General features: G+C 36.7%; 1 protein-coding gene, 1 long non-coding RNA gene and 1 pseudogene across 4 annotated transcripts; 2 read left to right on the forward strand and 1 right to left on the reverse strand.

The window, feature by feature from the left end:
* The first annotated feature begins 1,873 nt into the window (after positions 1 to 1,873).
* GASK1B (golgi associated kinase 1B) lies at positions 1,874 to 50,083 on the forward strand. 2 transcript variants are annotated; one of them, XM_003899309.5, is made up of 5 exons: positions 1,874 to 2,182; positions 3,442 to 4,575; positions 19,155 to 19,369; positions 43,717 to 43,943; positions 47,111 to 50,083. In XM_003899309.5, the coding sequence occupies exons 2-5, from the start codon at positions 3,666 to 3,668 to the stop codon at positions 47,316 to 47,318; spliced, it is 1,560 nt and encodes a 519-aa protein (XP_003899358.1). In that variant the 5' UTR covers positions 1,874 to 2,182; positions 3,442 to 3,665; the 3' UTR covers positions 47,319 to 50,083. The 2 variants fall into 2 exon arrangements, with proteins under 2 accessions (XP_003899358.1, XP_003899357.1); XM_003899308.5 differs by lacking the exon at positions 1,874 to 2,182 and adding an exon at positions 2,319 to 2,712 and having other exon boundaries at positions 47,111 to 49,959.
* A 6,869-nt stretch (positions 50,084 to 56,952) lies between these two features.
* On the reverse strand, positions 56,953 to 61,183 carry LOC103884733 (annotated as a pseudogene). Its single transcript, XR_004182628.1, has 2 exons — positions 60,069 to 61,183; positions 56,953 to 59,372 (listed from the first exon to the last, which is right to left on the reverse strand). The product of XR_004182628.1 is annotated as an uncharacterized LOC103884733 (transcript).
* LOC108586132 lies at positions 59,689 to 64,834 on the forward strand. The gene is made up of 2 exons (XR_002522275.2): positions 59,689 to 60,112; positions 64,282 to 64,834. It is a non-coding gene; the product is annotated as an uncharacterized LOC108586132 (long non-coding RNA).
* Positions 64,835 to 144,179: the final 79,345 nt, after the last annotated feature.

Raw genomic sequence — 144,179 nt, forward strand, 5'->3', positions numbered from 1 at the left:
TAAGAGAACAGCCTGGAGAGATGAGGTGATCTCAACAGAACAGGGGGCTACCAAGTTCCAAGGGACTGAGGGGCCATCAACAGCCAGCTAGAGAGATGCTTTGATAGTGGTGTCTTTGAAGTGACTACAAGATGCTCATCGCAGAGTCAGCTTTACATACCTACCAAACCTGGAGAGCTTATAAGTCAATTCGCAGCATTATGAATGGAGTAGCAAAACCATTTCTGCCATTATTGCTTCTCTCTCTCCACTACCTTGGAACAGCCAGAGCCAGGTTCAAAGTAGGGTGAGTGGCTGGGTGAGTGGTTAAGGAACAAGAACTCTAGGCAGGAACAAAAAAGAATCTACGATGGATCTCCTCTGTCCCTTTTCAGTAGATTTTGGTTATGCTTTTTCAGGGACTGCTATCTTCTGGAGAAATTCTGGAAATTTGAAAGAAATTTTTAAAAAAATTTACTATGATATAGAATCAAACATATTAATTAGTTTATGTATATTACATGTCTGTATGTCTATGGCTAACAACTGGAGAACTTTTAAAAAAATTTAAGTATTACTGGAAAAGTCATGGGGCCTGCCTGAGTTTCCATTTAAGAAAGTTGAAAAGAGGTATCAGGCCACAGAAGAGGTTTCAATGGGCAGTGGAGGGGGCAATCACTAAAATTGTGTTCTGATTATATCTGACAAGCCCTGTTTATCCAATGTATTGGTTACATCAATATCTTGACTACAACTAATTCAGTGTGCTTGTCCTCAATTCTACCGTGATAGCTTTGCTGTGGTGCAATGGTGACTATGTGTCGAGGCCTGGGCCGAGGAGACAGGCTTCCGAGCAGTTTAATGAGGCATCATGGGGGATAAAAACAAACACATTGCTGAGTATTTCAAATGATCATTCCAAGGCTGCTATCTCATTCAATCATCACAAGAAACCGATGGAGTAAGTGGTATTATTTTTCTTCTCTTACACATGAGGGAAACTGAGGCAGGGTAAAATGACTTGCCACAGGGGACCACACGTAAGAGTTAAATGAGAAGAATTTAAAGCCAGGCTTCCTCCCTCTTCAGTCCATTTTCTGAATATCATAGTTCAGAGTAGAGAGTGGAGCCTCCACTAATCCCTATTGTGGCTATCGCAGGGGACAGTGTATTGTTCTTTTTCTAGGAGACATTTTCGGAGTGGGGTGGGAAGGTAGTCAACCAGATTTACTAACTCACACAACTCGCCCTATCTCCTAGGCATTTTTCCACGAAAAAAGTAGCTCTAAAAACAGCTGGAGGAGACTTCTGGTTATTATAACTGGCCTCTGACAAAGGCTTACTTTTAATTTTTATAGAGCCAAGTCAGTTGTTCCTTTGACTGTGAAAATAATAAGATGATTATAAAATGCAGCTTTGGTATGGTTTTCTTGCAAGAAGTTCACATTTTCTATCTAGAAAATAATTCTGTGTGTATGAAAGTATGTGCCTTAAGAGTTTTTGAGTGCAAATAAAATTGCTTTGATGCCTGAATTCTCAGAAAGTTTAGCCAAATACCCAGGTACTTCCAGGCTACTATCAATATTGGGATTGCTCCTTCTCATTCCTCCATGTGGCAGGACTTTTAAAGAGGAAAAAAGGACTGAATTTAGAGTGCTAAAATAACAGCCTGATTATAATTTTCGTCAATTTACCACTTGGACGTTTATTCTCTCCTTCCATATATATTCCAACTCCTTGCTCTTTTTGCATTGTAAAATATAGTATTTTTAGGAATATACACCATATGCTAATCTTTTACCCACTCTTCAGATCACAACTTTCTTTCTCTGTGGGGAGGAAAAATCCCTGTCCCCTTTCTGTCTTCTTGCCTTTTGATTCTATTTGTCATAGTCTAATTGAGACCCCGAGGTCATCAGCTCCTGCCTTTGTGCTAGGACACGCAAACCACCCAGGCCAATCCCTCACCTGTTTTTTTTAAAAACCTCCAATCAGAGGAAATCCACGACTTCTTTTTGTGAACTGTTGCACTGTGCAACTGCACACTATAAATGTCTTTCCTTATCTATGTGCACTCTTATCTCACTGTTCTATTTTTTTCCCCCTCATTTATATTAACTATTTCTTACCTTTTTATCCTGAACTTCTAGGCCTTCTCTTTCCAGAACTGGTGGAAGACAAATGAAACGGCCAAGATGGTAAGGTGAGTAGTTCCTGGGAACGCTTGTGCTCTAACCCCAAGTTATGCGGGATGGACGCTCGAGGGGTGGTGGCATTCCGCAATTTACAAGTTACTCCCTTGGCTGCGGCTGCTCCACCAAGATAGCAAACACTCTCGATCTTTTGAACTTCATGAGACTGACATTTCTGAGTCTGTTTTGCAAACACGACACTAGAGGGCTCCCAGGGGTTAAAAATAAGTGGAAAGTTATTTGAATGAAAACTGATTCTCTACGGCATTTCTTTTTTCCGAATTTAAAATTAATGTTTATTTTGTTAACTATTGTTTTTAAAAGCCTTATATCTCTTAAAACCATGCAGCAGTCCGTTTCCAAGTTTTGCTTTGCAATCAGTAGTTTTCAAGGGAGCTTTTAAAGCTGAACTGAAATGTTTGAAATGTGGAACACTCTTGACCATGAAATATGTTCTACTTACATGCCTCAGCCTTTAAAAGTTCTTTGCATTAGAGTCAAGGATTACATTCTTCCTGGAGCCAAGCATGGGGCCAGCTGTGTAAGTAAGGTTGCTTACGAGTTTCTTCTTTTTCTTTTAAGTAGTGAAAAAACAGAACTAGAGATGCTTTTATTTTCTTTCAGCTGACTTCGGTGGAAAGAAAAGAAATAAAAAGCAGTCAGAGTTGTGTTGTGTTGTGTGTGTGTATGTGTAAGAGAGAAAGAGAGAGAGAGAAACAGAATAAATGCAACTGTTTCCAACATATATGGACATTTACGGCTTTGTATTATACTAACAATGTAAGCTAATGGAACATATTATTAATATGGAGAAAAATTTGTACCATTAGACTAAGAGAATATGTTTCTAAATTTTATTGTTAATACTTGCTGCTTGTACTTGGTTAATTCAGGACTTTAAAAAGTAAATATGGTATAGTTATAGAGTTTTAAAAAATCACCTATTACTTGTCTTAAGTTCTTTCTGAATTTCAAAAAGGAAAAGCCCAGGTTTGTCACATTTTAATGCTTTTGCTTCAGAGTCAACTTAAATGACTCTAGGTACAAGTTATAAAACACTCTTGGATTTTTGTGTCTTGTTTTCACTACTTTAAAGTGACTGTCAAATCTATACATCTATCTTGTTTCCATGGTTTTAACTTTTATTTTTAAAAACATTTAGTGGTGATATTTATGAAAGGAAATGATGACTTTTTTTCTTTACTCTTGTAGAGGAACTTAAATGGTTTGAGATTGTGACTCAGTTAACTCTGTATCCATTCATTCCCAGAAACCAGCCACATTTCTCCTTGGGGAGACTGATAGTTTAAAAGGTTTGTTGTGTCTGAAACATTCCCAGCTTCATTACCAACCCTTTCCTTCCACCTCTACCCACTGGAGACCATTTATGTCCCGAAGCGGACGCGACAGCTGAAGTCAGGAAACCATGCATTACATTAGCAGGAGCCAACTGCAGACTTTAAACTCCGTTCAACATGTGGATGCGGCAGAGAAATGACCTGTCCAGACAAGCCGGGGCAGCTCATAAACTGGTTCATCTGCTCCCTGTGCGTCCCGCGGGTGTGTAAACTCTGGAGCAGCCGGCGTCCAAGGACCCGGAGAAACCTTCTCCTGGGCACTGCCTGTGCCATCTACCTGGGTTTCCTGGTGAGCCAGGTGGGGAGGGCCTCTCTCCAGCACGGACAGGTGGCTGAGAAGGGGCCACATCGCAGCCGCGACACCGCCGAGGCATCCTTCCCTGAGATACCCCTGGATGGTACCCTGGCGCCTCCAGAGTCCCAGGGCAATGGGTCCACTCTGCAGCCCAATGTGGTGTACATTACCCTACGCTCCAAGCGCAGCAAGCCGGCCAATATCCGTGGCACCGTGAAGCCCAAGCGCAGGAAAAAGCATGCAGTGGCATCGGCTGCCCCAGGGCAGGAGGCTTTGGTCGGACCATCCCTTCAGCCGCAGGAAGCTGCAAGGGCAGCTGATGCTGTAGCACCTGGGTACGCTCAGGGAGCAAACCTGGCTAAGATGGGAGAGCGACCCTGGAGGTTGGTGCGGGGTCCAGGAGTGCGAGCGGGGGGCCCAGACTTCCTGCAGCCCAGCTCCAGGGAAAGCAACATTAGGATCTACAGCGAGAGCGCCCCCTCCTGGCTGAGCAAAGATGACATCCGAAGAATGCGACTCTTGGCGGACAGCACAGTGGCAGGGCTCCGGCCAGTGTCCTCTAAGAGCGGAGCCCGTTTGCTGGTGCTGGAGGGGGGCGCACCTGGCGCTGTGCTCCGCTGCGGCCCTAGCCCCTGTGGGCTTCTCAAGCAGCCCTTGGACATGAGTGAGGTGTTCGCCTTCCACCTAGACAGGATCCTGGGGCTCAACAGGACCCTGCCGTCTGTGAGCAGGAAAGCAGAGTTCATCCAAGGTAACAGATTCACATGCTTCGTTATTTGCAGCTGTTGGGGATTCGGGTTCATTTTCTCCTTTCCCTTACTGTCTTTTTCTAAATGATTTTTCTCCACCCACGGTTCACATTTGGACAGCAGCAGCAGCAGCAGCAGCAGCCTGTCTTTCCATGCGCTTGGCATTCTTTATTTTCCCAGCCCGGGAGGATATGAGAGTTCCAGGGAAAATGCTGTATTGGACATACAAGAGTAAGCCCATACTGTATAATCTTGGCTCTCCATTTCCCTCGCTGCACTTCCCAGTGGTTTATTAAATCTAATTAAAGCCAACGGCAATTTGCATGATGAGGAGAGGAAGCTAGGCTGGAGGCAAAGAACTTGCTGACAGTCAGGCATACTATTAAATAGGTTACTATGGGAGGAAGTAGAAGTTTTTAAAAGTAAGAGGGAAGCGAGTTATCGTTCTTGAGCAGATGGAATCTTCTTAAGGGGCGCAGAGCCAGACCATGTTAGGTTCAACCCCTTGATTTTTTTTCCAGTGGATTTAACCCCTTTATTTAACAAAAAAAAAAAAAAAAAAAAAAAAAAATAAGGCAAAAATTGGTAATTTGTTCAGTATGTATACTAACTAGCTGTGTGGTTTTATCAAGCCCCTGACTATGGTCTATTGAGCCAGTCTTTCAAGATTCTCTCTTCTTGGGTGACAAACATTTTGGCAGGTTCTAACATATGTAGCCAGTTACTGCAGTTGCCAGCAAAAGGATTGGTCTGCGGTCATGCCCATGCCATATAAAGGATATTCCCTGAATATTAAAGCTATTCCAGGGTTTGAATACAAAGTACAGTGAGTCAGTGGCTTATGTTTGAATGCAGAATGATGCCAGAAGTTACAACTTTGAATCCAGATTGACTCAAGAGGCTAAAACGTACCCCAAAGAGATTAAAAGCTGAAAGGATACTTACTTTCTCCATGTCACCATGAAATTTAGCATTTCAGTGAGGTTCCCAGGGAGCCTACAATGGAATGGATTAAAATCCCTTGGAGTGGCTGAGACCCAAACTGCATTTCCAATGGCTTTAGCATTATAATTTCGTTTTAGAATGGATACTCCTTGAAGTACCAGTGATTTACTTAGAAAAACTGGACATTCATTACTGATAGTGGTTCTTGTCTAAGTGCTCCAGATTCACAGGTATGCTTTGATGTCTCAAGTTTACAAAGCAGTCCACCACAATTATGCCAATGTAAGAAACCCTCTCAAACATTTAATCTAATGTTGATAAAAATGAATTTTGTATTGGGTGTCCACAATTTGTTAAAGATTATACAAATTGATTCATATGTGTTGGCTCCTAGAATTCTCATAGCAATGCTATTATGTAGGGACTATTATTATTTCCATTTAGTAGGTGAAAAAATTGAGTCTTATTGAGACAAAGTAATTGACCTCAACTCCCACAGCTAGTAAGTGGCTAAACTGGGTTTTGATTGTAGGCCCAGCAAACTTCAGAACATAACTTCTTAGCCACTGGACTTAGGTGCATATGTAACTTATTATCCAAACTGGAACCGTGTGGCATGAAAGGAGCTGCTGGTGGGCACTGGGACAATAGGCACAACCGACTGTTCTGAGCAGAGTAGGGCACAGGATCCCTCTTGTTATGCTGTAATCCCATTCATTTTCATGTCATAAAGGCCCCAGAGAGGAGAAGATGAACTCCTGGGTACATCCTGAGGCAGGGTTCTCTGATATGTCCTTTGAGCTTCCCTTAGACACTCTTGGATGGAAGTTGGGAGAATACAGTAGTGACTAAGAGCCTGGGCCCTGGAGTTGTACTAACTGGGTTTGAACTTACCAATCTTATGACTTGGAAATGTTGCCATGTCTCTTTATGCCTCAGTTTCCTCAGCTGTAAAATGACAATACTGCCTACCATATGACATTGTTGTTAGTCAATATATGGAAAACACTTAGAACCAGTATTTACCACAAGATAAACCTTCAATAAATATTGGTTATTATTATTATTATTATACCAAACACAGGAGGTACCAAGTTCATTGAATTCCTCACATAATCTCCAAGTCTCATATATTATTTCTTTATGTGATAAGACTATGGCTAAAACTGCTCAATTAAACTTTTGTAATCACGATTCCTCTTAGGTATTTAATTCTTTGCTCTGAATTTCCAGCATCTTTGAGAACAAAAATTCATTTGAAGGAGGGGTTTGTAATCTCAATATAGCCTGGGTATTTCTCTCTCCTTTCATATGGGAGTGGTGATGGAAATCAACTAATAAGGTTATACCAGTATGACTCAATTTAATAAATAAAATCCCTAAGATTATATCTCAAACAACATTCTCTCTTTGATACCTTCTTCCACTTAGTCATTTAGAGTCACAAAGTCAGGTCAGTTTCTTCAGGGGCTCATGAAATGATTTCATATAGTTATGAATACTCTACACAATATAATTCTACTCAAGCAGACTGTTATAGTGATGCAAAGTACATAAATAGAACACTTCTGGTCATGGTATAGACAGCATTAGGTTCTCAGTATCTCTACCCATCCACCTATTTCTAGTCTTTTCCTCACTATGTCTTTCTTCCCTGATTTCCACAGAAGTGTGTAGCTTTCTTCTAGGGCCCTCCTATTCTGTTGGTCAAAGTTTGACTTTATTTGAGCCTCTCAGTCCACCCAGAGAGGCAACAGATCTTACCTAGTTACCTAGCATCTTTTTCAGCTTGCTCTATATCATTATATTATATAATACATTTTTGTATTATAATCATTTGCTTAATCATCTGTTCCTTCCCACTACTCTCTAGGTCTCTGAAGTCAAAGATACTTCCCATTTTCTTTAGAATTGCATTTCTGGATCTTAGTGGAGAGTCTGGCCTATAGTAGAAGCTCAATAAATATTTTGAACGAATGAAGGAATGCGTTCATTGCTTGTTCCTTGGACTCTAAACAGTAAATCTATACTGGAAGCCACTAGCTTCTAATACTTAGGACGCGTAATAACATTTTTAGTCTTAAGTACAGGCTAGACTTTCTCCTGGAGGATCTCATAAGGAATTCATTGTGGATGTAATAAAAAATGTTTTTGTAGCATCCTTATAATGCAAATGAAAGGTTTACAGGGCTTATTCTTGTGAGGACTATCAATGTGGTGTGTTGGCATCACGCTCTAGTGTAATTTGATAATGAGTTTTCTGCAGGAGGAACAATAGGATTTAATTTAGGTATATATTTCTCTGATGATCAGGCTTGGTCTGGGAGTAGATCTTTTAATATTTGAGAGAGTGAGAAGCCAGCAAAGCCTGTAAGTAATCTGCCCTAAATGTTGTTTCTGTTCTGACTTTTGATTAATGTTTACAAAAATAAATTTATATCTGGCACCAAGGAAGTGGTTAGTCTGTGTTGCAAGTTGAATTTAGATATTTAAGCTGTCTTAGTTAATTTTTCTAAGAATCCTATGCAGTAGACTTTTTAAACCTCAATTTAGAGATGAATGAAAGGCAAGAAGACTGCTCAAGGACATGTGATGAGTTGTCCAGCAAAAATTTTTGTCTTCTAATTTCCAAGTCTTTTCTCTTTTCACAAATCTGCTTCCCTCAACAAATCCTTTAAGGGGCCCTAAGGTAAATCGTCTTTCTCTATCACCACAGCCTACTAGGAAGTATAGTTATTTAATATAATGAAATAGATTACTTATACACTGATGCACAGATGTAGCTATGGTAACCTCTTTTTTTTCCTCAAGGAGACAAAGCAACCTTAACCATAGCTAAGAGTCATTCAATTTTCCTAGATATATATACCAGACACAATTCTAAGTACTGTGCTTGCATTATTTCATTAAATCGTCATCTACCAGCTGCACCCAAGTGACATAGAGTTTGGGGACTCTGACAAACATTTAACAAATATAGAAGTTGAGGCCCAGAGTAATTATAAAATGGATATGTGATGTGGAAAGGGAGATGTAAAAAGGAATCAAATGCTGTGAATTGACTAATCTGCCTGCCCCAGCCTTTCAGATAAAGCTCTCTGTTGATTTAGTCAAAAGACAAAGAGTTCCAATTAATAAAGGTCATCTTTAGGGTTTTTCTAAATTGGCAGAACTGGTGTGGGTGATCCAGTCAGCTAGCTCAGTTTAGTCTGAGACAAGATCTTGATTGTGTGACCTGATGAGTTCTAGATAATTCTTCCTGAATACAAAAAGATGTGTGAAATGAGTGGACTTACTGGTATTGTGCTTTATAACAGACTATTTTCTGACAGGTTATGCTCCAAGATATCCTAGAAAATGAGAAGGGTGCACTTGAGGAAGGGCAAGATAGTAATTAAGTAGGCAGAGCCAGCAGTGTGCCACAATATAAGATCCAGCAGTTACCACGGGAGCAGATTTTCATCCTATATGTTTCTGTGTAGGAAGTCTTAAAATGAATTAAAATATAGCATCAAAGGGTCTTAAAATGTTTGTGTGCAATAAGGAAGTATTTTTCAATTGTGACAAAGAATCTAGTGTTATGTATCACATAGTACTTACACTGTACTTGATGTGTGTTGTCTATTATACCACCTGACAATTTTACACAGCAGATATTACTCTTGTTTTAAATAGGGGAATCCTGAGGCTCAGTGAGCTTATAAAATTTGCCCTACATCGCCTACCTAGAGAGCAATGAAATTGGAATTTGTGCCCAATTCTGTCTCTGACACTGAAGTTTCCTCATGTTGCTTCTGTTAACCCACACTACCTCACAAATATAACTTACTACAATTATGGGATAATGTCAAAAATGTACAAATTTTAGCATGATGGTTTCTGATTTTACCACTATGCCAATATTTCTATTTAATTTCTTTTTTCAATTCAATAATCTAACATTGATAATATTTTTACTCAAGTGCAGTACTGATGTATCATTGTGAGCACTGCTACAAGTTTTTTTCGTGCAAGCCAAGATGCCAGTGCTTACCAGATTTTCTTGTTTACCATAAACAGTCACATGTGTATCAATGTGACGGAACATATTTGTTTTCTGCCAAATTTTCCTTGCAAGAGTCTCAAATTATTATAAAAGTCACCAGATACTGTGTGGTGCTGATACATTTTGATAATTAAAAAAGCGAAAATATCCTAAAGTATTTATCTAGGATTAGACAAAGCAGACTATGTCCATGTAAAAATCAAGAGAATAAAAACAGAGACAACCCAGTATGCTTCTGTGATCTCTGATTTAGCAGCTTTGCCAGAGCTTCCCCTGTAGTCTGCACAGTATAATGTGAATGAATCTCAAGGGACACCATTTTGGTAGCATTTAAGCATTGTGCTATTTTTCATGCCCAGCATGGAAGATGGATGATGTATGCTTTATTTTTAGGATGCTGCTTTATTCCACAGAGCTGTCAGACTGAATTAAGGTAGGCTAGTTCCAGGAATTCTGTATGTCAAGGCTGCTTACATGACAAACTGCAGGCACCCCACAAACTTCCATTTAAATTCATTGTAGATCCCAAGTTGCTCACTGTTTTCCAACTTGTATTGCCTCTTCGTATTATAAAGGAGGAGAAATATGTTGTGTGTTTTTCACTCTCTTTTCAAGCCTATGTGAGCAGCACTGTGAGTTCTGGGTGAATGTGCAGTTGCCGAGGCAGAGGGATGGCAGCTTTGCATTTTATATTGTTTCAGGCTCTCAGGTAAGGACATAGTCATTTTGCAGGGAGTGTTGAGAATAACACAGACGTCCTCACAACCTGGGAACATACTGGCTTCCGAATCCTAGAAATCTTTGACATACAGGCAAACTTTGTGGAAATATTTATTTAGGAGTGTAGAATCATGTTTTATTTTTTAAAAAGTTGGATTGAAAGTATGTTGTGTTCTTCCTCAGAAAAGCCCTAAGGCTATTTCTTTATGAATCAAATTGAGCTGGTCAGCTTAATACATTCATTCATCAGTGAACAAAAGTTTACTGAGCCTCGGCTCTAAGCAGCGCTGTGCTCCAGCGTCCTCTTGTTTGCTCACTACATAACTTCATAGGCAAACGGGGAACCGGGCAACCTTCTCTGCTGTGTAATTTGTCCCTTGGTCCCACACACAGCTGGGATCAAAGGGGTGATTAATGGTTGCCACAGTACTCACAGCATAAGAGATGCATGTGCCTTAACTCCATGCAATCTATTGTCTTCTATAGGATCACATTTATCTTTTCTTCCTTTAACATGTATTTATTGAGCACGTGCTGTGTGCTAGCCACTATTCTAGTCACTGGGGCTGCATCAGTGAACAAAACAGTCAGGAATCTCTGCTCTTGTGGCGCTGACACTACAGGGCCATGTGTGAGTTCAGTGTTCTGGAGGAAATCTTCCTGTCACTGATGTGAGGATTCACTAAGCACCTTCCCAAGCTCAAGGAGGTGGGCTCTTCAGTGGGAGTGAATCAGCTGCTGTCTCTGAGTTGCTGTAAGGATCACACAGGTGCAGGGGTGCTAGATAGCTCTTCCTACCTAAGTTAAAGAAGAATTGTTACAGTTTCAATGTGTTTGTAATCAACTCAATTCAATGGCATTTTTACGTGTGAGGCACTGCCCTAGGTACTAGGGAAAAGTGGTACAGTTTGTAATTCAAATAGCTTTGTATTTTGGGGTGTTGACGGGGAATGTAGACTCTTTGCAGGTGAATCTGGATTCTGCCACTTGCTAGCTAGGTGATCTGGGGAAAAGTTACTTAATCTTTCTGTGTTTTATATTTTATTAGTATAATAGGGATGATGATAATAAAAACAGTGATGATAACATTACTTACCTTAGAGTTGTCATGAGAATTAAATGAGTTAATATGTATAACATATAACATTGCTTAACACATACTAACACCTTTTTTTTCTTTTATTTTTTTCCCGAGACAGGCTGGAGTGCAGTAGTGAGATCTTGGCTCACTGCAACCTCTGCCTCCTGGGTTCAAGTAATTCTCTTCCTCAGCCTCCTGAGTAGCTGGAATTACAGGCGCCTGTCACCACGCCCGGCTAATTTTTGTATTTTTAGTAGAGACAGGGTTTCACCATGTTGGCCAGGCTGGTCTCAAACCTCTGACCTCATGATCCACCTGCCTTCGTTTCCCAAAAGTGCTGGGATTGCAGGCGTGAGCCACCGTGCCCAGCTAGCGCTCTTGAATGCCACCCTTTTCATGCCATTTCTAAGCTAATGTAGCTCTTTGTGATATATTTCTTTAGATTTTCTTAGTTGGTTTATCCAGATCGATGTTTACTTGAGTAGAATAAATGGGCACCTACATTTTTCATTTAGAGAAGGACCTTGGAGCTTATAGAGGATAATAACGAGATCTCTTATTTGTGGAGTGCTAGGCAGTTTGCATCCATTATCTTATTAAATGTCACAACAGTCCCCTACATCAGATGTTCTTATACACATTTCCTGAGGGGAAACGGAGGATGAAAGAATAATGTATGTTCCCTGAAAGCCCACAGGTAGCGTGCAGTAGGGCTGGGATACAGACATGGGCCAAGAGGACTCCATAGCCTCATTCCTCAAAACTGTGCCTTACTGCCTCCCGCTGTCCCTTCACATCATGTGTGAGCCTTCAATGACTGCAGCCTGGGGCTTTCCCTGTTAATCATCCATCCAGATTGTGACCACGTTCCCCATTGCCTTGTCTCCTGATTCCTGAATGTAGCCATGATGCCTAACTGTTCCCCTTCTCATGATAGTAATCTGGGCTCAGAAGGAGAGAGGCAGTAGTGCTTCCACCACCCCTATTTTCATCGTCCCAGTGTATAAGAGATACATCGGAGTGGATAGTTGAGCACAAGCTGGACAGAATGAGGGCATCGAAACCTCTGCACATCCCTGGCTCTATTTCTCAAGTTTTTCTCTAATCCTTCCCAATTCATGTTGAATGGAGACAGTGAAATTACACCTTACTAGGATGTCATGCCAGGCAAATTTTTATTCTGGGTCCATGGACCATTCCTTAGACTCTAAGAGCTATACATGAACATTGGGGGATTCTGCAAAAATGCGTTCAGAACTTTTGAGTGCTTGCTTTGTTCTAGACACTGCATCAAAAGTTAGAGATCCAGAGGACTAAGAAGTAGTCTCTGTTCTTCAGAGCTCTCCGCTTGGAAGACAGGAGACCGTTAAGCAAACCTACCTTACAAAAAGGGTGTGATAAAAACATCAACGGAGATATTTTTAGGAGGCCCTGTAGGCAAAGAGAGGGAGAATTAAGCCTAGAATGTGTATGTAGGGGGTTGAGTGGGAAATTATAAATACTTTTGGAAGAGGTAATGCCAGAACTGGTTCTTAAAAGTCACTGTGGGTGGTGTGAGAGATGGGATGGGTGCAGAAAGTATAGAGGGAACAGACTATGAAAAACGTGTGAAAGCAGAGTGTGTTCAGGAAATTGCAAATAGTTCTGAAAAACAACAGATTAGGGTTTGGGGGGCATGATGTGAGTTAAGCTGTGGTAAGTAAGAGTGAGTGTGTTTTATGTCCTGTAAGGAGCCTGGACTTTATCTTGAAGAAAATAGGGAGTCACTGAAGGGTTTGAAGAAAGGGGGTGATGTCATGGGCTTTGCACTGTAAGAAGTAAGAGGGTCACTCAGGTCAGGAATTCATGGATTTAACTGGATTAACAAATGCTAAATCCCCCAGGACTGAGTCACCCTGATGTGACCAAGACTTCATCTGCCAAATGTGATTGTAGAGTCTGGCACAGTGACCACATCATCACCACCCTCTGAAGTCAAATTTGATTCCTGTTTTTTAAAGTGGAATATTGAGACAGGAAGGGTCTTGGAGTTTCCATTTATACAGCAGAAGTTCAGGGCAGACCTAGAAAGCAGAAGTTCCTGCCCATTCGTTGGAACAAAGAAGAACGCTTGTTTTCAGAGGAGAACTGGCGATTTAGGTTGTTTAGGTAGTTAGTGATGAATGAAGTCACAAGAAATTCTCCTTTCCTGCTTCCTTAACTTCACACTTAGCTAACTCCTGAGGAAGTATGGAGATTATTTTAACTCAGGCCTAGAGAAAACAAACTATGAAGTGAAAAACAGTTAGATAAATAAATATATGAAACATATTCTGAGTCACCCAGAGATCTACTTCTTTTTTATTATTTAATCTAATTTTCAGTTGAGTATTTCTATATATTTATGGGCACAAGGTGATTTTTGATATATGTTTACAATGTGGAATTATTAAATTATGCTAATTTAAAAATCCATCACCTTACTTTTAAAAAAATTTAAATTTTAATTAATTTATTTTTTAGGCTTCTTCGAATCATAGGATTATCTCTTTTTTTTTGGTGAAACATTGTAAATATATTCTTTTAGTAATTTTGATATATACGTTGTATTATTATTTATTATAGTCACCATTCTGTATAATAGATCACTAAAGCTTACCTGTCCTGTCTAACCAAAACTTTGTATCTGTTGATCAACCCTTTTCCAATTTAACCCCCTCTCCCAGCCTCTGGTAGCCACCATTCTCCTCTCTACTTTTGAGTTCCACTTTTTTAGATTCCACATATAAATGAGGTCATGCAGTATTTGTCTTTCTGTGCCTGGATTATTTTGTTTAAAATAGTGTCATCCAGGTTCATCCATGTTGTCACAAATGACAGGATTTCTCCCTTTTTAAAGGGTGAATAATAGAATTCCATTGTGTATATGTAACATAGCACATTTTTCTTATCCATTTTCTGATGATGGACACCTAGGTTGCTTCCATAACTTAGCTATTATAAATAGTGCTGCAGTGAACATGGGAGTACAGACATCTCTTCGGCATACCGATTTCAATTCCTTTGGATAGACACCCGGAATTAGGATTACTGGATAGTATGGTAATTCTATTTTTAGCTTCCTGAGAAACTTCCATACTGTTTTCCATCATGGCTGTATTAATGCACATTCTGACCAGCAGTGCTAAGGGTTCCCTTTTCTCCAAACCCTCACCAACACTTGTAATCTTTTTGTCTTTTTAATCATAGCCCTTCTGACTGGGATGAAGTCATATCTTATTGTGATTTTAATTTGCTCTAGGACAAATTCCTAGATTCAGGACTTGTTTGGCCATATAAAATCTATGCCTATGTAATCTACAGACTCCTACCTCCCCACCTACTGTTTTTAAAAATCATGAAAACCTTATAGAGGTTTATTTCTTTTTGCATTAAAGTTTTCCTTCAATGTGTTGTTGACAGTTGCAATGGAGCCCAAGAGAATTTGTTTCCTATAACAAAGATGCCACTCAAGTTTGACTGGCTTTTGTTTTCTTCAATGGGTATTGTAGAATTGTTTTTAATGAAGGACTTGAGCTGGACTGTCACTTGCTTTTTATCTTGTTCACAAGGAGTCTTGGAACATGGCCCGTGCAAGAGAAAGAACTTTTGATTTCAGAGCTCAAGACTTTTCTTCTTGTTTTTGCTCAGTGACAAATGCACACAGACATTCACAGCTCCACCCAACATGCTTAGCATTCACCTATAATTCCACAAAACCACTCAGCCAGTGCTCAAAGTGAACGGCATTTAATAAATCTAGACAAAGAAGATTGTGTAAAGCACTCATTCTAAGTGAATTTTCATGTTCATCTTCTCAGAAGAATGTCTTCTTTGTGCTTTTGAATAAAAAACGACTTGGGAGAGCATCAAAATTCAGGGGAAATATTCAGATTTCAGGAAAAAAGAAGCTTTCCTGGCAAGTCTCATTTTTTAGGACAGCTCTATAACCTTTAATTCACATGAACACCCACATATCTTTTAAAACCCGCTTTCTCACCACTGTGACAGAATTTTATCTCTTCACTTGTTGAGATTTCTCTGGAGAGTTCAGTACTGCATCATTTTGACAAACCTGAATGTGGAGAGATGAATGCTTCTCATCTCTGAAACACTTCAGGGTAAGTTGCTTTAACCAGTTTCCTGTTTTCAGAGGCAATTTTTCTGTCATCTCTTCAAATCCATCAAGGTTCATTTAATTCTTTCAAAAGCCATATATTAAAAGAAGTGGAATTCTCCTCACAGAAGTACTCATTGCTCTGAGATCTGGAGTTATAGTGACTACTATTATTACCTGCAAGGCCCACACATGTATATGTAGCAAGAAGACCTGTGTGTGGAAAGAAACCACAGCCATCTGTGACTCAGTCTAAGTCTTGCTGCTCACCATGCTTTCTTCTGGTTCTTTGGGAATCCCCTTTCCTGAGGTGCACTGATTTCTAGCAGGGCAGGAAAGAATGTCTTTATGCGATAGTCGGCATTCAGAAGATTTTGCTGAGGGGAAAGGGATGGATTGGGAGAAAAACATAGGCTATTAATTGAAAACCAATTATACTTATCAGTTGAACACTTTCTTTGGCAGTTTGAGAATGCCTTTTTAATGATTAGTACAGAAAATGTATCATTCCAAAAATTTGTTGATCTAAAATAGAGAAATGGTGACTGACATACAGTATACTCATAAACTAAATTAGGGGTTAATGTATAGCTTGTGGGCCAAAAATAGCCCACTGCCTGTTTTTATTTTGTGAACTAAAAATCGTCTCTATAATTTTAAATGATTCACAAAAATCAGAAGATTAGTGATATTGCTATGACCCTTGAGACTCACATGAAATTTAAGTTTCGGCATACATGATAAAATGTTAATGGAATAGTTACGACCACTTGTTTATATATTTTCCATGACTGCTTTTGGGCTACAATGGAGTTGAACAGTGGCATAGTTGAATAGTTGTGATATTTTAGGCCCTCAAAGCCTAAAATATTTACTATCTGCCTTTTATAAAATTTGCTGATCACTGGGCTAGATTATTGCATTACAATTACAATGGCACTATTTAAAAATAATTGAAATAAGTATTTATAGTATAATATTTAGTGAAATAATTATGACAAACTCTACATACAAGATGATCCCAAATAGCTTTTTTTCTTTGCATAAATTTTGCCTCTTTCTCCTGGTAGAAATGTAAGTTCCATGAAAGCAAAAAACTTGACATTTATCTATTCATGTATGTAGCTTCCGGTTCTAGAATAGTGCTTAGTGCACAGTAAATCCTCAAGAAATAGTAAAGGTCAGTTGAAGCCTGATGAATTATGTGATTATGTGATGTATATATGTAATAGTCATCAGAGCAAAACCTTTCTGGGGCATGTGTTTATATTAGGTACCATGCTGGGAATTTTAGATGCACGATCTCATTTCTTCCTAATAAGGTCAGTTTTGAAGGTATGTTATTGCTTCATTTTACAGGTGAGAAAAACAAGGTTTAAAAAGGTTACATAACTTCTCTAACTTTACGAAACTAAGACATAATGTGACCAGAATTGTGTTGGATTCCAGAGTCTGAGCTCTAATCATAAGTTATACTCTTTAAAAAAAATTCTAGAAGCAGTTTACCTATTCAGATGAGAAAGAAAGGCATAGAAAAATACTGGAGGTAAATATACAAATAACAGAACCAATTACTGGGAGAGGAGGTTATGGTTGATTTTTATTTTCTTAGCTATACATTTTTATGTTTTTCTGTATTTCATGAAATGAGTGGATTTACCTTTAATTAGTTTTACAATTAGAAACAAATGTTTCTAAAGGGAAGAAAAACAGCCCAGCAGGTTTCAATTGTTTATGTAGATCATTTCCATGTTTCTCCAAAGGCCTTATATGAATTGCTGAGGAAACTGCTGTCCTTCTGACCCGTGTGTTGATGTGTGTTGAAGTTCACTGTTAGGTTTCAACTCCCTTTGAATACTTTCTAGCCCTGAGCATGCTAAGTGCTCTTTGTCTGTGTATAACTTTGGTTCAAAGACACTGATAGAAAGAGCTTCTTGGTGTTTATTTTTAGACGCCTGAAGCGCACACCTTTGGAGGCTATGTGTCTATTTTTTATTTGTATTTGGTTATACTGGCCCAGTGCTGTCTTCCACAGCATGATGGATTGCTTTTACCTGGAATTTATTCTTTTAAAATAAATTGGCATAGTATTTGGGATATACATATTTAAAATTATCTGACATCTAAGAAGATATAATTAGGTCCCAGGAACCCCAAATCATTTACTAAGGTAAAGCGAAATTGGAAGGAGAGAGAGCGTGCTGCAAATGAAGCTCTTTTGTTATGGCTCACATTTCTTTCTCCACTCCTCTGTTAGTTTTGTATGAATGATTGTAGCATATTTTCCATAATCCAATAGACTTTCCACATGCCCTGGCCTACATTGCAAGGCTAAAGGGAGAAAGATTTTTCTTTGAACAGAACTATAATGCAAGTGATTAGAATGATTTAAGTTAATGCTACTAAAACTATTAAGGTTAGTATAACTCCAAACTCAGGAGTGGTTAGAGGACTGTTTCCTGTGTTAAAGACTGGAGATAAGAACTCTACAACATGGCAAGACAGTAAGGTGGCAAAATAAAAGTTTCTAATAGACCATATTATATATTGAGAACATCTGAGGCTATTTAAGAGCGGTCTTAAAAGTTCCGGTGACAAGTCTGAACACTCCAGTTGTAATTTCAGAGGCCTCTGTTGTTCAGGCCTGTTAAGAATGAGTTAAGTGGGCTTTATCGGATCTTTGTAATTTAGTTGTTTTTATCAGGTGCATCATTCTGATTTTTGAGTTATAAGCAAAAATGCTCAACACCATCCCCTTGTGACTTTATTGGTCAGAAATGGGGGCTTGGGAATGATGTTATTGGTTTTAAGCTTGAAGTGTTGTTTAATGTGTCTGGATCATGGTCTTTCTTGTTTATGATTATTTCACTGGGGCCCATCATTCTTTGTACAGTTTAACAATGAAAGAAATTGCATTTCCAAACTTCCAAAAGTGAGACAAAACAAATTGAGTGACAGGTTAAAAAAGATCATCTATGCACATGCAGTTGAAGAACTGACATCTGCTTAAATGAACTTTGTTGAGGTTGTGTGTGAATAAATGATCTCTTAACAAGAGCACTGTTGTGCTTGCACAGTTTCTATCAGGAAAGAAAAAACCTCTTGCCTCTTTTTTTTTTTCCGTCTTTGTAGATTATAGTGATTGGTGTGAACCATACAATTTCACTTTTAAATTTGCGACTTCTAAAAATTCTTTTTCTTCCTGACATCATAATGTGGCCTCAGAAAATCAGACAGTTGTTATTACAAATAAAGAGCAGCTCCACTCAGACGTTGAATAGACAATTATAAATGTCTGGATTCTTTCCCTTTTTGTGGTGGCTGCTTTTAGATGTGGAATAAAACCACATTAACCATAGGACGTTGTTATTGGTGCTTAGTAGCCTATTCCTGCCACATCTATAAAGTATCTTGTTTAAAATTTTTTTTTCATTGTCTCACAATAACTTTCTGCTTTATAAGACTTCAAATAGGAAGCACTGAGGTATGAAAGTATTAAAACTTCAGAAGACAAAGGGACAGTAAAATATTGTCAAATCATACTCTCACATTTGATAGGTGAGAGTGAGACTGTGAGAAGAGTGAACGACCTGCTCAAAGGCACACCCTGCGTCAGTAATGTGCTGAAAGTGTGTTTGTTTTTCTGATTCCATAGATGGCCGCCCGTGCCCCGTCATTCTCTGGGATGCATCTTTATCTCCAACAAGTAATGACACCCATTCTTCCGTTAAGCTCACCTGGGGAACTTATCAGCAGTTGCTGAAACAGAAATGCTGGCAGAACGGCCGAGTACCCAAGCCTGAATCGGGTTGTACTGAAATACATCATCATGAGTGGTCCAAGATGGCACTCTTTGATTTTTTGTTACAGGTAAGTTTATCAAATGAAGCAAACAGTTATCTAAGACTGGCACTGAGTTATATTAGCCTGACACTAAGGAATGTTCAGCACCTGGAGTTTTTATGAAGCTGGTGATACCTTCTATTAGGTTGGTGCAAAAGTAATTGTGGTTTTGGCCATAATGGCCAAATGCAGACGAAGCCTCCAGGTAGCAGGCTTCAGAGAGAATAGGCTGTAAATGTTTCTTATCAGACTTAAAGAGGTACCAGACTCTTAATTTCTCCTGGACCAGGAAAAAAGATCTGGAAGGGGATTCTCTACAGAATGTAGATTTTCCGCACAAGTGAGAGCTTGGCAGGGCCATTTCAAAATATATCAAGGAAATACATCTTGGGGTAAAATGCTTTGATTTCTTTCAGGGCCCACTGTCTGTCATGCTGGTATCTTATTGCTACAAACAGAGTTTGTTTTGTCGATCTTAGGTTCTCTTTTAATGTTAATTCTGGTCAACTGTGCCTGAATTCCAAAGAGAAGAAGGTATAAGGAGGCATGCCCAACCACCCTTTCCCAACATGGCCTGAACTAGTGTTCAGGTTTACTTTTATTTTTTAATTGTATTATTATTTTTTAAAATTTCAATAGGTTTTGGGGGGACAGGTGGTGTTTTGTTACATGGGTACATTATTTAGTGGTGATTTCTGAGGTTTTGGTGTATGCATCAGCTGAGCAGTGTACACTGTACCCAATGTGTAGTCTTTTATCCCTCACTCTCCTCCCATTCTTTCCCCTGAGGCCCCAAAGTTCATTGTATCATTCTTATGACTTTGCATCCTCACAGCTTAGCTTCCACTTATGAGGGAGAACATACAATGTTTGGTTTTCCATTCCTGAGTTACTTCACTTAGAATAATGGTCTCCAATTTTATCCAGGTTGCTGCAAATGCCATTATTTCATACCTTTTTATGGGTGAGTGGTATTCTATGGTATATGTGTACCACACTTTCTTTATCCACTTAATTGATGGGCATTTGGTCTGGTTCCATATTTTTGCAATTGCAAATTGTGCTGCTATAAACATGCGTGTGCAAGCGTCTTTTTTGTATAATGACTTCTTTTCCTCTGGGTAGATATCCAGTAGTGGGATTGCTGTATTAAATGGTAGATCTACTTTTAGTTATTTAAGGAATCTTCACACTGTTTCCCATAGTGGTTGTACTAGTTTACATTCCCACCAGCAGTGCAAACATGTTCCCTTTTCACCACATCCACGCCAACATCTATAATTTTTTATTATGGCCATTCTTGCAGGAGTAAGGTGGTATCACACTGTGGTTTTGACCTGCATTTCCCCGATCATTAATGATGTTGAGCATTTTTTCATATGTTTGTTGACCATTTGTATATCTTCTGAGAATTGTCTATTCATGTCCTTAGCCCAGTTTTTGATGGGATTTTTTTTTTCTTTCTGTTTCTTGCTGATTTGTTTGAATTACTTGTAGATTCTGGATAATAGTCCTTTGTCATGCATAGTTTGTGAAGATTTTTCTCCCACTCTGTGGGTTGTCAGTTTACTCTGCTGATTATTTCTTTTGTTATGCAAAAGTTTTTTGGTTTAATTAAGCTCCATCTCTTTATCTTTTGTTGTTGTTGTTGCAATTTGTTTTTGTGTTCTTGGTCATGAAGCCTTTGCCTAAGCCGATGTCTAGAAAGGTTTTTCGGATGTTATCTTCTGGAATTTTTATGGTTTCAGGTTTTATATTTAAGTCTTTTATCTATCTAGAGTTGATTTTTGCATAAGGTAAGGGGTGAGGATACAGTTTCATTCTTCTACATGTGGCTTGCCAATTATCCTAGCACCATTTGTTGAATAGGGTGTTCTTTACCCACTTTATGTTTTTGTTTGCTTTGTTGAAGATCAGTTAACTGTGAGCATTGGACTTATTTCTGGGTCCTCTATTCTGTTCCATTGGTCTATGTGCCTGTTTTTATACCAGCACCATACTGTTTTGGTGACTATAGCCTTATAGTATAGTCTGAAGTCAGGTAACGTGATGGCTCCAGATTTGTTCTTTTTGTTTAGTCCTACTTTGTCTGTGTGGACTCTTTTTTGGTTCTATGTGAATTTTATGATTTTTTTCTAGTTCTGTGAAGAATTATGGTGGTATTTTGATAGGAATTGCACTGAATTTGTAGATTGCTTTTAGCAGGATGGTCATTTTCACAATATTAATTCTACCCATCCAAACACACATGAGATGTGTTACCATTGGTTTGTGTCACCTATGATTTCTTTCAGCAGTGTTTTGTAGTTTTCCTTGTAGAGATATTTTACCTCCTTGATTAAGTATATTCCTAAGTATTTTATTTTATTTTATTTTTTTGCAGCTATTATAAAAGGGGTTAAGTTCTTGATTTGATTCTCAGCTTGGTTGCTGTTGGTGTATAGCAGAGCTACTGATTTGTGTACACTAATTTTGTATCCTGAAGCTTTACTGAATTCGTTTATCAGTTCTAGAAGTTTTTTGGAGGAATCTTTAGGGTTTTCTAGGTATACAATTATATAATCAGTGAACAGTGACAATTTGACTTCCATTTTACTGATCTGGATGTCCTTTATTTCTTTCTCTTTTCTGATTGTTCTGGCTAGGACTTCCAATATTATGTTGAATAGAAGTGGGAAAAGTGGGATGTTTGTCTTGTTCCAGTTTTCAGGGGGAATGCATTTAACTTTTCCCCATTCAGTATAATGTTGGCTGTGGGTTTGTCATAGATGACTTTTATTACCTTAAGGTATGTCCCTTCTATGCCAATGGGTTTTAACCAAAAATTGATGCTGGATTTTGTCAAATGATTTTTCTGCATCTGTTGAGATGACCATGTAATTTTTGTTTTAAATTCTGTTTATGTGGTGTATCACATCTATTGGCTTGCTTGCATATGTTAAATCATCCCTGTATCTCTGGTATGAAACCACTTGATCATGGTGGATTATCTTTTTGATACGCTGGATTGGTTTAGCTAGTATTTTGCTGAGGATTTTTGCATCTTTGTTCATTAGGGATATTGGTCTGTAGTTTCCTCTTTTTTCGTTGTGTCCTTTCCTGGTTTTGCTATTGGGTGATGCTGGCTTCGTAGAATGATGTAGGGATGATTCCTTCTTTCCCTGTCTTATAGTGGAATAGTGTCATCGGATTGGTTCCAATTCTTCTTTGAATGTCTGGTAGAATTCAGCCGTGAATCCATCTGGCCCTCGACTTTTTTTGTTGGCAATTTTTAAATTACTGTATTAGTTGCGGTCTCTAGAGGGACAGAACTAATAGGTTCGATGTATATATGAAAGGGAGTTTACTAAGGATTTTTGACTCACACAATCACAAGGCGAAGTCCCACAATATGCCGTCTACAAGCTGAAGAACAAGGAAGCTGGTCCAAGTCCTCATATCTCAAAAGTAGGGAAGTTGACAATGCAGCCTTCAGTCTGTGGCCAAAGGCCTGAGAGACCCTGGCAGATCACTGGTATAAGTCCAAGAGTCCAAAAGCTGAAGATCTTGGGATCTAATATTTGAAGGCAGGAACCATCCAGTATGGGAGAAAGTTGAAGGCCAGAAGACTCAGCAAATCAGCTTCTTCCACCTTTTCTGCCTGCTTTATTCTAGTTGTGCTGGCAGCTAATTAGATGGTGCCCACCCAGATTGAGGGTGGGTCTGCCTTTCCCAGTCCACTGACTCAAATGTTAATCTCTTTGGCAGCACCCTCACAGACACACCCAGGAACAATACTTTGCATCTTTCAATCCAATCAAGTTGACATTCAATATTAACCATCACAGTTACCGTTTCAGTCCTTCTGCTTGTTACTGGTCTGTTCAGAGTTTCTATTTCTTGCTAGTTTAATCTGGGAGGGTTGTATATTTCCAGGAATTTGTCCATCTCCTCTAGGTTCTCTAGTTTGTGTGCTTAAAGGTGTTCATATTACCCTTGAATGATCTTTTCTATTTCTATTGGTTGTAGAATGCCCCAGGCGTAGAGATCAGTTCAGTTGGTTGGGGGCTTAGAATTTTATTTTTGGTTTACATCATCCTGCAATAATCATACTCGCCATAGCTACCATTTGTTGAGCTATGAGAAATAGTCTTACCCCATTTGGGAGGTGAGTAAACTGAAGTTTGGTGAGGTTAAGTGTCTCACTCAAGTTCTTACAACTACTCAAGTCTGGAGCTGGGATCTGTTGGAATCTGTTGATGGTAAAAGTGTCTTCTTTCCAACATTCCGCACTGTGTTTCAATGGTCACTTGGCCATGTAACTTATTTTCCTTCTTTCCAGTTAAATTTATTGCAAATTTTTCATGAAGAGTCTACATTAGAGAATAATAAATATTGATCATCTACATAATTGTGTGACTCCTCACGTTTTATAAGGTTTTCTTATGACTCTTTTCTCCCTTTGATAAATATCTTAGGACTTTCTCCAGCACCTCATTCTGATTACTGCCTTTCCCTTCCCCCATTTTAGAAAAAAAACTTTTCTGTTGTTGCATTGTTAACAAGTATCTTGTAGAAATTTAGAATGGCCTTAGGACATTTGGAAAACATTATCCTTTTGTTAATTCATTGTTTTGTGAGTGTGAGCAGGAGGAAGAAATTGGAGAAGGACAAAAATGTAGGAAGAAAATCAGTTTAGTAGAGTCACAGACTACAAAATAGGAACTTTGATGGAGGAGAAAAGGATCCCTGATGTCAGTGGTGCAGAGACACCAGCAAGGACTGAATTGGGGAGTAGAACATTTGACTTGGCAAGGAGGTGGTCAGCAGCCACCAAGTTCTGCCTCCTTAAAGAGTGTTCAAGGGTCCAGCTATAAGGCTGTAACTGGTTTTAAGCATTATATATGCATTATCTCATTATTCCATTTTATTAATGTACTAGCTCTGTGAAGTAGGCATCCTCCATTTTATAGGCAGGAAAACTGAGGCACAGAGAAGTTATTATCAAGAGCTATAAAGAGTCTGGGATTTTACTTTACTTGGAAGCTAACAGGTGAGTCTGCCACAGATTGATAGATGTTAGCAGAAGATATGAGACTCCTGGGTCAGAAACAAATGACTTTATTACTCATGATATAGCAGGTGCCATGAGTTTTATGCTCCCTTGCCTCTCAAGTTCTATTGGGGCAATACAGAGTGGCCTTGGTGAATGCTTCAGATAGTGTGTTTATGTTACTGCTGAGGGACACTAAGCTTAGGAAACCCCCCATTCTATAAGGGGCTGCTAGCTAACCTGCCAAATATTTGCCTCAGATGGATACATTATCTTTATTATCTTTGTCAGGAAACAAATCTGCCCTTCATCTCAGAGGGAGATACTCTCTGTTTGGTATGCTAATACTCTTAAAAATACATGCAGACTTTGGGAGGCTGAGGTGGTGGAGGGGGATCACGAGGTCAGGAGATCGAGACCATTCTGGCTAACGTGGTGAAACCCCGTCTCTACTAAAAATACAAAAAACTAGCTGGGTGTGGTGGCGGGTACCTGTAGTCCCAGCTACTCAGGAGGCTGAGGCAGGAGAATGGTGTGAACCCGGGAGGTGGAGGTTGCAGTGAGCCAAGATCATGCTACTGCACTCCAGCCTGGGTGACAGAGCAAGACTCCCTCTCAAAACAAACAAACCAATCAACCAAAACAAACAAACAAACAAACAAAAAACCCCAAAAAACAAAACAAAACATACAGAACAAAATCTAATGTAAGATGTGCAGAAATGCCATGAAGAATTGTCTCTCAACAATTATCTAACTTGTTCAATGTTACATAGCTAGTAAGTTCCTGAACAGAGATATCATCAAATCTGGCTAATGCTAGATTCTATATTTTTAGCCGTTATTGTATAACTACTACCAAGTTATCCTTGGATTAATGAAACAAGTCCATATGATAAAATGTCATAGTGATAAAGTAGAGAATGAATGAAAGTACCTAGGGTGAAGTAGGTAAAGGTTCTCACGATGAGGTCAAGTGTTTGGGGAGTGGTAAGCAGAGATATGGAAGTTCCTGAGAATGATTAGGTCAATGGAAAGTAAATTATGAACCTGGCAGTGAAGTCTATGAGAAAGGACCTTGAGATTTAAAGCTGATGAACATAAGCGCTAACCTATTGTGAATACAGGGCAAACCTTTATGTTCTCTAGTGACATGTGTTTTAATTCTGAACGCCTCAACTAAATCTCATTCTACCCAACTGCCTTTATCATTCTTTCTTCTATTGAGGGAAGCTCAATTTATGCAACATTTACCATGTGTTATAGTGAGGAAAACAACCAGAATGGTAGCAAAGTAGTACAAGGTGATTATCCTCACTGCCCCACTTTAAGCTTTTTAAAAATTATTTAGTTAAGGAAACATAGTGTATGAAACAAATGATAGTTCCATCTAAGAACTGCTGGATGACATAATATAAGTTCTAATTTTTATGAGGTCAAAAGAGGAAGAGTGCTTTGCCATAAAATAGTGAAGGAGGAAGAGTTTGAGTAGGATTGTAGGCTGTCAATGATAGAGAGGATAGGGACAAGTATGAGTAAGAATATAAGATTGGTACTGTTCTTGTGACATCCAGGGCATTCTAAACATACCATTTGAAGCAGAGAGTTCTTTGAGGGGAGTAGTAACGCTTGCTGCCTCTAAGAGATACGATTCAACATAGAGGAAGAGAGATGTTTCTCCAAGATGTGTGTTTACTTTGTAACTTTCTGCTGTTCATACTTGTTCCTGACTGAGCAAGAACAAATTCCAGCTGATCTTCAGTCTTCTTCTGAGTGCATCAGCAGCTTTAATCATTATCGTGCCTATTGCCTGTGGTCTTGAGGACAAATCTGAACATGTGAAATCACTATTAGGAGTTTTCAACAAAGATCAATGTTTAAAATCTGTTGCCCCCTCTGCCTGGGGTGGGACAGCCTTTCTCTTTTTTGATACTCCATAAGGTTGAGGTCTCTGCAAGACTTTACTAGAACTTACTCAAATTATAATACCAAGATTGGAGCTCCTGATTTTAGCTATTACTAAAGCACAAAGCTAAAATCAGAAGTTAATCTGATTATTAGAAGTTAATTTGGTTAGTATTTACAAAAGTAACACTGTTTGTCAAATTATATATACAGGGATAGCAATTGAGAGAATGGACTTACATATTTTGTTCATTCAACATTTATTTATTTCCCACAGTGCAAAAGGTAAGAGGGTAATTTCTTGCAGATGTTGTAGCATTTTACAATTTCAACAGTAAAGTATGAAACTACCTCTTTCCTTTTCTCTTACCAACTGTGGGAAGTGGAAAGCAAATTAATATTTTTGCTAATCTTATAGGTGGTGATGGGGCATTATTTATATTTTTCAGTTTTTCATTTTGAGCGATATTGAGGATATTATATTTTCTTTCTCTTTTTAAAAATAGAGACAGGGTCTCGCTCTGTTGCCCAGGTTGGAGTGCAGTGGTGTGATCAAAACTCACTGCAACCTCAGACTCTTGGGCTCAAGCAATCCTTCCACCTCAGCCTCCTGAGTAGCTAGGACAACAGGCGCATGCTACCACACTTTTTAAAAACTTAAAAAATTTTTTTAGAGACACGTCTCATTGTGCCTAGTCTGGTTTCAGACTCCTGGGCTCAAGTGATCCACCCGCCTCGGCCTCCCAAAGTGCTGGGCATGAGCCACCACACCCAGCCTCTATTTTCAAATATGTATAGATTATTTACATTTTACTTTCTGTGAATTGCTCACTCAAATCATTGTGCTTTTTTATTGCATTCTGTAGCTTTTTCTTATTGATTGATAAAAAGCTTTTGTATATCATGAAAATTAACCTTTGTCAATCCTATGTCTTAAACACTTTTTCTTACTTTGTTGTTCTTCTTTTGGCTTTGCTTACAGTAGATCTTACTCCAGAGAAGTTTTTAATAAAATCATATCTTGATTCTTTTACTTCCTCTATTCACCATCATAAAAGTTTTTTTTAATTTAAATTAAATTAATTTTTTTTTTTTTTTGAGACAGGGTCTTGCTCTGTTGCCTAGGCTGGAGTGTGTTGACATGATCATAACTTACTGCAGCCTCAACCTCCCAGCTCAAGTGATCATCTTGCCTCAGCCTCCTGAGTAGCTGGGACTACGGGGATGCGCCACCATGCCTGGCTAATTTTTTGATTTTCAATAGAGATGGAGTCTCACTATGTGACCCAGGCTGGTCTTAAACTCTGGAGCTCAAGTGATGTTCTTGCCTCGTCCTCTCAAAGTGTTGGGATTACAGGCATAAGTCACCACACCTGGCCATCAAATGTTTATAGAACAATATCAATCAAAAAAGTGTATTGAATAAATAAACAAACAAATGGACAAACTTAGGTCATTTTTCGTGAATGCCATAGTAAATAGTTATTATTATCTAAACACTCTTTCTCATCAATGACACTGAAAATTTTATTTTAAATCAGAATAAATGCTTCAGTTAAATGGTATTTAGGAATGTATTGGATGGATATTTGTGAACAATCTTAGAAAAGTTATGCCTGAAGCAAACTAAAATCACTTGCTCTATGATGCCAGAGCAAGAGCAATGGAATACAGAACCCAGTTGTTAATTTTCTGTACACAGCATTCTTTTTGTTTTACCCATTTAACAAATCTGCATTCACAAAGGCTATGCCATTTTACTGGGTCTGTAAAATGTGAGAGAAACACAAGTAATCTTTTATTCTTGAAGCGTGGGGTATAAACTGCGTAGACAAAAAGTCACCTCCATTAGGATGACAAAGAGAAGTATTCTAGAGAGTGTTTGAGTCTCCAAGATTTGGTCAAACTTCTCTCAAAAGATTATATAAAATAACAGGAGCACATTTAGGAGGTAGAAAACTTGCTTTTTGACCAAAGAGACACTGTATTGTAATGGTTAGGAGCTGGGACTCTGCAGTCAGCTACATTTTAGTCCCATTTCTGCTACTACTGATTTAACCTCAAGAAGTTGCTTGAACCTCTCTCTGTATTGGTGTCCTCATCTGTAAAATAGGAATAATAATGGTGCATATATAGAGAGCTATTGAGATGATTAAATATTTTTATATACATAAAGCATTTAGAATGATGCCTAGTACATGGTAGGCGCTCAATAATTATTGCTTATGAATTAAGCAACTGATCATCCAGAAATAAGAGTAGAAATAAGTAAGAATTAAACTATTTTATCATTATTTTTATTTATTAAATTATAAGCCATTCCCAAATAATTTCATTTGGACTTTCATACGTATAGGGCTTCGCCTATTAAGTTTTAATTATTTTTGACTAGTCTGTCTTGACAAACTGTGAACTTCTCAAGGGCAAGTCCCTGTCTTTTTCAACTTTGTAACAATTCTGTTAGCAGCAGAGTGTCTGGAAATGTCACACTTACTCAGGGCATGGTTTACTGAAAAAAGAAAAAAAACTACTTAGTTATATTAAAATATTAAGTCCAAAGTGTCAGATTAAAAATGTTAAACATGAAAGATGTAAAGTATTCTCACAATGTATGTATATTTAGCTTTGTTAAAGGAAGAGAATTAGAAGTTCAGAAAATAAAAGAATCAAACAAGTAAAAAATATTTAATATTTTTACTGTTTGATGGAGTTCTTCATATACTTACATTTTCTGAGAATAACTGTTTATTTAATGGTAAATTAATGGGTGTTAGCATAAAGGAGGACCAACAAAGATATGTCTTGGGAGATATTTTTTTCTACCATCAAATTAAAAGCCTGCATATATTTCTTTTCACTTGATTGTAACAGACTTTTCTGAGCTCTTGTTTGCTGCAGACACTGAGTAGGTTTAGTGCTGGTAATAAAAGATAAATGGGACCATTTCCCAGCCCTCAAGAGTTATACAGTCTAGTAGAAGAGACAGATAATCACAGCAGAATATAGCAGGTGTTATAATTAAGAGTAATATTTTATAAAAAGAAATTTCAAGAGTGTAGACATAAAATGTGACGTGTAATCTAGAAATGGAAAAACCTGCAGAAATTAGGTGAGTACAAGAGACGGGAAGAGAGTTTATGAGAGAGAGGAATTTTAGCAAAGGATTGAATGTATGCAAAAGTTATTTAGTGGGAGAAATGGTGCTTACAGAAATATCCTGTTCCCTAAAGGTGGTTTTCTCTCAGATGGCTATAGTAAACTTATATTCATAAATTCAACAGACGACAATAATATGAGTTGGTATGCCTTGCCTCCTAGATTTGTCTCTTCCAATTTAACTCTGTCCTCCTAATTCTTACCTGACTTCTAAAGAATTACTTCCTGAGACTAATGAATTAGATTAAGAGGTATTCATCTTTGTCCTACCTTCTCCTGTTTTTGATTCTGTGCATTATTTTTTTTTCCCACTTAATGGTGTGAAAAAAGTAAGAATAAAAATTCCAACCAATCATTGTTGAAATAAGAGGGGACTTATTACTGTTCACGGAAAGATCTGTTTCTGCAGGAACATTCTATGTGCATAAGAAAGAAAGATTCCAACTATGGCCCTCTTGATAGATGATGAGGATTTTTCTCCTGCTTGATGGTCAAGGGTCTTGCTGCCAGCTTTCAGAGGCGAGTGAGGAAACACACTCACAGGCAGGTGCTATGACAGCAAGAGACATGGAGATCCAGGGTCCTAGACATTGGGATTTCAAATAGTTTGGGTTGGTTTTATTGTTTTGCTGAATCAGAATACTGCCAAACTAAATGACCTCTAGCCATGTATGTATTGGCAAGTTCAAGCAAACGAATGAAACAGTTTCGCATTAGTTTTCTAGTAAACAATGAGAGATGATGTAGTTGAATGTCGTCTTGGCTTCAAGTAGCAAAAAAAGTCTGGGATTAGTTTTCAGTATCGGGTAGCATGCTGAATTGGTGGATCTAGGGAGCAAAAATTGTCAAGGATCAGAGAGTTTAGAGAACAATATATTTCTGCTTTTTATTGTTTTTGAGGCATCTTCCCAATTTTTTAAATAGAGGTAATTACAGTGGTTCACTTAGTCACAAGGAATCACTTACTAAGGTAAAGGATAAGGGAATGTATGATGCTAGGCATTAAAAATGACAAATTCCAAACTTTCAGGTATGGACATGCTAAGCACTGAACAGTATTGTGGTTATTATAGACTTTTAATTGTGTACAACTAAGTTTGTCATAAATGAAATTCAAAAGTCTGACTTAGACACAGTTTCTACTATATATATGTTTCCATAGTTTGTCACTAGGATAAATTATTTCAGTATTGATGATGTTACTTAAGATAATTAATGATACTACTTAATAAAATAATGATGTTATCTTACTTAAGGAAGCTTCAGAAGACTTTCCAAATTATCTGGCAAAATTACAATCTTATTCTTCTGAGTACTGCTTGCAATAAATGAGCATATTGGGCAGAAAACTTGGTATTTATTGGGCAACTATGATGTGTTCACTGTTTTATATGTTTAGATGTATGGAGACAGGGAAAATGATGTAAAATAAGTACATATACAGATCTACTTATGATATCAAGGAACATGAATATTTTTTGCAGCGAAATAATGTAAACTAATGGTAAATCATGACAAAAAAAAGTAGAATTTTATCAAAGAAGGGTTTGGGCTATTTTAATATTAGTAACAAGGAAATTTGACTTATATTTTAATTTTATTCAATTATTTTATTATACTAAGTTTAATTTATGACACTGTATTTTTAAACACATCATCACATTTCAGGAGACAGCACAAAGGATTTTTTTTTATGCATGCATAGCTAAACAATAATTTACGTTAATAGCAAGTGGTCACTTCTTCCTCTCAAACTTGATGTCCAGAAGTAAAATTGGTTACCTCATCACCTAACAATTTGTCATCTGGACTGGCCTGTTTTTATTCATGACATTACTATTTTTAAAATATGCCAGGTTTGAGATTTTTGTGTCATCTTTTAATCTTTCGCTTAGTGTTTCATATTCAAGTAGTAGTGAACTTTTATGTTCCTCAAAATCATTCCTGTGACTTCTTCCTTTTCATTTCTATTAATGTTACCTCAATCAGACTTTTGTCAATGTAGATCAAGTTGCTGTAAGAGACTCTTAACTAATCTCCTGGTCTTTAGTCTTCCCCAACTGCCAATTAATGTGCAAATCATTGCTGAATTTATCTTTCCATTTCCCTTTTAATCATATTGCCACTTGCAAATAAAATCTCTAAAGACTTCCGTTTAATTGGAAAATAAAGTTTAAATTCTTTAGAACATTAAAAATTATTATGGAAAATTAAACATATGCAAAAGCAGACAGGATGTTATAATAAACCCCTATGTGCCTGTCACTCAGCTTCAGCAATTATCAGCTCATGATCCATCTTGTTAAATCTCTGTCTCTATCTACTTTCCACATCCACATTAATTTCAAGAAAATAATGGGCGTTATATTATTTCATCTGTAAATATTTCAGTGTATATCACTAGAAGATAAAACACATAAGCACATTACTACGATCACACCCAAAATAAAATTGAGCAGTGATTTAGTCAAATATCCGATCAGTGGCCACATTTTTGTTTCATAAGTGTCATTTATATCTTTCAGTTTGTTTATTTGAATCAATATTTAAATAATGCCCACACTTTGTGATTGGTTGGTGTGCCTTCTAATCTATGGACTTCGTCTCTATATCTTCTCTTTTCCCTTTCAATAGCCTGTTGAAGAAACCAGATCATTTGTTTTGTAGAGTTCACACTCTAGATTTTGCTGGTTGTACTCTTGTGGTGCCTTTCTTTTGCCCTTCCATTGTCTATATTCCCTATAGATTGGTGTTGAATTGATGATAAAATTTAGATTTGATTTATTTTGTCAAGTCTTCTTTGTAGATAGTGGTGTGTTCTTTTATCACAAGACATCATATCTGGTTAGTCCTTTTTGTGATAATAGCATCTACTGATGTTCACATTGATCCACCAGTTCACTGGGAATTGAAAAATGGTGAGATATTAATTATGTAATTAATTCTTCATTTATTAGTTGGACTACTTCTTTAAAGAGAAATCTCACCTTATGTCCTTTGTGGTTATTCAAGGGTACAGTTTATACAGAAAAAAAAAAAGCATGCTTTTAACAAATCCCATGACCTAATTTGCTGACTTTCCAATCTTGTCTGCCACTATTTCCTCATACGGGGTGTATGTGTGTGTGTGTGTGTGTCTGTGTGTGTGTTGTAGTTTGGTCTATCCACTGCTGGTTGAATATGCCCCACACTCTTTTTCATGGTCTCTTCACCACTGCCTTTAGTGGTGGAGATTGAATAGGTCTTTCTTTGAATGTTCCACAGTGTGGAGCTGCTCATTATGGTATTTGGTGCTGTAAGAAACCACAACATCGGCCAGGCGCGGTGGCTCACGCTTGTAATCCCAGCACTTTGGGAGGCTAAGGCGGGTGGTCAGGACATCGTGACCATCCTGGCTAACACAGTGAAACCCTGTCTCTACTAAAAATACAGAAAAATTAGCCTGGCATGGTGGCGGGTGCCTGTAGTCCCAGCTACTCGGGAGGCTGAGGCAGGAGAATGGCATGAACCCGGGAGGCGAAACTTACAGTGAGCCGAGATCGTGCCACTATACTCCAGCCTGGGCAACAGAGTGAGACTTAATCTCAAAAAAAAAAAAAAAAAAAAAAGAAAGAAAGAAAGAAAAAAAAAAAAGTAAATACAAGGACACTGACCAATGAATCCCCCTTTTGGGCATTAACCTCATTTTTCTGGTAGAGATTTGACTTTTAAGACCACATTCTCTCACTTCACATAATTTAAGCATTTTTTTCATGACGGCAACTTTAAGAAAAAGAATAGCCTGGCCACCCTGACCCAGGTTCGTTATGGAGGCATAGCTTATGAGATACCTGTCCTCAATAACCAGAATGTACTTCTGAATGTTTTCTGATACATTCTGGTTATTGAGGCCCGATAGCTCATAAGCTATGCCTCTATGATGAACAGGGGTCATTATAACATGTGCTCGTACACATCCTTTTCAGACTGATCTTTGTCTCAAATCATATCTCTTCCATTAAGAAACATATAGATTCCTCATGTCTGCTTCCAACCTGAAAGCCTCTAGAACTTAATATATTCCTTCCATCTACTATCTAGCATTCATGCTCAGAGATTGCTGGCGTTGTTGTTCTAAAGCCTCATCTGCATCATAGGTAGACTAGAAAATTGGTTAACATAAGTCTTTGCTCTTAAATTAGTCTGAATTAAAGAAGGAAATGTCTGATCAAATATGTTATATTTATAATTTTCAAATTGCTAAGTGACAACTAGTTGAGCATTACTGGATTCATTCTAATTTTATTATTAATCAAAAGTGCAGTATATATTTTTAAATTTTATGTCTCTTTTGCTTATTTCCACCCTTGTGGTGAATTTTTTTAGACTATGTTGAAATTGATCAGTGCATAGTTAGTATGCTTCAATGGCAAGTCTAGTTATAGACATAGCTGGGCTAGAAAGATGAGAGATTTGAGGAAGCCTGTGTGATTTCATAAATAACCATTTGAGATTCAAACATTGTTTAATGTATTTAAGATTGGCCTCTTCACTAAGCCTGTGCCATTGAACTATAGACAGTCTGAAACCAACCTTGATGGGTATGTTCGAGCAAAGCAAGAGGTCAAAGCACTGAACCTCTGAGTAAGTCTGGTAGGATGCAAATATAACTGTTTTGGAAAAATGAACAGGATAGTGTTTTCATAGGAACATCTGAGAGGGCAGACAGATACTCATTGGGCTCAATGTATATGGTTTTTGTATGTATTTTTTAAAATTTATGACTCATTATTGGCTAATGAAGAAGTAGATTCAGAGAAGGTTAAGGGTTAAGTGAGAGCTGTTTCAACCAGTTCTAAAGTAGGATAAGTATTCTATTAGTTTCATGCTCTTCCCAACCATATTCATGATGTTTATGGACATGTATCACTAAGAGCTATATGGAGCTTCCAAGAATTATTACTGTTGTGTGGTCAACTTGAATGAAACTGTTTGGGGCATGGTTTTTGTGTGCCTTTCTGGGAGTCCATACGGGCAAAACTATTTTCACAGTAATACTGAGACTTTGTTTTTTCGCTTTTTTCAGTGTTGATATATGCAGTAGTTGTTAAATCTGTTGATGCTTTAGCATAAATAAAGGCAGGCACCAAACTGTACCAGTGGTCATTGTACCCTTCACTGCCACTGCAGTCACAGGAAGAAAAATAACACATGAAATAAATGCCAGATTCCCTTAAAATTTTTCTTGAAGCAGTGAAAATCTATTAATTTTTAAAAATCTGTACTTGTAAGTCTCTTTTTAATATCCTGTGTGACAAAATGAGAATGTGTAAAGCACATCAACTTATCCCATAGTGCAATGGTTGTCTTGAGGAAACTACTTACATAATGTTTGAATTGTGAGCTGAACTAGCTGCTTTTTTCATTAAATGCCATTTTAACTTGAAAGAACAATGCCACTTCTCTCATTTCTTTGGAAAGTATAGCAAGTTCCTTTAAAATATGTAATTTGTATTAACATATGATAGGTTATTTTTATATGAATTTAATGCATACTTATTTTTTAAATTCTTGGCTTTAATTTTTCATTTGATATGGTAAATAATCAGAAATGAATACTCTTAGGTGGTCCTCAGTAATTTTTAAGAGTGTGAAAGAATTCTGAAATCAAAAGTTTGAGGACCACTGTTCTACGCTATCTTTTCTGAAATATACTCCCTTTTGTCTATATAAGATCCAGTAACTTCAAAGGTATTCCATTTCTATGATTCTAAGATTCTGTGATTTTAAGATTTTGACATTTTCACAAAAGGACGGGTAGGGGAAAACAGATCTTTTAGTCTATAGCCATCTGCATTCTGTTTCAATGGGTGAGCTGAGTGGAGCTGGTATGCGTTCTTTGATTTCTTTCAACAATCATTTATAAAGTACCTGCACTGTATAAAGTATGATGCTGGTTGCTATAGAGAATACCCAGCGAATCATACTTAGAGGCATTAAGTTATAATCTTCATGAAAGCAAGAACTTTGTCTTTTCTAGCAGGGGAAGCATCGTGGTAGGCAGGCAGATGTCTTTTGAAATCCACACGAGTCACTCGTTTTATCTCCTTAGGCAGGTTGCTATCCTCTCTGAACGTTTTTCTTCAATTGTAATATGGGGAAAAATACATACCATTCTGGATTATTTTGATGATTAGGAACTTTTAATGTAAAGTGCTTTAGCAGTGTTCTGAAATATTTTAGCCAGGTTATATAAAGGGCTTCATTTTATAGCTATTTTCTAACCCAAGAAGCATAGAAATAGAGAATGGAAAATTCTATATGTATATGTAAAAGTAATTTTTAAGAAAAGTTTAATTCATAAAAGCATAATTTATTTTTAGTGACCAGAAAATAATAAGACTGTCAAAATTAATTTATTTTTTAAAAGAGAACTGATTTGCATAAAAAAAGTATGTTAAAATAGCTATTAGATTTGATTGCTACATTGGGTTCTGTTAACCATAACCAAAACTAGGTTTTAATATAGTCATTTAGCTTATCTTTACGTATTTTTGTCATTTTCCTTTAAAAATCTATATTATAGAAGAAATAAAATTGATAGAAATTCTATATTAATAATAAAAGTAATACACATCAGTTAAGCAAAAAAAAAAAAAAAAGGTTTTCACTGATACTATTCCTTCAGATGTGAATGAACATGTTTTACTCATTTCTAATTCTATTTTATAGATTTAGTTCCAAATAGTAGTGCTTTACTTCACTGAAGAAAAGCAATTAAAAATTTCATTACGATAAGGTTATTTCATTTCCATGTTAAATTTATTGCTTAAGAGTGGTTCATTCTATAAATCAGAATTTCATAAAATGTAAAAAATTTTTTCTTTTTTTAGTCTGAGTGTTCTTTTTAAATCTTTACAGGAAAATGGATGTGTCTCCGACAGAGACTATTTTCAAGTATCTCTGCTTGTGCAAATTATAGAACATAAATTTTCTTTCTCCAAAAATAGATTGTTGCTTGCCTGGTGGCTCCAGTCTTCTGTGGCATAGTGATGTTTGACTTCTGGTTCTTATTGAGAGGTGCAGTATATGGATTTTAAACATTGCATCTATAGAAATTGATCCAAATGTATAATAACCTTAGAATATTTTTACTCATACGTAAAGAAATACTGTGTTATTACGTGTTGTTTATTAATGTGGAAGAAGCTAGAGATTCCTCCCTGGATTGGGATACACTGATATTTATTTTTAAACATGGAATTCGAAAGTAAAGGTGGAGTAGAGCAATGAATGCTCCTTACAGAGGCAGAGGCATGAGGCATCCTATGCCCATTGTTAGATTTCTATATTGCAGACTATTTTTACAGTTCTCTTCGTTCGTCAACTGCTCTTCAAGTCACGTATGCATGCTCACTAATTTAACAGGCACCTGTTGTCATGGCAGCAGAGAACAAGAATGAAATTTATTATTTTATGCAGTGAGAGTTCCCAGGTGATACAGGTGCTGGCGGGGGGTGGAGCGGGGGGAATACTGTAGGCTTTTGCTTTGTATAGCTCCCCAAGTAGAGGCTGTGTCTATATTAGCAAGTGCCATGGGGATGATAGGATTTGTCTGAGGTTGCGTTCTCTACAATCTAGTGTCCCTTTATACACTCATTAGACTACGTGGGGCCAACTCTAGTTCCGTTGATAATATGGCAACCATACAATGGTTTTCATCAAGGCAAATTCATGTGAAGGGATTTTCCAGTGTAAGTTGTTATCTGATAAACAAGTCCATATGTTTTTGTATCTGTCTGTCTGAAGGGGTGCTGATAATGATAACAATTCTCACTGTCTTTTTCCCTTTTTGAAATAATTAAAATAATTGTTGTAAATGGAACTTTTTTCTAAATGAGATATCCAATGAGGTAACTTGGATTGAAAGAAATCTTACAGAAAACTACTAATTGTAGAAAAGAATTTCCTTTGGTTATTTCTGTCAACCTGCCCAGTATGTATTTATCGAATGCCCGTTACAAACATGGCATTATGGCGGACCCTCTGTGAGATATGAGAATTCACTATCCATGGTTAGTTAATTTAAACCCACATGAAGAAACTAACCAAAAGCACGTAACAAGCACAGGCCATTCCATTATTTGGCCTGTTCATTTTTTTTTTTTTTTGTACTTTATTCAGTGTATGCTACATTTTAAAAAATCCATTATCTTGGTAAGCCACCATCATTTTGTTTATTTGACTCTTCCCAATACAAGACAGTGCTTTGGAGGAGCATTGTAAATAGCCATATACAAAGTGGGTGCCAACTTTTAGCAGGGTTCATCCAATAAACATTTATTGAGTGCCTACTATGTGCTAGGCATTGAGTGAATTACTATGGTGAATGTTAAATTCCACCAATTACATGTCTTATTGCATATTTATACGTTCTCTCTGATATGCGTTTTTCTTTCTAAAGATGCAGTTTTTAAATGCTGAAAACGAATCATTTGAAAAGAGATGGTGCGGATCTTAAGATGCTGACTTACCAAACCAGAAACACACACACCTACATAGACACTTGTGATTATACCCTCACTTAGACCCTTAAAGAGGTGGAAAACAGAGGTGGAAAAACAGAAGTTTATCTAATTTAACTAACAGATTTGAATGAGAATAACATTTGGATGTTGGGAATTTCCTACCTATGTTAGGAAGAACATCCTCATTTTACCCTGTTTTTATCTGTCAAGTACGTTCTGCCTGTGTTCCCTTTGGTTTTCATTCTTTTAATGTTTTCACCTGATGACCTGCTCCCTTGCCTTCAACCTTTCTTCCAGCTCTGCATGAGAAAATAAAAATGAAACTTGCAGACACATAAAACATTTTTAGTTTTTTTTTTTTTTTTTTTTTTAATAGGCACAGTGCGTTTTTTGGGGAGTGAGGGGATGGGGTTATGTGACCCAGGCTCGATTTGAACTCCTGGGCTCAAGCGATCCTCCTGCCTCAGCCTCTTGAGTAGCTGGGACTGTAGGTGCACATAACTGCACCTAGGTAACAATACTCTTCTCCACCTTTCTCTCTGACTACCTGCCCTAATGTTCCCCTTACTCTCAGTAATGTGGTCTTGTACTGTGCTACTCAAAATATGATCCAAGGACGCATGCCACTTCATACCAGTTCATGATGAGATAATACAAAGTAAGCAATTAGAAACTTTGATAATAATTTGATAGAATAATTTTGTCTGTTGAATCTAACAAGATGTCTATCTGGTATTTTCCATTTAAAAAATTTTATTTATCTAATGATTAATCATTATTTATTTAACAAAACAATAGTCCACATAGAGAAGCACTGGCCAAATACACTCATTGTATCTCTAAAGATGCCTTTGGATTTCTTACTTCCATGCCTTTCCTGGTTTTTAGCTAATACTGCCTGGCTCTTAAAATTTAACTGTAATGTCATCTCCTTCATGAGTTTTTCTCCGAAATCCTACTGAAGTTCTTTGTATTTCTGATGAAACCCTTATAACTAATATTTTAAATTCAGTATCATTTAACATTCTACACAAATGTGCTTGCTTTTTGCAGTGTCATTTTGGAGACTAACCCTGAGAGATACAATCAGGATGGATAAGAGCATGGACTTTAAAACCGTAGATACCTGGACTGGAATCCTTAGAGTTCTGTCATTTAAGAGTTGAGGGGCCTTGAGGAGGTCAACTAGCCCTTTTGTGCCTCAGTTTCCTCATTTATCAAATGAGACTCTTGGTATCACCTATGTCTTAAGGTTACTCTGAGGATTAAATGAAATAATACATGTGAATCATTAAGTATACAGTTCCTGGCACATACTAAACACTCAATATAAAACTGCTATTCATATTTTTATTATTAATATTAACAGCATTATATATATATACAAATAAAATAAAAATATAGCACTTTTTTTTTGAGACAGAGTCTCACCCTGTCGCCCAGGCTTGAGTGCAATGGGGCGATCTCGGCTCACTGCAACCTCTGCTTCCCGGGTTCAAATGATTCTCCTCAGTTTCCCGAGTAGCTGGGATTACAGGCACATGCCACCATGCCCAGCTAATGTTTTTTGTAACTTTAGTAGAGAAGGGTTTCACCATGTTAGCCAGGCTGGTCTCGAACTCCTGACCTCGTGATCCGCCCACCTCAGCCTCCCAAAATGCTGGGATTACAGGCATGAGCCACCATGCCTGGCCAAAATATAGTGCTTTTTATTGCCTTCATCCAAGCATTGCCTGAAATTAGTGATTTAATCATATTGTTTTGAGGAAAAAGAAGATATGAAGAAACTGACACAATTTCTTGATAGACCCATTTTTGAAGACATGGCTGGTGTGGGTAGTGTGCATAGGGATGGAACATCTTTGGGTTTTTGCAGATTTCTAATGGGTTTTGAGGAACTAGGACAGTGCAGCAGAGGCACCCTTGTGTTGGTGCTGCAAGCATAATCTGAATCACTCATAAGACACTTTTTTCCTACAGGCAAAACTAACACTACCAAAGGAAAATGGAATTTAAAAAAAACTTTAGAAGAAGGAAATATATCTAAAAATATCCTACCACCACCAACAAAATTTTGGCTGGAACACCTGGGTTTTTCTGAGTACAATTTTAGTTAGGTAAACATTGAAAACATGTATTTTCCTAAGAAAGGAAAGAGTCGTTTTATGGAAAATCGTGGTTGGCAGTATTTTAAGATGCAGAAGATCAGTTTTGCAAAAGATATTCCTGTTTTAAAGAATGAGAAGACGTGAATTTGAACAAGCAGTAATAATGAGGACTAACACTCACCATTGCTTAGCTGACAAAATTTATCCCCAAATAGCCTTCTTTTAGGATAATTACCTACATAGACACGTAGATGTCCACTACAGTGCTTAATCATGCAGTAGTTAAGTGATTGTTTTAATGTGTGCACTAAACAAGTATATTAAAACCATATTATGGATTCATAGCTATGTAGGATGTGCTTTATTAGGCTTTAAAAAATAGATAAGCAGTCTTAAAAGTAAGCATAAATATGCTCCATAGATAACTAAATTAACTGCCTAACAAAATGGCACTGAATTTAAGGGAGTAGATTACGTTTTTGCGGTCAAGTTATTTTTGGTATATTGAATGTGAATTCAAAAGGAAGGCTATAAACAAAATTCTGAGAAGAGCTAGAGAACATGAATTAAGAGGTACATAAGCCCTTGCTAGACAAAGGCAATAATACAAAGACATAATTTACTATAGTTGGAGGATAAGGAAAACGAAGTAAAACCTAGATTATTTGAGAACTTACAGTTGATTTTACATCTGTAGGTGTACACACAGTGTTTGTGCACACGCGCACGCATGTATATATATTTTATTTATATATATATAGAGAGAGAGCCATCAAGTACGTATATAGATCTGAAAAAAATGAGTGGCAACATTTTCTAGAAGAGAAGTTGGGCTGAACACACACACCTGTTTTCAATAATAATGTCTGTTAGATCTGGATGGCACAACGATCTGTCAGGGAAGTGGCGAAATCATCACAGACTGTTGAGTCATTCAGAATTGGATCAGACGAAGTACTTTAAAAGTACACTGTAGCAAAAAATCTAATGTTGGTAAGGAAATAAGAAGATGACCTAAATCAATCTTTTCCACCTTTAACTTTTAATGCTTTTGTGTAGTTTAAAAATAGAAAAATATAATGTTTACAGAAGTACTGAAAGGGCCTTATCTCTAAAGAGCTTATTATTTAACATAAATATATAATACTCATGGTTTTGTTATAGAAACAGTACAAATGTAGCTATGTATTTTAGTCCTTTCCCCACTACTATGAAATCCACAATGATGGAAGAACTTAGGGTTTGAAGAAGCATTTAAGAAATGTTTGGTAGAGTTTTCTTTAAGGGTTATATTCAAAACACGTATGTCCAGTATAACAGACTTTGATATTGTAGTCAAAATTAAATAAGATTTAGGCTTTAAAATTTTTAATGTTAATATAACTAGATGAAACAAGGATGATGATAAAATGGTACACAGATTCTTTGAGAATCATTAGTTAATGTATATTTTAAAAAAAGAGGTGATTGGATGGGAAGCAGCTTTTAGAAGTTAGTTTTCATGTTCTTTCTGACCTTAACTTAAATAATTGGCAATCAGATGCAGTCTCTTTTATGTCATTTTATTTCTCTTATATTCAAAGTCAGTGAGGGTACTGCATAAAATGACTGAAATTGAGAAGAAAGAGCTCAATAAATTTTTCTAAAAGTTTCTAATTTGTGCTTTTTTCGTTTCATGTGCTATTCTAACCTACAGTTATTTGCTCGGGGCACTCTTGCTCACCTTTGGGAAACCTTCTTATGCTCATGTCAAACAAATGCACGTTAACAAGCAGTGGTAACGTACTGTTCCCTGGAGTCAGCCTCTGTGACTTTTTGGATAAGCTATGGGTTAGATTTATGGTCCCATGGCTCAGGGATTGGAACCAATCTTGACAGAGCCCTCCTTTTCTGTGACTGTTTCTAGGCCAGCAGTGTACCTTTTGACTGGTGCAAATGCTTGGTTGCTCGCTCGCCACCCATTGTGACCAGCTTTACATAACTTCATAGAAAATTGGCTTATGCTAACTTCTCTTACAATCCTTCATCTCAAGCATGGTATTTGATACAAAGTCTATTTACATACAGAAAACAGAGAAGAAAGTCCTTTGTCCAATTCTTGAAGCTTGCTCTGGTAGCGAAGCAAAACTAAATAACTATTTCAATTTCCACTGGAAGTGGTGACGATGGAGAGGTGACCTTGGGCAACATTTACCTTGGTGCCTAGCTCACTGATAGGATGTAGAAGATGTTCAATAAGTGTTTGTTGGATAAGTGAATAAATGATCATTGCAAAGTAGGCTAAACTTTGGCACTGCTTTACTGCATCCCTTTCTAAGCAGTTGGTCTCCTGAACAGCTCCATGGGAGCTGCAGAAACACAGGAGGATGAGAAAAAGATGGGAATTTAATACCAAAAGAATAAAAGTGGCAGTATCTGTCTATCTTTTGACTCGTAAGCACACGTACAAACTCTGACTAGTTAGCCTAAAACCATTCAATATGAAATACTGGGGAAAAAAAATTGTGAAATTTTGGAGACAACAAATCTATGTCTAAATCCTAACTTTGCTGCTTACTTACTAATATTCTACCCAGAGCAGGTTACTTAATGTCTCTGAGGCTGAATTTTTCTTCATTTAAAATGGATAAATTACTTTTTGTCTTAGAAGCTTGTTTTGAGGTAAATAACTTTGGAGAGTATGTAGGTGTGTCTCAACAAGAGTAATAGTAGTTTTCATTTTTTGAGTGTCTTATAGATGCTTGGGACAGGGCTGGAGGGTGTACACATATTTTCATCAATCTTTCTACCAAGTGTTCAAGGTAAAGAGTATCATTCCTCTTACTCAGGCGTTTAAATTGAGGGTCAGTGATGAAAAGGAATCTGCACAAGGTTTCAGAGCTCAGAAGTGTGAAAGCAGAGATTTGACTTAAATTTATCTAGTTCCTTTGCCCAGGCTTTATTTTACCTGATTCATAAATATTATTTCTTTCCTTGCCCAAAGGAAATGGAATTAAGCAACTCTTCTTTTTCTAATTAATCTGGTTACCCTCTTCTATAGGGTGGTATCCTTAACTCCCATAATAAACTTCAAGAAGCCCATTTTGTTCACTTGTTTAGATTCTAGCTGTGGCCTCCATTTAGATAGTGCTTTTAGTTTTTATGTTTGGGTCTCACATATTTTCAATAGATTTCTTCTATGTAATTTCGAGTTAGACTACTGTAATACTGAAGTCCAGGTAGGCTAGGGGTTGCAATAAACTTTTTGTGGCAATGAAGTAACTCCAGTTTCCCATAAACCACCTGAGGGAGAAAACAAGACAGAGCCTTCCAGACACATAGAAGTACAATGGTGTTTCTTCTGTCGTGCATGGAGTCAGAGATTCTGCTGGCCATGTGTCGGTATGTGATGTCAGTGGGAACTTTGAATATTTAGGGTGGAGATGCCTGACTTGGATAATCTGACTTTGGATCTATTAGCAGAAGCTGGAAATGCTCATAACTATGACTGAGTCAGAAGGATATGAACCTTGGACTTGTTCTGACAGTTGCCTTTAATTAAATGAGCCTGGCCCTCTTAGATTCTGGCAAGTCAGCTGTTGAGAAAGCACTGGTTTTTTAAAATCTTGTAACTTTCCCAAGTTTTGTTTTCACTCAGCATCTTGGATTTTGTGTTTTCCATTTACAGATTTATAATCGCTTAGATACAAATTGCTGTGGATTCAGACCTCGCAAGGAAGATACCTGTGTACAGAATGGATTGAGGCCAAAATGTGACAACCAAGGTTCTGCGGCTCTAGCACACATTATCCAGCGAAAGCATGACCCAAGGCATTTGGTTTTTATAGACAACAAGGGTTTCTTTGACAGGAGTGAAGATAACTTAAACTTCAAATTGTTAGAAGGCATCAAAGAGTAAGTTTTATAGTAACATCTGCAGGACATCACATTTATATTAGATAAGTAGCAAGGTTCTGAGAAAACTCACATCTTACATCTGATCATTTTAACCCTTGAAAATCATTGTGAATGTGGAATCTGGGAATGGAGACCCAAGAAGGGAAACAAACCCAAGAAGAACAGAACAAGAGTGCAGCCGTAGTGCCTCTATCGCCAACCCATACCGCCTACAAAGCGCATACTACATTTCACATTCATGATGTTGCTTGGTTCTCATTGGGAAAATCCATGTGGGTTTTGTTGCAAGAGTGCAGGGACCTCTGGCATAGGATTTGGCAGAGCAGGGATAAGCAGGTGGCGGAGGCTCCACTATTAGGCATAAGATAGGACATGGGAAGAACTAATAGACATGCAAATATTGACATGGCAGAATGTCCAAATTCATAATGAACTCAAGTGACTTTTATGAATGCAGTGGAAAATGACAGCCAATCTGGTAAGTAAGGCATAGTCTCAAAGGACAGCTGGCTGTTGAATTCAGCAGGAGGATTTTTCAGCATTTTGAAATCCTTCAAGGAGACATAGATTAAGGGGAAAAGTATCTAACACCTGAGAGAGGGTTTATGGAGGCTAGTTAGGGAAGAATTATTTATTTACTAAGGGTTGACCAAGAATTCAGGAAAGATCTCAAAGATTTGGGGACATCCGGCAAGACTCAGAAAGAATGCAGAGTGGAGAGGGAACCAAAGAAGGAGTTCTGCAATGCAGAAGTTAAAACACAGTGGTTGCTCATGGCACACTTGATCATACATCTATTGGAAATAAAGGACATTAAGACACTTAGTAATGGCAAGAACCCAGCTATAAAGCGTGAGCTGTTCAACCCCAGCAGTGGAAACTGTGGCTGGATTTCAAGTTCCACCGCATAGTGGGCAGAGCCACTCTCCACACTTCCCACCTTAGTCAGAAATCAGATTGACTAAGAGACTGCTGTAGGGTGGAGATCTAAAAATAGAGGGTTCATTGGTAAAATAGGTAACCAGCTGTGTGAAGCTAGGTGACTGCTGGAAAGCTCACGAGCAAGTCTAAAATTGAGGTTAGAACCCAGGTCTTCCAAATCCAAGTTCAGTATTTTTTTTTTCTGTAATAACGGTGGTGTTATTTCTGTAATAACTGTGGTGTGCTCTGTTACTATTACTCTTGTTAATAATATTCTGGAGCATATTTCAATCATTCTTCCTAAACTCGATGACTTACATGGTGTGGATTTTGTGTACTTAAGCATTAAGAGCAATACTGTTCCTGTGAGAGTTTTATGAGACACGATTTTATAAGTTTTTTGCCGGGTCCTGCCCGGTTGATACTTGTTTCTCACCATCTCTTTGTGGATTGAAGGCAGGACGTGTGGCAGGTTTTCTCTTTTAAGCTAAGGAAATTTTATGTATGGGAAAATCGACTTTCCTAAGACATCACTTACTAGGGTGATATTACAGGGTCTCCTTAAATCCCTAAATTCCCTCTTAGACTTAGGAGTGCCTGAAGAATACAGTCCATCCATTTCATACATTCATGTAAATGTGAATATCTTTATTTCTTCTTTCAAAGAAGATTTACGTTTAAATGCATTATGAGGAGTAATGGATTTGAAGTTAAATCTTCTTTGAAAATATAATTCACACATTGAAAAGCAAAAATGAAGACTTTTCTAATCCCTGATTTATGCATTGAATATTCCAACTATTATATCAGTGTAGTGCAGAGACAGGTAATATTTTTGCTTTCCTTTATGAAAAGGATTAACCACTAAGGAGATCCAATGGTTTTAATGATTTCATCTCATGCATCCTGCCACAGCTAAATTAGTTGAAAGGCTGTAGAATTGACAATTCATGGACTATTAATACTTCATAAAGCAAAAATCCCACTTAATACTAGAGCCCCTAAAGTTTAGCCCCTCAACTATATAATAATGTCTTCAGGTAACTAAGAGCATCTTATAAACGTTCTTTCATTCCACATTTCCTCACATACATTAAGCTTGTCCAGCGCTTTGGCCTTTTTACTTGCTGCAGCCTCAGAACTGCTAGAGCACCTGATACTTGCTTTCAGGCACTCTCTGTGCCATCTCCATTGTGCTCCATTGAAATTTGGAAGAGGTGCTTAGAAGGCCTGAAATTTCTGGCAAAGTGTACTCTTTAAGCAAGTATATATGTTTTTGAGGTATAACTGAGTTTATTAGAAATGTACTCTTAAAAAATATTTTTACTGTGCTTTTATCAGCATTTTAATGAAAGCTGAGAAACGTCAGATTGGGGATTTAGCAAAATATTACTTACGTTTTTGACCTAGAAATTTTGCTAAGTCCTTCAGATAATGTATATGCTGGACTCCTGGCTTTCTACTTTCTGAATGAAGAAAAGCAAGCGCAATGCATTCTTTCAAGGTAATTCAGCAAAGACCCCTCTAAATTGGTCTTAGGTTTTCCAGAGAGACTTTCATTGTGGAACTAAAAGTTTTCTCTGAAACTTGAGTTTTGCTAAATTTATTTGAAAACATCTTAGTACTCCAGTTAAATAAAATGATCCTAAATCCTCAGAGTTCCAGAGGTATAATATGACTCAAAGACAATTCGTTCTTTAATTTGATGTGTTTGAATGATTCTTGTCTCATTTTAGTACACACATTTTTTATTATTTCACATAAATTCAGTTGTGTAACTTGTATTCAGGCAGAATACTTTATTGAAGTTGTCATCATCAATTTGTCTCTCATATTTTCTTGCATAAAATCCCACCTTGATACGTCAGAGGATACCATTCTACTTGACAGATTAAAGGGGTTTCCACAGCTGAAATGAGCCTAAGACTAAGAAAAGTATTTCTGCCAGGCTAATAGAATCCTTTCCAATTCCATGCCTTTGTTTGACTATACAGAATTACCTTAAGTAAGATGTCTGTCATGTTCTGAATGGTGTAGAATATTCAGTTCACTGGAAACACTTTCTTCTAGTATATTATTATTAAGAGAAGTGTCATCTTGGCAGTGACAAAAATGTTTTGGTTCTCAAACATACAATTTGATAGTGTGATTTATGACAGGTTAATGAAAGGCAGGACAGTTGGGTAAGGAGTACTATTCCCAAGCAATTACTAAGATTGAAATACCATGTTTTATCTTTTCAGGTTTCCCGCTTCTGCAGTTTCTGTTTTGAAGAGCCAGCACTTACGGCAGAAACTCCTTCAGTCTCTGTTTCTTGATAAAGTGTATTGGGAAAGTCAAGGAGGTAGACAAGGAATTGAAAAGCTTATTGATGTAATAGAACACAGAGCCAAAATTCTTATCACCTATATCAATGCACACGGGGCCAAAGTATTACCTATGAATGAATGACAAAAGAATTTTCTGGCTAGGATATTATATATAAATATGCATTTTTGGTTTTGTTTTTAAATCAAGCACATCAACCTCAAGCGTGTTTAGCAATGAGGCAGTGTAGATGAATACATAAAATAAATGACTTTAACCAAGTAGCTATAATGGAACTGAGCACTGTATGCATACTTAAAAAAGTTTTTAAAAACAAGCTACTTAAGAAGTATTTGTTTATATTTTTCTGTAACATCATGCTATGTGTGAATCTGACAACAGAAACTTCAGTTATTATTCTAGCTAAGTTTTGAAAACATTTGTCATGCTGTTTAATAGAAAAGTGTAAGCCAGAGGTACTGACTCCATTAATAAAGCATATTTTATGCCATTTTGACTGTTCTGACCAAATACTAATGGGAATGATTCTTGACGTTCTTCTGTTGCTGATTGTTAACATAGAGCAGCCTCCACACTACCCCGAGGCAACTCTACATTGGAACACTGAGGCTCACAGCCTGCAAGAGCATCAGAACTGACCGTACATTTAAACAGAAATGCTGACTTATTTGCAAAATCACCAGTATATTTTCTATTGTGTCTATAAATAATCAGCCATTTAAGTAGCAAGAATCATATTTTCCATTCCTTTTTAGAAATTTTTTTTGTTGCCACTATGGAAATCATTCAAATCTGACAATTTACATATTAAAGTTTAATTTACATATTAAACTCTCTCTGTTTCGGTCCAATTCATGCCTAGTGGCTGAGAAATTAAATAATTCTCAAGTATGAAGTTACCTATCTGAAAATGTACTTACAGAGTATCATTTTAAAATGGATGTCTCTTTAAAAATTTTGTTACTTTTACAAACAATGTAATATAATTTATGTATATTTTATTAATAGTAGTGAATTCCTTAACATTTGTTCTATGTAATTATATTTAATTTGGTTTAATGGTTGCTGCCCAGATATTGAGAAATGGTCCCAATATTGAGGGTGTTTCAATATATTATCTGGCTTATTTCAACATGAGTAATATGAACAAAATAAGTTAAAACCTGCCTCTGATCAATTTTCCTCATGGCTAGAACTAACACAGTAAATTTGGACAATATTAAGCCTCAAATAATCCTCTCCAAAATCAACACTTCTTAAATTAGCTTGGAAGAGGTTCGTGTGTTGCATCTTTATGTCCTTTGCCAATACCCAAGATGGTCACATATGGTAAATACTCACATAGAATTTCAAATTCAGAATAGATTACCATTACCCTCCTGCCCTTACACATCCTACTTCTTATTTAAAAGTTCAATCTGTGACTTTTTCATTTCCTGAAAGTTTAAAAATACAATTTGAGAATGTTTATAATACATTCTCTCCTGTCTTTTCACAGTTATGTCTGTTATTGCTAAAATACACCACATTTTCTTTGTTCTGTTCAAGGGTAACTCAATATCTGTGTGAAAGAGAGCTACTAACAACATTACAATAGACGCTAGATTTGAAAAAAAATCTGTAGATCTAATTGACACAAGTGTAGAACAAAATGTCAAAATAATGTTTTAAGTATAAGAGAAGATGGACCAAGGAGAGAGAGATCATTTGAAAATCTAATTGTAGCTTTTCTAGGCTCACATTCAGGTACTACTTTTAGCACCCTTATGGGCTGTGCTCGCCCCCTGAACAGTTGAGCTTTGGACTATCTTCCTCTTCAATGTTCCCTCTATTGACCTGAGTGCTTCCCTCGCTTCTACAGATTTATAGCACTCCTTGGCTCTTTTGAGTCTCCACTTTTACTCACTGTCTCTGGGATTTTTAAGATCCTTTTCTTATGTTATAAATCATCCTCTTAATGAAAATTAGCCTAACGAAAGTTTGGAGACTGGAATTCTACTTTGAGCCACTGATTTTGGCAAGTTGCCTGATACCTTGTCTTACCAAGGTGGCATATTTGCATTTTTACTGCTTAAAACATTTTTTTTTTTACCATCTTTATCCAAATTTATCATATTGATGGTAGGACTAACAGGCTTTTTAGAAGCTGGCTTTAACTTTTGAGTCTCAAGCTACAATGCTGTTGGGTAGCCTGGTCCTCCCACGTGAGGGTTTAACTTCGTTTATTTGCCTCCAGTTATTCCAAAATGCTTATTAAATGAAAGGCCCAGGAACATGTTTATTTTAGTCACCTTTGCTTTTTAACAATTTTGTTTTGTAACCAATGAGTAATTCATGATGAATTATTTTTGACTAATGGATAGCTGAAGGCCAGGCTTTTAATTCTAATAGGTAATGCTCTTCTTTTGTCTTATTGAAACAATGAGAATACTCTGTGCATTTCAAATGCACTCCGATTATGCTGCGGTTTCATTCACATAAGCACAATATGTGTTTTATTTATAACTTCATAACAAATTTATAATGTAATAATTTACCTTAGCAGACATGCAAACACTTATTCTTGTGTGACTTACTTTCTTTAAGCTAATAATATAAAAATAAATATGTATCTTAAAAATCTATAATGAAACATTAGAAATTAAAGATACATGCTTTTTATTTTGCAGATGAGTTCATTTGCTTTTGTAGATGTGTTTTCAAAAGCTAGGTACAAAGGAATGTTTGCTACCTTTAGCCCTGAATAAAGAAATAGAGTCAAGAATTTTGTTGGATTGTGTTTGTGTGTGCATATATTTGATATCATCATTATATTTATAATCTTTGGACTTGTAATCATAGCCTGTTTATTCTATTGTGCCATTAAATATACTTTACCTTATATATAATGAATACAATACCTAGATGTAGATTTATTTACACACTGTCTTATGAAATTCTTATGTTTATATCAGCACAGAACAAGCACACATTTAGAGCATTCATCTGAAAATTATATGGAAATTGAACGTGGGTCAAATAAAGATGATAAAGACCTTTTTTAAAAAAATTAAGTATCATAAACAATAATCAAGAACTTTCATTCATGAAAGAACTATAATTGACTTGTCAGATAAAGATGATAACAATTGACACTTGGGACTACTAGAGGGTGACAAGTGTTGAAAAACTAATTCTTGGGTGTTATGCTCAGTACGTAGGTGATGGGATCATTCATATCCCAAACTTCAGTATCATGCAGTATGCCTAGGTAACAACCATGCACATTTACCACCTGAATCTAAAATAAATGTTGAAAAAGAAGAAAAAAAAGAAAGAATTGACTTGTCAGAATGAAACTTGGAAATAGCCAGAAAAGAGTTTTGTGTGTTTTTTCAGTGCAATGCTGGGCTTAATTTTCTATTACATGGGCTACTTAACAATGCAGGAGGGCAAAGACTTATAGACTTTTGTTCCGTAGAGATGCAAATAATTTCTTTCTGGTGGAAGTGATAAACTTAATGATTACAATTTATTACTTTGTTGGGCATTAACCAGTTTTAATCTAGTCCAACAATCTTATCCCAATATTGCCTATAAATATTTAGCTTTTGAGATACTCTTTTAAATGGTTTTTACCATCTCACTGGTTCCATCATTAATGGATTATTTGAATAAAATCTTTATAATCTATTCATTTAACATTTTCATATGAATCAGTTTTTCATCTGTTGAAAATTTTGCTTTAATAAACATTTGACCATAGAGCCATATAATTTTATTTGCTTGAGAGTCATGATTTTACATTTTGGAAAATTTTACTTTAATAAACTTTCAAAATACAGACTTATACAATTTTCTTTTTTCTTTTTTGAGACGAAGTCTTGCTCTGTTGCCCAGGCTGGAGTGCAGTGGCATGATGTTGGCTCATTGCAACCTCTGCTTTCTGGGTTCAAGGGATTTTCCTGCCTCAGCCTCCTGAGTAGCTGGGATTACAGGTGCCTGCCATCATATCCTGATAGTTTTTGTATTTTTAGCAGAGATGGGGTTTCACCATGTTGGACAGGCTGGTCTGGAACTCCTGACCTCAGGTGATCTGCCCGCCTTGGCCTCCCCAAGTGCTGGGATTACAGGCTTGAGCCACAGCGCTTGGCTGACTTACACAATTTTATAATAGAATGGGACCATGAAGTCAGCATCTTGTCCAACAACTTCATCCTCCTGATGGAGAAACTAAGGCTTAGTGAGGCAAAGTGACTTGCCCCAGTCTATACAAACTGTTGACTGAGAATCTTCAATGTTGAAACTGACTTAGAAAGTTAGAAAGCCAAGATTTTCTCAGAGATTTATTATCTACCAAGATAAAATAAGAAATCCCACTTTATACACCTTGAAGATCTTACATAGGCATATTCGTATGTAGTAATAATTTTAGGGCACTATTTTATGAACATTTGGAGAGCAGAATGAACAAGAAAGCTACTTATATTATGAAACTTTTGATAATTACATTGCAAAGTTGATTGAGAATTTACCAAGTGTTACGCTGTGTTAAACAATGCAGATACACAAATTAATAAGTAAATTTTTAATGTGTTAACCATCAATCGACCTGTAATTGGGCTTTAAGTTATATCTTTAGTAGCAAAAATGTAGGAAAACAATTCTTTCGAGAAGTGTCCAGAAATGAACTCTTGTTAGACTAGAGAGGGGATTCGGTACTCACAGTAAGAGTTTGCCTATCTGTAGTTTATTGTTAATGATTGCTGCTTGAAATGATAGTTCAGAGTCACATTGTGGCTAAATGAATAGATCTAATCACCTCAATATGTTCTGCAGACATCACCATGTTCTAGTGTTATGGTACAATAATAGATTAATACTGTTTTGCAACCTAATGAATATACTGATTAATCAAAAATGCATTAATTTATGTTCTGTGTTGTACCAGTGGTATTTAACCTTTTATGAGATCTGGATCTCTTTGAGAAGATGATTAAAAGTTTAGCTGTCTATACAGTTCTGTGTGTAGTTTCATGGGGCTCTCAGATCTGCAGATACCTATTTATGGAGCTCTTCCCTCCCAGGTCTATAGTCTCCCAGGTTAAGAAAGCTTGCTTTCTAGTGTACTTAAGAAGATGGGAAATTATATCATTTGCATTCAGAAGATCTTCACCTAATATGTTTTAAAAGCTTTGTTTTTATGCAAAAGTGAAAACTCCGGTTTTGGTAAAGAATACTCAATGAGATACATTATTTACCAATGAAAGTTGAGAGACCATTTACTTTACCAACTCTTAAACATTTTCAGCCCATACCATCAATTCCAAATTCACTACCCTTTACTTAATCAACTATAGAAACAAACTTTTGAGTTTATTTTCACTTCAATCTTTAATTTATTAAAAATTACCAGTTACCTGTTTTATTTGCTGTGAAATACAAAAGATCTCAGATAGTCACTTTTAAAATTGTGTTTTGCTCAGGAATAAAAAAACAAACATCACATTTTATCACTCTAAGTGGTAGCTGAACAATGAGAACACATGGATACAGGGAGGAGAACATCACACACTGGAACCTGTTGGGGGTAGGGAACTAGGGGAGGGATAGCATTTGGAGAAATACCTAATGTAAATGATGGGTTGATGGGTGCAGCAAACCCATCATGGCACACGTTTACCTATGTAAGAAACCTGCATGTTCTGCACATGTATCCCAGAACTTAAAGTGTAATAAAAAAAAAATTGTGTTTTGGAGTATAGGAGAAATACAGTCAGTGTATGCTATTGAATGATTTCCTGTCAGTGGTTTTCTGGGCATTACCATAATACTCCTGCTTTTTATTAAACAACTTCCTAAACAAATGAATGAATTTTTCCCAAAGGAATTATTTCCTTGACATTTATGCAAAGAACTGTAACCATTTCTTACTGTTCTTTTGGCCTGTTAGAGGAGTTTGAAGTGTCTATGCTCATGTCACCTTTTGCCCCACTTCCAATTTACACACAGCTGTCTTATGTCAAAATATGGCATCTTCACCAATTTTTAAGCTCTTTAGTCCTCCGGGATAGGGCTTTGCCGTAAGAAAGGTCTGACTAAGAAGGGTTGCTGGCAGACTGTTTTGCAAACTAAAAATGCACATGGTAAGCAAATGAAGTCACAGGAATCCTTTCTTAAAACGACATTGCATGTGGTTAAATTTGTTCAATATATTTTTTTTAATCTTAGAAAGGTACCATTTTATTCTCATGATTCCAAAGTGTATTTAGTTTGTTGATAAAAATATGCACAGTCATGTGTACATTAAGAAATCTCTATGCGTCTTCTTTTAAGAAAGTTATCTGTATTTTGTAAGAGTACTTGTCAAGATTTCTAAAGCTTTTGAGACAAAGCACTAACAAATAAAAAAACTTCTCTTGTCAGTGGCTTTAATCACCGCTGCAGAATAGCTAGCTGTGCTATATTTCGAAAGGCAAACTGGGCTGCAAGAGAGTGGGACAAGTCACTAAATGAGACTGAAACAGCTGTGATTCTGCAAGATGTGCCAACAGTGTCTTTAGCTTCAGGACACCAGACATTATTTGGTTTATAAAGTACCCTATGTTATTGGCTCTGCTTCTGTTTAAAAGAACAAGATATCGTGTTCTGTACACTCATTTCAGGCTCTCAGGAGTATTAAAAAAACCATCATTCTCAGCAAACTAACACAAGAACAGAAAACCAAACACCACATGTTCTCACTCATAAGTGGGAGTTGAACAATGAGAACACATGGACACAGGGAGGAGAACATCACACACCAGGGCCTGTCGAGGGGTGAGGGGCCAGGGGAGGAATAGCATTAGGAGAAATACCTAAAGTAGCTGACAGGTTGTTGGGTGCAGCAAACCACCATGGCATGTGTGTAACAAACCTGCATGTTCTGCACATGTATCCCAGAACTTAAAGTATCATGAAAAGAAAAGAAAAAAGAAACAACTCTGATCCAGATATTCCCTCTAACTTTCTGAGAATACGTTATGATTAAGCTTGCAAGATTCAGTTCTTTTGAAAGAGAATGAGCAAATGATTTATAGCTTCTCCTAGGAGGGAGTCAATTTTCTTCTCTTTTAATCAGGTAACAAATGACAGTTAAAAGATAGGACTTTCCCAAGAGTCTTGGTGGCTACTATGGCAATGCTCTTATTGTGTATTACTGTTAGTATTCCTTTAGTGCTTGCAATACCAAAAATTTTATCTCAGATAGAAAGGATATGCTATGTTTAGAGAGGAGGGATGTGGCAGCATCCAGAGAAGCAAATTCCTAATTAAGGACAAATTTCGAATTAAAACCTGACTTTAGCCTGGGTTTTCTGAATCCCCGAACTAGGGACATTTTGAGTCAGATAATTCTTTGTCACGGGTAGCTGTCCTGTGGACTGCAAGATGTTCAGCAGAATCCCTGGCCTCTACCCACTGGATGCCAGTAGCAGCCTGTACAGGTGTGACAGCAAAGAATTCTCTAGACATAACAAAATGTCTCTGGGAGGCACAATCATTTCCCAGTTGAGAACCACTGCTTTAGCCCATCGATAGTCCTTTATAAAGGGTAAAACTTTTACCATTTTTTGGTTCTCTCACATTTCATTTATGAAGATTTTCTCTGTCAAATTCCTTGTACTGTAATTTATGGCCACATTGTATGACGTCGGTAATAGCCCTACGAGGTCTGATGATTGAACCAGCGGATCCTTGAGCAAAGCCACATGACAGTCAGAAGGAAGAAGCATCTTGAGTTCTGAAATAAAATGTAGAGGTGAAGCATAACTCTGGGAGCATATGATAAATTAAGTATCAGGGTGAAAATTTTTTAATGGGTTATTGTTGCAGATAGGAGTGCTTGCAAATCTGTGTGTTCCATCCTCTGTCCCAGGACTCAGTATCTGCATTCTTTAAGAAGATAACCTGGACTGTAAAGAAGCTGATTCCCCTCAGGAACCTTGTGGGAGCCTCTTCTGAAAGAGGATCAAAGAAATGGAAACTAGGTGTTTACCTCCCGTCAGGAGAGGAGGAGGAACAGCAAAATGCACTAGAGTGGAATTGTTTTAGCCATGATATAGTCAGTAGCCACGGAGTAGTGCAGAGTCACAGTGTCAGTTAGGGTAGACTAAGTATAGCTATGGTAACAAAATGCCATTAAATCTCAGTGGCTTAAAACACAAAGGGAGATTTCTCATAGCACATATCCATCACAGATTGGCAGACTGTTACTCTTTGTAGAATTTCATTCTATTTTATTAAAATGGTGGCCTTTTTTCTTTTTATTGATACATAATACTTTTCCATATTGATGATGTACATGTGATATTTTGATACATACATACAATGTAATGTATTTGTAATGAACAAATCAGGGTTATTAAGATATCCATGACCTCAAACATTTATTCTTCACCTAAACATTTTATTTCATGGTCGAAGGTGTTTCTTCCTCCTGAGCTTCATGTGGCTTCCTCAAGGAACCCTTTTCCCAGAGACCTGGGCTGAAGGAACAGCCTGGATGCTTTCATCTCTGTGCCTGAGCAGGACAAAGTTCTGAAGGGCCTTTCACTTCCACACACAACTCACTGGACAAAAGTAGCCAGGAAAGGAGAGACACTAGAAATATCTGGTGAATGATGTTTAACTGTAGTGTGTGGTGAAAGTTACACATGGCGCCTCTCATTATATCTGAGACAGCACAACTTAAAATTTATAATGGTTTTTCCAATAACCTTTTACTTTTGGGAACCTTCCACCCCAATCCACGCTCATCTCACCTCTGCCCTGGATTCCAGGCCATAGTGAATAGATCCAGTGATGTGCATGTGACTTAAGCTGGGCAAATCACAATCTTCTTTTTCAGCCCTTCTCATGGCATAATTCATTGGTTCAAAATTGAACACCTGACCTAAGTGGGCCAATCTGAATACTTCCCTCAGAATTTTATTATAATGGTGCAATTTTCTCTTTTAAAAAATTGATATGTAATAATTGTGCATATTTGTGAGGTATGTATATTTTGATACATAAAGACTCTGTAATTATCAAATCAGAGTTACTAAGATATGCGTGACTGGAAACTTTTATCATTCCTTTGTGTTGGAAACATTTTAAATCTTCTCTCTAGGTATTTTGAAATACATAATAAAAGTATATTGATAACTGTAGTCACCTTACTCTGCTATCAAACATTAGAACTTACATCTTCTATCTAACTATATGTCTGTACTCATTAGCCTCTCTTTATCCCTCCCATTCCCCGCCCATATACTTCCCAGTATCTGGTAATCATCATTCTACTCTCTACCTCCATGAAATAACTTTTCAGTTCTGCATATGAGTGAGAACATGTGATAGTCTTTCTGTGCCTGGCTTATTTCACTTAACATTATAACCTATAACTCCCTTAGAATATCAGAACTGAAAATGAGGAAGAGAAACCAGGACCAAATACTAAAGTAATAATGTATAATCTTCCAGTGATTTTAGCCATGATTTCTTCTATGTGAGCCGGAGAAACTTAATTGTAGGTAGAGACAGAGAGAGAAGAAATATGGAAACAGATACCCAAGGAGGATCTGATATGAAAGGAATCTTGTGGCTTTTGATTTCTTTGTTAGTTGCTCTAAAGTTCCCTTCTAGTTCTTGGTTTCTGTGAAATGACTGAGAATCCTTTCTATAATTCACCTTTTGGCTAATGCTTAATCTAAATGGATTATTCTTCTAACACTTGCAATGAGCAGAGAATCTATAATTTATTTCTAAAGAAATGTTTTTTATTTATGAATTTTAGAAAGTATATCATTATTTATTCCTATGACAGATTAAAAAGTTTGTGCTCTTAAATTTTTCCTACTTCCTTCATTCACAAATTAACTTCTAAAATATTTACCATCATTCTTACATTGTTACTATCGTTAATATTTTTCTATTTCCTACTCTGTCTCAGGTACATTAGTTCTACATTTGAATGAATTTCATGCCCACTATCAATTACAGCTTCTTCCTTCCCGATGTTTTTATTTCATTCATTTCATTTTCTGACTGGCTTCATTATCAACCAATTTTTACACACATACTCATAAATTCCATCCTCACTTAGTTTTTGTTCATTAGTGTTCATTTGTTCATTAGTTTTGTTCATTCTGCTATGTTTATGTATGTAAATGATGATCTGGCTGATATAAAATCTGGAGTTCGTATTTTTTTCCCTCGAAAGTCTATAGACACATTCTAGCACTGTCATCTGACATTGAACACTGCGATAAGATTTCTTAGGCAACTCTGGTTTTTTTCCCTCTAACGTTTAGGTGATTTGCTTTCCAATTTTTTTTTTTGTTTTGTTTTGTTTTTACATTGGCAACCTCTTTAATATCTAGAGACTAGATATTACAAAATTGGGACTCATTTGTCCAGTATATACACAATATATACAGTACAGCAAAGTTAAATGAAATGCATGTAACATACAGGCAATGGATTAAGCTGAAATTTTCTAATAAACAACGGCAAAACACCTTTTGCAATTTCTTCCCTCCCACCTCCCAGGTGGTTCAACAATTCCACTTCCAAACAACATTTCCCATCAGTTTTTAAAAGCTATTTACAGAAAGTGTTATTCTACTACCACTTTTAAATACATCAAGCACTTCCTTCCAAATATCTAGAAAGACTTAGATATTTCATATAACTTGTCCACCACGTACACAGCACTGTTAAATAAAATTGCACACACATAACAATGGTTATCATCTAAGGTATCTTCTAAATGTGGCCATTTTGGCCTTGAATCATTCCCTCCTCCCTTCCTTCTCTGCCTTCAATCCAGTGGACAAGTACAGGAACATGTAATGCTTAGAGATGGCTGAACAAATTCCTATGCAAAAGTCATTTACAGAAGACAAGTCTTCCTATGAATTTCAACACAAAGCGTACAAAATATGCTAATTTTACTACTTTGTCATACACTGGCAACCTCTTTAACATCTAGAGACTAGATGTTGAAAAATTAGGACTATTTGTCCATTATATACACTATATACAGAGCAAAACAAAATGCACAAAACATACAGAAAAATGTTGTCTGAAAATGTCCAAGTATGAACACACTAGTATAAAATATAAAAGGTAAATTACCTTTTGCAATTTCTTCCCTCCCACCTCCTCTAAACCACTGAATTACTATACTGCTTACAAAGGTAGCTTCGCAATTCAATTTCCAAAAGTATTTCCTATGAATGTTAGCAAAAAGATATTTACAAAGTGGTATTTTACTACCTCTACATTTAACATACAACGGGCACTTCTAAACATCTAGACAGACTAGATGTTTCAATTAAGGAGTTAATTTGTCCACTATGTACATAGCAGTCTTGAATAAACTGCAAACATGTAACAACAGTTATAATTTGAAAGAGTCTTCCAAATGTGAACATTCTGGCCTAGAACCCTTCCCATCTCCATCAACTCAGAAGACATTGAATTTTCAGAAGACAATCTTTCCTAGGACTTGTAAAACAAAATGTACAAAATATATTAGTTTAAACTCTACTTTTGTCACACTGGCAACCTCTTTAACATCCAGAAAGACTAGATGTTGTCAATTAGGACTCGTCTGTCCTTTATGTACACTATATACACAGATAAGTAAAACAAAATGCAGAGATAATGATTCATCTTGCCTCGCTGTAAGCAGGATGGCATAGAGCTCTCTGCACCTCCCCTTCCTCTCTCTTCCTCTGAACCACTGCACAAACACAATGAGTATTACTCAACAGGTGATTTGGTCATTCCCCCCCAAAAATATGAATTGTAACAAAAAGATATTTACAAAATGTTATTTTGCTACCTCTAATTTTAACATATATCAGGCACTTCAGAACATCTAAAAAGAATAGACATTTCAAAAAATCTTAGCATTCTCAACTATATACACAATAGTGAGGAATAAAATGCACACAAAACAATGGATAGAATATGAAAATGTCTTCTAAATATGACCAGTCTAGCATAGAACCTTCTTCTCTTCCTTCTCACGTCTTCCAGCTCCGTGTCATCTAACCCACTTAACAAACGTGGACGTATCGCTTCCAGAGGCCGTCTAACAACTTCATTTCCAAAAGTCACGTCTCCAGAAGATCTTCATCTCCAGAAGACATGTATTTTCTATGATTTCTTTTAAACAAATGAGAATTTACAAGATGTGTGACTTTCTAACTCTGTCATACATCAGCAACCTCTTTCCATCTATTTATTTATTTATTTATTTATTTATTTATTTATTTATTTATTGAGATGGAGTCTGGCTCTGTCGCCCAGGCTGGAGTGCAGTGGCCGGATCTCAGCTCACTGCAAGCTCCGCCTCCCGGGTTTACGCCATTCTCCTGCCTCAGCCTCCCGAGTAGCTGGGACTACAGGCGCCCGCCACCTCGCCCGGCTAGTTTTTTTTGTATTTTTTAGTAGAGACGGGGTTTCACCGTGTTAGCCAGGATGGTCTCGATCTCCTGACCTCGTGATCCGCCCGTTTCGGCCTCCCAAAGTGCTGGGATTACAGGCTTGAGCCACCGCGCCCGGCCCCTCTTTCCATCTAAAAGGGCTAGATGTGACAAATGTTTTCTATTAAGAAATAGAAACCTCTATTAAGAGGTTGGGGTGGAGTTGAGAGCAGCTTTTTCACATTATATACGCAAGCCTTCCATAATCGACCAGTAAATCTTCCCAGAGGGTGGTGGGCATTTACAAAGGGCCAAACGTGGCCTGTCTTCTACCATTTCTCTCTTCTCTGCCAGACAGCAAAGTCTGGCAGAACGAAGACCAACTGCCCGATGGCCGCTAATCGTTCCACCTACCGTCGTTCGGGACTTCGCTCACCTCCCAGGCCCGTTAAGGCCTTTGTCCGTTGTCGTCAGGACTAGGTAGGTCTCGCCCAATGGCGACAGAGTGGTCACCCGGTAACCGGATCTGCGCGGCTCTGTGGCCTAAAGAGGCAGCCGAGCCTGCCTGCGTCCTTAGGCCGCCTTCCTGGGCCCTACACGTCCTAATGGCCTCCGCCCGCGGCGTTCGAGCGGCCGCCATGCTTCCCGGCCCGTCACGCCCACCGCCGCCCAAAGGCGCTGCGTCCCGGCGGCTCTGCCGGGGTTTCGTTGAGGCCCGGCAGGCTTGGGCCGGAAGACCCGGCGGCCGGCCGAGTCCGGGCTGGGAGAGGCCGCCGCCGCCATCAGTCACCGAGGTGGGGTGGGGAAGAGAGGTTCGCTGCGGCTTCAAGGCCTGGCACAGCCAGTGGGCAGCCGCAGCAGAGGCCTCCGGTATCTGCATGGCACAGGGTAGGCCTATCCCAGGGCCCCCCAGTTCACCCGCCGGCCCGGGGGCGGAGGGCCTGCAGGGCCCTGGAGGAGCTGGCTGCGTTCTGCGTCTCTCCGCGCTCTCTGCCGACCGGAACTTGCTTTCCAATTTTAAGGCTCTTTGAATTTTCTTTATTCTTGATTTTTTTTCCTTTTTTTCAGTTTTATTTTTCCTTCATATCTTCTTTGAAGAATACAATCTCAGGACTCGTCTTAAAGTTGGTCATTTTGTATTGTATTTTCCTGAAACACAATATGCTATCAACATATTTATGTTTTACTTTATTTTAGGAAGATTTTACAATATGTATTGGAACATATTTTTGGTTTTATTTGTTTGTTCTATTTTCAGGTTAAGAAAAACTTATGATATGTGTATGGAATCTGCTTTCAAATCAATTGTGTTTTCCTTCTTTGCTTCCTTTTATTTTTTTCTTTATTATATGTACTATTTTCTCAAGTGTTTTCTTTATGTACCTCATTCTATTTCAGCAGTATCTATTCTAGTTCTTACTGCTTCTAGTTAGTTTTAATTCCTCCAATTACTTTATTATCTTCAAATTTCTTTTCTGCTTTTCCAGCTCAGTTTTCATCTTTTAATGCTTTATTTGCTATAAATTTTTCATATTTGTTTTGATCTAGGTTTTCAGAGAAATTAAATTATTTGGAGATTGTAGATAATAGTTTCAGAAACTATTAAAATTGTTTTTAAATTAATTGACATTGAATACTGCATTACCATATCAGCAGCACAGATACAGATGTCCATCGCTGTAGAATGTCTGTTGACCAGTGCCGCTCTAGAGCACAGGTATTGCTCCGTGCTTTTGTGTGGGATATACTATGCATTTTTTGTGCTCAGCAGCAGTTGCTGTTTTGTTCTTGTGTTCTAACTTCCCTCCCTACCTACCAGAAACATATCTAGGTTAGGGCCTTTTTTTCAGAATAATAGGACACAGTATTTCTAGATACTAGGTTAAGGCTTTGTTCTTGCAATAATAAGACAGAGTGTCTCTAGATACTAGGTTAGGGCTTTGTTCTTGCAATAATAAGATAGAATATCTCTAGATACTAAGGTTAGGGCTTTGTTCTTGCAATAATAAGACAGAGTATCTGTAGATACTAGGTTAGGGCTTTGTTCTCAGAACAACAAGACAGAGTATCTCTAGAAACACTAAGTCAGCCCTCCTCCTGTGCTTTTCCATGCTGCAGATCCAGGCCCCCACAAATATGCACCCCCTTCCTTCCATCTGCAGTCTTGGAAGGACCAATAAAAGATCCTTCTTGGATATCTTAGAACCCAATTAAAAAAAAAAAAAGCTACACATTGTTTATTACCTGGGAAATATGCATATTTTTTTTTGGTTCTCATCCAATTGGCATAAATGCTACTATATATATCTGCTATTTCTCCTAGGATCTATTTTTGGTAGTAGTCATTTTACTAGTCTTAGGCTAAATGCAGCATTCTTTCCCATAGTTTCATCCTCTTTATTTATTTCAGTGATTTGCACCAAATAATGTTTTGCACTTTTTCCTGTTTTGTTTTATTGAGAGATTATTATAAATTCTTAAGTAAGGCAGCCATGTGATGAAGATATTTGTTAGAGTAGATTGGTGTGTATGTTGTGGAAGGGAATAAGGAAGACATGGGAAGTAATTCAGGAAGCTTTAGGAGTTACACAGGTATGAGATAATCAGGGAATGAAGTAGGATGGCTCTAATTTTGAAGTGTTTTTGTACATAATTGTAGGCCATTACATATTTTAAGATTCAAAGATAATTTACTAACCATTCTAAGAAAAATATCGTTGCTAAGGGAAACAGCTTTACGTTCTAGAAACACTATGCAAAACAGGTGCTTCAGGCTTTAGATATACTTTTCTTAGCTTTAGTCCACACCAGGAGTCTTCTCTAAAGAGGCTGATGTAAACCAGAGAGACGATCACCTGAGGATACATCACTGAGAAAAATTTAGACACACACACACACACACACACACACACACGGAACAGCCAATCCATATAAGCAGTTAGATTGTTTTCTTTTTCTCTTTTCATATTGAGCAGACTGATTTATTTTCACAGTTGCCTATACACCAAGCTACTATGATGACCAGGATAAGATTCTCAGCTCAGGCTGAGATACCCCAAACTGTGAGATTCCATTTATACTTTGGGATTTTTTTTTGGCCCAAGTAGCGCTCAGCTGGCGATGATTAAAGAATTCACTTACTAATTTGATTTCTCTAGGGCTTTATTTCTTCCTTCATGTAACAAATATTTATTGAGTGCCAACTACATGGCAGGCATTGCTTTAGGTCCTGGGATAGCTCAGGGAACAAGATCTGAATGCATTCGTCTGTGGCAGCTTCCTTTCTTCAAGCCTTTAATCATAACTGTAACAGTTAATGTCTGTGTGTATAACAGAATCAGAAACATTAGCTAGATATTAATCATACATAAGAGAAATTTATTTTATGTAGAATTCCCTTAGTCTTCCCCTTCTGTTCTTCAAATGTTCCTATTAAAAAAAGAAACATTAGTTTTCAGACATCTTTGAAAAGATAATCAGAATCATTTGAATAATATAAAATACCTTTTGCAATAGCTCTAGCCAATGTATTTTTTTTTTTTTTTTGGTCAGCAGTTGTGTATTTTGTGCAATTTTACATTCTGGTCTTCTTCCATTTTATCCTTGGTAGAAAAAAAAAAAAAAAAACTACCCTATAAATCATGACAAAGACTACAGAAAGAAATAGCTTGGATTTTTGCCCATCTTGGTAGTGTACTTTTAAATCAAGGAAATGTTCTAAAACCAATATTTAAATAGCACATTTGGCAAATTGTTCTGACCTGAATAAAACGGATGACATTTTTTGAAGAGGAAGAGAAATGGGAAACAGAGAGAAAGTTCAAGAAGCCATCCCCTGTGAGCTGGCTTTCCTTTGTTGCAAAATAATCCCCTTCAAGAGCCTTCAGCATCCTCAAGCTCTTTCTCCATTACTGGCAATCCTCTTTTCTTCTCTTTGCACTTTGTTTCTGAGTGTATTGCAAAATTGTTACCTTCATTTATTTTTTCTAGGAATCTTTTCAAGGCACTTTCTGACTAGTTATTCTGACTAGTAATAACTAAGTTCTGACTAGTTATTACAAGTTATTGAGGTAACTTTTCTGCAATGTCCAGCCATATCATCTGTGTAAAGTCACTGGTGTAGCTTTCCCTTTCTCACTGATGCTGACCCTCTCCTGCTCTTGGTTGGAATGCAGAGATACACCCTTTGATATTCTGACCCTTCCCATGCTCCCCACTCACTCCCCTTAGTGCCCTCCCCACTTCCCTCTACCTCATTGTTACTCCATAGCTTTTTTCCTACTATCTAGGCAAATGATAGCGTCACCCTTGCTGACTGCCTCCACAAACCTCTTGCCTATCTTATCTTTCAACTCTTTAAATGTTTCTTATGTAAGTATTGGATGCCATTAAATCAACTAAAAGAGCAAGGGGCAAATAATAGAGAAAACAACACAATTGGAAACTTGGTCAGTTTATTTGAACTCATCTGGTATAAACTTTCCATTTACATTGGGAAAATGATTGCATGTGAGCTCTAGAGTTGTGGACAGAAAAACGTGTATCAGATGTACCACCTTAATAACAGCTACTTGTATCATGTTCTTACCGTTAGAGAGGCATGGCACAATTCACTTCAAAAATAACATCTACTTTATTCCTCACAACAGCTCTATCAGAAAAATGAGAAAATGGAAAGATAAAGAAGCTAATAATTTACTCAAGGTCAAACTGCCAGGAAGTGACCAAACTGCCTTGGATTCAGATCCAAATCTGCTGGACTTCCCCACTTACGCTTATGACAGCTGAGCCACACCACCTTCCCAAGTTCATCCAGTGCTCTCTCTACTCTGTCAAACTGGCTTCCCTGAAATCATTTGTATTTCTTATCCACAGTCGGATAAATTATAGAAACCATAGCCAGGTGTGTAAGTGGAAAGATTGACTAATAGACATCTGATAGAGCAAACAGCCTAAGTCTGCAATGTCTCTCTCAGGTCTGGCTTTACTCACGTGTATGAGATAGTGGTAATCATCAATGTTCCCCGGTATCAGTACCTAATATGTAAAAGGGTTATCATGTTGGGCCATGCGTTTGGGCTTCGTGATTCATAGGCGGTGAACAGAACTTCAACTCTCAGTTGCAGTCCCAACCTATTTGTCATGATGCTGAGTTACACAGAACTAGGACACATGTAAAATAAATACCTCTTTTTGTTCCAAGCCTTGATGAGCATTTTTCTTGATGCATTTGGATTCCTCCAGTAAGAAAATGACAATGTAAAGCCATTCTTTACATTCGATGTTGGATGTTGTGAGTTTGAACAAAGGGCTGTGAGACTGCTATGATGTGAAAGCTGGCAAAGTTCACAGAACAAAGGCAGGCAAAGCCCCCTTAAAATCACAGCATTCCACTTCATTTTACTTTGTGTTGTTATGTCGAAAACTGAATTTGCTAGTTTGCAAGTAGACATAATGGCCACTAGAGCTTGGTCAACTGATTAGTTAGTGTGTTTTAAAGCAAGAGATTGGAAAAAACAAAGAACAGATTTAAACTCATATAAAATCAGCTATGTACTGAAAAGAATTCTTACTTTCATTCAGAGTCATATAAAAAAGTTTATTTTCATGACAAAAAGTGATAATTCATAAAATATAATACCATTGCTTTGATTGGAATATTATTTTTTGCATTCTTGTTACCAGTTGTAGGGATGACAACATCCTTAAAAATAGCGCTAACACGCCAATATATATTCAACAACCCAATATCTATTTGTTTGGCTTATATAAGTGTTTTGAACTCTTATGCTGAGGATTAGAAAAGATTGAGAGTTAAAAATATAAATGTCTCTCTCTATGGGCAAGCACAGTTGTTTCTAAGAATCCTGGGATTCTCCATGCTGCCATCTTATCAGGAACATCAAGCAGCATCAAAGCTCGTAGCCAAGGGGATATCTGAGAATTTGACACACAAAGTAATAGGAAATTCATGACTTCAATCTAGTTTTCTTTGAGAGAATGAGGTGATTTTTCAGGATACTGTGTTCTTTCTTATAAAGCCAAGATAATCTATTAAATCTATTCCACTGACATAACATAGAAGTGAGAGGGAGAAGCTGTTCCCAAAGAAGTGGTTAGGACAAAAGCCATTTTACAAGATGTTATTGCTGAAAAACAAACCTCCATAAATTCTATTTATCAAGATATGCACTTCTACTGTAGTTGATTTTTTATTAATGTACTTCCCTATCTCAATCCAAAGACTTGAAACATCTAGTTTCCAGTTAAGAGTAGCAAAATATTAAGCTATAAAAATACTGATGATGAGCAAAAAACTTGAATGTTGGACAATAGAAAAAAAAGAGACTAAGACATAGAATGATATATTCTGAAGAAGTTTCATATTGGGTGAAGGACCTACTGAAACGTGGAAAAACCAGCAAATCACTCAGAACCACAACAATAAATGTGATAAGCACCTAGAAGAAAGATGTCTCCAGTGTCACAGCTACATAAAAGTTTCACCAGTTCCAATATTACTTTTGAATATTAGAATCAAATTATGATATATATGTTTACATGATATAATATCTATGGCTTTAATGCATTATATAAGATATACTGTTATACATATATCTATATATAATATACATAAATTCATCAAATATATATGAGCATATACATATGCATAAATATGTATATAATTTACATATATGCATTTATATGTATGTATACTATAGGCATACATGCATAAACTATTTTTTAATTTTATATATAGGTTATTCTATAGTGTATGTTCAGTCATCTGCATCTAAACTTATAGTCCTTATGAATTCAAGACTAAGAGAACCTTTTCAGCTGATGTTAGCTTAGTGATCACTCCTGTTAAAACTTCTGATAGGTGTTAACTAATTGCTTCAACAAATGTTGTTTGTTACTGAATGCCTGACATATTCCAGGCCCAATAAGAAGTAGTGAACAAAACAGAGATGGTTCTTGACTTTTTGAAGCTTACATTTAGGAAAGAAAATGTATAGTCTAAAAGCGGACAGAAAGGATGTTGTATTAGTTGAGACTGGGTAACTTAAAAGGAAAAGAGGTTTAATTGGCTCATGGTTCTGCAGGCTGTATGGGAAGCATGGCTGGGGAAGCATCAGGAAACTTACAATCATGGCAGAAGGCAAAGGGGAAGCAGGCACATCTTACATGGTGGGAGCAGGAGCAAGATGTAGGGAGGTGGCATACACCTTTAAACAGCCAGATGTCATGAAAACTCGCTCACTATTGCGAGGACAACACCGGGGGAAACATCTGCCCTTATGATCCAATCACCTCCCACCAGGCCCCACTTCCAACATTGGGGATTACAGTTTGACATGAGATTTGGGTAGTGACACAGATTCAAACCATATCAGATGTGTTACAGGTTGAGAGGTCAACAAAGCTTCCCAGAGGCAGGCATATTTAAAAGGAGATCTGAAGCTGGAAGTGCAGGAAGAGCATTAGAGACAGAAGAAATAACATATGAAAAATTCTGGGCCTGGGAGAAGGTTCAATATCATCCAGAAAATACAATTGCTAACTTTTCTAAAGCTTAATGAATGACAGCGTAAAAGGTGTTTAAAGAGATCAGCGGGGCCCACATCATGAATGCCTCCCCTGAAGACCCTGCTAAAGAATTTGGATTTTATTAGACGTGCAATGAGAAGATCAGCTTGATGTCTGTGTGGAAAATGAACTGGGGCAGGCAAGACTGGAAAAAGTGGAGACAGACTAGAAGACTATCCAGTAGCCCTAGTAAGAGATGGTAGACTATGCTAGAGGTAGTAGAGATAAAAAATGGGATGTTATTAGGGGGTAAAATCAACTAGAACAAGCTATCAAGGTTTCAAGAAAAACTACCAGGTTTCTGACCTGAGCAGTCAGCGTCGTCATGGTGCCATTAAGTGAGATGGGAAAAGGTCAGGGGAGAAACAGGTTTGGTGAATAAAAATAAAAACCCAACTCTGTTTAACATATGTTAATATGCATTCAAATGGAGGTTCAAAAACAGCCTCTCAACTTTGTCACTATTGGCATTTTGAGCCAAGATAAGTCTTTGTGTGGGTGCTCTCCCGGGCATTTTAGGAAGTTTTGCAGTATTCTTGGCCTCTACCCACTAGAAGCCAGAGGTAACCCACTCGTGTTATGGCAACCAAAGATATCTTCAGACACTGCCAAATACCCACTGGGGGTAAAAACCACCACCAGTTGAGAACCACTGGCTTAGAAATATAATTTGGAAGTTGTTGGAATATAGGTGAAATTTAGAATTCGTGAAAGTGGAAGAAATCATTCAGGAAGTTTCAGTTACATCAAAATGGTATCTCAAATAAACACAAAGCCCCTCACTACCTTTGTAATAATTGACAAAATATAACAATATTAAAAAACTAATGCTGAGAGCATAGGAAAGAAAGAAAATCCCCAGGATCTCTCTCTCTCTCTCTCTCTCTCTCTCTCTCTATATATATATATATATATATATATATATCTCCTAGTGTGTGTGTGTATATAGGAATGAAATTTAGTAAGCATGGAGTGAATGCTTCTGTAGTCCTGGTAATGGAGTTGGAGTGTTACTACACCTGGAAATAGCCATGAGGCTTGGATTTTAATACCTATGTATGGACTGTCCAAGGCAAATATTCAGAGCTCTTCATGAAAAACTTCAATAAAGCCTGTACCATAGTAATTTGAAGCTTCAGTGAAAGGTGGGCATTAAGTATCCACCCATTGACCCAGTATTTGACATGGAAGCTCATATTTGTCTAGTGTCTAGGAAAAAGTCTCTAAGCAATCAAATGAACCTAAGTCATTTTGGTTTGGAGTACAAATTTACAATACCCCAGAAGGTCAGAACCCTCCAACTGAGAGAGTAATTTAAAAGTTGACCCTTGGGATACCCTTGGGAAACATAGAAGTAATGCCAAATTTCTCTGGATGGTCATTCTCACTACCAGCTAGGTATGGAAAACACCAGCAAAAAAACAAGCCCCACTGAAAGAAGTACATAATTAAAAATTAACATGTGAAGAATTCATTTGCCATGAACCAAAGATTACAGACACAATAAACAGGAGAATTATCACTGTAATCATTTGAACCAATAAATAATCTGAAGCAGACTCTAATGGTAATATGGAAAATGATAAAAAATATTGAAAGAAACTAATATGTAACAGAACAACAACAGACCATTGAAAATGGAATTCTTTTGGGAGGCCGAGACGGGCGGATCACGAGGTCAGGAGATCGAGACCATCCTGGCTAACACGGTGAAACCCCGTCTCTACGAAAAAATACAAAAAACTAGCCGGGCTAGGTGGTGGGTGCCTGTAGTCCCAGCTACTCTGGAGGCTGAGGCAGGAGAATGGCTTAAACCCAGGAGGCGGAGCTTGCAGTGAGCTGAGATCCGGCCATTGCACTCCAGCCCGGGCGACAGAGCGAGACTCCGTCTGAAAAAAAAAAAAAAAAAAGGAATTCTTGAAATAATTATAATAAGTTACATTACAAAGACAGTGGAACTCAATTGGTAGGTTATTACTAGGCAGAAACTTAGGAAACTGGAAGATAGAGCCAAGAAAATATCACAGATTATAGAAAAATGGATGGCTATTATTAAAGAGAGCGTAAAGTTAATCTCTTTATGAGAAAGAAGGAGAATTACTAATACAAATCTATTAGGAATTCCAAAAAAATAGGATAGAATGAAGGGAGAAGTGACAGTAATTGAAGAGACAATACCTACGAATTTTCAAAATTGATCAAAGGTGTACATTCTCAAATTGAAGAAAAAACAAAAATTTCAATCAAGATAAATAATTCAGCAGAGGTGCAGTGTAGAAACACTGCAGAACACTAAGAATATTTTTTAAAAGAGAGATTTTCTAAGTAAAGAGAATAGTGACAGATGAGGAGTGAATCTAAAACCAATTTCCTAGAAACTTCCAGCAATTAGAGAAGGCAAATTAAGCATATGAAAATATTTTAGAAATTAATATGTGAATACATTTGTTCCTATGTAGTTTTGCTACTCACTGCATGCAAGTGGAAAAAGAAAAAAACTCAAACTACCTAAAGAAAATTTTTTCTCTCTGGGGCACATGCCCAGTATATGTAACATGAGGATTACAGCTAATCTGCTTCTTGATATATTAGTTTGATCTTGGGACCCTCTGTCTCTCCCTATTACAACACAGATCAAATCAAAGATACTCAACCTCAGCTCCAGAAATTTCACTCAGTGTTAAGAAATATGCATTATCTTAATTTTTAAGTTTGATTTATTCCATTAAAGTGACGAGGTGTCAAGTCTGTTAAGTGAAAAAAATAATTTTTTAGATGTATAGAACTGAGGTAATAGGTGGAATGTGACTCTAGAGGAGGGGCTTGGACACTGGACTAAATTGAGGACTAGCTAAAACAGGGATAGGGCAGAAACACCCTTTCATAAGACGCACTGCCAGTGTCATGTCAGTTTACTATTGCCATGGCAACATGCAGGAGTTACTGCCCCTTTCCATGGCAACGACCTGACAACCTAGAAGTTACCACCCCTTTTCTAGAAATTTCTGCATAATCTGCCCCTTAATTTGCACATAATTAAAAGTTGGTATAAATATGACTGCAGAACTGCCTCTGAGTGCTACACTGAGCACACTGCCTGTGGGGTAACCCTGCTCCACAAGGAGCAGGATCTGTGCTGCTGCTGTGCACTGCCCTCTCAATAAAAATTGCTGTCCAACACCACTGGCTCCCCCTTGAATTCTTTTCTGGGCGAAGTCAAGAATCCTCCCAGGCTATGCCCCAATTTGGGGGCTTGCCTGCTCTGCATCAGAACTGAAAAAATCAAATATGGTCTTTATAGTAATTTTTATTTTCTTTGCATGCTATTATATTTGGTAAATATTGCATGAGTAGTTGAAATTGATATTTTATCTGAATCTTAGAAAATTTTGTATGTAACTGTTAATGTTATCTCTTAAAATTATTTTTAGAATTCCCAATGACTTTTAAAATTTTATTTTGTTTCTGACCATAGACTGATTTATTTTTAATGTTTTTCACTTTAGTAATATTACTACCAATTTAGTTCACATAGACATTATTTTATATTCTTTTTCTATGCTCTTCTACTCGTGACACATATTTTATTGTCAGCATATTATTTTTAATATTTCTGTATCATTTGACTTTAGATACATCTCCATAAGTAGCAAATCTCTAAATTTGGTTTTGCAGTTCAATTTGAGAGTCTTTGCTTTTAATTAAATCCATTTTAGTCATCTTATTATAAATATTATTGCCCTTGGTATAATGTTAATTTCATACTGTCACTTTTTTTAGGTTACACATTTCTATTTTATCATCTGCCTAGTAAACCATGTTTTCTTTACTCCTATTAATAACAACTAATCTTTGTAGTTGACAGGTAACTATGACTTTTATATAATAAAATTTATTGAGCACTTTCTATGTGCCAGATACTTTGCAAAGATTTTCTCTTTTAAGCCTTATATAACAACCTGTGAGGAAAGTGCTATTATTGCCTCTGATGTATGGGCAAGGAGACTAAGCCTGAGAAAAATAGGCAGCTCCCCTAAAATCACAAAAAATGTAGAAAGCAGAGTTGGATTCAAACAAATGTCAGTGTTCTTAACTGGGAGGCTACGCTCCCCCATATATTAATGCAACTAATTGTTATAATAACTGTGAGATGTTATTATAGTTTACAGATGAAGAAAATGGTGCCCAGAGAAGTTACAGCCATTGCTCAGTTTCACAAAGCTAGTGAGCAGTAGGCCTGGGAATCTGGTCCCTGAGGGGTGACTGGGAAATTTGGAGGTTCAGTGTTTCCTTAGGAAATGATTGTGAAGGTGGATGTTTTAATTGTTTAGTAATTTACCAAGAGACAGCAAAGCATAGTGGTTAAGAATCCAATACTGAGGCTAGACAAGGTCTGAGTTTGAATCCCAGTTAGGTCACTTCCTTGCCTGGTATCTTTGGACAAGTTGCCAAACTACTGAACCCTAAGTTCTTCATCTGTAAAGTGAGAATAAAAATAGCAATACCTAGCTGATTGGATTGTTGTGATGATTACATAGGATAATGCATTTAAATTACCTAGAACACAGCCACCAGCATAGAGAAAGCGCTATAAATGTTAATTTTAAAAAACAAATAGAAGCGTGTCCTCCCCTCAGGCAGGCATTTTCTGCACTCCTGTACTCCAGCATCTTCCACATCGCCTATCCTCTATTGATTGCTTCCCTCTGGTGAATCTCTTCTACTCAAGAAAAGCTTTGGTTCTTGCTCAGATTTAAGATCCTGAGAATGCACAGGATATTGGTGAGATTTGATAGGTATTTGATTATCAGGTACTTGGTATTTGATACCAAGTATTGGTATCAAATTCTCCTGGTATTTGATTTAAATGTGTTCTTTGTTTATTTATTATTTCTTTACCTCTAAGCTTTTTGTCCCTGGATTCTGCAGGCTTTTCTTCATGAGTGTTTATTTAGTTTTAGATTTTGTATATGTAAAGACAATATATCAGTAACTTTTATAATATTTTTCCTGAAAGCGTACATAGTTTTTAACTGTATTAGTATTAAAACCTGAACCTTAAAAAAAATTTGTTTAACTCAGAAGGTTGCTATGTGCCCTGTTCTTTGAATAATACTGCATTTTTATTCATAACTTTAGTTTGGATCTTGAATCTCGGAAGAATTCTAATCAGTTGAGCTTTCTGCTTATGGAAAGAATTTCAGCAATGCCTCAGAATAAGGGAGGGGCAATGCTGCTTCCATGGATGGATTACCTTGGCCTTTGCAGAGGATGGTTTAGATATTTCTAGAAAAACAGCAGTCTTTATTATAATCCACTAGCTATACTGACAAATTAGAATAACTTTGGTTAAAGTAATCAAGTGAGAGGAAATATGGTGTAGTGGAGAGAATGCTGCTTGGGGTGGGGGCTGGGGAAATTCACTTTACCTGAAACTGATGTCAACATGACCATTTGCAGATGACCTTGGGCAAGTCAGCCCAACTTCTGCAGGCTTTATTTTGTTCATGTTGCATGAACAGCTGTTAGTACAGCTTCCACCTCTTCTAATTCTATAGTTGTATCTTATTGGGAGATCTAATTACTCTAGATTAAATTTTATGTTCTGAAATTTTAAATCATTCAATTAATATGAGGAATGGATGCTACTTTGAAGACTTTGAAATCAAAGGGAAAATATTTTTCTGTTCTAATACTTGAAGAGATTTCATGTAGAAGAGGGTAAAGAATTATTCAAAGCTTTCCTCAAAAACAAACACAGAACTGTTGCTTGGAAGTTATAGTAATCCTAATTTCATGTTAATTTTATAAACCCTTTCACAATAGAGGTGTACATAAATTCTCTGCTTCTGAAGACACTCTAGAAGAGACCAAATCCCTTGTGAGATGGGTGAAGTGGATCTGACGCTGGGCTGTAGATCAGCAGTTTCCAAGCCTTGAAGATGCGTGCCCTCTCAGACACTCACTGGGAAAGAAAAATTGAGGCAAGGGAAAAATTGGTGACAAGAAAGAAGAACAAATATATAGAGAGATCAGGGACATTTTAGAGTACCCTTTCTCAGCCTTTTGTGGAAAAATACTGTGTTCTTATTGCACACTAATGACTTATTCATTAAATACATTTAATGAGTGCCTAATTTACAAATAACAGCTTATAAATGTGCCTAAAGCTTACATTATTGTGAAGAAAGGCAGATGATAAACCGAACAAATAATAACACAGAATGTTAACTGGTCATAAGTGGAATGAGAAAAAAAATAAAACAATGTGAGGAAGTGAAAGATCAGTAGTGCTACAGCGGGGGGATTTAATTGTAAGTTGGGTGATTCTGGAAGACCTCAGTGAGAAGGTGAACATTTAGGAAATGCTGGAAAGCAGCGAGGAAGTGAACCACACATGCGTTTGGGGGAAGAGCATTCCAAACTGAGGGAACATCCACTGCAAATGTCCTGAGGTGCACTGCTTTGTTCTGGAAAAAACAAAAGGTCAGCATGGCTGCAGTAAAGGGAGCCAGTGTGAGAGTTGCAAAGGATGGTGTCAGAGAAGTGACAAAGGACAGGCCATGTGGGGACTTATGTCTCCTTGTAAGGATTTGGGCTTTTACTCTGATAGATTTTGAACAAAGAGGTGACTGGACCTAACTTCTTTTTCAATAGGATCACTTTGGTTGATGTGTGTTGAATAGACTGTAGGGAACAAGAGCAGAAGCAGGGAAGGCCAGGTAGGAAGCGGTTTTGGTGATCCAGGTGAATGATGACGGTGGTTTGGACCACAGTGAGAGCAGTGGCAGTAAATGTAAGTGGTCAGATGCCAGATCCATTTTGAAGATGGAATTAACAGACTGTATGTTGGCCTCGGAGAAAAAGAAGAGCCAACAATGACCAAGACAGAAAATAACACAGTTTAGGCAAGTATTGTGGGGCTAGGGGTTGGGGGAGGAAGTTTACTTCCGGGCATTTTAAGTTTGGGGTGTTTATTAGTCATGGAGGAGTCTGAAAAAGAGTAACTGGCCAAGCATAATGTCTCATGCCTGTAATCTCAGAACTTTGGGAGACTGAGGCAGGAGGATCACTCGAGCTCAGGTGTTTGAGAGCAGCCTAGGCAAGACAGTGAGATCCCGTCTGTACAAAAAGTAGAAAAAAATTAGCCTGGTGTGGTGATATGCACTTGTAGTTCCAGCTGCTCTGGAATTGGAGGGTTGCTTGAGCCTAGGAGGTCAAGGGTGCAGTGAGCTGTCATCCTACCACTGTGCTCCAGCCTGGGGAGACAGTGAGACCCTATCTGGAAAAAAAAAAAAAAAAAAAAAAAGGGTAGCCAATGAGACAGGTGGAAAACCAAGATACTTTAATACCCTGGAATTTAAGAAAAAGAAAAAAAAAAAAGTAGCAGAGGAAGCTGTGTCTAAGGACTGAGAATTGACTATGACTATTCATTAGTGACCTTAATATAGTAAAAACATGGTATTTTAATCTTATGGGACCACCATTGTGTATGTGGTCTGGTGTTGGCAAAATGTCCATATGTGCCACATGACTTTGTATATTGAAATGTGGTTTAAGATGATAAGAAATTAACTTTAAAATTCACTTAAACTGAAAAATCTAATATTTTTACGGTAATTTTCTTTTTCTATTTTTTATTATACTTTAAGTTCTAGGGTACATGTGCACAATGTGCAGATTTGTTACATATGTATACATGTGCCATGTTGGTGTGCCGCACCCATGAACTCTACGTTTACATTAGGTATATCTCTTAATGCTATCCATCCCCCCTCTTCCCACCCCACGACAGGCCCTGGTGTGTGATGTTCCCCATCCTGTGTCCAAGTGTTCTCATTGTTCAGTTCCCACTTGTGAGTGAGAACATGTGGTGTTTGGTTTTCCATCCTTGCGATAGTTTGCTCAGAATGATGGTTTTTACAGTAATTTTCAATGCTCCATATCCTTTTCCCTGCATCTTTCCCTATCTCAGCCCTAGAGGAAGATCTATTCATGACAAGGGAGAATAATTAACACCCTAAAGACTTGTTTACACGCTCTGTGACCAAACCAATGAGAAAGTCAAGAGTTCCTTGAATTCATTTCCTATCATATTTTATGGAATGATCCATTAGATAAGTTATGTACTTTTATATTATACCTATCACCATGGTGCAGAATTTTATTATTATAAAGTGCCATATTTAACAACGAAAATATAAACAACATGAATTTATAATTTTCCTAATGAACCTTCTCAACTTGGGGTTAACTTAATTACATTAACCTTTTTGACTTAATTCTGAAGGATTCATACATTTCTCAGAGACTAACGTACCAATATTCCAGTTTATCCTATGGGAGAATATTCTTATTTGGTCAAGAGAAGAGGTAAACTTAAAAAAAAAAATTTCTTTAAAAAAGATTTCTGGCCTTAAAAACAGAAACTCCTGGGACTTTAATGAGAAAGCGCCTGTGGTGTTGGTGGGGATATTTTAGTGAAGCTCCCAACAGAAAGCCTGGGGCTTCTTTCTTTTCACTGATAAGAATCTGTGAATATCACAGATGATGGCAGGTCTCCGACTCACAGAACACAAAGACCAAATTGTATGGTAAATTTTAGATTACTGTATTTTACAGGGAGTTCTTGTTCTGTGTTTAGTGGATGATCAGACATCCCTGAGGAACCACTTTGGCTTATGTTCTATATAGTTTTTCGTTTCTGTCATACCATCCTTGACTTTTCTTGTTCTGCTTCCTCTGATGACTTTCAGTCTATCAAATGATGCATATTTATTGATGATCTTCCATACTTGCATCCTTTCTGTCACCTGTCTAATCATTAGGCAGTAGGACTGACCAAAGAAAAAAAAACAGGACTGGAGAAAATGGATGGAAATGGGGACTGGAAGAAAATAAGTAAATCCTGGAATAAACTAATGGAATAAACTAATATAGGAACTAATATAGGATCCTGAGGAATATAGGATCTGATTTCTGCATCACAAGAGGTGAGGAAATATCAGTGAGATGTGGTGCTGAGACCCGAGAGCAGCAACAAGCAATTGTTTATGTTTCTATGCTAAACAGATGCTGTGGAGATGACATGGATGAATAAAATAAAGTCCGCCCTTAAGAAGTCTAGCATCTTGTACATACTAGGTGGCATGTGAAAAGTAGAATTCAAGCATCAAGCAGCTCCTTAATAAAAGTACAGTAATTAGGGAATAGCTATTGCAGGAACTGGGTAATCTGTAGCCAAAATATTAGTAAAATTTGAATCCAAAATTTTACTTTATGAAATGCCCCCTTATTGAAGATTTTATTGCCGTTCATCTTTTAAAAAATATCTCCTATCATCCAAACTGAAGAAAATGAGCTTTCCTTTCAGTCTGGGTAAGTGAAGAAGTGAAGCAATAACCATCTCCCGCCTCCGCTCCTGGGCCTGTGTGCTGGTAGCACCCACCAATCGCATTCTGCTGGAGGAGAGGTTAAGAAACAGCCCAGGGTCAGCTTTCAGAGCATTTGAGTTAGCTGTGAAAACTCGCACCTTTCCTTGCCTGGGAGACCTGTGACAGAAGCCACCTCCTGGAACTCTTAAATCTCTGTCAGGATATTTGCCTGCCTGAACTTGATAGGAGGGAATAAAAATTGTGCTTCCTTTCAGGCTAATTGACATGTTCAGTGGGTCCCCATGTATGCTTTTCTGTAATCCATCTCCAAGCACAGAGATTGCATCTGAAACCTGGAAATTAACTTGGATATTCGTAACCAAGCTGACATAAGCAATGTCAGATAGGCAGAAGTAAGCACTACTAAGCACTGAAATCAAATCACTGTTCAATCACCTGCAATAGTTGGTCAGGAAGCATTTATTTACTACTTTTACAGACCATTACATTTCCAAATGCTTCCACAGAATTCATTCTAACTAGAGCAAATTAATCACTTGGTAGATGTCAGCTTTGATCCTGAATAACCTTTACATTATACTCATTTTTTTTCCTTTACCAACAATTAACCTATTCCATCAATCTAGGTGTTAGTGGAAAGGGGTCCTGATTCAGACCCCAAGAAGAGGATTCTTGGATCTTGTGCAAGAAAGAATTCAGAGTAGGTCCACAGAATAAAGTGAAAGCAAGTTTATTAAGAAAGTGAAGGAATAAAAGAATCGCTACTCCATAGACAGAACAGTGGCATGGGCTTCTGGTCTGTAGACTTGTTGTTATTCTTCATTATGTGTTAAATAAGGGGTGAATTATTCATTAATTTTCTAAGAAAGAGGTGGGGAGCTCCCCCAACTGAGGGTTCCTCCCGTGTTTCTAGATCATCTAGGGTAACTTCCAGACATTGCCATGATATTTGTAAACTGTCATGGGCTGGTGGGAGTGTCTTTTAGCATGTTGGTGCATTATAATTAGCATAGAATGAGCAGTGAGGATGACCACAGGTCACTTTCATTGCTATCTTGGTTTTGGCCAGCTTCTTTACTGCATTCTCTTTTATAAGTAGGGTCATTTTGACCTGTATCTTGCTTTCTAATCCTGTGACTAAGAATGCCTAACCCCACGGGAATGCAGCCCAGCTTGTCTGAGCCTCATTTTATCCAGCCCCTGTTCAACCTGGAGTCAGTCCAGTTCCAATGCCTCTGACACAGGTAGAAAGAAGAAATACTGAAACAAACTTGTACAAGTACAGCATTTGTGTGGCATTTCTTTTGATGTGCGTTTTGTGCAGATGAAACAAACATGAAAATTTTCAGAGATTTCTTTTATAACAGCAGATGTATCTTATTTGTTTCCAGCTCTTTGACGTTGGACAAATTTTTATTGTTGCTTGATCATCAGGGTCAATAGTCGGCTTTTCTGATTGGAGCTTGGATTTAATCACACTTCAAAAAATTATTTCATCTCAATGAAAAATAGGAAGAACTTCTGCAACATTTCACAAAGCTGGCATTAGTGTGATGACTTTAGCGTAATTACAAAACTGTGTAATGAAATTTTACAATTCAAGGTGAGACTGTCATGATAAAGGCTAATCATCATAAACGCTTCTGGGTGCTCCGTGCTTTCTTCCTCTGCGTAATACATGCCACTAAATTCAGTGGAATTCAGGCAGAATCACTGGTTCCCACCCTTCTTGTTCATCATTCATTTTCTGTATTTTTCTTCATCTGTGGTTTGCTGGATTTTTTTCAGCTAGTTCTGACCTTGGAGTGTTTTTTTTTTTTTTTCTTTCTTTCTGGATAACAGTGTGGACAAGCATCTGCTTCTGCAGTTGTTAATGCCAAGGTTATTTGCCAAGAACAGAACACAGGTTTCTTAACATTTTGCAAGTAAATGACTCTTAAACAAATTCATGAGAATGAGAATATTTTGCAGTTAAAAAATAATGAAAAACATGTTCACCATTTGTGGAGATGGAAGATGTTCATAAATTATACATTTGCTTCCTGAATGGGCACAAAATCTCTACCTGTCTCACCTCTCACTTTCCTTACTCAGAGGTGTCTGCATTTGATCTCGTAAAAGTTTCAGAATGGGCCTGGCGCAGTGGCTTACGCCTGTAATCCCAGCACTTTGGGAGGCCGAGGTGGGCAGATCACCTGAGGTCAGGAGTTCGAGACCAGCCTGACCAACATGGGGAAACCCTGTCTCTACTAAAAATACAAAACTAGCCAGGCCTGGTGATGCATGCCTGTAATCCCAGCTACTTGGGAGGCTGAGGCAGGAGAATTGCTCGAACTCAGGAAGCGGAGGTTGTGGCAAGCTGAGGTCTCGCCATTGCACTCCAGTCCAGCCTGGGCAACAAGAGTGAAACTCCATCTCAAAAAATAAATAGAAAAAAAAAGAAGTTTCAGAATGATGGCCAAAACAATATTTCTCATTTAGCATAGTAACACAAATCTTCAAAAGAGGTAAGCAGCAGCTTATTTTTTCATAGTTCTTAATTTTAATGTATCTCTTAAGTACATGGGCCTTCAGGGTTATTTGTATTTTGTACTGATGTAGGTACTATTGGGTGTGACATGTTTCAGGAAGATGGTAAGGACATGGCCCATATTTTCAGGAGATAAAAAAGTCAAACATTATGGGCAGCCAATGCTTAAATCTCCGCTTCCCATTTTTAAGAAGTGTCTATGGCCACCCCTCTTTCCCATACAGATTCTGAAAGATTGAAGGAGGTTGGCATGAGGTATAAGAAGTCCCAGCAGCCTGATTTCTTTCATGATTTATTTTTTTACTTCCTGACATCTCTGATGCTTATTTTGACCTGACATCACCTGTGAAATGTTGTTAGGGGACACAGATGTGCTCTCTATTGTCCTTTGTATCCTACCTGCCCGTACATCTCCAGAGAGGGTTATGCAAACCAAATGCAGTTATTTTATACTTTTTAATTCCAGGGAAGTCATGAGATGCTTTGTTAGAAATGCTTCTAAGAAAAAAAATAAAATTAACCCAGATTCAATTTTAGTTATCATGGCCAACTTCTCATCTTTTGTAACTTCATTATGAAATTTTATGAAAAGCTTCTTACCTACCTCTTTATAAACATTTTTTTCCTTTTCACAAAATGTTGCCTTAAAATTTATATAGAATAAAAAATCTTAACTCGCTTTAACATGGTAATTATGAATGGATTTTGCATACTCTTAAAATGAGTTCTTCGTAAACCAATTAACTAATTGTAAGTTATCAGTTGGGTTGTCAGAAAAGTTTCCCTTATGTGGACATAGTTTTTGTACTGAATGTATTTATATAAGTTACTTTAAATCATTTCTGAATTTATTTTTTATTTTTTATTTTTTTTTTGAGATGGAGTCTCGCTCAGTCACCCAGACTGGAGTGCAGTGGCCGGATCTCAGCTCACTGCAAGATCTGCCTCCCAGGTTCACGCCATTCTCCTGCCTCAGCCTCCCAAGTAGCTGGGACTACAGGCACCCGCCACCTTGCCCGGCTAGTTTTTTGTATTTTTTAGTAGAAACGGGGTTTCACCGTGTTAGCCAGGATGGTCTCGATCTCCTGACATTGTGATCTGCCCGTCTTGGCCTCCCAAAGTTCTGGGATTACAGGCTTGAGCCACCGCGCCTGGACTGAATTTCTTCTTATTAAGAAATAAGTGATATTTGGCTGGGTACAGTGGTTCACGCTTATAATTCCAGCACTTTGGGAGGCCGATGCGGGCAGATCACTTGAGGTCAGGAGTTTCAGACTAGACTGGCCAACATGGTGCAACGCTGTCTCTGCTAAAAATACAAAAAAATTTGCAGAGTGTGGTGGCACACACCTGTAATCTCAGCTATTTGGGAGGCTGAGGCAGGAGAATCGCTTGAACCCAGGGGGCAGAGCCAAGATCTTGCCAGTGCACTTCAGCCTGGGTGACAGAATGAGACTCTAACTCAAACAAACAAACAAAAAACAAATAAACAAACAAAAAGAACCAAATAATAAGTGACATTTTCCCCACCAAAAATCATGGCATCCTTTTTAGTTAGCCATGTGGATTCCACGATATGGAACTTGACATGAAAAATCTTGATGGTCAAAAAAATCATTGCAACTATTAAACAAATATCTATTTTTCCCAATTCCTGAACAAAATATTCAAACTATACCAGTTAATTTTAATAAATTCATATTAGGACAAAATATTACAAGAAAAATTTTAATGCATATCCAGCATTTTGACAGATTAACGCCAAACCATATATTACACAAATGAATCAGTTTTATTTGTTTGAATTCTACAGAATACGAGTTTCTACAGTTAGGGATGCTTTAAAACAGAATTCTTTTCATTGTAAAGAACTAGTTGAATCAATGTCATACAGTGAGTTCTGTGCATGCACCCTGTGGGACTCAGACTTGGAAAAAGCCTAATTTGGGGATAAGAGGTATGTGTGAAGGGGATGAGTGCTGGTTTCTAATGACTAGAAGTTTCCATACACAGAGAAAATAATAAAAATAATTTAAGTTCATTTGGTGCAAAAGTAATTGCGGTCTTTGTCATTATTGTCAATGGCAGAGACTACAATTACTTTTGCATCAACTTAATAATGTATTAGCCCTGAGCTTTCTTTCATAAAGTATTGTTCTGTGATAAATACAGTACAGTTGCATTTAAAAGTTTTTGGAAAATGAAAAAAAAGGAAAAGAATCACTCATAATTGTACTCCTTTGAAGTTAACCACTGTTAACATTTTATTGCATTTCCTTCCATTATTTTTCATTTTCCATTATTTTATGCTCCAAATAACTTCTACAGCAGAGCATTTTCAAGCAGATTTTAGCAATGATCTATGGAGTACTCACTACACCAAATAGTTTACATGCATTACCCCCTTACATTGGCACAAATGCACCTGTGAGGTGGATACTATTTATAATTTCTCTTCTATAGACAAGAAAATTAGGAAAGGTTTAGAAAGGTTAATTAATTTGTCCAAAGTCATAGCACTAGTAAATTGCAATGCCTGGCCTGGAATCCAGGACCTGACTTCAGAGCTCTTAATTTGAATGTTATGTTATAGTGTATCTCAGGAAAGTTTATGTAGAGTGCAAATAAAATTATGTGGTTATTTCCAGGAAAAAAAAATGCTACTACTCTTTTTGGTTAAAAACATGATTTGTGGGCTTCACGCTACTTTATGTAGATTGATTATATTATGCAAATGTATTGATCTAATTCTTATCAGAATTAATGTTTAGCAATATCCTTAAGGAATATTTGGCTTTGTAACTAAGTTAAAATATTTTTAACTGGATTGCTTTACCTTTAGTTTGACTACATTTTGTCTTCCCCTAGGTAGTCCCTCAATCCTTTCTTTTCATTGACTGTGGATACCTCACTTAAACAGTGAACGTATTTAATGATGCAAAGATACTTGTATCCTTTAAATATTTCCCCTTTGATCTTTAAAAAAACAGATTGAGGCAAAATCAGTTATGTTCCTTTTAAAAATTCGTTTCTACAAGTATAAAGCTGCAATAGTGCTTAAGATTTGATTGTATAGAAAATGGGAATTGGAGAAAGGATGAATGAATTGCAGTGGAAAAGGTGTAACTTACAAAAAAGTCCATCTGAATTTTTATTGCACAATTACGAGGGCATAAATCCTTATTTGATTAATAATATGATTGTTCTATGTGTAGCTATCTATTTTATATTCACAGCTAGGCATCAGCAGCTGCCCAAGCAAACCCTTCAGTACTTATTTGCACAAATTGGAATGTTGAAAACTAGGAGAGTGGTCTGAAGAAAGTTAAATTTGAGATGGTTAAGCTGCTGCACACAACCTAGAGGAGGGTTTTGCTTTCACTTATACTCTCACTTACTATGTAAAGAGCAATAATTGCAAACATTTGCAAAGTTGACATATTATAATGTACTTCTGGGTCTTCAAAGTGACATGAAGAGGGGAGAATTCCTCACCTGGAGAAAAAATTGGAAGCCCTCTCCTTGAACTTAGCTATAATTAAGGATGGAGAGCTAAAATTGAAATGATACTATACCATGTATATTTTTGTCAGTTATGCAGGCATCACCAAGTCATAGTGAATTAAGAAATAAAAATAGGTTAGTTACAATTAATACTTAGGATTATTTGGCTCTGTCACTAACTGGAGAAAAAACTAACCTCTGTGGGTCTTAGTTTCCTCCTCTGAACATAATGAAAAGATAGAATTTGTTGATTTCTTCTGATACCATATTTATTGCATATTTGGTGGCCTCACAGCTCTTAGTAAGGTGTTTGGCACATAGGAGGCCATAAAATAGCTGCTGATTAAGTGACTGATGAATCAGACAAAGGGGAATGTGGACTCAACAAGATAGTATGAAAGAAAAAGGGATACTGTATAAGCTTTACATTGTTGGTGAATAATGTGTAAATGGTATTGAGGAAGAAAGGATTCTAAATTTCTTATTTCATGGCCAATGCTTGATCTGAACATTTTTCTTGATTTCTATCAAGACTTTTATGCCTGAAATGATGGTTTTCAGAGGGAAACTGAATCACAGAATTCTATACAGTATACAGATAATCAGGTCTAAGTAGAATCTCTGCCTCAGTGATTCTTAACATAACTAATAAGTTCTTCAACAGGTGCGTGTATGAGGGGAGGGGTGTAGTGTCTTGGGATGAATTGCATTCCCTCCAAAAAAGATATACTGAAATCTTCACCACCACCACCTGTGAATATGATCCCACTTAGAAAAGGAATCTGTGGACATTTAATCAAGTGAAGATGAGTGGGGACATTAATCCAATGTCACTGGCATTCTTACAAAAAGAGGGAAATTTGGACACAGATGCACACACAGAGGAAAACATGGAGAAGATGGAATCAGAGATTAAAATGATGCATCTGCAAGCCAAGGAATGCCAAGGATTGGTGGCCATCACCAGAAGCTAGGAGAGTGGAGCAGATATTCCCTCAGAGCCCTCAGAAGAAACCAATCCTGTTGATGCCTTGATTTCAGACTTCAACCCCTTGAACTGTAAGGGAATACATTTCTGCTGTTTTGAGGCACCTAGTTTGTGGTGATTTGTTATGGCAGCCCTAGGGAACTAATACAAGCAGAAAACTTCTTATAAGTCATTTTGTCTTGGATGATGGACCAAAACCACATTCTGGTAATAGAAATGAGCTCAGGTAATAGGAAAGAGCTCAGGTACTTTCCTTCCTAAATTGAGGGAGATAGAGTTGTGAGAAATCTGAGCATTGTGGCCTTGAGCTCAGCATTCTCAATGTTAGGAAGAGAGTCCTTATTTCCCCTTTTATATAGAAGCTTTTCACAGCAGCTCACAATCAACAATTTGCTCAAATGGCAAGATATTCTGGCTTTTAGTCTCTTGGTGAAAAAAAAAAAAGGTTTAATTATTTAAGTGTTCAAAGACATAAATCATGCTTGGTATTCTGAATTTCGTTATATATGTATGTGTGTGTTTGTAGGGCAAACAATTATAAACATCCGGGAGCTATAAGGAAGACTCCCAGGTGGGTTAATAGCTTTCATTCCAACTATATGGCACTACTTTTCCATTATACCAACGTGTAATGGCAGTTATGTGACATGTGCCCACTACCTCTTCCATATTCACCTCCCCCCAGTCAAATTAGGGGGAGTCTTTGGAGGATGGAGTCTATCTAAATGGGTTAATAAAGATGTGAGAACAATTAATATTCATTAGTTAACCAGGTGTTACATGCCTATATGCCGGCTCTGTGCCAGATTCTTTGAAGGATTAAACAATATTAGGGCATAGTCCCTATCTTTCAGGAATTTAAAATGCAATATAAAGGAGGGATCAAGAGTGTAGACCTGAAGTCAGGCTTTCCTGGCTTCAATCCTACCTTTACTCATATTCTTCCTAAAACACTGGGGAGATTACCTTCTCTCCCTGCTTTCGTTTTTCATTTATAAAATAAAGATAATAGGTACAACGTTTCGGTTGCACAAGACCAATATGTTTTGAGATACTAGGATATCTCAGTTAGAGGGTATTCAGTTAGACAAGGCAAATACGTTTTGCATACTAGGGTGACTGTACTCAATGATCATGTATTGCATATTTCAAAATAACTAAGAAAGTAAATTTCAAACATCTCACCACAAAAACATGATAAATGAGGTAATAGGACACATTAATTAGCTTGATTTAGCGCTTCCACATTGTATACACATATAAAATCATCACATTGTACCCCATGCATTTATATAATTAAAAATTCTATTAATAAAAAATGGAGATGATGATAGTAACTATCTCATATCTCAAAGCAGCTATTCATGTTTATATTAGACAGTATTCTCCAGAGAAATAGAATCAATGGGATGCATAGATATATCATATGTAATATAACTATATATTAAGAGGAAGATTTATAAAGAGTATATATAAATATATATAGCTTTATAAATAAAGAGATTATATTTATTATTTATTATGAGGAATCAGGTCACATGATTAGGGAGGCTGAGAAACCCATATCTGCAGGAGCAGCTGCAGCCAGGAGACCCAGGGACAGTGATGCTGCAGTTCCAGTCCAGAAGCTACTGTTGTAGATGAAGTCTGCAGACATCTTTTTATAGAACCAGAAGGTGCCAATGCTACAGAGGTAGAACTCTCTCCTACTTGGAAGAGGCTGTTCTAATTTAGACCGTCAGATGATTGGATGAGGCCCACTGACTTAATGGAGGGCAATCTGATTTACTCAAAAGTCCACCCATTTAAATGTTAATATCATCCAAAGAAAACCTCAGAGAAACACCCAGAATAACATTTGACCCACTATCTGGACATGCTGTGTCCTACCCAAGTTGACACAAAAAACTAAACATCACAATGTTAAATGTACTGTTTGAATTAATAGTGCTTGATAAATATTGGGTATTATTATTTTACTGGTATTTTACTTATAAAATTGGTTTGAGAAACATTACTGACTGACACAAAAAACAATTAGAGAAGACCCTTAGGAGCAAAGGCTAAAAATCACATGATACAGCACTGAAACATACAGAACTCATTGCATGCTAGACTTTACTATTTTAGTCTTGATAACTGAGAAGGAACTAAGATCCTGAGCTAACAAAGAATAGCTTGCCAGTGAGTTGCATAGAGAAAGCAGTCTCTCCAATTAATTTTTTTATCCACTGGATGAAGAAACTGACATATTTCTTTTCTTAAAACTTTGTATTTGAATGAATGTTTTCAAAAGGATTTTTGCGAATGTCATTTTCATTGCTTAAAAGTAAACAGTAAAATTTAAGCAATTAGACGTCAACCTTGGTGGGCAGAATAATGACCCCTAAAGATATCCACATCCCAATCCCCAGCTCCTATGAATATGTTACCTCACCAGGCAAAAGAAACTTTGCAGATGTGATTAAAAACCTGAGATGGGGATTGTTTTCTGGATTATCTAAGGGGACACTTAAATAATTCATTCACACAGTTCCTTAAGAACAGAAAACCTTTCTCTGCTGTGGTCAGAGGGAGATAGGACTACAGAAAAATGGTTAGAGAGATGCAAAGTTGGTGGTTTGGAAGATGGAGCAAGGAGGTCATAAACTGAGAAATGTGGGTGGCCTGTAGATGCTGGAAAACAGGAGGACATGGATTCTCTCCTGAAGCCTCAGGGAAGGAATGCATCCCTGCTGTCATCTTGATTTTAGCCCACTGAGACCTGTGTCAGACTTCTGACCTACATAACTATAAATAATCAATGCATGTTGTTTTAAGCCTCCACATTTGTGGTAATTTGTAACAGCAGCAACGGGAAGCTAATGCATCAGCTATTGAACATCATCACAGCAAGATAGAAGAGAACATTTTTCAGTTCTTCTCTGTTTTCTTTAACTGTCTGTTTGGTTTTTCCTTTGGGCCTTTAGTTTTATAAGAGGTGGGAGAGGCCGTCCTCTTTTGCCCAAGATATGGTAACAAGGACTGAAAACACTCCCCTGCCTGATAAAATTTTAAAAGGCAAAAAAACAAAATAAAAAATCAGACATATATTAAAACTGTTTTCAAAACACTGGGCCTCAGTCATTGAAGAATAATGATCCTTGAAAGAAAAAAGTAAAGATTATCTTATCATTTCCCCAGTTTATGGCCCACTGGTTGCAGCACAAGATGAGAGAATACAAAGGAAGCTCATTAAACTCCCTGAGTTGAAGAGTTGCATCTGAGGGACTGGGGAGACTGAGGAGGCTAGTGTCCTTAGGACAGAGTACTGGACACAAAACAGCTGCACAGAGTTAGATCCCTGGAGAGCTGAAGATGGCTCCCTTGAGTATTCAGCACATGTGTGTGATGAAAAAACTTCAAGGCTGAGAAAACAACCATCCAAAAGGATTAGAGGGAACAGTACCTGGCACTCACACAGGATTGAGAATAGTTCCATCAGCCAGACTGGAAAAACTCATAATTCAAGGAAGGTCCTGTCTGAGAAGTAGGAAATTATTAGCCATAGACTGAACAGCTCTCCAAAAAAAAAAAAAAAAAAAAAAAAAAAAAATCAGAAAGGCAGAAAAAAAAAGCTTAAATTATGTCCATGTAACCTAATTGCATCCCAGAATAAAGCACCAAAGGAGAAAAAATTCACAATGTTTTTCATCAAATTGAAGATTAAAAGGCATGCAAAGAAAGAGGAAGACATGATGCATTATCAAGAGAATATGTAGAAAATTGAAACTGACCGAGAACTGCTACAGATGTTATAATTAGCAAAAAGGGCATTAAAACAATCATTATAACCATATTCCACATGTTCAATGTGTTCAGTAGGGACATAGAAAAAGACCTAATTCAAAGTTTTACAGGTGAAAACACATATATTGGATGGAATTAACAGCAGATTACACACTGCAGAAGAAAAAAGTTAGTGAACTTGAAGATATAGTAATAAAAATTATCCAACATGAAAAAAAGGAAGAAAAAAACTGAAATAGTGAAAAGTATCAGTGAGTTATGGGGAGACTTCAAGCAATCTCAGGAACACGTAATTCAAATTCCTGAAGGAGAGAAGTGGAGGGGCAGAAAAGAATATTTGAAGAAATAATGGCAAAAAATTTTCCGAACTTTCTGAAAATTTTAATCACAAATACAGAGGTCAGTTCATTAAAAGGATATAAGAATTTAGACATTGATGTTCCTAATAACAGGGCTTCAAAATACATGAAGCAAAAACGGATACAATTGCAAGGAGAAATAAAAAAAATCCTCAATGATAGTCAAAAATTTCAGTACTCTTTTCTCAGTAAATTATAGAACAAGTAGAGAGAAAGTTAGCAAGAATATAGTATACTTAACAAAACCATCAACCAACTGGCCAGGCATGGTGGCTCATGCCTATAATCCTAGAACTCTGGGAGGTGCAGGTGGGAGGATTCCTTGAGCCCAGGAGTTTGAGACCAGCCTAGGAAATATAGCATAATCCCATCTCTACAAAAATAAATAAACAAATAATAAATAAATAAATAGACAAATAAATAAATAATTCGTCAGGCTTGGTTGTGCACACCTGTAGTCTCAGCCACTTGGGAGGCTGAGGCAGGAGGATCCCTTGAGCTCAGGAGTTTGAGGCTACACTGAGCTAGGATCACACCATTGCACTCCAGCTTGGGTGACAGAGTAAGACACAAAACAACAACAACAACAACAAAAAACAAGCTGGGTGCGGTGGCTCACGCCTGTAATCCAAGCACTTTGGGAGGCCAAGGTGGGTGGGACACCTGATGTCAGGACTTCCACAACAGCCTGGCCAACCTGGTGAAACCCCATCTCTACTAAAAATACAAAAAAATTTTCCAGGCATGGTGACAGGCATCTGTAATCCCAGCTACTCAGGTTGCTGAGGCAGGAGAATTGCTTGAAACTGGGAGGCAGAGGTTGCCATGAGCTGAGACTGTGCCATTGCACTCCAGCCTGGGTGACAAGAGTGAAACTTTGTCTCCAAAAAAAACCACAAAAACAACAAAACCCCAAACCAAACCAAATAAAAAGAACTATCAACCAACTGATTTTACATATATAGACTACTCTACCCAACAGCAGAAAAATATGCATTCGTCTGAATTGTACATGAAACATTTACCAAGAAAAATCGTATGATCAGCTAAAGCACAAGTTTTAATTTATTTAAAATGGCTCATGTCAGCAAAATATTTCTCTGGTTACAATGGATTGATATTAGAAATCAAGAGGAAAAGTTATCTGCAAAATCTCCAAATGTTGAATGAGAACCCAAATAACATATTTGTAAATGAGCCATGGGTCAAATAAGAAATCAAAATGGAAATTAGTAAGTAGCTTGAACCGAATCAAAATGAAAACAGAATATTGAAATTTGCATGATGCCATGAAAGTGGTATTTGTGAGAAATTAATGGCAGTAAACACCTGTGGAAAAGAAGAAAGGTCTCAAATTGGTGACCTCAGCTTCTATGTTAAGAAATTAGAAAAAGAAGAACAAATTAATCCCAAAGTAAGAAAGAAAGAATAAAGACCAAAGTGGATATCAATGAAATAAAAACAATAAAATAGAGAAAATCAATAAAAGCAAAAGTTGATTTTCTGAGAAGTCTAATAAAATGGATGAAACTCTAGCCATACTAATTAGGCAAAAGAGACAGAAGTCAGAAATCTCAGGAATGAAATAGTTGACTTCACTGAGTATCCAATAGCTATTAAAAGGATAGAAAGGAGATATTAGGAAAAACTTTATACATTCAAATTTTAGAGCTTTGATGAAATGAAAGGATTATTTGACAGACACAAACTACTAATGCTTACTCAAGAAGACATAAACTAAATAGCCCTATTCCATTAAAGTATTAGAATTTATACCAATGGTTTGTTCCAACACAGAAAACTGTAGACCCAAATGGTTTCAATAATAAATTCCATTAACACTTAAGAAAAATATAAACTTACACAAACTCTTCCATGTAATTGAAAAGCGGGGAATATATCCCAACCCTTTCACTGAGGTCATCATTATTCTCATACAAATACAGGAAAGAAAAAAAAAATACAAGAAAAAGGCATTCCAGTGAAAGAAAATTACAGACCATACCCTTTATTAACATAGACACAACATTTCTAAACAAAGTGTTAGCAAATTGAATCTAACAATATATAAAGAGAATAATACAAAATAATTAAGTGGGGTATATAGCAGGAATTCAGGATCTGCTTAATACCTGAAAATCAGTCAATGTAATCACTATATTACAAACTACCAAAAAGCCATATAATCATCTAAATAAATACACGAACTTAACAGTATTCGTCATCCATTCCTGGTAAAAACTATCAGCAAACGAGGAATAGAAGAGAACTTCCTCACACTGATAAACTATTTTCTCCTAAGATCGAGAATAAAAAAGAATGTTTGTTCCTACCAATTCTATCCAATACTATATGGGAAATTGTGGCCAGTGCATTAGCAAGAAAAAAAAAGACATTCAAATTGGAAAAGAAATAAAACTGTCTTCATTAGAAGATGCTATTATTATCTGTTTAGGAACTCCAATGGAATCTACAAAAAAAAAAAAAAAAAAAAAAAAAAGACTAGAACGAATAAATTTAGTAATGTTGCAGAAAATAAGGCCAATAGTCAACAATAATTTATTGTATTTGTATACTAACAATAAATAATCATAAGTTGATACAAAAGTGCCATTTACAATAGCATCAAAACGTAAAGTACAAAAGATGTGAAAGAGTCATTTACTAAAAACTACAAAGTATTGCTGAGAAAAATCAAAGAAGACCTAAATAAATGGCAGTATATACCCCAGTACCTTATTTATGGGTCAGAAGATTCAATATGGTAAAATGTCAGTTCTTCTTAAATTCATAAATAGATTAAATGGAATCCTAATGAAAATCCCAGTAAGGTATTTTTTTTTGTAGAAATTGACAAGCTGATTCTAAATCTCATATAGGAATACAAAAGACTTAGAATAGCCAAAACAACTGAAGAAAAGGAACAAATTTGGAAGACTAATGCTATAATACCTAGTTTCAAGACCATTTATAAAGCTGCAGCAATCAAATAATTTTGCATGGCCATAAAGATAGACGAACAGATCAATGGAAAAGAATAGCATCCAGAAATAGACCCACACATATGTGGACAATAAATTTTTGAGGTAAGTGAAAAAATTCCATGGAGAAAAGATATTCTTTACAACTGATGTTGGCACAAGTGTATATTCATATGCAAAAACAAATACACAAAACCCCATATATTTTGGTTCATACTGTATTTAATTATACAAAGGAGTTAACTGAAAATGAATCACAGACCAAAATGAATCACAGACCTAAATGACAAATCTAAAATGATAATAATTCTAGATGTAAATAGAGAGGATAATCTTATATCTTATGTTAGGCAAAGAAATCCTAGATAGAATATATCAGCAAAAGCACAATCGGTGAAAGAATAATACAAGAAAATACAAGGATGTGTATCTGGGATATGTAAAGAACTCTCAAAACTCAATAATAAGAATGATAATAAAGAACCAACCCAATAAAAAATAGGCAAAAGACTTGAAGATTTACAAATGGCAAATAAACATGTAAAAAGATGTTCACTCACTCATTATTAAGCAAATGCAAATTAAAACCACAACGAGAAGTCACTACAGATTGTGCAAAAATGGCTAAAGTTTAAAACACTGACCATACAAAGTATGGGCAAGGATGTGGAGGAACTGAATACCCACACGCTGATGGTGGGACCGTGAAATGATACAGCTACTTTGGAAAACAGTTTGACAGTGTCTTTGAAAGTGACATATGCAACTACCAGATGATCCAGCCATTTAGTTCCTAGGTTTCTGCACAAGAGAATTACTCAAAGACTTGTACACAAAAGGTCATAGCAGCTTGATTTGTAATAACCAGAAACTGGAAACAACCCAAATGTCTATCAACATGTGAATGGGTAAACAAGTGGCAGTATATCCATACAACGTAACATCACTGAACAAGAAAATGTAATGAACTATTAATACAAAGACCAAAATGGATGAATTTTAAGATAAGAAACCAGACAGAAAATAAATACATACTTTATAATTCCATTTACATATAACTCTACAGAATGCATACTAATCCATAGTAACATAAAAGAAATTCATGTTTACCTGAGTAGGGGGATTATGAAAGAAATTGCACATTTATGAGTGATGGAAACATACGATATTTTGATGGTGGTGATAAGCTTCGTGAGTGTATACGTATGTCACTCTGTATGGGTTGTGAGGATTAAATGCATGTAAGGATGTGCAGGAAAATCTAAAAAATGTAAAAAATGTTTATACTTATTAAATATTAATAAAATATCTGAATTGAATTATTTCCCACATCAAAGTTTTTATAATTTTTCAACTCACTTTTTTACAGATAGAACCTTTCTTTTCATCTTCAGTGGTTTTGTTTTTCACTGTCTGCCTTCCATGAGTTTTTTGTTGACTTCTCTTTTTGCAGTTATTCTAATAATGCATTCATAATGCCATGGAGATCCACTTCTTTTGCTGCCATTAGCTTTCTTTGTCAGTGAGGGCAGTAGGCAGTGTAATGGTCTCTGGATTTAAAAAATCAACCCAGTAAATATCTTTTGGATGAAGAAGTGTATCGCTAAACAGACGATTAGAATGTTTCTGCTTTCAACAAACTCTATTAAAGTGTCTCGTATGATTGATCAGCTTTTACATTAAGAAACCTAACATTTAGCATGTAATAAGTAATAATAGGATTAAACTCACTATCCCCTTAATTAATAAAAATAATTCATAATAAGGAGATTGCTGATTACATTGGATGCTGTAGAATAATAACAGGGAAAATGTAGGCTATTTCATAATTCTAACCCTTGGAGCTTTTCATTTTCAGTGGCTAATGAAAGAGTGAAATAATCTACAAAATCCTGTCTGCTCATAGATAGTGTAACTGGGACTCCGGTAAGGAAATATCAGAATCGTAGTCTTCTTAACTCACACAAGGCTGTTAAAGGTGGGATGGAGAGTAGAGAGAACTGTGCAGTGTGTCAACTCAAAGAATCCAATCTTTGAGTTCTGCCTTTGCTTTCCAGTATAGAAAGGGGATACAGGCTGGAGAAATCTAAAGGTGAGGCAGCATAATTATAGCAATTCTCCAGTTAGGAAGGGCTATGTTGGTGGCACAAAATAGCCCAGCAATTTTCTTTCTGCTAAATGAAAGAGGAGTGAAGTATAAAGAGCAGTAGTGATTATTTAATAAGGGTTAAGAGCAACTAGAGACAAATAGCATTTCATCAGTGCCCTGTAATAATACTTTTTATTCCTTGTGTGTATAGACAAACATGTAAATAAAGTTTACATATACGTTTATTTTCATAAGCTATTTTTTAGAAATGTGTACATAAATAATGCACCAACAGCTTATGTTGATATTATTCATCCACAGTGGGTCATACTAAACCTGTTAGAGGAAGAGGGTGGAATCAACAATTTTCCTCAATACCATCTACACTTTAAGAAATATAGAAGTATTATTTTGTATAGTAATTCATGAATGTTTCAATATATGAATATGTGTGGCCTACTGCTTTAGAATATTGTGAGCCAGCCTGCCTTCCTTCCTTCCTTCCTTCCTTCCTTCCTTCCTTCCTTCCTTCCTTCCTTCCTTCCTTCCTTCCTTCCTTCCTTCCTTCCTTCCTTCTTCCTTCTTCTTTCCTTCCTCCTCTCTTTCTCTCTCTCTCTCTTTTTCTCTCTTTCTGTCTCTCTCTTTCTCTTTCTCTCTTTCTCTCTTTCCTTCTTTCTGACAGGGTCTCACTTTGTCACCCAGGCTGGAGTGCAGTGGTGCAATCACAGCTGACTGCAGCCTCAACTTCTCGGGCTTAAGTGATCCTTGTGCCTCAGTCTCCTGAGTAGCTGGTAATACAGGCATGCACCACTATGCCTGGCAGTTTTTTTTTTTTTTTTTTTTTCGTAAGGACAGGGTTTTGCCATGTTGCCCAGACTGGTCTTGAACTCCTGGGCTCAAGCAATCCACCTCCTCAGCCTTCCAATGTGCTGGGATTACAGGCATGAGTCACCACATCCTGAGTTATCATTTTCTTATCAATCACTTTTCTTATAGAATTGCTTGTGGCCATCCACAGTCTGAATTGTAACCACTGTTCTAGACAGTTTTGTCCATTATATGGGTTAAGAACTTATAAAAACTGTTTCCATTTTGGTTTTTCTGTGTCACTATGGAAACTATCCATGAGTTAAGTGTTTGTGAATGATTTGTAGTCTTTGATGAAGCAAACGTTGAATGAAATAAATCTCTTCATGACCTATTTTTTCTTTTTTCTTTTTTTTTAAGAGTTTTGTTTCTAATTATTTATTTATTTTTATTTATTTGTTTTTTAGAGACAAGGTTTCACTATGTTGCTGGGGCTGAACTCAAGCAATCCTCCTGCCTCAGCCTCCCAAGTAGCTGGGATTACAGACCCACACTACTATATCTAGCCCCATTTTTTCGTGTGTGTGAAAACTGTAGAAATTTTTTCCGCTTAACATTCACTGTCCAGTTTCCTTTTTTTTAGTTTTTGTTTCTTTCGTTTGGTTACTGATGTGCTTTCAATTTTTGCTTTATCTATCTCACTAACCCTTTGCAAATTCCTCTGCTTCCTTTCAAGCAGTCATGTGGCAGCATTGAACAGTTGTCACGGCCTGTCTCTGAAGCGACCATTCTTGATCTGACATTTATTCAGCCCAGAATTGCAAATAGACAAAGATCCTTTCAACATCATATGTGGCCAAGATGCTTCTCTTTTTCTAATAATTTCTTGGCATGAAATTAATTTTTCTTTCTTTTTTATAGCAAAATTTAGATGAAGCTAAGTTGGCAGAACATTATTATTTATAAAACATAACCAAAGTATTTAAATCAAGTATTTTAGATTAACTTCTGTAATTCACACTAGTTATTTGTATTTTTTTAAAAATTATTTTAGGTTCAAGGAGTACATGTGCAGGTTTTTTACACAGGTAAATTGCATGTAACAGAGATTTAGTATATAGATAACTTTGTTACCCAGGTAACCAGCCTAGTACTAGATAGTTTTTCCATCCTCACTCTCCTCCCTGCCTCCACCCTCAATGGGTCCCAGTATCTATTGTTCCTTTCTTTGTGTTCATGTGTGCTCCATGTTTAGCTCCATTTATAAGTGGATCATGTGGTATTTATTTTTCTGTTCCTGCATTAATTTACTTAGAGTAATGCCCTCCAGTTCTATCCATGTTACTGCAAAGGATATGACCTTATTATGTGTTTATGGCTGCAGCATATTACTTATTTTTCTTAAAATATTTTTAACATCTGTAATTACTAGGACATGTATTCAGAATTTTATCCGAGAATGTGGTGGGTTTCTAATATTTTTGGTAATAGTATTCTAATTGCAATGCTGTAAAATTAACTTTAGAAAATAAGCACATGAATAATTTAATATTTAAATAGGAATTTAGAAATTTTTTCCCATAGATCTCCAGTACTATATACTACAAACTGTATGAAATTTTGTATTAAATCTGGCTTCATTAAATTCATTAAATTAATAATTATTTAATGATCCTGGGAAAAGAGTGTAGGTAACAAATTAATACTGTGCTGTCTTAGAAAATGCTTAACTTTTTTAAAGGATAAAATTACATCATTTTTAGCTTTTCAACAGAATAATTTTTATTCAATGAGTATATTGATTGTAAGTGAATCTTATACATTTAAAGCAACTTCAGTGGTTATTCATTTAACAGTACTTTTCCAATTTTCTCGAGATAATACATGTACTAAAATAACAGAACTGTATTTTCTGAATGTTCTCTAATTTAGATGTTTTTTAAGTTTTACTGAGATATAATTTCACGCACCATGGAGTTCACCCATTTAAAGTGCACAACTTAAATGGCTTTTAGTAGAGTCATAGACTTGTGTAACCATCCCTGCAATCAAACAATTTTAGTACTTGTTTGTCACCCCCAAATAAAACCATATGCAGTACCCGTTAGTGGTTGCTCATTATCCTTCCCTGCTTTCAGCTACAGACCTAGGAAATCTTTAATTTACTTTTTATATTTGGTAAACATTAATGTTGTAAATAAATAAAACTTACTTTATAAATTTTGCCTCATACAAAGAATCGTTAATGAGATATACTCAGAATGAAAGCAAAAAAATGACCTTGAATATTTACACATTTTGATACAAAAAAAAATTTCCTTTTAATATTATGGGTTCCGAGTTTATCAGATGCCTCAACTTCTGTTGTGAGATTGTGCTTAATTTAAAATATTATGACATACAGAAGAGTCAACTAAAGGCAATGACTTAAAACTTATTAACCATAAAATGCTACTTTAGAGAATATTACATAGAACTTTATTAAAATATTAAAATAGACCAGATTTGAAGAAACACATTTCCCCATAAATATCATTCAGGACATAGGCAAGGGCAAAGACTTCATGATTAAAACACCAAAAGCAATGGCAACAAAAGCCAAAATTGGCAAATGGGATCTAATTAAACTAAAGAACTTCTGTATAGCAAAAGAAACTATCATCAGAGTGAACAGGAAACCTACAGAATGGGAAAAATTTTTGCAATCTATCCATCTGACAAAGGACTAATATCCAGAATCTACAAAGAACTTAAACAAATTTACAAGAAGAAAACAAACAACACCATCAAAAAGTGGGTGAAGATATAGGCACTTCCCAAAAAAAGACTTTTATGCAGCCAACAAACATATGAAAAAAAGCTCATCATCACTGGTCATTAGAGAAATGCAAACCAAAACCACAATGAGATACCATCTCACACCAGTTAGAATGGCGATTGTTAAAAAGTCAGGAAACAACAGATGCTGGAGAGGATGTGGAGAAATAGGAATGCTTTTACACTGTTGATGGAAATGTAAATTAGTTCAACGGTTGTGGAAGAAGTGTGGCAATTCCTTGAGGATCTAGAACTAGAAATACCATTTGACCCAGCAATCCCATTACTGGGTGTATACCCAAAGGATTATAAGTCATTCTACTATAAAGACACATGCACACATATGTTTATTGTGGCACTGTTCACAATAGCAAAGACTTTGAACCAACCCAAATGCCCATCAATGATAACTGGATAAAGAAAATGTGACACATATACACCATGGAACACTATGCAGCCATAAAAAAGGATGAGTTCATGTCCTTTGCAGGGACATGGATGAAGCTGGAAACCATCATTCTCAGCAAACTATCACAAGGACAGAAAACCAAACACCGCATGTTCTCACTCATAAGTGGGAGCTGAACAATGAGAACACGTGGACACAGGGAGGGGAACATCACACAAAGGGGCCTATCGAGGGGTGGGGGGCTAGGGGAGGAATAGCATTAGGAGAAATACTTACTGTAGATGACAGGTTGATGGGTACAGCAAACCACCATGGCACACGTACACCTATGTAACAAATCGGCACATTCTGCACATATATCCTAGAACCTAAAGTACAATAAAAAAAATGTTCTTGGCATTATCTCATTTATACATATCCTTTTCACTCTAAAAATACTACATTACAAAATTTTAATTACTACAGATTATCTTCTTTTTATTTAAACAAATCATGATTAATGTGTAAAATGTTTCTTATAATCATTAGTTTCCTGAGAAGAGAAATCTGTCTGGTGATTCATAGAACCACAAACACTTAAGTATATAGTATTAAGTATAATAAGTACTTAATACATGGGTATTGAATAAATGAATTAAATATAAAATAAGTCTTAATTTTTTTCTGAGGTAACCTCTCTAGATACGGCATAGGATCCCAGGACCTGTAAGAGTAACTGGTGAAAAGGGAAATAAAACGCTAGTCTGCTGATTTTCCTGGGAGACCTGCAGTTATTGGGATGTGTTCTGTGAGCTTCTGTCATCTAAACCCAAGACCCTGTGAATCCCAATAAGACCGAGTGTCTGTCACATTCTTACCCCATGGGTACTTCTCAGCTACATGTGTGTTCTGTCCTTTTCACGTTCTCCCAGAAAAAGAAAAGGACGACGAAATACAAAGTTCACACTTTGATCTAATCTCCATTTTATCTCTTGTACATAACAAATTATATTCATTTCTGAATTATTCATTCTTTTATATTATTTACTCAAAAATTTACAAAACAAATGCTGATTATCATTGGAAAGATTGTATAAAGTATCTATTCTGTACATCAGGCCTGACAGTGAATTCTTTTTTTTTCTTAGCAAATGCCATATTTTCACTTCAGCAAACCTGTGCAACAATGACCATGCAGGCCAGTGCTGAGAAATCATAAAAAATTAAAAGCATTTGACTGGCAACCGATCAATTATTTCAACAATTTTCTTTTACTTGTAAGAATGCAAGCAATCTTAGGCACGAGTTACTATTTTTACAGTCCTAGTTGTAATAAGCTTCTTTCAATTCTAGGCTCAATTAAGAAATTAAAATTATATAGAAAGGAACAAGTAAAACAACAGAGCTTACTTCACTGCAGTCATGAACGAATAACATTTTCCCCCTCATGATATAGATATGCTGTGGGTGAGAAAACTAAATTTCCTCTGCATTAAAAGAAGATTGAGAAAGTAAAAGATGGAAGGGATTTTTTTTTGGAAGAAAGGACCTCAGAGATGTAATCTAGTGATTACTCAACTGCTTTTATTCTGCAGATGAGGAAATTTAAACTCAGAAACCTTCATTTCACAAGAACATACATGAGAAATCAGGCTATAAATCTGAAAACAGCTTACAGTAACAATTAACTAGCTGCAACACATCCACCAAAAAGAAAAATATGCAAAAAATAACCACTTGCTAAACATATGCCACAAACCTACGGTCAAAAGATAAAGAACTCTACTCAAGCATTGCCAATCTTTCTTGTTCCAGAATTACTACCAAACTCAAAGGGGTTCGAGTTCGTTAGTGACTAGAAACAGAGATTAGAGGCCGTGCGCGGTGGCTCACGCCTGTAATCCCAGCACTTTGGGAGACCGAGGCAGGTGGATCACCCGAGGTCAGGAGTTTGAGACCAGCCTGGCCAACATGGTGAAACCCCATCTCTAGTAAAAAAAAAAAAAAAAACCAAAAATTCGTTGGGCATAGTGGCAGGCACCTGTAATCCCAGCTACTCAGGACGATGAAATAGGAGAATTGCTTGAACCTGTGAGGCGGAGGTTGCAGTGAACCAAGATCTTGCCACTGCACTTCAGCCTGGGCAACAAGAGCGAAACTCCATCTCAAAAAAAAAAAAAAAAAAAAAAGATAAAATAAAAATTAAATTTGAGAAAAAAAAAAGAGGTTAGAATTGAGGATGAAGGATTCTAGTTTGTCCTCAGCAGCAAGTGATAGATGTTCCGTAAAGGAAAATAAAATGACTTTTTACCCTTCATTGACCAGTTTTTAACACCATGCCACATTGGCTTTATTTTGTTCTCTCTCTCAGTCATACACACATACATACACAGTTATTATTTTTATTGGAACCATTTGAGAGTAGATCACGTATACCATGCTCCTTTACCTATTAATAGGTTAGTATATATTTCCTAAGAACAAGGATATTCTCTTATGTAACCACTGTACAGTTAGCAAATTAAGGAAAGCTAACACTTTGATCTAATCTCCATTTTATCCCTTGCACATAACTAATTATATTCGTTTCTGATTTATTCTTTCTTGATTGTTTTTGAAAACATAAGCAGATAGATATATTGTCTTACTTCCCTACATAGTATTGTTTTATACAATAAGTCCACTAAAAAAACCCTGCAAAGTCAAATGATATAAAAATATTTTTGTACATTTTGAAATATTTTTATACTTTCCTATATGTTCTGGCCTTCCTTCTTTCTCAACTGTTTTAAACCTCTTAGCACAAACCAAACCTAATTTTCCAAGGAAATGGTGCTTTTAAGCAATGAGGAATCTATGAGAGCTTCCAAACCGGGAATTAATATGATCAAATCCAAGATTTAGAAAGCAGACTGTGGCAGTGTATGAAAGAGGCAATAAAACAGGAGACAGTAGATGCTATGAGACTCAATTATGAAGTTATGGTAATTTTTCAGGTAAGAGATGTTGGAAGTTTGAATTAGGGTCATAGTAGGAGGAGTAAAAAGCAGAAAAAGATGACCATCATCTGAATTTGGAGAATGAAGAAGAACAAGAAAGTGAAGATGCTAGAAGGATATTGTTATCATCTGAACTAGGAAATGGAAGGTATAGATTAGGGAGAAATATTAATTGTTTGGATGTAAATCTATTGAGTTTCAGGTATTGGTATCATATCCATGTAGAGAGGTTTAGAGCACAATGTAATAATGTAAAGCAATATAGAGAAAAACAGGGTGCTGTACAGACTGGATGCTGAGGAAATGATTTGCTTGATAATTTATTTGCATTATTTTCATGCAGAGCCATCTTCTCCTCTCTGGACCTGCACAGCTAGGACTGCAATGAACAAAGGAAGATGCTCCTTCATGGTTAAACCAGTAGGTGAGGCTGATGTATGATGGTCTTGGTTATATATTCTACATAGTTGTACAGAACTACTTAAAAATCTAGTCTTTATAAAAGTAATGATACACCAAAGGCATTTTATAATAATGCATATGGTGTCTGTAAAGAACTCTGAATATTGAGTGTTTTTTTGAAAAATGTTCTTCTTGTAAGTTCTGAATGACATCTGAGGATATAATATGTGGGTATGAACACAGTTCAATATCCAACTCCCACCCTTGTTTCCTGGAAAGATGTCAAACCTCTGTTGTTGTTAACAGTTTTTCCATGGAGAATAGATTTTAATTTTTTCTACATATAGTTTCCTGTTATGCCAGGAGAGGAAATGTTTTCTCTTGTTTCTAGCAAACAGACATGCATGGACAATGGGAAACCATGTTCGGAAGGGAGGAGGGAACCTTGCTCCCTGGCAGAGAGGACAGCTCATATAAGAACCCTCAGTCCCCCGATTTTGATACCCCTTTCTTCCTCTATGGCCACTTTTAGTGACATGATTGCAGTGTTCATGTCTGATCAATACCTACAATGGCTGGCTGTGAATACCTAAAAAGAATCACAGCACCAGATGTGGCAGAGGGAAGAAGATATTGAATTAGAAATAGTGATGATAATCTCCCTTTTCAAGTACATTGATGAAGATAAAGCACATTCTTATGAGAGCCCTGGTATCTTCCCTTTGGCCAGTAGGAGGAGTGGAGTTGGTAGAACGTGAGACCCAGGAAGGCCTGTGCCCATCTGGCCATCCTGACACCAGTTCAGATCTCTTGCCTTTAACACCTCTTTGCCATTTTTCCTCTCACCTTATAGCCTGATTTAGACTCTATTGATGACCAGCTGCGATGCACCAGCATAGTTCATTATGATTACAGTATTTGTTTTCATTCTTACACTAATGCAACCATTATTTCAGCACAATGTCTTTCCATTATCTTTCTTCTCGCCTGAGAAGGGCTTATTATTTTCTGGACTCACAGGAGTAACAGAAGCTTTATGTGTAGCAAGACAAAGCATCTTAACTGTGACATGGGAACCTTGATTATATCCATTAATATGTGTCTTGTCATTGTATATGTGTGTCCATACATTTTCATGATTTTATTTCCATTGGACTGGACTAATTCCTGTTCTTGAACATGCTTTGGGCATTCCTACATCTCTGCCTTCTTTCATGCATTCATTCCACATCATCTTCACACTTCCCCATGGTAAATGCCCCAACTCCTTCCATCTATCTGCATGTTTTGGAGTAGTTGGGTGGTTTATTTTTTATTTTTTATATTTTTTCTTAGAGTCCAGTTCTTGCTTGTCACCCAGGCTGGAGTGCAGTGGCGTGATCATAGCTCACTACAGCCTCGACTTTCTGAGCTCAAGAGATCCTATCGCCTCAGCCTCCTTTGTAGCCAGGACTGTGGGCATTCACCACCATTCCGGCTGATATTTTTATTTTTTGTACAGATGGGGTCTTGCTGTGTTGCCCAGGATGGTCTTGAATTCCTGACCTCAAGCACTCCTCCCACCTTAACCTCCCAAGTGCTTACAAATGTAAGCCACCATAACTGACCTATATGCATTTTTTTAAAAAATTCAAGATTTAACTGAAATATATTTTGCCATGACTCTCCTTTTCATCAGTGTCATCTTTTGTTACTTAGAAATTGTGTATACAGTCTGCTATTTATTTGACAACTATACTGCTGTATACTCTTAGTTTTATTTTTCTATGTTTAAGCGTTAACTTTTAAAATAAATGTCATCAATAGAATAATGACCAAACTCTTGGACTTTGGAAATAGATTTAGTATTGAATCCTGGCTCTTCTGCTTCATAACTGTACAATCTCAAAGTTACTTAATAACAAAGTTACTTAATAACTTCAAAGCTTCAGTTTCCTCATGTGTAATACAATCATAGGAACCATAAGGTTGTCATGAGGATTAAATAAGATAATATATGTAAACGAGTTAGGACAGTGATTAAGAATTAGACCTAATATTTGCTCAAAACTATTTTTTCTGATCTTCTAAAGAAGCTGCTATGTTCATAAATTCATCAATCAAATGGTGCTATAGTGTTTGGCATAGAATATACTAGATAAGACTATTTCAAAGTAAAAAACCCTTTTCACGAAAGACTGACAATTACATTCATAAACATCATTCTCTCTTTTAGCACTATCCTAGCTCCTTTCTAATAGTTAGGAATAAATCCTGAGACAATTGCAAACTGCCTTGCCTTTTTTCAGGACTCAACAAATCAGGTTGGGTGGCATATACACATAAATGCCATTCCCCTTTTCTGAGAAATAGCTAGTAGGAGCTGAAAATAAGTTTGACTTTTCTCCCACTATAGAGTTGAAGCCCAAATTGAAGAAAGAATAAGTAGGGCCTTCTCATTACATACGTTTTTGGAGAATCCAGGAAACTGTCTATAGCTCTCTTTAGAGTATATAGAAGCAGGGGCAACAGAACTCTGTTTGTCTCCCAATTTACCGTTTGGGACCATTCTCATTCTTTCCAGCCTTATTTTAAGAGTCAGGCCCTATTTTCTCTTTCCCTAGAGTTGCTATTAGATAAAACACCTGAAAAGACCTCTTCTTGCCTATGTTTTCCTCATTTTCACTCCTGGCCTTTAAAGCTGTGTCCCAATCCAGCTCTTCTGAATTGAGCATTCTCCCCAACTCTGGAAGATACCTCAATTTGAAGTGTTTCAATTCGCATTCACATTTATAATGTGAATCATGATGTGTACACCTCGACTATTAATTGTCGTGGAGTTTAGTAAACTGTACATCCAATAAGAAATGAAGGACATTTGGGCTCTAAGTTCCGTCATTAGCTAATTTTCTGATTTTGTATGCATTGTTTAACACCTGGGAGCCCATGTCTTTATCTGCAAAATGTATGTATTACTACTTATTCTACTTCAGAAAAATTTTACGAACAAATTGTGTTACTAATGATGAAGATATTTGGAAATATTATGCTATATAAATACAATTAAAAATTCCACTGCTAATCAATCATTTTGCCCTAGTCTAGAATAGATAGATTCCTGAATAAAATGTACTGGGCCATAGAATTATTCCTATAGTTGATATTTTCAAAAATATCAACTGATTAATATTTCAAAAATATTAATCAACATACGAGTTATTTAAATTCCTCTCATTGTATCCTTTAATCATTTGAATAGGGTTATTAGTCACATAGAGCATAGAGAAAACATTCATAACTGCATGATAAGAACAAAGGAGATTGCTATTTGTTATAAACAGGGAAAGTACCAGGAAGAAGGAACAGGAAGAGTAGAATAAAACTAACACGTGTTTGTGTCTGTTAGGTACCATTTACAATCTAGGCAATTTCTGTGTATTCCACATAATCTCAAAAGAGAACAGAATTAAACGACATTAAGAAGAACATTCAAAACACAGAATGTGGACACTGAGGTTTCATTCATTTACTTGATATTTTTTTTTCTTGGGCTGTAAAAACAAATGAAATAAAGACAGATTTAAGGTTCTTGCTCATTCATGACACTTAGTCACTGTATGTTTTCCAAAAAACTACAGAGGTTGTAAAAGAGGGAAAACAGAAAAACGTGTTGAATTTCCTTCAGCTGTTACTAGTCCTTTTAATTTAAGCATGCTCTTTATTTTTATTTTTTGTGTGTGACTTTTTTAACTCGAATTTTTTCTATCATGCTCTCTTTAACTATTCAATCACTCATTTATTCATTCAAGAATGCAGCAATTTAGTTTATTAATTGAATTTTATATAATTAAATCCAATTCCATAATTTATTTAGCACATATTTCTTTAACCATGATGAAAGTTTCACTTTCCCTCTAATTCCCTTCAGTTATTTTTATCATACATTTACCCCTCATGATATGATATTTTAAAAACAGAACTGAAATGTTGTAGAATATTTGCTCTAACCATATGGTGTTCTTTGTGAAATCTTCACAATAGATCAGAAAATGAATTGTGAAATGAAAAAATAAATTTATTCACCCACCACTTATAACTGATGTATATCTGAAAGGAGAGGAGGATTAATGCATAAGAATAAAATATAAAACAATGTCAGAATATCAGATGGGTGCTTTTGCCCCCATGAATCAAGGGCATCTCAGTCACAGAAGGGACACTGCTTATAAGATTTGGAGTTTTGGAATAATTTTGCTCTTGTAGGGGCCAAGGGAAAAACTTCCCCTTCACCCTCTGAAAGGTCACTGAAAAATCAGCTCACAAAAGGCAAATTAATAAGAGAAATGGCATACAAACTTATTAGCATGCACAAAGGAGGATCATCGAGTAATTAGCCACCACACAATGGGGGTCCAGATGGTTATATACCTTTCTAGTTAGGGGACATAGAGATGCGAATGTATGGATTCTTTTAGGGAGCTAGTAAATTATTTTTAGGGGAATTCGATGGGCTTGAACAACATACAGTGGCCTGGGATAAAGTCTGTTGAACTTTCAGCGCAGACAATGGTTTGTGACAAAAGTCTGTTCAGATTTGTTGACAGATTTCCATTTTTCTTCCTCCAATAAGTTCAGTTAATAAAAATTCAGGGAAGGGACCAGAGGTAACTGTGTTTGTCTTTGGTAGGTCCAAACTTTAGACAGATCAGGGAATTTCAGAGAACAACTTTGCCCTGTGCTTTGGGAGAGACAGAGGATTGGGAGAGTGGTTGGAGGTGGGGGTCATCAGAGAGACCCTGAAGCTTCTTCAGTTATGATGTCAAAGCACCAGATTTTGGGGTATTAGTTTCTGAGCCCAACACTCCTCACAAGATCTGTCAAATAGATTAATCAAGTAGCTAAACCTATCAAATAGATTAGAGTAGGCAAACTACCATACACCAGTAGGCCAGTGTAGCCTGCCTCCTGTTTTTCCAGATAAAATTTCACTGGAGTCCAACCATGCCTATTGGTCCACCTGTTGTCTGTGGCTCCTTCTGCACTATAGCGGCAGAGTTGAGTGGTCGTGACAAAGACCAAGTGGCCTACAAAACCTGAAATATTTAATACCTGGCCTTTTATAGAGAAAACTTGCTGATATTTGAAATTGGCAATATGTTAACAAAGATATCAGCATATTTCTTTGCTTAATATTTGAAATGGCAATTGCTAACACAGATAATAACTAGATTATAATGAGATCGTTATGCTATTTAGAAAATTTGGAGAGAAACTCAATACCATTAACTTTGGTAATATTTTCAAAAGGAAATATGTTGAAGTAGATAAGTTGGAAACCCAATGTTATTTCCAATTTTCACATAATAAAAACAATAAAAATTAAACAAAACAGACAACCTGGAATAAATCATATTGCATTTTCTTCCACAAAGAAAGAAAATGACATGAGCTATTGTATTGTTTGTTTGATTCGCAACTGTGTAATCAATGTCTTTTTTCTTTCTTTCTTTTTTTTTTTTTTTTGAGACAGAGTCTCACTCTGTCACCCAGGCTGTAGTGCGGTGGTGCGAACTCGGCTCACTGCAACTTCTGCCTCCTGGGTTCAAGCAACTCTCCTGCCTCAGCCTCCCGAGTAGCTGAGACTACAGGTGCCTGCCACCACACCCAGCTAATTTTTTATTTTTAGTAGATATGGGGTTTGGCCATGTTGGCCAGGCTGGTCTTGAACTCCTGATGGGTGATCTGCCCACCTCGGCCTCCCAAAGTGCTGGGATTACAGGCATTTAAGAGCAATGGGAAGGAGTTGTTAACATACTAAAGGTTAAAATACTTTATTTTTTAAGCTAAAATTTAGTTTATCTTTCTAATCATTTTAATAATCTGATAAGCAAATCTAGGAAAGTATAAGTCTCTTTTAGGATTGATCTCAATTTTTCTTTTCTTATTCCTGTACATTTCTTTAAGAGTAAAATAGGGAAATCACTTTTTCTAATGATGGTATGATCAAAATAAATCAATGTCCAAATCCTGAGTAAAGGCAATCTTCGATGGCTCCACTAATTATAGATTCTGCTCTAGAAATACTGACTAAAATGAAGTTTTTGTGAGTTGGTCCCAAGATAGAAATGGCCCCTATCAGTGAAGTGAGTTGAATAGAGAGACTTAAGAAAGAAATTTTCTCCAATTTAATGACTTAGAGCTTTTTGAGTACAAGTTGATGGAAATCTGAGAGTGTTACAGAGAGCAATGAATAATGACATATCAGGGACAATTTAAGTGAATGGCTTTTGAGATTAAAGTGAATATCTGCATGAAAGTACTTCAGGGAGAGACAGTAATTGGAATTGGTTCTCACATTGGTAAGCTTCCCTGCACATCTGCACCTCAATGCATTTGGTATTGACGTGGGGAATTGTTGGAGCCCCTTAGCATCTAGAGATCCTTGGCTATTTAAAATTGAAAATGTTGATGTATATCTTAAAAGGAATGATTATTATCCTACTAATTATTTTGAATTATAAGTGAAATTCTGACTCATCAAAGGCAAAGGTTTACTTCGAGGGATTGTAATATAGTAAATATTATAAAACGTAGAGTTGTAGGCATAGATAAAAATGGGCTGTATTTGAACACAAAATAAATTTGAAATAAAGCATGGGCATTTTCTATACTTTTTAAGTATTTATATTTTTTAGTCCTGCAAGTAACTTAGCCTAGAATAAACTCATTGCTGATTTCAAGTAGACAATTACTTTAGTGGTGTAAGTTTTAACAACACATTTTATTTATGTGTTTGATTGGTTAGGCAAGTGAAGCACAAAATTTAAAAGAAACAATATGCAGTACAATGTAAATCTTGCCTCCCACTGCTGTCTGACAGATATCTAGTTATCTTTCCGGGAAGTAATCACTGTTATCATTTTCTTCTCTGTCCCTCCAGAGTCAGACTGTGTTATGCAAGCATTTTCTCATATGTTCTTTTTAATAATGCAAATAATACCATGTTCTTCACACAGTTCAGGACTTTGATATTTTACTTTAATAATATACATTTAAGATTTTTATGTATCCAGCACTTCATTATTTTTAATACCTGATAATATTTTATTGTATAAATATACCATAATTTTTTAACTTTTTGTGCATCTGTGTGTTTGTGTGAGTGGTGTGTGTGTATGAGTGTGTGTTCGAGGGCTCAAATACAGAGGCTGTGTTACACAGGTCGTGTCACACTATCCTATTGCGCTGAGTCACCTCTATTGCTATATTTTATTTGCCTTTTCCTTCACCTTTGATCCCTAAATCCAGTTTTTCCTCACTCTTCCTCCACCGTAAGTATCACTTTAACATGTATCATTTTTTTTTTCTGGGATGTGTATGTGTTTTTGTAAACTGTAAAATATTGTTTTGTGAGTGTGTCTTTAAAATTATATTAATAGCATTATGTTATTGCTCTAGTCCACACTTGATGGTCACTGCTTCTGAACTGCTCCATGATACATGTCTATTGGATTTAAATCATGTGTTTATTTCAATAGTTTATTTACTTAACCAGTTTAACACACATGCCTATTAATTTCTCTAAATTTATTTCCCAGAAATATACATATAGGATGTTTCCAGCTTTCATGATCAAAATAATGCTGTAATAAGCATATTAATACATACTCTTGTATGGATCTATGCATGATGTTTCTACGTCCAAGTGTAGCATTGCTGGTCATTCTCATAATTATTATGTAGTGCAAATGGTTCCACATATCAACTATATCAGGCTGTGCTTTCACCTGAAGTGGTTTCTATTTTTTCATATCCTTGCCAAAACTTGGCATCATATAGCTTTCTAATTATTTTAATTTGCTAGATATAAAATAATAAATAATTATTTTACATACGACATTTCCCTTCCTATTCACATATTTGGTCCATTGTTTTAACTCGAAATACAAATGATTTCCAAATTTGAAAAATATTCATATCCTAGATAACATTGTCTTGTTTTTTTTTTCTTGTAATGTTCTCCCCTAATGTTTCTCTCAAGTCTTCTTTGTAAAGCAAAATATATTCAATTCTTATATACTCATATCTATTAATATTTCACTTTATGCTGAATATTTTTGTATGTTTTATATTTTTTATTAACTTTGGGGTATTACATTTCACAGTTTTATATGCTTTACATGCCAGATTTCATTTATGCAAGGCCCAAGATGAGAATTTAAATTTATCTTTCTCTATAAAGTTGCAGTTTTCTTAACACCACTATTAAACAATCACTGTTCTGCTCACTGCTTTGTGGCTCCCTCTGTAACCATACAAGCTATCTAGCTGGGTCAGTTTTTAATATTCTCTTTTTTCCATTTCATAATTTTACTGTTTGTATTTGGAGGACAGTTTTTATTTTATATCTATGTTGTGTGCCTTACTATTGAGCTACATGATTATATTTTCTTTTTTCCTAATATCAGTAGGATGTGGATGTTATTTACATATGTCTTTTTCTTTATTATTTATCAGTCTGGCTAGAGGTTATCAATTGTATTAATTTTGAAAAAACAGCTTTAGTTTCATCAATACTATTTTTTAAACTTTTAATATAATTGATTTATTTTCTATTCTTTATTATTTTCTTCCTTCTATTTACTTTGGGTTTAATTTGCTTTTCTTTCTCTAGTGTCTTAATAGAAGTATTTAATGTTAGTATCGCAATGAAATCTTCAGGATATCATTTCCCACTACATTTATTTGTCTGAAAAAGCATTTCACCTTCATTGCTGAAAGATATTTTCTCTAGGTATGGAGATCTGGGTTGACAGGCTTTTTTATATCTTTCAAAAATGTAAAGCTGTGATTCCAATGTCTTCTGACTTGTATGCTTTCCGATGAGAAGGTGGCTATAATTTTTGTCTTTGTTTCTCTGTAATGTGATGTGTCTTTTTCACTGGCTGCCTTCAAAATTGTCTTTTTATCTCTTTCAGCCCTTTGAATAGGATATGTCTAGGTATATGGTATTTTTCAATCTTTCTTTGCAATCACTTAGCCTCTTGAATCTTTTTAAAATGTCTTTCATTATTTTCATATTTTTCAAATATCTCTCTCATTTTGTGCTCTCTCTCTTCTCCTTCTGGGTCGTCAGTTACAAGTATTTAGATGATTTGAAATTGTCACGTAGCTTTTTCATGCTCCGTTCTGTTTGTATTCATTCTTTTTTCCTCTGTGTTTAAGCTTTGGTGATGTCTGTTGAGCCATCTTCAAGTTCATTATTCTTTCCTCAGCCAGGCCAAGTCCATGGTTGAACCTGCTGAAGGAATTCTTCAAAGGATCTTTTCTTATGCCCTAGGGCTGACCAGCTTTATTTTCCTCCTTGAAGCATTTACTTCTTTATGAGACAAGGGATTAGCCAGGGAAGGAGGGTTTTTGTTTTTTCTGCAATGGCAGCTACTCCCTCCTCCATGCCTTCACCAGCATGGGAGATCCTCCTGTCTCTTATCCTGCTGTTTTCTTGAACAGCCACTGGAGATCAATGGAAAAGAGCTTGCGAGTAAATTTAAATTCCCTTTGTATCTGGAACTGTCAGCTGCTATATAATGTTGTGCTGGTCCGCATTAAATTATTAGCTATTTATAAAAATTTTAGGTGATTTCTTCTTACCATCTTTGATGGCTCTGTTTGTTTCCCTGCATTCTGCCATAGATGAGACAGTCCATGCTTCCCCTCCCTCCTTGTGGAAGCCCTCCCCAAAGTGGATATTCAGGCTGTTTGGTTACTCTGTGGCATCAGTTTTTCAACAAGTTCAAGGAAATTTATGATTTTGTATTTATCTGGCTTTTCCATGTTAGAATGAGAGAACCTTCTTTATAGCTCTCTAAACCCTAGGTGTAAGAAAAACCCTCTTAATAATGTTTTTAATGAAACTTAGGGTCAGTGTGTTTTGTTTCAAAAATAAATCATTTTGTGGGTTTTTTTGGTTGTAATTCTAAAAAATTTGTAAGTTGACTAAATAGAATGAATATCCTATGATGTGAAGTCTTCCTATTTACGTGTTATGATGTGAAGTTTCAATAACAAATTGTACCTTCACAATTTTTCAAATCTCTTTTTGCATCCTTCAGGGGCATTTAAGTATTTCTGTATGTACATCCAGCATACTTGCTAAGTTTATTTCTAGGTATTTGATTTCCTTTTGTTTCTGAAATATGGATTAAGTCTTCCTAACTGGTAGTTTTTTGGGGATGTGAAGATTATTGATTTCTATACATTCAATTATGTACACAGCTTTATTAAATTCTTACTACTTGTAGTTATTTTCCAGATGATTTGTTTACTCTTTTTTTCCTGAAAACCAACCATGTAATTTAAAAATAATGATAATATTATTTTCCTAATTTTCAAATTTTATATTTTTTTCTAATCTAATTATACTGATACATCCAGAATAATGTTAATTATAATAGTAATAAAGTACATGCTTGTCTTATTTTTTATTTCAATTAAAATGCTGCTAATATTTCTCTATTAAGCATGATTTACATAACTAACTGAGATGTCAACTTATTTCCAAATTATTGACAATATTCCTAATGATGTTAGCTTTCTGTTAAATGCTCTTTCAATATCTATAAGATGAAAATTAGTATATGACTTTTCTTCAATGACTCCTTCATTAATATTTGAAATTATATACATAGATATGCTAACATTTTTCCATTCTCTCATTAGACTAAATAACACTTCTCATGCTGTATTATTATTTTAATGTGCTCTTGGATTCTGTTTACTATTATTTTCATATTCATAATATGAAATAAGACTGGCTTCTACTTAGCCTTTTTTCCTGCTATTGTTTTTGGGTTCTGGATCCATATTATAATCATTTTCTAAAGACTGTGTGAGTTCTTTCATGTTTTTTTCCCTGTATTTTTAAACAGCATAGATTTCATTGTAGTTATCTTTTCCTTTCAGGTTTGGTAGAAAACTCTGAGAAATAGTTTGAAACTTGGATTTTCAGGAAAAATAATTTTATAGTGACATTTTTTAGATTATCAATGTTAGTAATATTTTTGACTGTTTCTGGATTTAATTTTCATGTTCCCAGAAAATAACTTATTTCGTACAAGTTCTCATTGTCATTGAGCAGAGTTGAGCAAAATATCTACTCATAATTCTGGTAATTTCTTTTCTGTTCATAGTTATTTGCACAGAAACATATCAATATTTTGTATTTGCACCTCTACTCTTTTTACTTGGTTAACTTTTAATGATTAATCTATTTTGTTATATTTAAAAGCAAATAATTCTTAAATTTAAAATTTGTGTTAATTTAATAATTTTTAATCTATAAAAATCTGTTTTTATGTTTATTAACTCCATTTATTTTCTAAAGGATTGTTAATTTTTTATTATCTCTCAAGTTAAATTCTTTATTTATTACAATTATGGATTTTCTGAGCAATGCTTCAGTTTTATTCGATATGTCTGTTTAAAGTTTGCTACTCCATGATGAACTTGAATTTCTTTTAGAAAGTATTTCCTTATGCCAAATATACTTGCATAATTATTTCTACTGAAACAAATTAGCCTTAAAGTACTTTAGTTACTTTGGAGTGACTCTATATAATTACTAGATTAAAACGTGCTCATCTAATGTGGTAGGGTACCACATATATACATGGGAAATATTTTTTTTCCCTATCTGAAAGAAGGAAGCATTTTGATTGCATGGAACAGTAATAACATAAAAACGAATAAACCAAGGTTCTAAGTTTGATGTACTATTGTTCTCTTTTGCTTGGCTAGCTTGAATATCCGTGGACTGAGAATAACAACTTCTAGTCTAACTGACCTCTTAAAAATTGGAAAATACAAGTGGTTTGTTCCTGTTCCAGTCCACATGTGTCCATAAGCTTGAGAATTCTGTTTCCCACTGTGATATGACTAGAACTGCATGGTACTTGAAATCTATGTACGTCTATGGATTCATAATAGGTAGTTAAATTGAATTTTGTGGGAATTCTGAAAGGAATGAGAAAAAATAGCCTATATTTTTATGATATGTGGTCACCTTATTCACCTGGGTGATAACCTGAAGATTGGGAAGTTAAGTAGGATTTTAAATTTTCTGTGTACTCAGTTGACTGCCTTGTATTGTGATTTTGTTGTATAGAGGTTTGACAATAAAACAGAAAGCTAGAGGGATACGGGGCTACATGACAGATCTTGTTTGAGTAAAAGTTATTAGTTTTGACATTTCCACCACACACAGTTTCATTGAATGTATGGCAGGATTGTGTTGATCTATGCATTCCCCATTACTTTTCCCTCTCTCTATTTACTTCATGCCTGGCCACACGATGAGGAGGTAGATAATAATAATGATAAAAGCTCATGTGCTATTTCTTATATGCTGGTGTTGTTTTAAGTGTTTTACATTTATAACCCATTTAATCCTCACAACAAGCCAGTAAAGTCAGAACTATTATTGTGGTAGACAGGATGATAGCCTTTCAAAGATATCTCATCCCTAGTCCCTGGAAAATGTGAATGTTATAATATATGGCACAGGGGAATTAAAATTTCAGATGAATTAGGATGCTAGTCAGCTCTTAAATACAGAAATTATCTTGGAATATCTAGGTGGGCCCAATGTAATCACAACAGTCCTTTAAATGTGAAAGAGGGAGGCAGAAGGCCAGAGTCAGAGAGGTATTTGAAGATGCTGCTACACTGTACACTTTGCGGATGAAGGAAGGGATTAAAGCCAAAGAATGTTGGTGGCCTATAAAAGCCAAAGAATGTTGGTGGCCTTTAGAAGCTGAGAAAGACAAAGAAGCAGATTCTGCTTGTCTTGATCCATTTCTGCCACCATACAAACTTTCTTAGACTGAGCAATTTATAAACAACAGAAATTTATTTCTTATAATTCTAGAGGCCTGTAAGTCCAAGGTCAAGGTACTTGCCAATTTGATGTCTGGTAAAGATTTGTTCCTTATAGATAGCACTATCTTGGTTTTCTCACATGGCAGAAGAGAAGGGCAAAAGGCAGCTGTCTGAAGCTTCTTTTAAAAGGAAATCAATTTTACTCACAAGGGCAGAGATTGCATAACCTAATCACTTCTCAAAAGGCCCCAATTCTTAATACCATCACCTTGCGGTTTAAATTCCAACATATGATTTTCAAAGGAATGCATATATTTGAACCATAGCACTCCTCTAGAGTCCCAGAAAGGACACAGCCCTGCTGACATCTTAATTTTAGCCCAACAAGATTCATTTTGGACTTCTGAACTCTAAAACCATATGATATTAAATTGATGTTGTTATAAGACACTAAGTTAATGGTAACTTGTGGGAGCAGCAACAGAAAACTAATGCAATTATCATCCCTGTTTGGTAGTCTTGGGATAGGAAACAGGGGTTAAGTAACTAGTTCCAGGTGACATAGTTGTTCACAGGCAGAACTGGTAATTGAAGTTGAGTAGTCTGACTCAATGGACTATATTATTGTTATTTTAAAGTTAGGTTTCTTAAGATATCAATTACCTACAGTAAAATTCACCCTTTTGAGTGTGCGATTGTATGAGTTTTGACAAACGTACATAGTCATGTAACTAACACCAAAATGAAGATATAGAACATTTCCATCATCTCGATAAGGTCTCTTGCACCTCCTTTGTAGTCGAGGAATTCTCGTGACCCCAAGTGTCTGAAAACCAGTGACCTATTTTTTGTCTCTATGATTTTGTATGTCGCAGATTGACACATAAATGGGATAATACTTGTGTGAATAGGATGGTGATTCATCTCCACAAAAAATGGTGCATAAAACTTGACAAAGTTGTCAAAGACAATCATTTAATGACACTGGAAATTGACCAAGAGCAGAGAACAATTTGAGCAGTATTAGTTCCTAAAAACCTGCTAGAGCTTTGAAAAGGAATGCAGGAATCTCTGGCCATCTCTTTGGTACTGTTCACATTCCCAGTCCCTGCTTGGATGACAGTAACCTTAGTTTTACAACTTGTGACTGGATGCAAAAACCAGCCTAAAGGGGAAAGGCTGACTCAATCAGGGTAAAAATTCCAGCTTTGCTAATTGAAAGTAGTAGTGGGCTGAATTGTGAATGAGCAGGGAACACCTTCTAGCCAGACATTTCACAGGCAGAGTCTGGAAACAAGGGAGCCATAGAAGTGCTGAGATAAGCTCTCTACAACTCTTGGTTCACTGGGAAACTCTAAATGTGCAGGACAGATCAAACAGACCCAGAAGTATAAAAAGGAAAAAAAGGCCTATGGAGACTTGAGAACAGGCTACAACTTTGAATATGTTTTTCGAACTACATACATGGATTGAGAGGGGTGGAAGCCTACCATGCTCCAAGTGTTTGATCAAAACCTCTGCTCAAATAATTAGCTGACCTCCTAGCTAGGCAGATACAGGAGGCAACACCTACAAAACCAGGTTGAAAAATAAACGTAAGAATAGAAACCCTGAGCAGAGACATCGGCAAACACAGATAGATTATGTAAATTTAGATCTCAAAAAATCGATTAATAATCCTCAGAAAAATAAAGGATCTAGAGTTGTTATGGTATATAATCTAAAATGTATACATTTCAAACAAAAATTATAAGACACTCAAATAGTAAAATGTGGCTTATACTTAGTTACAGAAGCAGTCAGTAGAAACTCACTCTGAGTGGGTACAAATATTGGATTTAGCAACGACTTAAGAGTAGCCATTATAAATAGGCTCAAAGAAGTAAAGGAAACACTGAAGAATTAAGGCAAACTAGGATGACAGTGAGTTACTAAATAAGGAACCTTTGTAGTGAAATGGGGACTACATGAGAAGAAACAAATAGAATATCTACAGTTGAAAATTACAGTAACTGGAATACTCTGAATACCCTCTAGAATACTAGCAATATTCTGAGCTCTTATCGACAGGTTTGTGATTGGCAGAAGAAAGAATCATTGTCAACATGAGTTGGGGTCTAGCGAGTTCCCTCTTCTGGGTTGCAGTCTGCCTGTTTTTTTGTTTGCTTGTTTGTTTTGTTTTGTTTTTTGGTTTTTGTGTCCTCACAGAAGGAGAGCTAGAGTACTCTCTGGGGTCTCTTTTATAAGAGCACTCATACTATTCATGAAGACTCTACAATCATTACCTAATTAATTCCCAAAGGCCCCACCTCCTAACACCATTGCACTCAGGATCAGGATTACAACATATGAATTTGGTAGGAACACAAACATTCAGTACAAACCACTGGGAAACAACACAATTAATGACTGATTTTTTATCAGAAAAAAAAGGCCAGAAGACAGTATGCAATGACATATTTAAAATGTTGAATGAAAAAAAAGTCAATTAAGAATTATTACACATATAAAATATAAATATTTATATTTATATATAACTAAATATATAAATGTTTATATATAACTAAAAGTAACCAAGTAATATGATATACTAAAAATGTTCATTTATCACAAAGAAAGACAGTAAGAGGAATAAGAAATGATAAAGTCATGAGATAAAAAAATAACAAAATATAAATCCAACCATAACAGTTATTACTTTAAAAAGATTAAGCACTCCAATAGAAAGACAGAGATTGCCAAATTGAATACAAAAAGGAAGATGTAACCCTATGCTTGCTATAAGAGAAATACTTTAGATCCAAAGACATACATAGATTGAAAGTAAAATTATGAAAAAAGATATACCATTCAAACATTAGCTATAAGTAAGGTGGAATAGCTACATTAATATTAAAGTAGACCTTAAGAGAAGAAATGTTACTAGAGACAGAAAAAGACTTTTCTAATTGATAAAGTGCCCAACATATCAGGAAGACTAAGCAATTATAAGTCTACCTGTGCCTAAAACGGGATTCCTAAATGAATTAAGCAAAATCTTCCAGAATTGTAAGAAAAAGAGACAACTCTCAAACTGGATTATAGTTGGAGATTTCAATATTATTTTCTCAGTAATTGACAAGGCAACTAAAATAGAAAGGAATAAGGATGTGGAAATATTTTAAAAAGCTATCATCCAACTTGACCTGATATATGAGAACCCTTCACTCAGCAATAGCAGAATCCACAGTTTTTTCCATGCACTTGAATCATTCTCCATGATAGACTTTATGCTAGGACATAAAACAAGAAACAAGTTTCAGTATAACTTAAAATGGATTGAAATTTTTCTAAGTATATTCCCCAACCACAACAGATTAAATTGGAAATAAACAACAGGAAAAAGTCTGTACTTAGACGTATAACTTTAAGCACTTACAGTTGAAAAGAAGAAAGATAAAAAATCAATAGTCTAAGCTTTTACTTTAAGAAGCTGGGAAAATAAGAGCAGAAAATCCAATGCCAAAAAAGAAGACAGAAATAATAAAATCAGGGTAGAAATAAAAAAAGAGAAAAAAAATTAGAGAAAATCCATTAGACTAAAGATAATTATTTGTAAAGATAAGCACAGTTGGTAGATATTTAGGCAGACTCACAGAACAAAAGAGAGATAGAAGTTAAAGCAGAAAAAGAGTCAGCCATTAGTGTGTTGATTTTGCTCTCACATCTCCTACCTATAGATTGTAGATAGTGAAGTTCCCAAGATAAATTTGGAAATCCAAGATTGGAGGCTACCATTGTCTTTATTTGGAATACAAGGTGATTATAGAACAGATTTCCCCTATGTTCTAATGACATGGACACAATAGAATAGAGATGACTTCAAGGATGTCAGTGAGAGGGGTCCTGAAGGAATCTGTGTCCTACTGTAATATCGAAGACTTTTATTAATTCAGATGTTCTTCATGCTACTAACAACAGTTTGGAACTTAGCTAAGAAACAACTAATGAGATGATCCCTTAGGATTTGATGAAGGACCCCAAAAGATTGTTTTTCTGGTGAAAAAGACTGTTCATATATTTTAATTGCTAGAATGCAAAGACGGAAATTATATCTTAATGGATCAGATTCTGATTATTCTCCAGGGAGCGCTGAGATATAGTAAGTGGAATATTTAACATTAGGCAAACAGGTTCAATCATAGATTCCTGGGTCCTGGTAATGGGACCCTGGCAAAGCCCTCTGACCTCTTTGAATTCCCTCATCTATAAAATAAGGTTATCTGCTATCTACTTTTACCTAATTCTACAAAACAATAATGACAGTCTGACGTTTAAATGACATAAAATATGTGAAAGGTGCTTTGTAAGTGTTCATAAGCACTGCAGAATATTATTTATCTCTATATTAATTGTTGCTATTTATTTGTAGGTAAGGGTTATTTTTTGTAATTTGTCGATTTAAATTTTATTTTTTCTCCAGTTTGCAAATTTTTGCAAGTTTTTCAAACAGTTACAGAAATGTACTATTTTACAGCTTCTTTGTAAAAAATATTGAGCTGGGAGTATTGTTCACTCTAAGTCCTGTAAGATTTTATTTTCTCATATATTTCTTCTAGACTTAATATATGAGAATAAGTCCACTATTTTCTTCAATTTGTACCTGAGTCTTTATACAATTATACTGATGGATCATGTCATCTTCCTTCCCCCCACAAATCTGCTAAATAATTCATACTAAAATGCAAATGCTTGAAAATGGCTTTGAGTGAGAGCTCTATTAAGAGTGTGAATGGGATGGGGGGAGGGATTGGTATTTCACAGAGGTCAAACATTTCACACATACTTTATCCAACCTGCAAATATACTGATTCCGTTGTTCTGGGGTGAGGCTTGGATATCTGCCTTTTAAGATACAGTATTTTAAAACACTGAAGGATACCCTCATTAGAACCTCTGATTTGAGGGATTAAGCTTTCTGTAATGCTGGGTGTCAATCACACAAGAGTTTGGAAGGGCATCCTGGCCTGCTTGCTATGTTTAAATCACATCACAGAAATAATTGCTTACTGTCCTTAAAATCTGTCAGCACACAGAGCACTCTGACACCTGATGGGCTCCCAAATAACAAGAGTTGGGGGGTTGTCATCAGTGTTATCCTAAGAAATGGAAGCACAGTATACCCAATATTTTATTGTCTGTGTGTTGTCCCCCTCCTATATATTTATTTATCTTGGTAAAATTGTTAATGTCGATAGGCAGTCATATTTATAAAACATAACTCAAGGTAAGCTATATTTTTGTCACGCATTGAATTATGCTTTAACCTGTTACTTCTTCCTTAGAGATTAGATTTAACAGACATGTAATTAAACAACTCAGATGTTGATGTTCATAATCATCTTGGGTTCATCTAAATTTTCACAAACTCACATTTTGTTCCTGAAAAAATTATTGGAAATTATAACACAATTTATAGAAATTATGATGAAAAGTTTATATACTAGGCAAGAATTTCTTGAAAAGTATGTTAATTTCCATAGGATTTGAAGACAACTCTTAGACAAGGGTTACCGTATAAGTTGTATATAATTTTAGCATATAGATTAGCGGCCAAATATGGCACATTTTCACAACATTTTGGTGATGCAAAATTCGTGTGATATTGAACAGCCTCAACTCTCAACAAACAGTTTTCCCAGTCATGTGGATAGCAGAGTTGACTGGACTTGCTTTACTGGAAGATAAGCAAAGGTGATTTGCTTTAAGCAAAAAACAAAAACAAACCCTAAAAACAAACGAACAGACAAAAAATATACATGATACTGTTTAAGTCTCTGGAAGATTCTGCTTTTATGCCCAGGTTCATGAAGCACAATAGCTTAAAGCCTATAAAATCTATTAAATAAGGGTTTTTGTTTTTACAAATATATTTACTAATTCTCCATTATAAAATGTCCATTTATTAACTGGCTTCTAAGAGCCAGACACTAATCCAGACATTTTCACATCCGTTATTTCAATAAGTTATTTTCAGAAATGCAATTTAGTAGGTTAAAAAACAACAAAAAACCCTTAAAAAACAATATTAGCCACTCTACTTTGGAAGAAATGCAGCATAATGTCTGATCACAGTCAAAGGAAATAGCTTCAACAGCTACTGTTTTAAAAATGAAGCGGGCCTCGTCACATTCCTTTCCTGAAATATCACCAAAATTGTTTTGTTGTTGATTCGTTTGAGAAGTAGTGAGGAAAGGAGGTGAAGAGAGGACAGAATTATTCTATTTTCTTATTATAGGCCTTCTATTCTGTGCTGTATGATGCCAACAGAAACAACTTAAAATATCCAAAGTCCCTCAGAAGGTTGTAAGATACAGCCTTGGTGGGTTTTGCAGTGCTGCAAGGAAATGGGGTCCCATTCCAGGTCTGAGATGCCTGAAGTGCAAAGGCATTAGGTTACTTTCAAGTTTCCCCCTTCCTATTGCTCTTAAATGCACCAATCATGAGATGAGACTCTCAGGGATGGGGCCCTGGGTATTCTTTCAAAGTTCCTTAGGAGGTCACCATGTAGTCCTCAGTGCCTGGGTATTTGGGAAACACTTCTTCTAAAAGTTTTATTTTAAACTTATTGAAGCATAGGGATATAATGATACAGAATATGTCAAAACTCTTAAAATTCCTGCATTCCTTCTCAGAGCCAAAACCTCAGAGCGTCATTGCAAAAGCTCTCCTTTAATCCCAGGGCTTGATTCATGGAGCACTCACAATCAGGGAGGCAGCTTTTTCCCAAGAGACTGTGTGGGAACTAGAGTTGGGAAAAGACTCAACTTGATGTCTGTTCCTACGTACTTCTCTGAGATTTAAAAAATAAAAAAGGATAGAGTTGATATTACAGGGAAAAAAGAACCTCCTTTGCCTCTTCATATATTACAGAATCAAAAGTCTGATATAAAAAAACAAACATAATAGATCATCTTGTCCAAACCCCTACTTAGAGAACTAAACTTGTTCTTCTCCTCCCCTTATCTCTGATGAGGTTACAGAGATCCGAAGAGGTTAAATCATTTGCCCAAAATTACATGTTGATTCAGTTGCATTCTAATTATTGAGAATGACTTAGAGTATAAACAGCAATCTTTTTAATATTTCACAATTATATATCAGAGTTTTCCATTTGTCTCTGTCATTCTCAGTCTTTCGCTGAAGCTGAGCAGTGTTGTCTCATTTTCCAAAGCAGCAAAGTCGTGACTTCCTTTAGTCTTCCTTCTGCAGTCATCCCCACAGTTCAATATCCATAATTGTTAGACGGTAAATTCCAAATTCTTACTGTAGTTTTTTCAGTCTGAGCTAGATTATTTTAAAATTAAAGACAAGTTTCAAACTGACACAAAAAATGTCTTTGGCGTTTCCAAATTGAATCGTTTTTATATACAAAAGCAGATTTATGTGATTTGATATAACTATTTATTTATTATTATTAGTATTAATTTTTTGAGACAGAGTCTCACTCTGTCACCCAGGCTGGCGTATAGTGGCGCAATCTCGGCTCACTGCAAGCTCCACCTCCCGGGTTCTCATCGTTCTCCTGCTTCAGCCTCCCAAGTAGCTGGGATTACAGGCATCCCCCACCATGCCCAGCTAATTTTTTGTATTTTTAGTAGAAACGGATTTTCACTGTGTTAGCCAGGATAGTCTCAATCTCCTGACCTCGTGATCCGCCCACCTCGGCCTCCCAAAGTGCTGGGGATTACAGGCATGAGCCACTGTGCCCAGCTGGTATAACTTTATTTTTAAAGCATCTTATTCATAGCATCTTGTTCATCAATAGATTGACTTTATATTTGCCTTACAGTCAGTCAAATTAGATTTGAGTAAAGAAGCCTAAAACACTGAATGAAGGGAAAGAATCTATATATTTTTTTACTTTTTTTTTCTCTTCTGATATCTTTGGTAGGGTTAGAATTTATCTACTCTCAAATGAAAGAATTCAGTAATATCACTCATTTATTCAGTTCATCCAGCCCAGGATTTATTAAGAGATTAAATGAAAGTGACAATAAACACTGAAAAAGGTTAATATATTAATATTCCTAAATAATAAGTTACCTCTAAATATATCTGTAAAGATAAATTGGTCTTGACTTGCATCAATAAAATGTTTTAACAAACAACTGTAAGAGATAGTGTATGGAAGTTAAAGTTAAAAATTGTTTTCCAAGTTAGAACTCTAATAATAGATATATTTGTTTTTGATGAGACCTATCTTTAAAAATAGTTTTCTTTGTTCTTTTCCCTCATTTTTATTGATACATTTTATTGATACAATCAGGGAGGCAGATTTAAGTTTTTTTTAAAAAAGTCAAGTTAAAATATAAAACAAAAACCATTTGTTAGTCTACTGGTATCTTTGAAAAACTTCAGAATATTTACTAAAAGATATTATAGGCAGAAACATTTTCTTCTTTATGAATCTTATTAATTTTTAATCAAATTATTCTTTAAGGCTCACCAGATATATTTAGAAAAATGAATACTTTAGAAAAATGATGGTTTTGAAAAATATTCATTTAATCAGGGCTTGAATCAAATAAGATATCAGGAAGGACTTTTATTCATGAATGGAGGTAAAAGCAACAAAACTTATTTAGTTGATGCTATCAGGGAGAAGATCTGGTTTCAGCAAAACAGGGGAAAAAAAAGTAGTGATATCATAAATGGAGACCTTCAGGCTTAAATCTTATCAATCTAACTTTCATGGCCTCTGCATTATTTCTTTTCTATAATTAAACTTTAAGTTCTGGAATACATGTGCATAACATTCAGGTTTGTTACACACGTATACATGTGCCACAGTGGTTTGCTGCACCCATCAACCTGTCATCTACATTAGGTATTTCTCCTAATGCTATCCCTCCCCTAGCTCCCTACCCCTCAGCAGGCCCCTGTGTGTAATGTTTTCCTCCCTGTGTCCATGTGTTCTCATTGTTCAACATGTGGTGGTTGGTTTTCTGTTCCTGTGTTAGTGTGCTGAGAATGATGGCTTGCAGCTTCATCTGTGTCCCTGCAAAGGATGTGAACTCATCCTTTTTTATGGCTGCATAGTATTCCATAGTGTATATGTGCCACATTTTCTTTATCCAGTCTATCGTTGATAGACACTCTGAGTATTTGGAAAGTAGTCTATTCATATTTAAAAATTACCCTGCTTCTATGCTTATTATCTCCTTGTCAAGTCTTTTAATGTGCTCATAGCTTTCTTCCTTTTTTTATTCTTGATTAGGATAGTGAAGGTTTTAATCCATCTTATTGATTTAATAAAAGCTTTTAAAATTACTTTTATTGTTTTATTTTTTAGTTTTAATCTTATCTGTTCCCTTTTTTGTATTATAATTTCTGCTTTTGTTTCTATATTCATTTTTCTTTTTTATGATAAAAAGTTTATATACAAAGTCAGTAGACGATGTGTTCATTATTATTATTTTTCAAATATTTTGAATTTTTGGCTTATAGTTCTTTAACGTCTTTTATGATAGGATTTTAATTTTTTTAATTTAAAGAATTATATTCAAGTGGAAGCACTTTTTGTCTCTTTGTATTAATTTCTTGTTTTATTATATTTTGATCAGGAATGCTTTCTGTATTTCTAAGATTTTTGAAATTATGAAACCTTTTTTTATGATCTAATATGTGATTTTTTAAATAACCATGTCATGAGCCCTTGTACCTATAATCAGGGAAAATGTTTGCATATATGCCTGAGATCTACTTTTAAAAATATGTTGTCTTTATTACACTTACTTTATTACTCTTACAAAATCAAAATGATTTTGATAAATACTTTTTATATTTTAGCATTTTTTTTCTCATTTTTTGACATCGTTGCAAATAGCATGCAGATATTTATTGTAGGATTTCCAGATAGTATTTTAACTTAACCACAATTTGTTGAAAGTCAAAGGTCGAACAATTGCCCTGTTGTTAAGAGGGCAGATTCTAGACATGGAACTCCCCAAACAATGTAGCATTTATAATTTCAACACCAATTCTCGCTTCATGGACATCTTCCTCTCTCCAATAAAAGCCTATGAAAAACTTGTCAATTACCGTGTTTTTTTTTTTTTTTTTTAAGATGGAGTCTCGCTCTGTCGCCCAGGCTGGAGTGCGGTGGCCGGATCTCAGCTCACTGCAAGCTCCGCCTCCCGGGTTCACGCCATTCTCCTGCCTCAGCCTCCTGAGTAGCTGGGACTACAGGCACCGCCACCTCGCCTGGCTAGTTTTTTGTATTTTTCAGTAGAGACGGGATTTCACCGTATTAGCTAGGATGGTCTCGATCTCCTGACCTCGTGATCCGGCCGTCTTGGCCTCCCAAAGTGCTGGGATTACAGGCTTGAGCCACCGCGCCCGGCCCTTGTTGTTCTTTTAAAATGAACGTCATAGTTCAAGTTGTTGAACGTTACCACCACAGAGGCCTATTTGTTTGGAATATGACTCCTGTCTACTTAGGGTCAAATTCCATACATTCAAAACATGTGTGGCACTGTTTTCCCACAAGAAAACGCTTTCCCCTACTTCATAACATCTCATTGTACTCGTGTAAGTGGGCACATCTATTATGCATAGTGAGGGCTGAAAAAGATGAAGAGGATGTTAGAGAAAAGTGATTACTCTGGATCTCATACAAAATATATGTATTCTATGCAAGTGAAAGATGCAAATACAAAAATTATAACTAAAGATCTTTGTGAAAGAAGAAAGCAAAAGATTTAAAAGTATTTTCTATGCCTAATCTTGTGCTTATTAGAAATATTGAAGAATTAGAAATATTGGGGTATTACTATTGCTTATTTGAAACAAACTCACTTTATTTTAAAAAATAAACACATGGACTTTAAAAATACTTAAGAAAGTTTTAAAAACCTTGTGCTAAGAATTGAATGGTAATCACAAATGATTTAGCGAGTCATGATAAAAAAATATGATGAGGACATAGAGATAAAATTTACAAAGGGAGATACATCTGACCTATAATTATATAGAAAATTGACCATAACTGTGAAATAGTATATCATGTCCCTGCATAACACTCCTGAAGTTCTTTTTTTAAAAGGCAACATTTAATGATGATAAGGATGTGGCATGGAGGGCAATATGATAGACTGCTGATGGGATTATAAATTGGTGCAACACTTTTGTGAAGAAATTTGTACATAATGGCAAAGTAACAGTAAACTATTACTTTACATCCAAAGGAAATACTTAGCGATGAGTATACATCTTTATATACAAGTATGGTCATTGAAATATTATTTATAACAAAGAAACTCAATCTTATGCCTTGACTCAACCTAAATGTTCACTAATGAGGAAGAAAAGTTTAATGAATTGTAGCACACTGATAAAGTGGAAGATTATGTAGTCACATAAAATCAGTATTTTTGAAGGGAATTTAAAAGCATTGAACAATGCACAGGGTGCAACATTACGTAAAGTAAAATCTAGCTGCATGCTTCTATTTGCATATTATATATAGACAAAGAGCATGCGGTAATATTGCAAGGAACATGTTATCCCGCCACTGGTAAATTCTCTCAAACATGTAGTGAAGAAATAACAGATTTGGGAATTGTAAGAAAATTCTTACAGAATTTTTTAAAAATAAAAGAAACAATCCTCAAATCATTCTATGAGTTCAACATTACACTGATAACCAAAACTGGGGTTGGGAGGGGATGGGAAGAAACTCTTTTTCTTTTTTCTTTTTGTTTTTTGTTTTTTCAGTATTAAGGATTTAGGAATAAGTTAGCGTTTTTTTTTTTTTGTTTTGTTTTGTTTTGTTTTGTTTTTTACATTTTTTGTATAACTTCAACTTTTCTTTTAGATTCAGGGAATACATGTGCAGGTTTGCTACGTGGGTATAACACATGATGATGAGTTTTGGGATATGAATGATCCTGTCACCTGGGTGGTAGATGACTATTGAACCTAACAAGTTTTCAACACTTTCCCCACTCCTTCCCTTCCTCTCTCCTCCATTAGTCCCCAGTGTATATTGTTGCATATTTATGCCCAGGAGTATCCAATGTTTAGCTCCCACTTAGAAGTGAGAACATGTGGTATTTGCTTTTCTGTTCCTCCATTAATTTGCTTAGAATAATGGCCTCCAGCTGCATTCATGTTTCATTATTTTTTATTGTATGTAGTATTCCTTAGGATATGTGTTCCACATTTTCTTTATCCAATTCACCACTGATGGCTACCTAGGTTCATTCCATGTCTTCACTATTGTGAACAGTGCTGCAATGAATATATAAGTGCATATGTCTTTTGGGTAGAACAATCTATTTTATTTTGGGTATACACCTAGTAATGGGATTGCTGGGTCAAATGGTGGTTCTGTTTCAAGTTCATTTAAGTTCCCCAAACTGCTTTCTACAGTGGCTGAATTAATTTGCATTCACACCAACAGTGTATAAACATTCCCTTTTCTCTGCAGCCTTGCAAGTATCTGTTGTTTTTGTACTTTTTTAGTAATAGCTATTCTGACTGATGTGAGTTGGTATCTCATTGTGGTTTTGATTTGCATTCCTCTGGTGATTATTAATGTTGAGCATTTTTTCATATGTTTCTTGGCCACTTGTATGTTTTCTTTTGAGAAGTGTCTGTTCATATCTTTTGCCCACTTTTTAATGGGATTGTTTTCTAATGTTGAATTGTTTAAATTCCTTATAGATTCTGGATCATAGAACTTTGTTGAATGCAATGCAGTTTGTGGATATTTTCTCTCATTCTGGAGGTTGTCTGTTTACTCTGTTGATAGTTTCTTTCTCTGTGCAGAAGTTCTTTATTTTAGTTAGTTCTCACTTGCCAATTTTTGTTTTTATGCAATTGCTTTTGAGGACTTAGTCATAAATTCTTTTCAAAGGGTAGTGTTCAGAATGGTATTCCTAAGTTTTCTTCTAGGATTCTTGTAGTTTGCAGTCTTTAATTGATTTTTGTATACGTGTCTAGTTGCATCCTTCTGCATAAAGCTAGCCAGCTATCCTAGCACCATTTATTGCACAGGGAGTCCTTTCCCCATTGCTTGTTTTTGATGATTTTGTCAACGATCAGATGGCTATAGGTGTGTGCCTCTATTTCTGGGTTCTCTATTCTTTTTTGTACCAGTAATACGCTGTTTTGGTTACTGGAGTCTTACAGTATAGTTTAAAGTTGGGTAATGAGATGCTTCTGACTTTGTTCCTTTTTGGTTAGAATTGTTTTGACTGTTTGGGCTCCTTTTTGGTTTCATATGAATTTTAGAATAGTCTTTTCTAGTTCTGTGAAAAATGACATTGGTAGTTTGATAGGAATAGTGATGAATCTGTAAATTGCTTTGGGCAGTATGGCCATTTTAATAATATTGATTCTACTAATCCATGAGCATAGAATATTTTTCCATTTATTTGTGTCATCTATGATTTCTTTCAGTGTTTTGTGGCTCTCCTTGTAGAGATCTTTTACCTTCTTGGTTTGATATATTCCTAGGTAATTTATTTTTGTGTGTGTGTCTATTGTGGATGGGGTGGCATCCTTGATTTGGCTTTCAGCTTGAATGTTACTGGTATACAGAAATGCTACTGATTTTTGTACATTGATTTGGTATACTGAAGCTTTAATGAAGTTGTTTATCAGTTCCAGGAGCCTTTTGGTGGAGTCTTTAGAGTTCATAGTTATAGAATCATATCATCCATGAAGAGAGATAGTTTGGTTTCTCCATTTCCTATTTGCATGCATTGTATTCTTTCTCTTGCCTGATTGTTCTGGCTAGGACTTCCAGCACTATGTTGAAGATGAGTGGTGAGAGTGGGCATCCTTATTTTGTTCCATTTCTCAGGGGGAATGCTTCTAGCTTTTTCCTGTTCAGTATGATGTTGGCTGTGGGTTTGTAATAGATAGCTATTATTATTTTGAGGTATGTTCCTTTGATGCCTAGTTTGTTGAGGGTTTTTATTTTTTATCATGAAGAGATGTTGGATTTTATTGAAGGCTGATTCAACATCTATTAAGATGGTCATATGTTTTTTGTTTTAAATTCTGTTTATGTGGTGAATCACATTTATTGATTTGCATATTTTGAACCAACCTTGCATCCTATAAATAAAGCCTATTTGATCATAGTGAATTAGCTTTTTGATGTGTTACTGGATTTGGTTTGCTAGTGTTTCATTTACCTTTTTTTGCATCTATGTTCATCATGGATATTGTCCTGTGGTTTTCCTTTTTCGTTGTGTCTTTGTCAAGTTTGGGGATCAGGATAATGCTGGCTTTGTAGAAAGAGTTAAGTAGGAAGAAGTCCCTCCTCAATTTTTTTGTAGTAGTAGTTTCAGTAGAATTGGTACCAGCTCTTCTTTGTACATCTTATGGAATTTGTCTGTGAATTCCTCTGGTCTGGGACTTTTTTGTTCTGTAGGATTTTTATTACTGATTTAATTTTGGAACTCAGTATTGATCAGGGTTTCAATTTCTTCCTCATTCAATCTTGATAGGTTGTGTGTTTCCGGAAATTTATACAGTTTCTCTAGATTTTCCAATTTGTGTGCATGGAGATGTTCGTATAATCTCTGAGGATGTTTGTATTTCTGTAGGATCAGTTGTAGTGCCACCTTCGTCTTTCTAATCATGCTTATTTGGATCTTCTTTCCTGTTTTCTTTGTTAGTCTACTTAGTGGTCTATTGACCTTATTTATCCTTTCATATAACCAACTTTTTGTTTATTTGATTCTTTGTATGGATTTTTGAGTCTCAGTTTCATTCAGTTCTGCTCTGATTTTGTTATTTATTTTCTTTGCTAGCTTTGGGGTTAGTTCTTGTTTTCCTGTTTCCTTTGGTGTGATGCTAGGTCATTAATTTGACATCCTTCTAATTTCTTGAGGTAGGCATTTAGTGCTATAAGCTTTTCTGTTAATACCACTTTTGCATGTCTCAGAGATTTTGGCATGCCATGTCTCTGTTTTCACTTATTTCAAAGAACTTTTAAGTTTCTGCCTTCATTTCATTGTTTACAAAAAGTCATTCAGAAGCAAATTGTTTAATTTCCATGTAATTTTGCGGTTTGGGGAAAACTTGTTATTGATTTCTCTTTTCATTCCACTGTGGTCTGAGAGTATCATTGTTATGATTTCAATTTTTTTAAATTTATTGAGACTTGCCTTATGGTTGAGCATGTGGTTGATCTTGGAGTGTGTTCCATGTGCAGATGGGAAGGATATATATTCCGAGGTTGATGGGTGGAGTGTTCTGCAGATGTTTATTAGATCCAATTGATCAAGTGTCAAATATAAGTTCAGAATTTCTTTGTTAGTTTTAAGCCCAGAATTTATTTGTTAAATAGATTATCTGTCTATCACTGTCAGTGAGGTATTGAAGTTCTCCACAATTATTGTGTGGCTAAGTCTTTCCATAGGTCTAGAAGTAGCTTTATGAATCAGGGTGCTCCAACACTGGATGCATATATATTTAGGATATTTAAGGCTTCTTGTTGACTTTAACTCTTTATCATTTGTAGTGTCCTTCTTTATTTAAAATTTAACCAATGTTGGTTTAAAATCTGCTTTATCTGATATAAGAATAGCAACGTGTGGTCTTTTTTGTTTTCTGTTCACATGCTAGATCTTGCTTCAACACTTGGCTTTGAGCCTATGAGTATTGTTACATGTGAGATGGGTCTCTTGAATACAGCAGACGGATGGGTCTTATTTTTTTGTCCAACTTGCAACTCTGTGTCTTTTAAGTGGAATATTGAGGCCATTCACATTGAAAGTTAATACTGATATGTGAGGTTTTAATCCTATCATGAAGTTGTTCATTGGTTGCTTTGTAGTTTCTATTGTGTGGTTGCTTTATAGGGTCTGTGGGCTATGTACTTAAGTATGATTTTGTGGTAAATCATTCTTTAATTTCTATGTTTAGAGATCCCTTAAAGATCTTTTGTAAGGCTGGTCTAGTGGTAATTAATTCCCTTAGCACTTGCTTGTGTGGAAAATATTTTATTCTCCCTCACTTATGAAGCTTAAGTTGGTGGGAGATAAAATTCTTGATTGAAATATCTTTTTTAAAGAATGCTAAAAACAGGCCTCCAGTCTCTCCTGGCTTATAAGAATTCTGCTGAGAAGTCTGCTGTTAGCTAGATGTAGTTCCCTTTGTATGTGATCTGACCTTTTTGTTTAGCTTCTTTTTTTTTTTTTTTGAGACAGAGTCTCACTCTGTCGCCCAGGCTGGAGTGCAGTGGCCGGATCTCAGCTCACTGCAAGCTCCGCCTCCCGGATTTGTGCCATTCTCCTGCCTCAGCCTCCCGAGTAGCTGGGACTACAGGTGCCCGCCACCTCACCCGGCTAGTTTTTTGTATTTTTCAGTACAGACGGGGTTTCACTGTGTTAGCCAGGATGGTGTCGATCTCCTGACCTTGTGATCTGCCCGCCTCGGCCTCCCAAAGTGCTGGGATTACAGGCTTGAGCCACCGCGCCCAGCCTTTAGCTTCTTTTAAGATTCATTTCTTTAGTGTTGACTCTGTATAGTCTTGTGACTATAGGCCTTGGTGATGTTCATTTTGTATAGTATCTTGCAGGTGTTCTCTGGATTTCTTGTATCTGGATATCTACCTCTTTAGTAAATAGGGAAATTTTCTTAAATTATTCCCTCAAACATACAGGTTGTTTACTTTTTCTTCTTTTTTCTCAGGAATGCTAATAATTCATAGGTTTGGTCACTTTACATAGTCTCCTATTTTTCAAAAACTTCATACTTTAAAATTCTTTTTTCTGTATTTTTGTCTGATTGGGTTAAAGACTGGTCTTCAAATTCTGAAATTCCTTCTTCTGCTTGGTCAGTTGATAAAGCTCTCAATTGCATTTTGAAATTTCTTAAGTGAATTTTTCAATTCCAGAGGCTCTGATTTAATTTTCAAAGATATTTATCTCTTACTTCATTTTCTGGATTGATTTATAAATTTCTTTGTGTTGATATTCAATCTTATGTTGGATCTCATTGAGCTTCCTTACAATCTATGCTTTGAATTATTTATGGAATTTCTGAGTTTCCATTTTGGCTAGGGTCGATTACTGGAGAGCTAGTGTGATCCTTTGGTGGTGTCACTACACTCAGATTTTTCATTGTACAAGAGCTCTTATACCGATTCCTTCTCATTTGGAAATGCTGGTATTTCTAATTTTTGTAGTTATTTTCATGCAAATTGTTTTTTCCTTTTCTTTCTTTATCTAGAATATTATTGAATTTTTGTTTGTTTCTTTTCCTTTCCCTTTCTACTCTGCTCTAGGTAGTGTGACTGTAGAAAATTCTGGGTAGAATACTTTGACTTTGCTTCTATAGCCCTACATACTTCTTTTGGCATTTTTTTTTTTTTTTTTTTTTTGAGACAGAGTCTCTCTCTGTCACCCAGGCTGGAATGCAGTTGAATGATCTTGGCTTACTGCAGCTTTCGCCTCCTGGGTTCAAGTAATTCTCCTGCCTCAGCCTCTCAAGTAGCTGGGACTACAGGGACTCACTGCCATGCCTGGCTAATTTTTTGGTATTTTTAGGTTTCACCATGTTGGCCAGGATGGTCTTGATCTCCTGACCTTGTGATCTGCCTGCCTCAGCCTCCCAAAGCGCTGGGATTACAGGCATGAGCCACTGCACTGGCCTTTTGGCTTGTTTTATATTGAGCTGTTTGGTTTGACCTATAAGTCAGTAGATGGTGCTTATGGATGAGAGCCACTGAGGCGAATGTGGCTGGGTATATACTTGATCCTTGTTTACCAGGGGAAGCTCTCGGTTTCATCAGGCAGTGGTCTCATTGTTGGAATGCACAGTGGTCTGAACTCCCTGCTCATCCTGGAGGTGGGCAGGGAGCAAAATGGATGAGGTGGGATTCAGCAGGACCACCTATGGATTCCCCAGTGTAAGGCACAAGCCCCGGTGCTGAGGGAGAATCCAGTGGGCAGCCACCTATCACCAAGAGGTGTGCCTAGGCATGGAGCTAGGAAATCTCATTGGCCTCAAGTTTTCTGCATGGTCAGGGGAGCGGCCTAAACTCCTAAGCCAGGAAAGTGGTTGCTCCAAATGCCTGGGGATCTGTCTGAGTGTAGAGTCTAGAGGGCCACACTGCACCTCAATCTGCACAGGAATGGTGTGGCTGCTCAGGTTTATAAACCAGCCTAATATGTGCTCCAAATGCCTGGAGTTATGCCTGGTCATGGGATAGAGGGGGTCCCTATTCACTACAGACTTTGCACAAGAAGGGTGGGCCAGCTCAGGCTGCTGATTTGGGTGAGCAAAGACTCTGAATGCTTGGAGATCTGCCTGGGCTGGAGCAGAGAAGGGTCTGCTTCACCACAATCTCTGCACAGGAAAGATGGGGCAGCACAGTCTGCTGATCCAGATGAGTTTGCTCTGAATTCCTGGAGATCTGCCTGGCCATGAAGGGAAGAGCATCCTCCAGCACCAGGATCTCTGCACAGGAAGGGTGGGGTGTCTCAGGTTGCTAGTCCATGACAGCGAGTGCTCCAAATGCCTGGATATCTGCCTAGATGTGAAGTAAAGAAGGCCCTGCTGCACCTTGATCTATGCACAGGAAGGGTGGGGGTGACTCAGGCTGCTGGTCCAGGCAAGTGTGCACTTGGAATGCCTGAGGTCCTTCCTGGGGTTGGAGTGGAAAGGGCCTCACTGCACCACCACTGTCTCAGGAGAGGAGGCTGGGACACCCAGCAATGACACAATCAGACCAATTCCAGGTTGCCAGGCTGGCCCTGTTTGGAAGTCTTACAGCTTAGGACAAAGTACAGCAGTAGCGCTCTTCTTCTGCCCCAGACTTGCAATGGGGAGGGCATAATTCTAGTTCCTACTGCTGAGGTACTAAGAGATACATTCTTACACACATGCATAAAAAGTAACAATGTTATTGGATATAATTGCAAAATGTTAATAGTAGATATTTCTAGATGATGGAATTATATCACCTTGATTTTCTCTTTATATTTTGTGTTTTCCACAATTTCTTTACTAAGTACATGTAAGAAAAAAATTAAGTGTGGTTTTTACTGAAGGAAGCTATTATAATCATTTACTTCTAATTTTAGTTCATCATTAATCATTGTTGCAAAATTATCAGACAAACCAGCAATTACTTTATTGCATTCAATTTTGTAATACAGTCTCCATGAACAGTCACACATTCACATATTTAGCATCTTATCTCTTCACTTTTTTCCCAGTGATTAGTTTCAATCTGCATTCTAAAACACCTGCATTGTGTGTGAAGTCAGAAAGCAAAATGGCTCTGTATCCCACTATATTGCTAAAAAATGGAGAATAAAGAAAAAAAAATTATCCGTGGCATCCTTAGTAAGAAATAGTTAAATAAATAGCAATCACAAAAATCAGCACCAAGTACATTAGTTGGTGAAACATATACAGAAAAGAATTTTCTCTTCAATGTACCATTTACTAAGAGTATAATGGAAAGTTAATGAGATCTGCATTTTTATAGAATTGTCTAACCAAAATATTAAAGTGATGAGAATTTTCTGTTTATTTATTAAAAGCAATGTTAATTCGAAGACTTGTTAAGGCTGGCACTTGTGGCATCTTAGTTTGTATTATCAGTGTACGGGTGTGCTGTTATGCTGCTGTATTAGCCACATGGGACTGGACTGAATGATTATTTCAAGACAACACAGAAAATCTGGTAACCCCAAGTAGACAGCACCTTAAAGTGTTAACTCACCTTTGAGCCATCTGTGTAATGACAATGGGAATGATGAATCAACCGAATCATCTGCACAAGTGGTTTTTAACCTAACACACAGATTTTGGGGGTGGGGTAATACCAAACTTCTCCAGATTTTTGCAGATACAGCACACATATGCCTGATCTAATCCTTCTTTAGGAAATATTGCTAAATACAGACCATACCATTAGCTGGATCTAGGTACACTCTTTTGTAGCATTGTCAATTTTCATATCAAAAGTTTCTATATCGTAGGACTTCAGACAGCTATCAATTGGTATTATAGCCATAATATTTAAATTTAAAACATTTTTTAAAGATTAAAAAATGTCCCTAAAAGGACACTAGTAAAGATGTATATGTATTTACTTGACTCAACTTTTAATACTTAGAAGGTGTTGTTTTAAGGATATCTGTGTGATTCCTTTTTTTCTCATAAGGAAGTGTATTGGCCACTGTTTGGTACTCTTGAAAACAGAACGTTTAGCTCACCGTCTTATAATTATGAGACAAAGGCATATTTTCAGGTATAAATAAATATTATGCAAAAACGAGCAGTAATTCAAAACATTGTCAAATTAATATTCAAAGTATAACATTCTCTTACAATTGTTGTCTGAGAACTGTCAAACGTAAAGACATCTTCACAGCAAGCTACAAAGTACATTTCCCGAATTATCCAGATTGGTTTTATACAAATGAACCTCAGTTTACATTTACTTAATATCCCAACTTTTTGGGAATTCACTTGATTTGGAACTGAAATAGTGGTAAAAATGTTCATCTTATTTAGTTATTATTCAACTCTTTTAACACTAAGGCGGTATTAGCTGCTGTACAAAGCAAATTATAATAATCATTCAAGAGTCTGCATTTAAAACCATCTTTGTTTAGTGTAGGAATTGAGATAATTGAATGTTTCTAAGTTGCCTCATTTATCATGCAAGATTATAGTCAGAATCTCAAGATGATAATAGCCCCAAACAAATTTTTCATTAGCATTTACAGTCTCCAAAAATAAGATTTTTCTCTCCTAGGTATAATTCTTGCCATTTCAAAATTCAGTATACTAGATTTTAGTAAAGAGTCTGATTCTATTATTGATGTTTGACTGCAGATAGCTTTCAAGTTCCATCCCTGCCCTTCCCCTCTGTCCTACATCTGGATAAGCTAATAAGAAAATCTAGTTTATTCCTCCTTTGGCACCAACTGCCAAACATGTTGTTAATTTCTTCTCTATTCCACATATTTTAGTGTATGTCTTCTAAAAAATATTTTTATGTAGTTTTAGGAATGAGCAAAATTGGATATGTGTATGTTCAATCTATTATTTTTATCTGGCATCTACCTCTTCAGCTGCTATTCTTGCATCAGATCTTAATCTGAAGTCTACAAGAATACCCACAGCTAAGAAAGATTCATCAGGGCCCAAGACTGCGAGGATTTCAGATATGCATTTGTGTATTATCAAGACTGGGAGAGGCCTAACATTAACCTGGTAACAAGAAATCTCCACCTAGGACTCCTGTCACACTCAGAACACATGAGGAGGCTTATAATTCTCAATTAAAGTAGGATCCCAAAATCCGTTGTTAGTTTTGACGACTTTGGAACCAACTGTAGGGTGGCTGATATGGACTGAATGTTTGTGTCCCCCCACCCCCTCAAATTCATACATTGAAACCCTAATTCCAAAAGTGATGGTATTTAGAGATGGGGTCTTTGAGAAGTAATTAGGGTTAGATTAGGTCTTGCTGATAGGGCCTTTGTGACAGGACTAGTGACTTTATAAGAAGACTCTAGATCTCTCTCTCTCCTCTCTCTCTGCATGTACTAACAGAGGAAAGGCCATTTGAAGACACAGTGAGAAGATGGCCGTCTGAAAGTCAGGAGGAGTATCCTCTTGAGAACTGAATCAAGCTAGTACTTTGATCTTGGACTTCCAGCCTCCAGAACTGTAAGAAATAAATTTCTGTTGTTTAAGCCACTCAGTCTATGGTATTTTGTGATGGTAGCCTGAGGAGAGTGAGATAGTTGCCAAAATTCTTTGTGGGAATATTTATGATAAAATAAACTGTTATAATTTTTTTCCTACTATCTCTAGCTCTTTGGCTGAGCTTAGCATGTTGGACTTTAAGAGATAAACACTTAACCAGGAGAAACAACTGGAGATTAATTATTAGTAGAATGTGTACTCAGAAAGCCATCCAGGCTTGAGAGAGAAGTGAAAACATTTCTGTCCTGAATCTCCCAGCTGGTGGCATTTTACTGGAGCCATGTGACTTAATATTTTTAAGGAGGAGCTGGAAACACTCATCAAAGAAAAAAAAAAAAAAAATATATATATATATATATTTTTTTTCATGACACACACTGACTCTTGAAAAAGTGCTGAGATGGCCATCTCCTACAAAGGGATGGATATATAACTACCATGCCCCTAGTCAGAGAGTTGTGCTAAAGAGCTGGGTTATTTGAAAGAAGAACTTGAAGGAAGCGCAGGGCTAAAACCAGACCAAAATGAGTCATGGAGTGAGTAGGAGAAAATAAAGCGAATGCATCCAGTAAAAACCATTCTGCTAAGCACTTTAGACTTAGAGGAAACAGGGGAAGGAAGCAGTTTAAATGACAGGGAAAAGACTAGGGAAGGGTTATGTTTTTTCTAAGATAAGGAGTTCAAATTTGTTTGTAAAAGGAAGGGAAAGGTCCAGTAGAGAAGTGAGGTATAAGGTAAAAATAAGTGAACATAATTAAGAGCGAAATTTCTCAAAGCAGACAGGAAGGGACGGAACTCAAAGTATAGGTGGAAGAGATTAACTTTGGACACAAGTGGGGACAGAATGAAATGAGATACGAATGTTTCAAGATAAACTTGACGTGGAGGGGAGGGTATTTAAAGGAATCCAAACCTGATGGTATTTTCTTCCTTAAATTTGAGACTTTGTTTTCTGTTGAGTGAGAAAACTGACATTTAGATAAAATAAAATAAAAATAAAATTGTAACAACTGATAAGGAATGGGGTGATATGAGTAAGATTGAATACTATCTTTGGGTAGCAGTATTGATAAACAAGTCACAAGTCTTATCGTCTTATCTTTGCAGGCCTACTAAATCTTGGTAGGACTAATCTGAACATTTTTTTCACCATTTTTTTTTTGTGGGTCTAATGCTGAGCTCTCATTCAAAAGTGTATTGAGAAACAGACCTTTATAATAAATAAGAACTCAGTGATGCACTGGCTTTAATAAAGTGATTACTATAATGGAAGGCAATTAAAATTGGAAATAGATAGATGTTTGTTTGCTGGCTATGGTATTTGTAGCATGATCTTGAGCATGCCAAGTAGACTCTGAAGCTCAATTTGTGTTTTGTGTGTGTGTGTGTGTGTGTGTGTGTGTATACTTGTTAATAGTTATCATTTTGGCATCAGTTTTTGTTAATAAATTTTTGTCATATTTGAATATCAGAACAACAAAGGCTTCATAAAATTGATTTGGAAAATTCTCTTTTTCTCTAATTCCTGAAACAATTTTATTTAACTTTTATTTTAAGTTGAGGGGTACATGTGCAGGTTTGTAACGCAGGTAAACTTGTGTCGTGGGGGTTTGCTGTTTAGATTATTTAATCACGCAGGTATTAAGCCTAGTACCCATTAGTTGTTTTTCCTGATCCTCTCCCTCCTCTCACCCTCCACCCTCCGAAAGGACCCAGTGTGTGTTGTTCCCCTTTATGTGTCTATGTGTTCTCATCATTTAGCTCCCACTTATAAATGAGGACATGTGGTATTTGGTTTTCTGTTCCTGTGTTGGCTTACTAAGGATCATGGCCTCCAGCTTCATCCATGTCCCTGCAAAGAACATGATCTTGCTTTTTGTTATGGCTGCATAGTATTTCATGGTGTATATGCACTACATTTTCCTTATCCAGTCTATTATTGATGGGAATTTAAGTTGATTCCATATCTTTGCTATTGTGAATAGTGCTGCAGTGAACATACAGGTGCATGTGTCTATAACAGAATGATTTTTATTCCTTTGAGTGTATACACAGGAATAGAATTGCTGAGTCAAATGGTATTTCTGTCTTTAGGTCTTTAAGGAATCACCACACGGTCTTCCACAATGGTTGAAGTAATTTAGACTCCCACCAACACTATGTAAGTGTTCCTTTTTCTCCACAACCTCACCAGCGTCTGTTATTTTTTGACATTTTAATAATAGCCATTCTGACAAGTGTGAGATGGTATCTTATGATGGTTCTATTCTCTAATGATCAGTGATATTGAGCTTTTATTCACATACTTGTTGGCCACGTGTATGTCTGTCTTTGAGAAGTGTCTGTTCATGTCCGTTGCCCACATTTTTTATGGGATTATTTAGTTTTTTATTTTTGTAAGTGTAAGAAGATGCTGATCCTTAGACCTTTATCAGATGCATAGTTTGCAAAAATTCTCTCCCATTCTGTAGGCTGTCTGTTTACTCTGTTGATAGTTTATTTTGCTGTGTAGAAGCTCTTTAGTTTAATTAGATCCAGTTTGTCAATTTTTGCTTTCATTGACATTGTTTTTGGTGTCTTTATCATGAAATCTTTGCCTGTGCCTATGTCCTGATTGGTATTGCATAGGTTGTCTTCCAGGGTTTTTATAGTTTTGGGTTTTACATTTAAGTCTTTAATCTGTCTTGAGTTAATTTTGTATATGGTGAAAGGAAGGGGTCCAGTTTCAATCTTGTGTATATGGCTAGCCAGTTATCCCAGCACCATTTATTAAACAGGGAACCTTTTCCCGATTGCTTGTTTTTGTCAGGTTTGCCAAAGATCAGGTGATAGGTGTGTGGCCTTATTTCTGAGGTCTCTTTTCTGTTCCATTGATCTATGTGTCTGTTTTTGTACTAGTACCATGCTGTTTGGTTACTGTATCCCTGTGGTATAGTTTGAAGTTGGGCAGTATGATGCCTCCAGCTTTGCTCTTTTTGCTTAGGATTGCCTTGGCTATTCAGGCTCTTTTTTGGTTTCATATGAATTTTAAAATAGTTTTCTCAAGTTCTGTGAAGAATGTCAGTAGTAGTTTATTAGGAATAGCACTGGATCTCTTAAATTGCTTTGGGCAGTATGGCAATTTTCATAATATTGATTCTTTGTATCCATGAGCATAGAATGTTTTTCCATTTGTTTGTGTCATGTCTAATTACTTTAAGAAATTGTAGTTTTAGTTGTAGAGTTCTTTCATCTCTGTCATTAGCTGTATTCCTAGGTATTTTATTCTTTTTGTGGCAATTGTTAATAAGAGTTTGTTCCTGTTTTGTTCTTGGCTTGACTGTTGTTGGTATATAAGAAATGCTAGTTATTTTTGCACAGTGATTTTGTATCCTGAGATTTTGCTGAAGTTGTTTATCAGCTTAAGAAGCTTTTGGGCTGAGACAATGGGGTTTTCTAGAAATAAGATCATGTTGTCTGCAAACAGAGACTGTTTGACTTCCTCTCTTCCTATTTGAATGCCCTTTATTTCTTTCTCTTCCTGATTGCCCTTGCCAGGACTTCCAGTAATATGATGAATAGGTGTGGTGAGCGGGGGCATCCTTGTCTTGTGCCTGTTTTGAAGGTGAATGCTTCCAGCTTTTGCCCATATGGTATGATGCGGATTGTGGATTTGTCTTATATGGCTCTTACTATTTTGAGGTATGTTCCTTTGATACTAGTTTGTTGAGAGTTTTTTTTAACATAAATGTATGCTGAATTTTATAGAAAGCCTTTTCTGCATCTATTGAGATAATCATATGGTTTTTGTCTTTAGTTCTGTTTATGTGATGATCTCATTTATTGATTTGCATATGTTGAATCAACCTTGCATCCCAGGAATAAAGCCTACTTGATTGCAGTGGATAAGCTTTTTGATGTGCTGCTGGATTTGGTTTGCCAGTATTTTATTGAGGACTTTTGCATCAATGTACATGTTCATCAGAGATGCTGGTCTGAAGTTTTCTTTTCTGTGTGTTTGTCCCTGCCAGACTTTGGTATCAGGATGATACTGGCCTCATAGAATGAGTTAGGGAAGAGTCCCTCCTCCACAATCCTCAATTTTTTGGAATAGTTTCAGTAGGTGTGGTACCAGCTTTTCTTCGTACATCTGGTAGAACTCAGCTGTGAATCCATCTGGTTCTGGGTTTTTTTGTTTGTTTGTTTTTTGGTTTTGGTTGGTAGGCTATTTATTAACTGCCTCAATTTCAGAGCTCTTTATTGTTCTGTTCAGGAATTCAATTTCTTCCTGATTCAGTCTCAGGAGGGTGTATGTGTCCAGAAATTTATTCATTTCTTCTAGATTCTCTAGTTTATGTCCATAGAGGTGCTCATAATATTCTCCAATGGTTGGCTGTATTTCTGTGGAGTAATGGTAATATGTCCTTTGTTATTTCTGATTCTGTTTATTTGCATCTTCTCTCTTTTCTTCTTTATTAGTCTAGCTAATGGTGTATCTATTTTATTAATTTTTTCAAAAAAAATGGGTACAGGATTTGTTAATCTTTTGAATATTTTCATGTCTCAGTCTCCATCAGTTCAACTATGATTTTGGTTATTTCTTGTCTTCTGTTAGCTTTGCGATTTGTTTGCTCTTGGTTCTCTAGTTCTTTCGGTTGTATTGTTAGGTTTTTAACTTGAGATCTTTCTATCTTTCTGATGTGAGCATTTATGTTATAAATATCCCTCTTAACACTGACTTAGCTGTGTCCCAGAGATTCTGGTATGGAGTATCCTTGTTATCAGTAGTTTCAAAGAACTTCTTGATTTCTGCCTTAATTTCCTTATTTACTTAAAAGTAATTCAGGAGTAGATCATTCAGTTTCTATGTAATTATATGGTTTTCAGTGAATTTCTTAGTCTTGTTTTCAAATTTGATTGCCCTGTGGTCTGAGAGACTGTTTTTATAATTTCAGTTCTTTTGCATTTACTGTGGAGTGTTTTACTTCCAAGTATGTGATTGATTTTAGAATATAGATCATGTGGCTATGCAAAGAATGTTTGTTCTGTCATTTTTGGGTGAAAAGTTCTGTAGATGTCTATCAGGTCAATTTGATCCAGTGTTGAGTTCAGGTCCTGAATATCTTTGTTAATTTTCTGTTTCAATAATCTGTCTAATATTGTCAGTGGTATATTAAAATCTACCACTATTATTGTGTGGGAGTCTAGGACTCTTTGAAAATCTTTAAGAACTTCTTTTATAAATCTGGTTGTGCTGTGTTGGGTTCATATACATTTAGGAGAGTGAGATCTTGTTGAATTGAATGCTTTACCATTATATAATGCCCTTCTTTGTCTTTTTTGATCTCTGTTGGTTTAAAGTCTGTTTTGTCAGAAGCTAGAATTACAACCCCTGCTTTTTTTCTGTTTTGCATTTGCTTGGTAGATTTACCTCCAAGACTACCTGTGTGATTACATGTGAGATGGGTCTCTTGAAGACAGCAGATCCACGGGTCTTGGTTCTTCATCCAGTTTGCCACTCTGTGCCTTTTAATTGGGGCATTTAGCCCATTTAAATTCAAGGTTAGTATTGCCATGTGTGGATTTCATCCTGTCATCATGATGTTAGCTGGTTGTTTTGCAGACTTGTTTATGTGGTTGCTTTATAGTGTCACTGGTCTGTGTGCCTCAGTGTGTTTTTGTAGTGACCATTAACAATTTTTCCTTTCCATATTTAGTGCTTTCTTCAGGAGCTCTTGTAAAGCAGATCTGGTGGTAAAAAATCACCTCAGCATTTTCTTGTCTAAAAAGTATCTTATTTTGCTTTCACTTATAAAGCTTAATTTGGCCAGATATGAAATCCTTGGTTGGAATTTATTTTCTTTAAGAATGCCGCATATTAGCCTCCAATCTCTTCTGGGTTGTAGGGTTTCTGCCAAGAGGTCCACTGTTAGTATGATCGGCTTTCCTTTGTAGGTGACCTGACCTTTCTCTCTAGTTGCCTTTAAATTTTTTTTTCATTTCAGCTCAGGGAAGTTGCAGTATGGGGAGGGTACCTGCAGGCTGGTGTGTGGCCTTAGGGACTGCCTTGCTGGGGCTTTCCACAATTCAGGCATTGTCTGCCAGTGCAGAAGCTATGGTGAGGGTCCCAAGGGCATCTGAGACTGCTCTGTAAGCAGGCATGGCCAGGCTGGGGTTCTGGGAGAAGCCAGCAGACCAAGGGGTACTTAGGTCAGACCAGCCTGGTTTGACATGGAAGACTACCCTGCAGAGGGCAGGTCTGATGTTTCCCCTAGGGCTAAAGTCTTTTATGGGAGCAACTTGAGCCTAGAAGAATAGTCGTCTCTGGCAATGCTCTGCTACACATACTCCTGAACCAAATCTTCTGGGTTCCATATCATCTGGCTTGCTGTTCCACCACTTTGCTTATCTCCTGGTGGCTCCACCTCAGAGAGATGTGGGTTAGCAATTGCTCAGTGCAATCAGCCCAGGAAGAAGGGTCTGTGTTGTGGGCCCAAGACTGGGGTTCCCTGTCTGGTGATGAGCAGTGGGGGATGTGTGCAACCTGTGGAAGATGGACTGGCCTCCTCTCCTTAGGATGACTATAGCTTGTTGAAGGTGTGGATAAGGCACTTAGGGTCTTTGTGCCTTCATTAGTCTGAGGGTAGCAAGGACAGTTCCACTGCAGAGGCAGTAGCAGAGAGGCTTTCAGTTGCCCTGGGAGGCTCTGTCCAGGGAATTGCTGAGTTGGCTGAATAGCCCTGGCAGCGGGTGACTAGAGGCCCAGGCTTGGAGAACTGCCTGGTGAGGAGATATGTGAATGGGCATCCACTTAACAGTTTGGCCATGTTTTTGTGGGGCTGCTGTGATATGCTGGGGGGTCTACTCCAAGCTATATTTGCCTTGATTTTCCCAGTACCTAGAGGTATCACCAGAAGGCTGTGACACAACAAAGATGGCAGCCCACCCCTCCCTCTGTGAGCTTCATCCCAGGGAGATACAGACCTGTTGCTGGCCTGAATGCACTTGTAGGAGGTGGCTGGAGACCATGGTTGGGAGGTCTTACCCAGTGAGAAGAAATAAGGTTGCGGAAACACTTAAAAAATAGTCTGGCCATATTTTTCTAGAGTGGCTATGCTGTGCTGGGAGTCTGCATCTCTCCCCAGTCACCTTGACACTCTAAAGCATGAAGGCTGGAATGGCTAAGTCACCCAAACAGCAAAGATATTGGCCCACCCCTCCGGCTGGGAGCTCAGTCCCAGGGAAGTTTGAAACCTCTGTCAGCTGGGGAACACCAGCAAAGGTAGCTGGAGACCCTGGCTAGGAGGCTCCATCTGGTGATGAGGGAGAGGGTTGGGTACCTGCTTAAAAAAGTAGTCTGGGGCCGGGCGCGGTGGCTCAAGCCTGTAATCCCAGCACTTTGGGAAGCCGAGATGGGTGGATCACGAGGTCAGGAGATCGAGACCATCCTGGCTAACACGGTGAAACCCCATCTCTACTAAAAAATACAAAAAAAAAAACTAGCCGGGCAAGGTGGCGGGTGCCTGTAGTCCCAGCTACTCGGGAGGCCGAGGCAGGAGAATGGCGTGAACCTGGGAGGTGGAGCTTGCAGTGAGCTGAGATCCGGCCACTGCACTCCAGCCTGGGCAACAGAGCCAGACTCTTGTCTCAAGGAAAAAAAAAAAAAAAAGTAGTCTGGGCACATTTTTACAGGGCAGCTGTGTTGTGCTGGGGTACCACTTCCACCCCTGGTCAGGGCTCCTCAAAGCCTGAAGGTTGGCACAGCTAAGTGGCCCAAACAGCAAAAATGCCAGCCTGCCCTTCCCTCTGGGAGCTCCATCCCAGGAGGCTTTCAAAACTGTTGGCTGGAGAACTCTGGTGAGGTTTGCTGGAGGGCCTGGTTGGGAGGTCCCACCCAGTGAGGAGGAATGAGATTAGGGATCTTCTTTAAAAAAGAGTCTGGCCACATTTTTGCAGAGCAGCTGTGCTGGGGGATCCCTTCTGTTCCTGGTTGGCTTGGACTCTTTAAAGTTCCAAGGCTGGAATGACTAAGTGGCCCAAGCAGCAAAGATAGCAGCCTGCCCTTCCCCCTGGGAGCTCTGCTTCAGGGAGGTGAAATTTTGCTACTGGTTGCTGACTGGGGCTCCAAGCCAGTAGGCCTTATACTGTGAGGTGCTGTGGAAGTGGGGCCTACAGACTGTTGCTGCTTGGCTGCCTGGATTCAGCCCATTTCCTAGGGGTATGTACAGGGGTCGAACCTCCCACTTTGCCCGAGTTGCAGCTGCTTTTGCTGGGAAACCTGGAAAGCCCTAGTATCTCAGGCTCCCAGGTCTGTGTGTGCGCCTGAGCAGCTGCTCTGCCGAAACTCCACATAGCTCTGTGTGTCAGACTGACGGCCCTGGTGAATTGGGCTCATGAAGGGATCTCCTGACCTGAGTGTTGCAAAGATCTGTAGGAGAAGCATGGATTCCCAGGGTCACACAATGACTCATCACTTCCCTGAGTGGGGGATGGTTTCCCTGGCTCCATGTTGCTCCTGGGCAAACTGTCATCCTGCCTTACTTTTCTCCATTCTCTGTGGGTTGAGTTGTTTCCTTGATTATTACCAAATCTGAGCACCTGGATGTTTCAATTGAAGGTGCTATATTTACTTGCGCGTTCTGTTCCTCTCTATGAGAGCCACACACACTAGCTGCATCTAGTTGACCATCTTGGCCACCTCCCCAATTTTTGAAACTATAAATTAAAAGGGTAATGATGGAATTAAATGAGATATTTTATTATTTTTATTGCCACATTATTGTCTTTATTTTTGCTATATTCTAGTAAAAAATATACTTGTAACGTATTTGTGTCAGATTACAATTTCCAAAGACTGTCATAGCCAAATCTCCCATCTCATGTGATATTTTTACAATACATCTTTTATACTCCATTTGAAAGATAAGATTTATATCCCATACTCATGAAACAAAGAAGGTATCTGGGGCTGTTGTACTAACAAAGTTTGGCAAAAGTGATGTTGGATGACTTCCAAGGCTAGGTCATAATAGGAGACTCAGCTTGATCACTGAAACATGTAGGCTGGGGTCCTGAGCTGCAATGGGACTAATACTACTGCCTTGAGGCCACTATGCTGTGAGGAAGTGTAAACTGTCCTAATGTGAAGAGGTCACATGGGCAAGCTATGAGACTATATGAAGAGAGGGATGGTTGGCCATCTCTACTCTCCCCCATCCACATCTTCACCTACAATCTGTCACTTCATGAGAGACCCTGAGACACATCTGCCCAGCCAAGCTATTTATGCATTCCCCACAGATAGAAATCATGAGAAATAATAACACTCTTAAAGCTT

This window comes from Papio anubis, chromosome 3 (genome assembly GCF_008728515.1).
Source record: "Papio anubis isolate 15944 chromosome 3, Panubis1.0, whole genome shotgun sequence".
NCBI lineage: Eukaryota > Metazoa > Chordata > Mammalia > Primates > Cercopithecidae > Papio > Papio anubis.

What these genes read in the sequence shown, in the direction of transcription:
- GASK1B (XM_003899309.5), top strand. Translation starts at nt 3,666, where the DNA reads ATGACCTGTCCAGACAAGCCGGGGCAGCTCATAAACTGGTTCATCTGC. An exon ending in TCTTTGATTTTTTGTTACAG is followed by an intron (nt 19,370 to 43,716) that starts GTAAGTTTATCA and finishes TTCCATTTACAG; the next exon opens with ATTTATAATCGCTTAGATAC. An exon ending in TTGTTAGAAGGCATCAAAGA is followed by an intron (nt 43,944 to 47,110) that starts GTAAGTTTTATA and finishes TTATCTTTTCAG; the next exon opens with GTTTCCCGCTTCTGCAGTTT.